The 123,019-nt window shown below is 38.2% G+C and overlaps 3 protein-coding genes across 3 annotated transcripts; 1 reads left to right on the top strand and 2 right to left on the bottom strand.

Annotated features, from left to right (window-relative positions):
• Positions 1-22,177: 22,177 nt before the first annotated feature.
• On the bottom strand, positions 22,178-46,821 carry LOC139712002 (uncharacterized). Its single transcript, XM_071623844.1, has 19 exons — positions 46,806-46,821; positions 46,216-46,351; positions 45,247-45,449; positions 44,503-44,665; positions 43,552-43,790; positions 42,111-42,295; positions 38,039-38,630; positions 36,960-37,150; positions 35,821-35,962; positions 34,732-34,872; positions 31,329-34,343; positions 30,392-30,554; positions 29,535-29,642; positions 26,743-26,942; positions 25,636-25,872; positions 24,504-24,631; positions 23,808-23,952; positions 23,030-23,100; positions 22,178-22,315 (listed from the first exon to the last, which is right to left on the bottom strand). The coding sequence occupies exons 1-19, from the start codon at positions 46,819-46,821 to the stop codon at positions 22,178-22,180; spliced, it is 6,213 nt and encodes a 2,070-aa protein (XP_071479945.1).
• A 7,509-nt stretch (positions 46,822-54,330) lies between these two features.
• LOC139712001 (gamma-glutamyl hydrolase-like) lies at positions 54,331-76,491 on the bottom strand. Its single transcript, XM_071623843.1, has 8 exons — positions 76,182-76,491; positions 73,476-73,638; positions 71,628-71,718; positions 67,524-67,665; positions 62,123-62,235; positions 60,428-60,521; positions 59,047-59,178; positions 54,331-56,242 (listed from the first exon to the last, which is right to left on the bottom strand). The coding sequence occupies exons 1-8, from the start codon at positions 76,306-76,308 to the stop codon at positions 56,112-56,114; spliced, it is 993 nt and encodes a 330-aa protein (XP_071479944.1). The 5' UTR covers positions 76,309-76,491; the 3' UTR covers positions 54,331-56,111.
• Positions 76,492-80,560: 4,069 nt separating this feature from the next.
• LOC139712000 (DNA-directed RNA polymerase III subunit RPC5-like) lies at positions 80,561-105,225 on the top strand. The gene is made up of 18 exons (XM_071623841.1): positions 80,561-80,595; positions 84,362-84,412; positions 87,498-87,575; positions 89,193-89,305; positions 89,937-90,019; positions 93,120-93,227; positions 93,829-93,989; positions 94,959-95,041; positions 95,785-95,921; positions 96,451-96,571; positions 97,608-97,689; positions 98,598-98,657; positions 100,041-100,198; positions 100,664-100,728; positions 101,222-101,730; positions 103,357-103,431; positions 104,135-104,263; positions 104,855-105,225. Exons 3-18 carry the CDS (start codon positions 87,519-87,521, stop codon positions 104,912-104,914), a joined length of 2,001 nt encoding a protein of 666 aa, XP_071479942.1. The 5' UTR covers positions 80,561-80,595; positions 84,362-84,412; positions 87,498-87,518; the 3' UTR covers positions 104,915-105,225.
• The last annotated feature ends 17,794 nt before the right edge of the window (positions 105,226-123,019 follow it).

The following is a 123,019-nucleotide window of genomic DNA, read 5'->3' as shown; positions in this document are numbered from 1 at the left end:
TTGTTTGTTTTTGTGTTTTGTTGAAGACATGAAAATTTTCTTCACAAATGAAAAATAACAAAAAATAACACTGGTATGGATTCATACTTGTGGAAGATCTGCAGACGACCATTAATATATGGTAATTCAATTTGAATGCAACTGAACACAGACATTCTTATCAAATCCCTTTATGCTGTGAGTTAAATTCCACGATTTGAAGTTTGTCCTTAATGTATTACAAACTGTTGCAGATGACACCATAATCATGATGTAAGCTTTGCATATTGATACAGACACAGAACATGTGTAGGTGTTTGTGTGTTTGTAAGTGTGTATGTCATTTGGAACCATAAAACAAAATCTGCACTTTATTGATAATATGCTTTGAATGCAGGTTGTGTATCTGTGCATTAGCAACAGACATACATATCATTTTGCATTCTATGCATTTGGGATTTACCATACTCCTTGAGAGGAAATGGGCATACCATGTAATCATATTATAGGAATTACCGAGGCAATACATGTATATCTTACATGGAATGGATTAAGACACACACATTGCTTTGTCATCTTAAGCAAAAAGAGACCAAACTTGATGTACAAACTGTAGTAGTCACATTCACACACAGGGAAGTGGAACTAATCTCAACTTAACTACCAACTCCACGTCATGCAATCACCTCATTTCTCTGGCCGCTGCCAGCTCCTCAGCGCTTAGGGGTTGAACACCTGGGGGTGGGGCACTGTTAAGGCCCCCCTCTCCACCTCCCTGCCCCCTGTCGTGCAGCCACTCCTCATCAGGACCAAGGGGCGGGGCCGTGGTTACCTCCTCCTCAATGTCTGGTTTCTTGCACAGCAATGAGAAAAAGAGGGCTAGGCCCAGCACCTGTTTCAAAGAAATTTTAGAAAACAGCATCACTCACGCAAATTCTTTCAGAATTTAGCAAAGATCTTTTATTACATACATTTTTACATGCACACAATACAGCTGTATTTCTTATCACATTTTACATTATATACATACACTTTCTGATGGTAAGGGAAAGGTATTTATGGTGAAGTTACACATGACCTGTGTTTCTCTTTTTCCATGACTGTGAGTTACATTGTGAATGATATCAGCAATAATAAAATACTTTCTATTCTATTGCTACTGCAAACATACTACAAAATTTGAAGGAAAGGGACTAAATCAATGTTTCATGTTATTCCTTTTCAATAAAAATTCTGACTAAACATACTAAAATTGATAGGGATGATGATGATGTCATCACCTCAAAATCTTCCATTGAATTGTACAAAATGAATCTTAAGTGTTTTTTGGGTTGTTAATTATACAACTGCAACTAATCAAGGAAAAAAGAGAATATTTTGCCTACAAAGAACTGTCAGAGTTGTGAGGTGATTACTTCATTGTCTCTTCAATTTGCATGTACTGGGTAGAAATGTGAAACTTAACACTCTATTATTTTCATTCTGTGTGACTTCAACAAAACTTTACCCTATATATCATATTCAACTTGGTCATGGCGTAGAACTGAACTTTAACGATGATGTCACCTTGAGAGGCTGGGTGAGGAAGATGTCCTGGATTAGTGAGATGCACATTGATACCAGCCACTCTGTTGCCTTGGTCTTGCCAAACTGGCCAGCCACCTCCACGGTCAACCAAAATGCCACCCCAACGGAGGCCGCCAAGAGGATCCAGCCAAAATAGAGGCATTGCCACGGCAACTCAAACTTCTTCTTCTTTTTCTTCCCCACGGGGCGGGCAGCTGAGGAGGGGATGGTGCGGTAACCTGGATCCGTCGCCAAGTCGGGAATGGGGGATGAGAAGTAGGCGGGGCTGAGCGTAGTGGGACTGGAAGGATTCGTGGTAGGCGAGGAGGACCGTATGATGGTCCTACCCTCCCTTGCGGATATCTGGACCTGGGATGGTGAGCTCACGCGCTGCTCCATGGGCCACCCAACTTGGGCTGAGATGGAGGGGAGGCGGTTATGGGAAGGAGACATGCCCTGCTCCAAGAGGTCAAGTTCATTGCGCAACTCCCTCGAGCCTAGGCTGGAGGTGAGGGAAAGACGCTGGGAGGAGAGATCCGGGGTGGAGATATCATGTCTGCTTGCAGATGTTATCCTGTGTCTCTTCTTGGAGCAGCATCCCTGAATGCAGAATACACAGAAGTCATTGCTAAGGATGCATCCATGTCATATTGATATTCATATTTACAAAATGGTTGTACTTCCATGATTTATTTTGTAATATACTACAGAAAGAGATGCTACATCAGTCAAGTTCCAGCCCTTAAATTTCCTCATGGACCAACTGATTATCTAACATTAATGAAAAATATTAAATGATGAAACAGAGTAAGTTATCAAGCCAGGTATTCACTGGCATATGGTGGTTAGTCTGAAATACAGCTCATCCTGAATGGGTTAACACTATTACACAAAGAAGTTTCTTGCAATATCAACCTCAATTTGCAATTCATATTACACTTTCATACGGATCTTCATACGGACCAATGGCTTGCCTTATTCTGTTTTTGACTTCCTCATTGGTTATGTGATCTTTGTAAGAGATGTCAAGCAGTCTTCTGAAGCATCTCATTTCTGAGGCCTGAATCCTCTTCTCTAATTCTGCTGTAAGAGTCCATGTTTCACAAGCATACAGAAAAACTGAGTGTACAAGGGAACGCAAGAGTCTTATTTTTGAGCTGAGCTTGATTGTCTTGTCCTTCCAAATGATGTTCAATTTAGCAAGTGTTGCAGCTGTCATTGCAATTCTGGCTAATACTTCAGGTTTGGACCCCTCATCTGAAACTATTGCTCCAAGGTATTTGAAGTTCTTCACGGTTTCAAGCTTTTCTCCGTTGGCAGTGATGTCAGTTTGGATTCCATTGATATTATTTGTCATCAGTTTTGCTTTGTTTGCATTGATTTCCATGCCGTAAGCTGTGGAGGATCTGTCTAGTTGCCTGACCAGGTTCTCCAGTTCTTGTTCCGAGCCTGCGAGTCCATCTATATCATCAGCAAAACGCAGGTTTGTGATTGTTCTGCCACCAATGCTGACTGTTCCTTGATGGTCTTCAAGTGCGTCTGCCATGATTCTTTCAAGGAAAACATTGAAGAGTGTCGGCGATAGCAAACATCCTTGTCTCACTCCAACTGTGGTTCGGAACCAGTCTCCAATGTCTCCATTGAGGCAAACTGCACTGCTGGCCTTATCATAGAGGTTCTGTATGACGCGGATGAGGTTTGCGTTGATGTTGTAGTAGTTCATGGTCGCCCAGAGTGCCGCATGCCACACTCTGTCAAATGCTTTCTTGAAGTCTACGAATACGTGGTAGAGTTCCTGTTGGTGTTGCAGGTATCTCTCGCACAGAATCCTGAGGTTAAAGATCTGCTCAGTTGTGCTGCGTCCAGCCCTGAATCCTGCCTGCTCTTCAGCTATGATTGCTTCAGCCTGAGGTCTTAACCTGTTCAATATGATCCTGAGCATCACTTTGCTAGGATGGCATATCAGGCTGATGGTACGGTAGTTGTTGCACTGTTTTAGGTTGCCTTTCTTGGGTAGGGTGATCACTAGAGATTGGGTCCATTGTGTTGGCCACTCTCCTGTCTCCCAGATCTTCTGGCAGATTGCATGTAGTGCAACGATCATGGCCTCACCCCCTGCTTGCACTAGTTCTCCTGGGACGTTGTCAATGCCTGCTGATTTCCCTTTCTTCAGGGACTTCACTGCTTCCTCCACCTCTTCTCTGAGGATGGGGAAGCTGTCTGTGTCTGTTGCCAGAGGGGTGTTGAGCTTCTCTGTGTCTCCTGTTGCGTGGTATGAGTATAGGTCTGCGGCATACTCTGTCCACCTGTTCAAGATGTCTTTGGATTCCGTCAGACATTTCCCGTTTTTGTCAAGAATGGTGTTTGGCCGTCCTTGTTTGCTGCTGGTGAGGTCTTTCATTACTTGGTAGGCCTTCTTGGTGTTGTTTGCTTTGAGGTTCTGTTCAATGTCGTTGCACTGATCAGTAATCCAGTCTTCCTTTGCCTTGAGCATGCTCTTCTTGACCCGCTTGTCTGCTTGCCTGCACTTGTCAGCTCCCTCATCACTAACATACTTGGACTGTTTGAGGTCTCTTCTTTCGTCACACAGCTTGAGTAAGTCTGGTGTGACCCAAGGCTTCTTGGTTGTTCGTTTCTTGCCGAGAACTTCACTGGCCGTTTCAGTCACTGCGGTGTTGAATGTGTCAATGAACGTGTCAGCATCTGTGCCATTTGCGTCAAGTAGCAGGAGTGGGGCGAATTTTCCTCCAATCTTGGCCTCAAAGACCTTTGCCACGTCTGGGTCTTTTAATTTCTCTAGATCAAACTTAATTCTGGTGTGGTCCTGTTTCTTCTTCATATTTTTGAGGTGTAGGCGGAAGGACATCATGACGAGCTCATGGTCGCTGCTGATGTCCGCTCCGGGGAAGCTGCGTGTCCTGGCGATGTTTACTGATGAGTAGAAGCGTCGTTTCACTAGGATGTAGTCTATCTGGTGGTGGGATCCATTTGGGCTGTGCCAGGTCCACCGCCTAGATGCTTTGTGGGGGTGAAATGTGTTGGTCACTTTGAGGTCGTTAAGCGTTGCAAATTCAAGCAGTCTCAAGCCTCTGTCATTGGTCTTTCTCACCACCATCAAGAGACGCAAACTAAAATGGTTCGGCCACGTAACAAGAAGAGATGGGCTTGTCAAGACAGTGCTCCAGGGAACAGTCAGAGGAGGAAGGAAGAGAGGAAGACAGAAAAAGAGATGGGAAGACAACATCACAGAATGGACAGGACTGAAGCTGAGCGAAGCGGTCACTCATGCGAAGGACAGGGAAGGATGGAAAGGACTGGTTGCTAGGTCATCTGTAGCGCCCCAACGGCAACCGCCATGGGGCAGGTGAGGTGAGGTGAGGATTACACTTTACCTGGAGATTGAATTACAGAGCAGGATGATACTGGGACAATATAAACCAGGAAGAGAAACATATTACTCATTTTAACACAATCACTTCCTAAAAATACATCCACACACATACAATATGTACACTCCCACTACAAGGGTCAATGTGTTTCAGGGTCTTTTTCAGGGAAGAGTTGCCACTCGATATGCAGTTGGTGTTTTGATCAGGTGCTAGACTGTAAAGGGATCAGAACAAAATCTAACTAGATATATCGCTACGGCTACTGATATGCCTCCGCCATAATGCATGGTTCTCCTAATAGGTCTATAGTACAATGTCTTGACAATGTGAGATGACAGTTTCACACAATTGGCAAAATATTAAAATGACAGGTTTGACACAAATGTGCTGAATGTTCACTTTCCTAGAACTAGGTTCAATCGGATATCGTGAATGATTAAAATGTCAGAGTGCAGGTATTTGGGGAACTGATGATTTTTACTTGACTTTTGACCCTTTTATCAGTTTATGCATTGAGTAATTTTCAAGGTATTGAGAAAAAGTATAATTTCAGTATCAAATGGGAAAATAGCATTTTATCTAAAAATGGCCTTTGACCTTTGACCTCACAGTTCCAAAGAGAATCACTGTTAGGTTGAACATGCATAAATATGTAAGTTTCATGATGATACCTTGAGTTACTTTCGAGATATGGAGGAAAAAGTGCAATTTAGCACTTTCACTTGACCTTTTACCTTTTGACCTTTGACCTTTCGGCAAGAAACTTCCCCAAAAATATAGACTGGGTAATACATGCCATACATCAAGTTAAAAAAAAAAAAAAACCTTCAGGCATATTGCATTTTAAGGAAAGTAGTGATATTTTGAGGAGTTGACCTTGACCTTTGACCCCCTGACCTTTGACCCATGACCCCCAACTTCCCTAGATAATCACTGCCCATCGGTACAAGCATATATACTAAGTTCCATGAAGATACCTTGAACCATTTGCGAGATATGGAGAAAAACATGAAATTTCAATTTTTTTTCACAAAATAACCTGTGACCTTTGACCTTTGACCCTGTGACCCTAAAATCCACACAAAGTATTATCCCCCAAGGATATACCCTCATACCAAGTTTGATGTAAAACCACCACACGGTTCTTGAGATATCGACAAAAACAAAACGGGACGGACGGACGGACGGACGGACGGACGGACGGATGACCCGAAAACATAATGCCTCCGGCCACTTCGTTGCGGAGGCATAAAAAGTCTTTTGCTTTCATTTCTCTGATATTCAGGCAGATTTTGGAATTTGACAGAGCCTAATTGGCTTGCAATTCTGAACCTTTGCATCTCTGGGTGGAGCCGCTGAGAGCCGGAAGATCTGGACGATGATGATGTTGGCTGGGAAGACCATGAGACTGCTGATGATGCCGATGACGATCTCCCCCATGGAGAAGCTGATGGGACCAATTTTGTATGCCACCTGACTCCCACTTCCAGTGAAATTAATCTGATACAAGAGCATAAAGACATAATAATATATGAAATGGAGACATCTTTGCTGCTTTTTGATGGCTCACATTTGTTTGTTTGATTGTTTGTTATGTCTAGGCAAGTAGATGGAGCGAGAAGCTGATGACCTGTATGCAAATCATTGTCACAAAACTGATACAACCACGAAGCCACAGCTTGTCAACCTATAGGGCTATCTAGAACTAATACTTTTAACATTTTCAGCTTTAGACTCAGGCATAGTCATTGTATATTTCAGAGGATCAAATAAAAGGAGATACAAACTGTAAGGCCATTGTCCATTGCACTCTTTTTGCTACTGATAGTGAAGAAAGAGAGTAAAAACACCAACAACAATTCGTGCAAATCACAATAGACTTGAATGCATTCACACAAAGAATTCATCAGATGAGTGTGAATTTCATGAGTTGTTCGTATGGCAAACCACAAACTTGGATTCATTTAGGGTTAGGGTTAGGGTTAGGGTTAGATTTTTGGTTAGGGTTAGGATTAGGTTCAGGATTGGGATTAGGATTAGGGTTCAAAGGGTCAGGGGAAGGGTCTGGGGTAATTGCCCTACAACCATGTTTACCACATCGTCACTGGGGTGACAAGACCTCGCACCAGAAATTTTGGCGAAAATGACTTTTTTGGATTGATGGTCAGATAATCAGTTAAGTGACGTCCTGTCCAAATCCAAGCTGTCTTATCCCAAAAATAAAGCCACCACGGCATGTCAAAGGAAAGGGAAACACATTTGTAACAGTGCTTTGGCTGCCATGTTTTTTTTGCTCTCCTGAACATTTGACATTTGTAGATACCAGGTCTTGTCACCCCAGCGACGACATACAACTATATTCATTAGTAATTGTATGACAAGCCCCACTGGCTGAACTCACGTTGTAAAAGAAGATGTTGGCCATCATGGCTGAGAAGAGGAGAGAGAGACAGCAGGACACACGCTGGACACGAGTGAAGCGGCTCTTGACCGGCCGGTTGAAGACTGAGAACCAGAGGTGACCATCGCTGAGGTTGCGCCTCGTCTTGGTGGAGAAGAGGTGGCCAAAGCTGGTAAGCTCACTCTGGCCAGCCACTGGGATGACCCGGTCAATCTGTCAAAGAAATGTTTTGTTTTGATATCCACAAAGGATATTTGCTGATGGTGTCTGTTGCTTCTCTAAGATCAAATGACTCTTTTTTTTTTATTGTTGCATTCTACAGTTGACAGGGGCAGATGTGATTGGTTGCCTAGATTTGATGACAAATTCTTAAAAATCTCTTCTCAATTTCTCATATACTGTTTGATTTCACAATTGTGCAACTTTTAATCACATTGTAGGAGGCCAACACACACTACATTATCATGCAAAAGTAGATTGCTTCATGAAACATTTGATGAGAAAACGAAATTGAGATAAATTGGCATGTAATATTCTACATCTACCACACAAGAATTTCATGCATTTCTAGGAAAACAAAACCAGAAACATTACAACACAGTTCTCATTTACCTTTATTAGAATTCTCACACAATTTTTTAATTTCAAAATTAAAGGAAGATATACATGTAGGTGCCTTTAAACAGAGAAGAGCAAGCTGGAGTGATCCTCTACATTGCTAGAAAGATATTGAAGTGGCACAGGCACTGACCAAGCCATCATCTTCTTCCACTGCTAGCCACCTGTTGGCCATGAAGTAAAACATCTTGTTGGTCGCCAAGTCCTTGACCACTAGTCGGGACAGGAACCAGCCGGGGCTCTTGCCGGCGTTGTTGTGCCAGATGCGGATGTGGAGGAGGTCCCCGAATGACCGCGGCGAGGTCAGGAGGAAGGAATCCGTACCGCCGCTCTCGAAGAGGCGCCGCTTCGGGTCGTGCAGCAAGCGCACTCCACTGTCCATGCGGTCTCCAGTGATGATAACAGACACTCTGGCTGTTGTGCCTTTTTACATGAGAAGACATGCCACCATGTTTTGAACGGGGTAATGAACTGGCTTACATATACTGAACACTCTTGCTTGTGAAATGAGAATAAATGCTTCAATGTGAAGTCATCTCAACTGAACAAGAAATAAACATCAGCAGGTATGCTTTATATCACACTTATTATTAAAAATAACAGGTTCGCAATGTCCATGTTTTTCAGTAAGTTGTGTAAATCATAACAATCTCATAAAATAATCAAACACTTCACAAGCTCAGCTCAGTGAAAGAACAGTTATGGTGAAACATATTTCTACATGTGCAAGTAGCAAGATAAGTACAAGTAGTGTGAGCTACAGCTGTAATACAATGTAAGTAATACAGTGAACTCCATTAGACATATTTCTCAAAGCTTTGGGTTCTTTTTTTTTTTCATCCTCAATAAACCCAAGGACATACTTATAGATTTCACATCGGTTTACTTTGACAACTATGAAAGCGGTCTGAGTGCCATCACCTACCATGCGTGGTAATGGCATTCAACTTTATGGATGCATCCTTTTAAAAATCCTGGGTTTTGATCATGATCTGAACCACTATCAGAAATCATCTTTTCCTCTTACCATGATAAATATGAAAATGTCTTCACCATCAGCACGTCACTTGTTTTGAGTGATATTGCTAACAGATCAACACACAAACAAACAAACAATCAAATGCAAGCAAAAACATAACATCCTTGGCAAAGGTCACTCATACAATTTAGGTATTGCTCCATACACTGACCTGCACCACTCTTAGCTCCAGTGAAGACAGTCACCTCATAGTGGAAGCGATCCCCAGGCTTGTTGTCTGCTAGTGGAGTGACTCCAGCCTGCAAAGTATAATATAACTTTTCTTTAACATGATTTCTTACAGCAAAGACACACAACAGCTATGGCACACACACACTGGTATTAGGTAGATTGAATTTTTTTTTCACTATTCTTTATGCAAAAGTATAGGGGCCGCATTTCTGCTGGCAGAGATATCTACATGCCTTTCTACACTCTGTATAAAAGCAGATGTACCCTTTTTTTGGGGGGGGGGGGTGGGTGGAGTGGTGCTCTATGTTCATCAAAGTATGGAGATATGGTCAATGTACATGAAAAATTTTCCTCTGAAAGGAGAAGATATTGATATGATATCACTCTCTATGTCAGTTATACACATAGTATGTACAGTAAGTGTGTATCTGAAATAATCACATTAAAATAAATCATTTGGGGGACGAATTCATATGCAGTTTGTCCTGTAGTTTTACTTAAACTTCTCTTTTTCTGCATTTCAATTTGTTTTTTTCTAAGGCTACATAGAATTTACATACACATACTGTATGTTTGTAAAATATCTATATATCTGAAAGTTGGAAAAGTTAGTAATATTGATGATGACACTCCTATGAGTCATGTGCTACACGTTATTCCAAAGATGTGATGTCACGTTACCTTGGCGACATCCCGCTTGTCGGCCTTCCTGGCCCAGAGTACCACCACCAGGTAGACACAGAGGCAGCAGACCATGAAGGCAAAGACCACTGGGTTCTCGTGCAGCTTGGTGAAGGCCGACTGGGTCAGGTCAATCTTGTTCATGGGGATCTGGAATCCCGCACCAAACATGGTCAGGTGGTCACACAGGCACACCGTGTGGGTGGCATTGCTGGCCGGGCTGACCTGGAAGGGAGGAGGAGGAGGAAGAGAAAGATTTGGTGACTCCATAGGCAGAGAAATACTGAGTGCAAAAGAGACAGAAAGACAGACAGACAGATGACAGAGACACAAAAATACAGAGAGAAAGAAAGAAGCACACACACACACACATATACAAATATAGTATGAGCAGGGAGAGAGAAAAAAAAAACAGAACAAGATATATGTAAAGAGAAAGTGTGAAAGGAAAGAAATACATTGTTGACTGAGATATACTGAGAGAACTGCATCAAAGTTAGCATCCCTTTGCATTTTACAAAATGTTGATATAGATATTCAACAATGTAAACTCTTCTGGAGCATAGAGATTACAATTCACAACGGGAAATTCCTCACTACTGCACTGCAAGTCAAATGAGTCTATAATCATAAAGGCAATTGTAACATAAACTTACACCACAATGAATCACACGTTTGTTAAGTAAACCCTGGAATGCTTGAACTCAAACCCAACCCAAGACTGTACTGAATAGACACCAACATTTCCAGAGTTATACAGGTTTTCAGATATCAGTCAATATTTATTCATCATTGACACAAATAAAAATTTTCACAAGCACTTATCATAACATATTTTCAATGGTTTGAAAAAGTACACCCACAAAAAAATAAAAATATATACACAAACCACAAGCAAACATGATGAATACTTGTCAGTAGAATAAGGACACAGGAGTATGGCAATTTGATTTCGTTGGACTACTGGGTGCTGATGAAGAAGCTTAGCAAGCTTTACTACGAGCCTGGGAACATAAAGGTTTACAAGTTATTGTATTCATGTTTCCATTGCACAGAACAACACCAATTGAATGCTGTTGCCTACAGCTACTAGGTTGTAATCAGTTGTTGGCCCTAGCACAGATTGTTTTGAGGGTTCTGTGACATAATTGATCCTGCGACAATAGCTCCCATGAAATGTCTCCCATGAAATGTCTCCATGCTAAAAGTAAACTAGAAATGTCGCTATGGCGACTGGTATGCCTCCGCCATAATGCATGGTTCTCCTGATAGGTCTACAGTACATGTGGACAATGTGTGATTACATTTTCACAAAATTGGCAAAATATTGAAATGACAAGTTTGTCACAAATGTGTTGAATGTTTACTTTCCTTGACCTAGGTTTAATTGGATGAATAGGAGAGCATGTATTTGGAGATTTAAGAACTTTAACTTGACTTCGATCCATTCATAAGTTTATGCACCGAGTAATTTTCAAGGTATGGAGAAAAAGTGCAATTTCTGTATTGAATAGTAGATTGTTGCCATTTTCATCTGGCCTTTGACCCTTAAATTCATATTAAGATAATCACTGTCAGGCAGAACATGCATAAATATGTAGTAAGTTTCAAGATAACTTGAATCATTTCCTAGATATGGAGGAAACAGTCAGTTCAGCACTTTCACTTGATCTTTGACCTTTTGACCTTTTGACCTTTGAGAAAAAGAAAAGAAAAAAAAAACTAAACAGAGAATCTCTAGTGGGTTATACATGCATACACCAAGTGTAAAAAAAAATAATCCTGCTGGCATTGCATAAATATGAGGGAAATAGTAAAATTTTGAAGTGTTGCCCTTGACCTGTGACCCCTGACCTTTGACCCCATGAACCCTAAATTTCTTTAGATAATCACTGCCAGTCAGTACATGTATACATACTATGTTCCGTGAAGATACCTTGAACAATTTCCAAGGTACAGAGAAAAAAGTGAAATTTTAATATTTTTATTTGACCTTTTGACCTTTGACCTTTGACCTCATGACCCCAAACTTTCACCAGAGAATCTTAATTGGGTAATACATGTATATACTAAGTTTCAAGAAAATATCTTCAGGCAATGCATAGATATGGAGGAAATAGTGAAATTTTATGTATTTGACCTTGACCTTTTGACCTTTGACCTTGATCATGTGCACCCAAAAGTTGATAGGCACAACTTCACCCCCTAATACACATACATGCCAAGTTTCATTAGGATACCTCTAAAGGTTTTTTAGTTACGCTTGCCACAAAATTCATTACGGACGGACGGAAGGACGGACGGACGGACAACCCGAAAACATAATGCCTCCGGCACCACTTCGTGGCGGAGGCATAAAAACAACATATTCAACCCTAAAACATAACTCTAACCCTCACATCAAACTAAACCTAAAACCTTATCACAAACCTAGCCCTAACCCTAAGTCCTTGAAGAAAAAAAGACCGGAGCAATTGTTGCGGGAGCAAATGTCATGTCACCTGTTTAGGGAGGGGTACGGTATGTCTTGTCTCAAAACACTCATTACCTGACATCCATCCTTCTTCCAATGACTCTCCTCATCGGTTTCCTTGATGTACGCACAGCTGTGCAAGGTGGGACTGAAGGAGTAGCGTTTGAAGAGGAAGGTTGCGTTTGGCGTCCTTGAGTAGGTCTTGTTCCACTCATCCAAGTCCACCTGTTCCCTCAGTCCAATTCTCAGAGAGGTGTACATGCCATTCTCCAATAGACTGAGCACGAAAAATCAACGGAGAAGATCCTTGCAACACACTACAAGTACCTTATTCTAACAACATTTTGTCAGCTGAGAACCAGAAGGGCGTTATTGCAATTTTAGGGGTAATGAGTTTCATTATTGTTATTGGTATCATACTGTAGAGCTTAATCTCAAATTGTGAAGTGAATTCTAAATTATTTCCATTTTCAGTAAAATGTTATTAAAAAACTAAAAGGGCACTATTTTACCTGATATAAGTTGTCACAATGCTTAAATCTACCCACTTTTGATTGAGTAAACTTTCTATTTCATAAAAATTGATTGCATTTTTTCATTTATGCTCAAATCTCAGAATGTGATTGCACCCTTCTGGTTCTCAGGTGACATTTTATTGATTAATTTGTTCTTTGTTTTTTTTTTAACAGAAGTGAATTTCCCTTTGGTATGAATATGCAATTATTATTTTCCATAAACATCACGGAAGTTACCACACAAGCACCTTCCTTGCATTACTGTAGGAGTAGTACACAGTCATACAACTTAAAGACTGATTGAGGTAGTTAACCCCTTGGGTGCTTTGAGGGCTAAATGGCTCCTAAAATCCCATAGCATTGTACACACTGTCCAAAGTCCCTGGCACAGAAAGGATCAGGGAGGCTTTTCACCTCATCACTTCTAGGTTGTCAATGAAACACTTGGTGGCGCCCTCCACTTCCACAGAGTCGCTGACGTTCCAGGGGTCAGGCAGTCCCAGGCCACCACTGGTCAGTGGGTAATCTTGGAGAGTGACTGTCTGGATGAGGGTGCAGTTCCATATGTTGTCATCTTTGGCAGAGATGAGACAAGAATGAATGAGTCATGTTTATAACATTCTCAGGATTTCATCTTAATCTAAATGTTCATGTATGATGTAAGTACCTTTCACAAAGCAGACAGAAAAAGAGTAGAGCTTTCGTGACTTAGTTGATAAAACCAGAGCACCGTTTCATGAAAATTGTCAGCCCTGACAAGTAGTCAGTCTCTGACAATTACCATGATAGTGACCACAGCTTCTCATCCAATTAAAACCAAGGATTTTACTGAAATCATCAGAGACTGACAACTTGTCAGGGCTGACAATTTCAATGAAACGGAGAGCCCTGATTCTCACTCAGAAGGTATCTGGTTAGAGTCTCCTGCAGCAATGGTTTACCCCTACTACATACAGCATTTCATCATCATTAAAGGGATTGATGGAGAGACTGTGATTCATCTGTGGCTTCTTGCTTGTAAGCATTCAATGCTTCCTTAGTACAGCCACAAGAAAAAAAAAAATACTCACAAATTTACAAATTCAAAGGAATAAGCAAGTGACAGTGTTTCTATATGATAATTGTATCTTTGAAATTATTATCTGGAAAGATTAGACTTGCATTTTTCAAATAGTACACTGTTTGTCAAAGAAATGAGCACTCTCCCAAGGCATCAAAATACAGTTGTAAAATAGCAGAATGCTGATGTAAATGAAAGGCTTCTGAAATTTTGGGAAAGGTAGAAAGGAGGTTCCATGGAGTGGGTTACTCATGAATGATTTTGTATTTTGATGAGCAACTCTAAAGTCTATGGCATCTAGTACATTCCACAGAAAATCATTGAAACAAAAATCAAAAATTAAACATTCATGTTAATAAATAAATGGAGTGCATACACACCCTATCCTAATATTACATCCACAAGTACACAAACTGTGATATTTTCAAATTCATTTTGTGTTCATGTAAGGGTTGCGTCAACATGTCTTGTGTCGAAATTTCAAAGTCACGCCATACATGAAAATATGCCAACAAGGAAACATACCAATAACATGACATTATATTATCAAAGATACATGTATGACCTTAATTACCAATCTCTGGCAGCCCTGTTGTAGTGATCATAACATGAAGGGTGCAGTTGTACGGTATCCCTGTCAACATCCCTCCAAATCCAAGGCAACGTACTTCAACCTCAAGTCCGTTGCCCTCTGGTATATCTGTTGGCAGAATAAAAGGAAAACACAGATTGATTTATTTCCATCACTCTGTGATCCTTGGTGGCAGATTCTGGTATATTTTTCACATACATGAATCTTAAATTTTTGTGAGTTTTATGAGGCGCCAAGATTTGCAAAATTAAAATGCACGCACAAGTTCTTGTCTATACCACATGCATGGGATGCCAGTGGCACTTCACAAATATTTCATGCAATGAATATTTCTAGCTTTACAGTACCACGTAATGTCTTCTTGATGATTAGCTTCAACCAAGTGGTGATAATAATTCCTATCGACTGAAGAGAGTAAGAAGGTGATGAAAGGAAACCTTTGAGAAACTCTGAAAGTCTTCTGACATTGCACAAGTCATGATCAGTACATCTTTTCAGAACTACTTTCATATCAGTATGTTTCTCTTTCCTCACTGTCTAAAAGAGAAAATTAAAGTAATACCATAGCCTGAAAAGCAACATATTTTGAGATTATGAATTACACTGGCAGTATGTGGTCATAATGCCTGTAGAGTCAATAATAGAAACTAGAAAAGCACTCAGAGAGCATAGACCTTTGCTAAGTCAGCAACTCATTTCCACCCTTGCACGCATGCAATTTCCCAAATGCCTTTCGCTTACATCATTGCACAGTGCCTTGCCCGAGCAGAGCACACACAGCTTGAACCCAAGTTCGTTGACCTTAATATGCCAAAACATGAAAAATCCTTCAAAAATCCATTAAAATTCCCAGATCACTACCAAAATTGAATGAGGTGTTCCTTGTGTTACTACTCATTGACTTTTTATGCAAGTTTCATCTTAATCTGTACACAATTTTTTGAGTTATTTTGCAAACAGACAAACCAACGCTGATGATCACTTAACCTCCTCCTTCCTTGGCGGAGGTAATAATTCTGGATCGGCATTTATGTATACAAATGCTCTGATAAGGGGGCAAGGCTCTCAACAGGCTACCCTGAGTATCAAATGGCAACAACATTGAACCATTCTGGGAATATATAAAGGATCATACCAACAGTATGCAGTGCAATGGGACCACCGGCACTGTAGGTCGTTCCAAAGGACGTTGTCGTCTCATTGTCTAGAGTCGTAGAGGGCGCTACAGATCTCGGGATGGTGATGGTGATTGGGGTGAGAGTGTCCTTCACCTCCAGCACGTGGCCGCTGGATGCCGCCACAAACTCAAAGGACATCGTCTTGCTGTTGATCTCCGCTGCGCCCTGTGAAAAGGGCCTCATGTTTGGCTGGTACATTACTGCCTGTGAATGGTTGAGGATGATATACAAATATCAACTGCTGCAGAGGGAGATGGTAAAACTATTTGCACCGAGGTGATTTCTCAACAGTGCTATGTCCCGAGACGAGGTAGAGGGACATGGCACTGTTGAGAAATCACCGAGGTCAAATAGTTTTACCATGGCCCGACAGAAAGCAGTCGATATTTGTTTTATATCCTTCTCGAGCATTTTACTAGAGTGATGATGGTTCCCTTTTGGAAAAACGTGCAGGTTTCCTGACGTTAAATCTAACTTTAGGCGTAGCAGTGCAGCAGCAGTGCGTGCAGCGCGTAGTGAACGACACCGTTGGTTCCTATACACACGAGCTACACTACAGCGTGCAAAACTCCGAAAGATCGAGGAGGTCCAGGACTACGTTAGAAGTATTTGGTGTAGGTCTAAAGCTGCTTGGTTACCCACATCATCTTCAAAATCGCTTTTAGTTTATTCCTAATTCGTACCTCATCTGATATGGTGTCCTTCTGCTGCAATCATTCCTCCGTTACTTGAAGCGCAGTCACTTTGTCAATAATGAGCTGAACTGCATTGATCACACTACACACACACACGCCATCGCACCAAGCGCTACTAGCGCTAGCTACAAGCCACGCTAGGACTGTCGCTCAAAAGTATCGCTACTACGCGCACTGCGTACATTCTTATAGAGAAATGTCGATATCGATTGCACGATCACGATTGGGTGCAGATCGTGGATTCCCAAAAGTACTATATCCCGCTTGCTAGTAACCAATTGCACTGCATCCAGCTGCTTGTAGCTAGCTAGTAAAACTACACCATGTTCGTGCTCTGTACAATCCTATGGCAAGAAGCTTTACATGAGGGATATAATACTGTTTAACCCACTGCTTAACCGTTGAGGATGAGCTGATTTTGCTACAACACACATTTCCCATAGACACCTGCCCGAGGATACTCGGAACCAGTCTTCAACAGGTTAACCTGTTGAGTTACAACCATAGGCTCAACTTGCCAGAGCATACTCGGGCAAGTGTCTATGGGAAGTGCGTGTTGTAGCAAAACCAGCCCGTCCTCATACGGGTTAACAGTATATAGGATGTACAAATGTACCACGTAACATTCCAGTAAACCGAATGGCAAAATCTGGAAGGGAGGCTTGTGAAACTCTCCTCACTAATGCCCCTTTCATGCTAGTCACTCAGGCTTTAAATCAAGACAGACTGTTAAATGACAATAATCTTCAAGACTGATGTTCAAAGTGAAATTAATCAGTCTACATTATATGGTCAATATAGCTCACCTTGAACTGTACCCCAGCTGCAGCCTGCGAAGTGTCAAACAGATTCTCAGCAGCTGGGAAATCCAGGCTGCAACCTGGCTCCACCTCAAAGTTGCCTAGTTACAAGAAGACAAAAACTTTGGTTGCCATGGTCACCCAACAATTCATAGCCATACCTTACTGGATGCTCAGAAGCAAAGGATTCATGACAGTATACCCACATATATTTGACAACATAACATCCTGCCTTATTTAAAATCGACTTCTCATTACTTTGTCGTTAGTTGTTGTTGTTTTTCTTTCCTTCAAAGTAAGATTATTTGGCTGTCAATACTGAGGTGTATCTTCGAATATCTATGCAAGCCAATCCTTTTCTGATTTCCAAGCATTGCATCATTATTATATGTTTGCAAGTATTTGGTTTTATTTACTAAAAAGTAAATCAATGTCAACAACTGTAAAACATGATACATTTGCGGCATGAAATTTTCGCGAATTGCGACTGGCATTCAATGCATATAGTGTAGACAAGAACTTTCGCGTGCATTTTAATTCCGCGAATCTTGGCGCTCGCAAAAATTCGCGAAATTAAAATGCACGCAAACATTCCTCATTTTACAGTACTTCACCAAAGGCAAAAAACATGTAGTCATAGCCAAAAGAAGTCATATTACATTAACTCAGCACATATATCAAATTGACATGATTCAAAGTTCTCTTTGATGTCAAATACAAGTAATAGAATTTGATATTAACATAGCTCACTGGCTGCTTATGTACACAATAAAGATACTGCATATATACGGCATATATTTAGCGAGTCTAAATTTTCACGTGTCGGGATTTTGCGATGATTTCGCGAGTGGTTAAATTCGTGGAGTATAGTACTGAACAGAGAAAAGTATATGTGCACATCACATTCAAATTGAGATCAGAGTCAATAATAATCATTTTCATCTGCCTTTAAATTCACAAATAGCACCCAACTTGCCAAATTCGTGACAATAAAACCTCGCTAAATATTTGGCGTATACAGTACACAAGAAGAAGTTAAATCCTTAACATGATTCTATGTGTATGTCTATATTTCATAGTGTTATATTCATGAGCGCCAGACAAACTGTACCTTCCACATCCCTGTTCTCTGTCTGCTGAACTTTAACCCTGATGTTGCCAGCCTCTACAGTGACAGCGCCCTCGCCTGTCAGGATGTTATTGCTGATGACCTTGGTGACCTTGTCCACAACTGTGACTGACCGCTGCAGGGTGTTCTCCACTGCAGCATTCTATCATTAAAAAATTGAATCATTTGAGATTCAATACAATTTAATTTAATCTAATCTGGTTTATTTACAGTACTGCCATGCCAACCAAGTGGCTGAATTGCGGAATGACATACAGCTGTGAGTACAATAGAATACAAAATATCACTATTACACTAAAACAATACATAATAATCATATACACTCATACACATATATTCATAGTAATTTAATAAAACTATGAGGTGCATCAAGGTGATTTGACCTGATTTGATTTGACTTTTTATTTTCCCTCATGGCATGATTTTGCAAAGCATTTGGATGACGGATAATCATATGTACACTTTGTATACTACAGATGTTTTACATGATCAATCAAAGCTAAACACATCTAATCAAATCATTTGATAGACTTTTGCCTTCTACTCAGCAAGCAAAACAAGTCTCACAGACCAGAAAACCTCTAAATTTATCAATTTAACAAGTAAATATTAATCATAGACATCTGATTTGACCATCACTTGAACAGCATTTTATTTTGTTTTGTTTCTACACACATTTTCTTCGAGCATGCTCTCATTTAAATTGGTCACACCTCCATAGCATTTTTACAGGGGTTACTGGTTGTTGGCAAAACGGGATTTTGAAAAGTTGTCCGCTATTGCAGTCTGCATATTATGTCATATGCCATACTGAGAAATACTGTTATTATATCCTGTGACCCACAAGCTATAAGAAAACATTATCATGAGTAGAACAAATTATGCACAATTGAAAATTTATGACAATGTTCAAAACGGGGAAATTTGGACAATCTGAATGTAAACAGTATGGAATAGAAGCTGGGAATATTCATTTGCAGCTTAATTTGAAGCTAGCCTCTCTCATCTGTAGGTCGACTACAACATTTTGCTTACACAAGTGCAGTCGAACCCATATTACACACCTGTACTTCTCTGAGAGTCATGGATTCAATGTCAGAAGTTTCCATTTTATCAATGGCAGCATCCACAACATTATCTGCAGGGGGAACAAAAGAATGGTATGAATGGAGGGGACATAATATCATATCATGCTTTTATGACAATATTTTGCACTCTGTATTCAATAAGAAAAAGCATGCCACTCATGCTCAGTAACTGAACAAAACTGCATTGGAGGGGTACGTAAGGTGTCAATCTTTAAAGGCCAAGACTAGTGTGGAATGAATGATGACAAAGAGGTCCTAGAAAGACGTGCCACACATGGTCTTTATAGCTCTGAGAAAAAAAAGAAAAAAAGATGCTCACAGGATTCCTCCTATCACATTTACATCTTTGGAATAAAAATATACATGTATAACAGACAATATACAAATATACCAGGCCTGAGAGGCTCTGGTTGAAACTATGTGCATGAGGTGACTTCAGTAGCACTATTTTCTGAGGGGCGCAGCCCCGAAGAAAATAGTGCTACTGAAGTCACCGAAGGCACATAGTTTCAACCGGTGCCTCGAAAAATTGGCCTGGTATATTTGTTTTATATCCCTCCCAATGAATTTAAGAGTATTCGACTGCTGGTATTCTGTAATTTACCTCTTTTTTAAGGGCATCTTGCTTTACTTTTCAAGAAGATTGACTAGTCATTTACGCTCGGGAAAGCAGCTCAGCAGGAGGGCAGCGCGTACGCGTACTATGAAGAGACAACTGCGCGCTCAGCCGCTGAAATGTACTCGGTGCATTGCTGTACAACGTACTGGTAAACATGCGCAAACTGCAAACTCACTACGTGCTTCATACTATCCGATCTGTCAACAAGTACGTTCGGTTGCCAGTGCGGTGATGTGCGTGCTCGAGCTGATCAACGATGTGACTGTGAGCTGCAGTTGATTGTGTTTTCTGTCCTCTTTCTACCTAGCTGTCTGTACATGAATATGGACTATCACTTCCTGTTAAAATGCAATTGTAAATTTGGGTAGCATTCAGTAACAGCGTATAAGGTTAGATTAGGCACTGGAAAAATTCTAGCGATTAAAGCATCGAGTGCCACTGTAAATTCGTGTGATTCGTACGGTTCGTACGGTAACTAACTCGTTAGACACTCTAAAAAATGATTATTAGGAATGAGATTACGGGAAATAGGGCCTACTGTTAGACAGGTAGAACTAACGTTAGGCTTAACTAGCGCTAACGTTAAAGCAGGCCTACTATATCTACTGCAGTTTCGTTTGTCAACATCTTTTGGGTGGGTCGCTCGAGTTAGTGAACTGCGAGACCAACTTTCAAACGGCGAAGCATGAACTCCCCAAAGGCCTACGGTACGTCGAAGAACCCTAGCTTGCTTATTGTTGTCTAATTATAGATCTACGATATCGCCTACTCTGTTGTAACGTAATACAATTTTTTTCTTTTTAGGTAGAATGAGGGCTTTATAAGAGTCTCTCTGAGTCTCTCTAGTGTAACCCGTGTCGCATTGAGTGTATGCGTGCCTTGTGGTTCTCGAGAAGTGCAGTGATCTAAGGCGCCGCGATACCCATTCATTTGTACATGAAATCTCTCGCGAAGCAAAGGTGCTGCGATACCCATTCATTTACACGTGAAATATTTCGCGTCGCGACGCGAAGCAAAAAAGGCGCGAAAATCACCAGCGTGGTATAGTTTTTACCATTTCCCTAGGGAGTATAGTCATTTGTATGGTAGAATTATGTTTTGTTGTTTACAGTGCTCTCGACCAATCAGAGGACGAGAAGCAATTTGTGAGGGATATAATAGATCATATATCACTTCTATGTCCTTTCATAACACTGTTATCATCCTCCTGATGCATAAAGTTTAAATGACATCGCAAAGATACCACACAGACACAAGACATCATGTGTGAATTCGCATCTCAGTCTTTTCTCTCACCACAGACTTGTAGCAGGAGAGAGGCAGACCACTGCATCTTGTCAGCTGACGGCTGCCCCTCCCCCTGGATAGCCTCCAGTGTACTCGTCAGCCTTTCAGTGGTGCCCAGGGCCCCATCCTGCAAGCAAACATCCATCAAACTCACGAGATATATACTGTACATTATATGGTTATACATTCCAACAAAATCTGTCATTACAGCTGCCATTTCCCCTTGTACTGACCACAACTGCATTTTTTTTTAAAATGGATCAGTGGTTGGTGTAACAGCAAGCAACAATTGTGTTACTGCAAAACTGCTAACTTCTGCAGATTAATAAAACAAAAACAAAAACATACCGATGCACAATAAAATCTACATATTTATGAATATCAAAAGAAAATAAAGCATGTTATCCTTCTAAAAGGCAATTCTTTTTATCGCTGAAGAAGAAAAACCTACTAAATATCATAAAAAGATACCAGATGACATCTCTGCTAAAGGGACATCATTTATTTATATCACATCCTAATGTTCGCAGGGCAGTGATCTTCATTTTCTGAAAAAGTATGTGAATACCATTAAAATCTAACATCTGTAATTTTGTATCAGCTTAAATATATACTTACCCATCTAATATTCATCAATCAGGAGTTCTCCAACAATGTTTACAATTGTGAAAGTGAAAAAGAAATAGATACCAATATGAATGAAATAAGGTCCCCTTGAACCACAGTTTTCTTCTCGCATCTTCATGGTATACTTTGGGAATCTTGTGATCCAAATTCAGCAACTGTACACAAACAATAATGGCTGCCAAGTGGTCATCCCCAAAACATCAACTTGTATGGATTTGTGAGATATTGGATCAAGCACACAGAGCAATGACCACAAAAGAAGTGGCAGCATCATACCTGCGTGGTTGACGAGACCTCCTCGGGAACGGCCGTAGCCAGGTCCAGGACAGTCGAGATCTGATTGACGTCTTCCAGGGTCACTGAGGAGGAGGCTGCGGGTTGGAGGACAGTCACTAGCTGCTCTCTGATCTGGAGACAGAGACAGAGAAAGAGAGATGTATGGAGCAAACATATAAAATATACTACATCATCCTTGATAACACTATAGGCAATTAACATGATATGACAAATATAATAATCATATGCCATATATTTTGTGAGCAATTGAGTGTGCAAACAGGCACAATAGTGGCGGAATGAGAAATTATCAGTATTCCTTTTCAGAAAAATATTAACTAATCTATCTTGCAGACAATGTACAGCCAACTTATATCAAAGAACGCAATATTAACAAAAGTTAGCTGAAAAACTCAATAGTGGCTGTAAATTATAGGTAAAATATCCAGTGTTTCAACCATTGATATACAACAAACGAACTTTTTCCCTATAACATTCTCGTTCTGCATGTTCTCTTGTTCGTTTGTACTGCATGTTCAAAAATATATATTGATACTTTGTTATCTGAAGTGAGATACTTTGTAATGCCACTTCAAAAGATATTTGTACCAATAACAAAAACAAATCTAAACATCATCTACAGATTAGCTTCTCATGGCAACTCAGGCACTTGAATTTAATTTGGCTGATCTAGAAACTGACAAGAATGTAATGTTTGCAAAACAATACTAGCATTAACAGTATGCTTTACAGCTGGTGGACATACTACAAAATACACTTTAAATGAATACATCAACATCGTTCATCTTTTGTGGGTTGATGTTTAGAAAAGGAAAAATGTCTCACCTCTTGCTTCAATGCAGTATCAAGCTTGATGGTTGATGAATTTCCTGATGCTTGACTTGATGACAAGGTTTCTATTTTTTAGATAAGAAACCAGCTATTTCATTCTTCTTGACAACAGTCCAAGGATATACATCTTCCATAAGCTCATGTCTGTCATTATCATCATAGATATCAATTTGCTGTGTTCGAAACCTACACAGATAACATAACACACATGTAAATGGCATTACTTACTTGCTCAAAACAAGTTCTTCCAAATGGCAATAATGCACCTGTGCATAATTCTACACAAGACTGCAAATCAGAGTTAACACATCCCACACAAGTTGGCTTCCACTTGAATCCATCTTTAGAAGATGCATTGAAAGGTGACTAAACGATTACAGAGCAGACAGTCTTAAGCAGCTTTGTGAAGTCTGCAATTTCACACCAAGTGCTAAAATAAAATTGCCTTTTTAATCCACAGCTTTGACGGAAGTGACTGAGAACTACTGATAATTCACAAAAGGGAAACAAGCATATCTTGCCTAATGACTTACAAATCTATAATATTACATCAATCTCATATATATGGATTACCCTGACAAAAGATTAGAAATAAATAAATAAATAAATATAATTATGCTAACTGTATTTCAGTCAACCGACTTGTTCGAAGGTTTACCAGTGTATTCAAAAGAATTTACTGTACATAACACATTACACACAGAAACATCTCCCAATCTCAGTTGCAACAACCAGAAGATGACTGCAATCCCTGGTGCTACAGATTTTATACCTGTATTGATGATATCAGATATGGCTCTCACGTAGTTGGTGGCTGAGTCAACATGGCCAGTTGATGCCTCAGAAACCATTGCGTCAGTCAAGTCCTGAAGTGTGAGAGTCAGGTCGTCTGATGACATCACGTCAAAAGGATACACCTGTCAAGTGTGTATGATTACATAACAAACATTTTGAATTCAATATCCAGTAATCAGCTTCTTCATTGAAGCTAATCATTTTTTAACATGCAAGCCTAGGGCTCTCTGCAGCTTGATATCATAAAATGATTACTGGCGATATTATACATACATGATAATGATTACAGAAGAATAACAAAAGTACACCTAAATCATACAAAAATAAATGCTAAAACTTCTTCAAATTGAAGTAACATCACTTTCAAATAAAGCTAATGTCATCAACGACTGTAAAGGTATTGGTAGATTAAAATCACATAATGGCACTAGACATACACTGATAAGGATTTGATCAGTAAAACATGAAATTGGCCATAGACAACAAATCACCATATTAGATGTTTTACTTTTAAATAGCTAATTACACTGTACATGATGATCACTCATACAAAAGTAGCATGTACTTCACTGAAATGGGCATATGCTCATAAGGTAACAACCACAAAAATATGGTAACATTTGAAAGTCCCATATTTCCACTACAGACTCTTGGCTTAAGATGAGATACATACATTCACCGAAAGATTAGTGACCTCTGCATATGTCCCATATTGGTCTGTCACTAGAATCCTGATGTCAAATGTGTAATTAAACTCCGCAGATCCTGATGGCAGAACAAACTCAGACTTGGAGCTCACACCTGGCATTACACAAGGGAGAGGGAAAAACAAGTGCAATTTAACAAGTCAATGTACAGCAAAAAGACTTGAATGTTTAAAAACAACAAGGTCACATGGCTCAAAGACCAATGCCTTCTGCACTTTCAGCCTTGGAGTAATGAAATATTTGCATACATACAATTATTTATGTCTTTAACTATTCAGTATTCTTTACCCAGGGTAGCACACCCCATCAGTGGTTTATACACTGAAAATGGTACTCTTAGTGCTATATTTACTACAGTGTACTATGTGCAGCACGCTACATCAATTTTTTTCAATAAAAAACTTTGGATAATTGAAACTATCACAATAGCAATGGCATTGGAAGCTGACATAGTTTTATATTCAATACGAAGCTGATTAATTGTACAAGTACTGTGCCACTGAAAAAGAATAGAACATAGAGCATACAGTACATATTACAGTAAATATACTATATACTCAAAACTTATCTATACAAAGTAGCCTATGACTGTTAATTTGAAGTCATTTCTCAGTAGTACTGGCAACTCTGACCTTTTATGTACATTTAAGAAATAATAATTGTAGAGTAATACATTGTGTTCGGTAAATTGTAATTTTTGTTGCTGTATTTTGTATTATGGTATAATTTGTTTGTTTGTTTGTAAACCGCATTGAAATTCTTTTCAAGTCTGAAATGCGCTATATAAGAATTTGTTATCATTATTATTATTATTATTATCAATACATGTACTGTAGATTTATCAACTATACAATACAAAAAATAGGTTTATCAACAATAAAATTTTAATGTTATATACAACTTATTCAATTATTCATTTTCATTTGGAAAAAGAAAAAAAAAATCTTCTTCCGAGCAAATTAAATGCAATAAGGTAATCACAACATATAGCAGTGTGCTGAAGAATTCTTGATTTACTTTGATATGGACAATAAACATTTTTGATCCCCATGATAAAATGTCCAGTCATATTCATGAACCCCTCTAAAAAAAACAGACCAGAGTAATAGATTGGCCAGAAGCTGTCCTGCCTGCCGCTAAGAGAGACCCTTGTAGTGCCAGAGCTTCCCTGGGGCCTGGCCTGGAAGGTGTACTCCAGAGGAAGGCCATCACTGTCTTGCCAGCCATTACACTCAAAGCCAAACAGGGTCTGTGCAGCTGTGCCCTCCTGTGGGAATACCTCGCAGACTCCTCCCTCTGGTACATGGTTGGTGCTGAACTCTATGGCAATCTCAGCTGGACAGAAGACACATGTACACAAGGAAAACATGAATTACAGTATACCAAGTCAGGACCAATTGGTATACAGTATCTGTAGATAGACAGTAGTCGCAAATAAATCTAGATAGGCCTACGATAGAGCTCGTAGCTAACGCAAGCTAGATATATTGTACATCTGAAAAAAAACAAAAAAACAGAAACATTCTAAATGTATATATATATATATTTTTTTTTTTGTTTACATTCAATCATAATCTATAAAGTTCTTTCTCCTATGGAATTAGATAACAGATACAATTTCCACGTCTGTTTGTACCCTGGTTGCAAAATACAATGTATGGATGATAACAATATATACAGATAACCAGTCAAAAAGAAGCGATTAAAAAAAAACATAACAAAGAAAATACATTGTCTTGCCTTACTGTGTACACTGAATACAATTACACTATTATACACTACAATCAACTAATAATCTAAAAACAGATTAAGTAAGTGGAAAAGAGAAAGGGGGAAATGGTTTACTTTAAACAGGAGAATCAAGAGGATGCAGCAAACTGCAAGAGAGAAATACATTACTGTGTAGTTATACATTGTATGTATATTGCTGGATATATTGGTAGATAGATAAATAGATAGATAGATAGATAGATAGATAGATAGATAGATAGATAGATAGATAGATAGATAGATAGATAAATAGATAGATAGATAGATAGATCAACCAATCAATCAATAAAAGGGTAGGTACCTGGTGTAGATAATATATAAACAGACAGATAGTTAGAGAGATAGATATATGAATGAGGTAATAGATGGACAGATTGATAAATTAAGAAGACAGTAGATGAAAGAGGGAGGATTGTACACTTCTATATTTCTTACTCTTGGTCTGAAAGTCAAAGGAGTATGATGCCATTAGGATGACTTCATACTGACTCCCTGCCTCGAAGACACCAGGATTGATATACAGATGAGCACTGGTAGAGTAATTGCTTGTCTGGTTGGCCCATGAGGAATATGGCTGCCATGTGTCGAAGGGCAATATCTGCTTTGTGCCGTTATCACACAGAGCAATATCCCATCTGTAGGAAAAGAGCACTTATTATCTTAATTACTATAGTGTATTTGGTCAGGATATTAAAGTACCTTCACTTTTGAAGTGATGAATGAATACAAACAAACTAGTGATTACTTGTAGATGTTTGCAGCAGAAATCATTAATATCATGCGCTACTATCAATCACTGAGTTCTGACAGTGTCATTTTAGCCTTTCAACGACATCACAGTGTTAAGACCATAGTAAATCCACAAAGAGTCAAAATAAATAAATGAATAAATGCGAGAATTGGAACAATCAAAATAAGACCAATAATGCTCTCAGAGAGTAATTACTGTGATGGTACAGTCCACATGACGGAAATAATCATCTTGAAGTGTTCATAACCTGCAATGTCAAATGATTGTTTAATATATTTCTGAACATTTTGTCTTTGCTTTCAAACATTAGATTGTGTGAATGTGTGTGTGTGTGTGTGTGTGTGTGTGTGTGTTTTCAAAGTTTTATTTTGACATCCCCCCCCCCCAAAAAAAAAAAAAAAATGAAAAAACCAACAAAAAACTAGAAATGTCGCTACGGCGACTGATGCCTCCGCCATAATGCATGATTCTCCTAATAGGCGTATAGTACAATGTCTTCACAATGTGTGATGACAGTTTCACATAACTGGCAAAATATCGAAATAACACGTTTGTCAGAAATATCTTGAATGTTCACTTTCTACGAACTGGGTTTGCTATAATTGTCTATTAAAGAGTGTAGGTACACATATTTGGGGAATTGAAAATTTTTACTTGACTTCTGACCGACCTTATTATAAGTTTATGCATTGAGTATAATTTTCAAGGTATGAAGAAAGAGTGTAATTACAGTACAAAATATATCTTTTTTTCCATTTAAACCTGACCTTTGACCCTTAACCTTTGACCTTTGACCTTCTGGCTGGAAATTTCCAAGAGAATCTCCATTAAGTAATACACGTACATATGTGACCGTGCACCTCAAAACGAACATAAAGTCGCATACACTGATTTTGCGTGAGGACTGAAAATAAGTGAAATGGGTCAACATAGTCGAACTTGACTTTTTCATATTTTCTGAAAGAGCAGGTCTTCTTTTACATTATGCTAAAATTTGGTATCATAAAACGGGCAGGAAAGTGTGTTTTTTTAGCAGTTTATCTCGAACATTTTTGGTAGAATAGTGTGATTATGTGTGTCTTTAGAATCCCTTTTTCATTTCTGAAAAACCTTATCCACACTCTTCACTTTCAACTCTAATAACTTTTGAAAAGATAGTGCTACTGCTTTGAAAGTTGGCATTAATTATGGACAGAATGTGTTAATTAGGCATGCCTAATTTCAGTTTAATCTAATAATCCCTTCATTGTTGTTACTCTGGTGGTTAACTTCCTGTTTTTTGTCCCATTCATCGCACAGCCAACACGGTTTGGTAAAGATTAAGCGCTTGAATAGACACTGTACTTCAGAGCCTCTTTTCTCAGTTCACATCTTTCCTGAGTTTGTGCTTTCTTTCCAATATTTAGATAGTTTAGGAGAGTCCATTTGATTTGAGTTATACATCATTTTAAAGCTTAAAGTCTGCTCTTTCAGAGTATGGTCTTAACTAAAAATTCATGTCTGGCGACTTTTTGTTTGTTTTGAGGTGCAGGGTCACATATATTAAATTTTAAAACAAATAATGCAATCATTGCATATGTAGTATATGAGGGAAATAGTAACATTTTGACGAGTTGACCTTGACCTTTGACCCCTGACTATTGACCCATGACCCCTAAATTCCCTAGATAATCCCTGACAGTCAGTACATGCATATGTACCAAGTTCCATGAAGATACATCGAACCATTTGCGAGAAAAGTGATATTGCAACATTTTCACCTAACCTTTGACCTTTTGACCTTTGACCTTATGACATGAAACTCTCTCTGGAGAATCTTTACGCAGTAGTACATGTCTACACTAAGTTTCAAGAAAATAACTGCGGGCATTGCATAGATATGGGGGAAATAGCAACATTTTTGGCATTTGACCTTGACCTTTTGACCTTTGACCTCTTGTCAATGTCACTAGAATCTACTCATCTAATTGTCTCATCATATATCATCCTTGGACCAAGTTTGGTGAAAGCTGCTTTATCCAGTTTTGAGTTATCACGTAAACAGATAAATTTTAGGATTTGACCTTGATCTTTGACCTTTGACCTCTGTCCGATTTCACTGAAAACCTAATCAAGTAATTGTCCCATCATACATCATCCTCCAACAAAGTTTGGTGAAATTTGCTCCATACAGTCTTGAGTTATCGCGTAAACGGATACAATTTCATGATTTGACCTTGACCTTTGACCTTTGACCTTTAGCCGATTTCACCCAAAATCTAATCAAATCATTGCCCCATCATACTTCATACTTGGACCAAGTTTGGTAAAATTTCAGTAAATATTACTCAAGTTATCGCGTAAACGAAAGCGGACGGACGTACGGACGTACGTACGGACGTACGGACGTACGACGGACGGACACAACCCGAAAACATAATGCCTCCGGTACCACTTCGTGGCGGAGGCATAAAAAAACAAGGTAAACTGTGATTACATGTAGTAGATTGTTGCATTGATGTCAATGTCTATGGAACCTGCATCCACTGCCTCAATCACAAGTCTGGTCTGAGGATCAAGCACCTCCCGACAATTGGACATGCACCTACAAGATGGCAATATAATCATGAAAATTAATACTCCTAGTACATGGTGGAGCATGCTGGGTCTGGAAAAAAAAAGAGTTATATCTAAAGAGGCAAAAAGGAGTTAAGAACATAGTGATGACAACTCTAAAAGATGCCATTTATGAAACAATGTACAGTGTAGATCATTACATGCAAAACATCATTGGAGATTAGTTAGTTCTCAATCTTAAAATGAGATCCAGAGGGGCATGTAGGAGTAGGCCTACCTTGGCTCTGACATCTACATTTCATAAAAGTTCTGAGAGTAACATCATATACACTGTACTGTGATATTGTTTAAAATTTTTCTTCAAATCTATGGTGCGCGATGAAATCCTTCTTATAATGCCTTCACACATTTAATAATGATTATAATGGTCTGACAGAACAATGTCTGGCAAATTTGAATTCTATCAATGAACCCTTGCAATTCATGTAAATAGTTAATCTCAAATACTCTGTCTGAAACACAAACACCTACATAGTATGATAGGTACACACAGTGTAAAGCAGCTGTCACATACTGCAAACTGGTTGTATTACGCTGGGCAGTCCAGATGTAATATGTAGACTGCCAATGACAAAATGTTATGTCAATACATTGATATATCTGCACACATCTGGGATAAAAGTTAACCTCTTTATTGATTTTAGAACTTGAAAATATATGAATGGTCATGCAGGGTGCTGCATCATAAACATACTGCTTTTCCCTGCAGGCACATACCTCAAGTAGACATCAGGAATGAACTCATCTGACACATAGATGGTTTGGTAGTCAATCCCTATTTTGTCTCCCATCATTGTGACAAGCTTGATTTCATATTCCATGAAAGGATACAGGTATGATGTATCAATCTCCACCTGTCCACCACTGCTGCTCAATATCCCTGGTAGGGAACAATAGACATGGAAGCCATACACATATTTTTGTCTGCACAGACCTAATATGGTACATTGTAGGTGAGGGCACATTGCTGTACAGCAGTGCACATCATGTCTGTTGGGGGTCATCACACAAAGATTAAGAAGATCTTTCAAACACCGACAGGTGTATCATTTTCTTGGATTTTGCATATTGTAGATATATGAATGCTCCTGTCCAAAAGCTGTAAGCTTGATATGCCAAGTAAATGTTGCATTATCATTATTGCACATACTGCTGCAGTAAGTTTATAGTATGCACTATTAAAATCATATAAAGGAAAAAAATAATAATAATGACTGTGTACAACTCTTTGTATTCTTTTATGAAAGAAAATCAACAAATGCATTTTTATTTGAATCACTAAATGCAATCTTGCATCGTGGTTCATGATTTTTCTACAATGACAAAAAACATTGCGTGACAAAAAACAAAGTTATCAAATTTGATGATCCCATTCCTGGACCGACCAATGATTGACTGATAAAAGAGAATTGATATTTTAATGCTAAAAAAAGACAAATTAAAGTAAAATACTGACTACCAGAGGTACCTAATATCTTCAATATAAGCTAGCATATACAATATATATATATATATATATATATATATATATATATATATATATATATATATATATCAAACATATGCTTACAATAATAATTCTGAAACATAATTAATGTACACTCATATCAATCTCTCACTGTATCTGCCTTTTATTCTTCAATTTTCCACTTACCACCAGGCTGAGGAGCATCTTGGGGTCCACCCTGTCTGCCAAAGCAACCACCAATGTCATCATACTCTCCTGAAAAGTCAGTATTCAGGATGCTGTCATTCACAAGAAGTGAAAAATCATCATTCCACACCTGGAATGTCTCAATGTCCTCAACGGTCACAATGTCCTGAATGTAGCTTTTTCTGCGACACTGCCAGGTGAAATTCAGAGTTTCTTCCAGCTGGTCTGGATCATAAGACGACGACCCGTCTATGGTGTACCGCAAGGAAGTCACCTCCTGGGTGACGGGATCTCTGTAACCGTGGGAGATGACCCGACGGTTGCCGCCCGTGATGACAGTCACAAGAGGGCTCCCTTTGTAGGTGACATCGATGGAGGAAATAGTCTCAATGCCAGGCTCGTTGTTGGTAGACACATTGACGTAGACGGTGTAGCTCCCACTGCCCAGTATTCCTGCAGGTATCACCAGAGTTGAGACTGTAGAACCCTCCACTGAGACAGATGCTGGCAACGGCACCACCACAGTGCTGCCGTCCTCTTGAACAGAAGTGACCCACCACACGTAGTAGACAGTGTTGGAGGTGGTGCAATTGATATCCACTACTGCCTGAATGCTCAGTCGCTGGGACACCAACAGATGGTGTTCACCGGCATGTCCGAAAGTGATGCGAGGTGGATAGCACCCGGCCTTTCTGATCACTTGGCGGATGTACGTCTCCTGCGAAGAAACAGTATTTTGCACAACTGCTCTCACAATAAATGCTCCTGTCGATCTGAACTTGTTGTACACCTGAAAGGTAGTTGCATTCTGTTCCCACAAGTCTGTCATGTTGAGCATTTTGAAGGGTCTGTACAACAGGGGGTCAAACAACCCTGACTCCATGAAAGGACAGCTTGGATCGCCGTACACAGCCAAGTGAGAGGTGTCCGATGTCTCGTCGCCAAAGTCCATCACGATGCAAGCATCAGTTGGAAAGGTCGTCATGCGTAGTGTGAAGGCAAGTGTTTCGTTCGCCAGCTGCAGTCCTGGTCCTTCGACATGCAGTTCGGTCACTGCAGACTGGACATGGAGAGTGAAAGATTCCTCGATCCATCCCACTGCATTTGAGGTGTTTATGGAGACATGGTACTCTCCCGGTTCCTTGAACTTCCAGAAGTTCCTTGGATTGTCGCCAGCATAAGCAAGTGGCTCCACTCGAAAGATGCTGTCTTCACCCTCTTCTGCAAAAGACCATTCGTACGATACATTGCTTCCTCTGGCCAGCAGAACATGGACAACAGTCATGGCAACAAGGGGAACATAGTTCCTCCCCTCTCCTAGGGCAACCACATCAAGACTTGCATCAGACACATTCCTCTCATTATACATGATGTGCACTGCAGGTGAGGCAATAGGTTCATAAATGTGCACTGGAGTTTCACACCGCTGCAAGAAAAGCGAGGAGTTCACCTGGAAGGTGAACTGATAGGTGCCAGGCTCACTATAGGTCTTCCAGAGTGTCACAAGATGGAAGGCACTAGCCGTATTCAGGGATGGGGAGCCTTCTAGAGCAAAACTGAGCTCTCGTTCACCTACTCCATCATCAAAGTCCACCAGATATGCGCCCTCTAAAGGTGCTGAAAAGTATTTTCCTCCGTAAACATAGAATGGCACCTGTACCCTCACGTCTGGTGGTGACGAGAGAGAAAATATGCAATCACTGAGGACAGAAAACCTTGCTGGGAGGACAGTCAGCGTTAAACTTTCTTTGGCATTTCCAAGTTTGTTTGACACTGTTAGTTTCACTTGAAATGACTCTGTCCTACAAACTTCATACACTTGACTGAACATCATCATTAGATTGTCAGTAAGCCCAGAGTTCACAGGGGAACTCCCATCACCAAAGTTGGCCGAGTATTTCAGGTTTGTACCAGCGAGAAGCTCAATGGTAAAGTTGATCATCACATGTGACCAGACAGTCAGATTCTGCACACTGAAAACTGCACTACGAATGGAAATATCTGCATCGAATTTTCCATTGACTGTCATATTACTGACATTGTTGTACACAGAGCATTCCCAATAGTGTGTTCCCGGTGAAAGGACAAGAAAAGAAAACTCTACTGGATAAGATTGATCATTTGAGATCTGAAACACATGCTCTGTTGAATTTCCAGATATGTCTGTTACTGCCAAACCCACCTTCACATCTAGAGATCTTTTGACTGCTGAACCCTCATATAGTATCTGCAGATTTCCAAACCCTGCACTACTGTCATTCAAGGTCACAAGTTTATCCACTGACACAACCAGAGCATACACCGAAGCCTGAACAATAGTTGAGCTCCAGACTTTGGCATCAGTGACAGCATTCCATGCCATCGCAGTCACGTTATACTGACCGGGTAGCGCAAACTTGTGAAATTCTGTGCTGCAGGAAGGATCAGGTGTGAGGAAGTCCAAAGTTCCGTTCATTGCCATAGTCCCACCTGAAACGCTGAGGGTGTACTTAACATGGCTACCTTGCTCTGCATACAAACAGATCGGAATATCCTGATCGGTCCCTACGGTCTCAGCAACTCCAACTTTGAGGTTCACAATTGCCATCTGCAGTGTGAAGTTATAGTTCAAAGGGTCGGGAGAGGAGAAAGGGTTGCTCACTTCAACCACAAGCTGGTGGTCGGTCACAGGAAGAGTTGACGTAGAAATTGCGCACTGGGCCCTACGGTCTGTCTGCAGCCAGTGAACGCAAGAATCAGAGATGTCTTCGCCGCTGACCATGATTTGGACGGTGATCTCTGTGCCCACTGGTATCTCAACATCAACGAGCATGACATCGCCATGAGTGATGATGTCTGCATCACTGTCAAGAGTGACGTTTGCTGTCGTGATGTTGACCAGCGGTTCCTCAGTAATAGGTTGTATAATGTGCGACGCCATTGAGAGGGTATCATTGCCAAAAGCATTCTGGGAAATGACATGGATCAGCAAGACACATGGTGTAGCAGACACGAGGTGAATACAGGCACCCCACTCTGTCATAAAAGAAGAACAAAGGTGGATAGCTATATGAATGATGACAACAATAAGGTATATTACTTTCAATGCCACCCAATTGATTACTACTACAACCGTATTAGTACAATGTACCACCTTTTTGTAAATCAATCTGTGCACTATTGTGCTGCTTCTGCAATTACTACTTCTTCTTACAAGTCTTCAGCCTGATGAATGTGAGTTGTGTGATCATTCAGCAGATGACCAAGAATGAACAAAATCCAGAAACATTTAATGGCTGAACAGCATTTAAAAAGTCACCCATACATTAAGTGTCTCTATCATTTATAACCACATTAACACACATTCTGGCACAAAACTTCAACCACAACATAAACAAGAAAATATAATTTTAAAAGGGTTTACCTTTGTGCTGGAATTTGATGTTGCTCAACTGACAGCCGTCTACAAATGTTGATGGAAAGGTGATATCTGGTGAACCTTCCCACACCATTACTGTCACGTCAGATGCTTTCCCCAAAGTGATTTCATATGAGACGTTTGGTGCTTAGAAACAAACATAAAGGGGAATATCACTCAGTTAAAAAAAAAAAGAATCATGACAATCACCTAAAAACAGGTCAGTATATCAACATACACTTCAAAGGATAACAGATAATTATGCACTTATAGGGAGGCTGCACTTTATGCTATGTGCAAGAAACATTGTTTTTTTACCCTTTTTTCTTACATTTTCACACTTTAAAATGCAGATTATCACCAAAAAAAAAATCTGTTCAAGTCATCGTCAGCTTGATTGTACTAGAGCTTTGACAAAGTCTGATTCTCCTGACCAAAAAAAAAAAAAATGACAATAATATCCAATTCTATAAATTTACTCTGGGATAGTTATGTGAAGAACAGGTCCAAATTACTGATTGGCATAAACAGACTGTTGTAATGAATTCAACACTGTACCTAAAATTATGAAAAGTCTCCAGTAACATGCAAATTGCATGAAGGCTAATAAACAATGATTGTCGATCACAGAGCTTAACCCATTCACAACGGGAACATGGCGGCCTGTGTATTAAGTTTATGGGGATTTCAGAATTCAGCATGAAACGGGTTAACAGCAATTGCTACATCATTGCCATGCTGTAGTGTTTCAAAAAAGACAGGTGATTTTTCTATTAAATTTGTATGATTATAACACTGCACTAAAAAAATAATAATGAATTCTTTCCAATTCAGTGAAAATACATCAAGCATTAAAGACATATAAATTGAGATGACAATTTTTTGATATCATTGTGCTTAAAAGATGATGTTTTCTCATCTTCAAAAATGTAAATCCATTAAAGAAGATGGTGATTTAAACATTGCTTTTTAAATTCACAGCTATCTTTATCACAGACTTATCAACAGCACACATATACAAACCTGTCAGAATTGACATTTGCTCTGTTGCCAGAGCACCACCTCAGCTTGTAGAGAACAGACAGTATGACTTACCTTCATAATACACAGTCCAATTCACCTCAAACGTCTGTCCAACTGCAACAGGGGCAACATCGTACTCTGGGTAGTCAACTGAACGTGAAGTGTTCAGTGTGATGTTGGGCAGTGGAGGATTATGGGTGACTAAAAATGGAATCTACAGAGATTGCAATAAAGCAAAAAAGCACAACCTTGGCACTGAATGTCATAGAGAGCAAAAGAATGGTTCAGAGATTGCTGAGAGGTTGTGCAATATGTGCGGAATTTTTCATAAACACACTTCAAATTAACTCATATGAGTTACCTGTGTGGAAATTGTATGATCAACATCATTAAAAGAAAAACTTCAAATGGAATAATACCAAATGACTGTAGAAAAAGTTTACTGACTTGCATTTATACGGCATATATCTAGTAAAGGAAATGCATTTCTTGACTGTGGTAAACATGTTGTTATTGATTTTCTACAGGAAATGCAGTTCTATATTTTCATCTCTCCTTCACAATCTAATCTCTTCTCACTCTAATGAAAATGTCCCAGGGCCAAATCATACACCTGCCAAATTACTATAAACTAGCAAGGTACAAGCTACTAGAAACAGAAGAATGAGAGTATGTATATCATTAATCTATTTCTTTATAAATTTCTGCAACGTAAGACAGATGTACAGTATTTGTTGTGTGTGGAATGGTGTAAAAGCAAAATTCTTCACACTAGTAATTTTCACGTTTGGTTGGGCGAGATGAAATTTGCATGCTTTAATTTCTGGGGAATGAATATACAAAATAGTATGACACACAACAAACAAAAAATTGTATGTGTTTTCATTTTTGCACTAATTTCTTGTTGCACAAAATATGCAAAAAATGTCCACTTTTACAGTAGGAAGCTTTAGTTTTTCACAACATGGACATTGAGAGGAAACAAACCTGTTCTACGCAATTTTTGCATCTGCTCAAATTCACACCTCAGAGATGCAATGATCCTATGGGGGCACCATTTTACTTTCTACAGGCTGCATCTGGCCTACCGTAATCTAAAGCTACTTTGCAACACGACGCAGGAAGAGAGGAGAACGGCCAATGCAATCGTCATCTTAAAGTCCGCATCGCAAAATCTAAAGCTCCCTACAAACACTTATCTCCAAACTCACTGTTATGACTGCGGTGCCATATTCATTTCCTGCCTCCACAGACACATCATAGAGACCCGACTCAGTCCAGCTGTATTGAAGCAGATGACACAAATTGACCAGGGCTTGCTTCCCAGGCCCGAGTGACCAGCGGTAGGTGTCAGCTTGGGATTCAAAGATGGCTTCCAGGGAAATCAAATCACCCACAAGACCTGAAATAAAGCAGAAAGGGGGAGAATGATAAATAGTGTGAAGAAATCTGCAGGAATGATGGAGAATATTTCAGTTCAGTTCAATTCAGTTTCATTTATTTTCCAACCAGCATCCGAGAAAGAGTACAACAATATACAAAGCGTGCATGCATTATACCATCACACTGTTTGGTCAGTTTGAAAATGAAAATACATAAAGCAATATGAATTGTAAAGTACACAGTATTGTATATGATAAGTCATCATAAGATATACACTAAAGTATGTACAGCAAAGTAGATATCATTTTAGACTTCAGATAAACACTGCAGAAGCCTTGATGACGTAGAATACATTCAGACATCAAATATTTTAATTAAGCAACATTATAGAATATACAAGTACAATGAATTAGTAATGTCCTTTTCAAATCTATACTTACAAGCGTTGTATCTCTTTATCTTTTCTTCTCTTTGTTCATGTCACTGAAAACATGGAAAAAGTTAATTCTTTTTTGTTCTTCTGATGGCAGTCTTTCAATTGTTTTTTTCTTCCACACACATACAGTGTATTGTACGTGTTTGATATAGCATGCAATATGTTTCTTTGCACGATATTTTGAAAGACAACAAACACCATGTTAAATGGACACATCTCCCACAGTATTTAAATTCTTCTTCTATCATTGCCAACTTTCTATTTTCTATGTTCATTGTTACTGTAACTAGAGATCAGTACCGTAGTCAGTTAATGTACATAATGCAGACTGATGTTTATACGTCAGTGCACATCAGCAAGTGTGTATGACAAATATTGAGTGTGACCTTTTGTCATCATACATCACAAAATTAGAGAGATAGACGCCAAATTTTACCAAACAGTGTACTGGTATACATAGGTCCAACATACCATAAGGTGGTGCCTTGATTTCTACTCCCTGAGGACTCTGATCGCTGGGGGCCAGTGTTGAGACAAGCTTCTGTCCGAGGGAGTTTGTCAAGGTTACATTCACCTTAGAGGTACTCCACACCCCGGCCTGGCGGTTTCGAATCCAAATTCTTGATGGAAGGACCACCACCGCCCTAAACTGGTGCTCCCCTTCAACGACCTCTCCCTCATCACCCTCAAGGACATCCTCCTCCCCTAGTCGACGACCATGGGTTTTAACCTCGACGTTTGATGCGGAAGGAAGTCTGCTTACCACAGCAGTTCCTGGAACCAGCGCCAGAAGATCACCCTTCTGGACAGTCACACTATGGCTGAGGGGGGCAAAATGTCTCCCTACAGAGGGAAGATTTAGGATGAGCCTCGCCACATATCTATAGTTGTTCTCCAGAGTCGGCTCTGTGGTGTCGGGGGTAGGATTGAGACACGCCCGCTTGGCAAAGCTGTACCCGCCTTGTCCCTGGCAGCTGTGGCCTGCGCGGACTGACAGGACTGGCTTTGCTGGTCTGGTGTTGTTCTGACACAGAACACTAACATTGGCAACTGGACGAAGGACCTGTGGCAAATGAAATGATTCATTATTATGTTCCATGAGAATACACACAGCAAATATTCTTGTCATAATTATCACTATAACAGAAGGTATTTCCCTCATCCCTTCACTGATGTAATTTTCGCTCATCTGTTTCAAAGCCAAGATATTATCAACATACTCTGAGGGATGGTTCACTCACACACATGCATACAAAGGCCTACAGTGTCCACACACAAAAAGCATTAGGTTAATATCTCTGTTTGCTACCTGAAGAGAAAAAAATATGTATATACAGTCAACCTCGGATACCTTGAAGTCGTCGGGACTGAAGAAATTGGTTCGAGGTACGCAAATTTCGAGGTACGCGTATGTTGAATTTTCTTCGACTTATCCGATTTTTGTCGATGTTCAACATGGTATCTGTTACAGTGCCTACCGATTGTTTGTATGCTTGTCAATTGGATTTGAATCGACTTTAATATGAATGAATTGAATGAAAATTGATGTTCTTCTTTCATCAGTGTTTTCTGGTGGACAATTAAATGACTTATCACCATAAAAACAAAAAGAAAATACCAGTACGTAATCGAGTGCAAGACAGGGTTGCAGAACATGGGTGCTGAATGTACATTGTCGCGTCGGCGTAGGTACCCCCTCGATCACTACTCGTTTTTCTTCCTTTTCTCTCTCTAAGTCATCATCTCTTACACAATATCCAACACACGAATCACAGTCTTAGCTTTGCAAGCTATTAAAATTTCGCACAACTATGGGTGTACATGTAGCTCACCAAGACTGTTTAGAGCTACAGGGAGTGACGGCAATGTCGCACCGCTACGCACCGGTCTTCCATGTGTCTACCAGCAGTACTCACAGTCAGCAGATGATACCGTTAATCATTTCCAAATGTAAAAGCAACAATCATTTATTTATTTTAGTAGCATACGGAGCAGAATATTACTGTTATTCATTTCTAAATTTCCAAGCAAACATCCGACATTCGTTTTACTATCATACGGAGCCCAATATTACTGCTGTCCACTTCCAAAAGTGAAATGAATTATCTGACAATCATTTTATCATCGGATGGAGCTGAATGTTACTGTTTTTCATTGTTGAACGTCAAGGCAGACATTTATTTTACCATCAAACGCAGCTGAATGTTAGTGTTATTAATTTCGAAATGTATAATAGCAAATATCCGACATTTATTTTAGCATCGTATGGAGCAGAATGTTACTGCTATTCACTTCCAAATGTAAAAGCAATCATGACTGTGATATTCATTTTGGAATCTTCCGGAGCCGAATGTTCTTGCTATTTACTTTCGAAAGTAAAAGCAAACATCCGACATTTATTCAATCATCGTACGGGGTTGAATGTTATTGTTATTCATTTCCGAACGTAAAAGGGATCATTCGACATTCATTTTAGCCTATTCCGGAGCTCAATGTTATCGCTATGTACTTTCGAACGTAAAAGCAAACATCCGGCATTCATATTATCATCGTACGGAGTTGAATATTATTATTTATTTCCGAACGTCAAAGCAAACATTCGAAATTGATTTTAGCATCTTCCGGAGCCGAATGTTATTGCTATTTACTTTCGAATATAAAAGCAAACATCATACGGAGTTGAATACTATTGTTATTCATTTCCGAACGTCTAAGGGATCGTTCGACATTTATTTTTGTATCTTTCTGAGCCGAATGTTATCCTTGTTTATTTCCAAACGCAAAATCAAATATCTGACATTAATTCAAGCACCGTACAGAGCTGAATCTTACCGTTATTCATTTCCAAAAGTATAAGCAAACATCCGACATTTATTTTAGTATCGTATGGAGTCGAATAGTACTGTTATTCATTTCCAAAATCAAAAGCAATCATCTGACATTCATTGTAGCAACTTTCGGGGCCGATTGTTACCGCTGTTCATCTCCAAAAGTAAAGGCAAACATCCGACTTTTTTTGGTGGCCCGACGTGCGTTTTGGTGGCCCCGGGCCACTGTAAGTGTCGAGACCTGAATAAGTGCAGCACAGCACATGAAGGATGGGCTACTTGAGTAGTGAGTAATATTGCAAGATCAGATTCCGGCTACGGCTTATGAGGACAGTGCTATTACTGTAATCATAAACATTTACCGAAGAGGATTGTTCGCATTAAAAAAAAAAGCGAAACAATCGACGATTGTGCTAGAAAAGAAAAAAAAAATACCGAAAACTCAAAAAAGATTCAAGTCAAAACAGGGGTAAAATACATGATGATTTCTTTTTTTTTTGTCTGAAAATCGTAAAGCGTATTATTCCGTTACTTCGAAATTTATCAGAATAAACTGTTGTTAGATCATATCTATACTATTCTTTATTATGCTAGGCCTATACTTCCAGATCATATACCACACATTTTTCATAATCGCATTGCTGGAAAAAAATATTTTGAGCTTGCGCTCTCGGGGGAGAATTAATGAAACAAACTTCGTGAAAGGAAAAAAGGGAACAAAAAACACTAGCGGGAGATTGATGTTTGGACAGTGGACCGTGATTAATGCCAAAGATACAACTGTCGACACCTAAGCAGGTGCGCCACGACGGTTAAGAAATGTACGCGCACGGCATGACTATCACGATCGCAAATCAAAACAAAGTGGTCAAAGAAAGATGATGGGCAGAGCGTAGTGCTATTGTAAGCACTCCCATTTGCACGGCTGCTATATATGCATACCGTGTACGTGTGTAGGTACAGTAGGTGTTGGGGATTTTCCTTGTCAGCTGTGTAGCGGGTATTTCTTTGGGCGCGCGATCGTTCTGGGGCTCAGAATATTTACAATCGAGTGTGAAAAGATTTGTGACATGTCTTCGCTGTCCACGCGCGCTTCATCAGAAATGCTGAGTGATGTTTGCAATTTCAATTCGAGCAACATGCTGGGAAAAACAATAAGTTAATTAAGATCGGGACATGAGATTTCCCTTCGAGGTAACCGAACTTCGAGTTAGTTTTTTCGAGCTACGCGAATTTTAACACACGAAAACTCCATAGGAACAATCGGGACTTTCATTTTGCCTTCGAGGTAAGCGATATTTGGCTTATGCGAGTTCGAGGTATCCGAGGTTGACTGTATATCATTCTGTGTGTACACACAAAAATTGCTATCACAAGCCAAAATACGATGGAAGCATAAGCCAATCTTCATTTTTTTTCTGAAGGCCTCACAACTATCTGCCTTGCGCAGTGTATGTACATGGCGCAAGAAATGCACCATATGGGTGAGGGTAGCCTAATGCTCCAATCACTGTTATGGCTTTCGCAATTCACAGATTTAAAGTGTTACAAGTTTAAAGTTCATGAAAAAACAGCAATAACAAAAAGAGCACTGTCTTGGAGTGATCAAAATGCAAATGAAGGGTGATGCAGTTATGTAAGCCTTTCTGTTGCGTTTTGACCAAATGCTGGGATTGAAAATCATCCCAAATTCCGAGTAATATCTAACTTTATACCTCCATAAAGGCTGTCCCACTGGCATTGACATCCAAGTCAAAACCAACCAGCAACCCATCTTTCAGGATAGGACTCTTTGCCTTGATGTATCTCTGTTCCAGAGGAAGAGGGGCCGACTGCAAGGCGCTCTGATTGGCATCACTAGACTTGATATCTCTGACTCCAATGTAATCCAATTGGGAATCTGCACAAAAGTGTGGACAAGTTTGAATAAAAGTTACTATGCTTCATGTTTGTTGTTGTTGTTGTCACTCAGTTCAGGCTGTAATTGCTATTTGTCAAAAAAAGAGAAAGTAAATGTGTGAACCACAACAATATACACTTAATAGACAATCAATAAACGAATAATGTGAACCTTGAGGAAACACCTGTGGATTCCACCTAAAGAAAAAGAAAAAGAAATAAGACAGAAGTGTTCATATCAAATGACAATTGTAAAAACAAATATCAGCTAATCACACAAAAACATTTATGCACCTCTGGAGACAAAGATAATAGTTTAATAGTTAAATTGTTCTCACAATTTTGCATTTATGTCTCATATTTTGGCAGTGAGTGTGGGTGGGTGTGTACATATGTGTCTGTATGTGTGTATTTATTTATATGTATTTTCAACACAAATGTAATCTCAACTGTGCTTAGAAAAACAGAAATGACAAGAAAAAAATATAGCTGTTGCTAACTAACTAGAAGTTTAACAGACTTTAATACTCAAATAGCTTCACAGAGATGGGCTAGAATTGTAATATAATCAAAAAAAAATCAGCAAAAATAAAGATCTAAAGAATGAACAAATAAGCAATCATACTAGACAAAAAGACCTCATCACGAGATCATTTTTGAAAAGCCCCAACATAAGCTGTGCCTTTCTACAAGACTTGTGATGACCTTGTACGTGTGTATCCACTCACAGCAGAAAGCAGGTTAGGATCAATGAAATTTAATTAGGAATTCCAAATCAATAAATCCATTGTTCTAAAATTGTATCATCAGATCTATATGACATATACATGTCACCTTGAGTACAGGGGCGGCAAGATGGCTAGTTAGGTCTGTGGTGCATCTTCCTTGCAATCTAATGTCTCCAGTTCAAGGAATGTAAACATCTCCCTTTTCTTCTGGCAAAGAGAATGATGTAAGCTCAGTGATCTGGGCCCCATTTCATAAAAGAAGTTAGGATGGCAACACTTGCTTGAATGGCAACTACCAATGGCAACCCAATCAGAAACCTGGCACCTTGTCATCACCATCAATTGCCATTCCAGCAAGAGCTGCTATCACATCAACTTTTTATGAAATGGGGCCCTGGTCTTCCCTACACAAACATACACACAGTCACAAGCACACACACCGACAGAAAAAATGGTCAATGACACCAGTTTTCTCCTAAAAATAAACCATGATATCTTACATATATAAACTATGAACTCATTTTCTTACCAGAGACATTGAAACTGTCCACCACTGCATCCTCCTCAAAGTGTGCCGAGAGCAGCATCCCTGTTCCCATGGCAATGGTGATGTCACAGCTGTAGCTCTGACTACCAGCTGGGGAACGGTGGGGGCAATTTATGGACACACCCTGGATTGGCATCTGGACCAATACAGCATACACTGCTTTAGATCCAGGTCCCAGGGCCTGGGTGAGAGTCAACTGGACAGGGTGCAGCCCAGGTTTGCTAGATGATGTAAACCAAGGAATAAGATTTTATTTGTTGTCATTATTTCTCTTTGTGCAGGTGATGTTTCTTAAAGCAGCAGATCTTTTTGTTTTTTGTTTCAATATGTAAGCATGAAAACATGTGAGAAGATTTCAATGTAAGGATTGAGAATCTTTGTTCTTATGATATTTTTTCTTTTTCTCAGTTTGTTTTTCCTCTCCATATTTCTTGGCCTGCCTGGTAATATTTCAGTTTTGCATTTAAACAGAAAAAGACATTTTTGTCTTGATAAACAGCAGTAATGCTATAGTTAGCACTTTGTGATTTTCATTGATACTTCTACAGAGCACGCTTGAGTGCTCCTAATCTTTAAATCCTTGTTTCTCCCTTCTCCATGAAATTGTTCCTCCCAACTCTTATTTCAATCACTTTTAGAATGGGTTAGGATGGTCCAATTTGAACAAGTTAAATATGATTGTAAAGATTAGAGATCACTCTTTCAAACTCTGTAGAAAGTGACAATCCACGTTGGAATATTGTTGTTTGTTGTTGTTGTTGTTTTGGGGGAGGGTTAATTGAGGCAGGCAGTCACATGTGGATCAATTTATATGACAAGCATTTCATTATTTCATTCCTCAATTGTCAAGATAGTGCTAACTAATTCATCTGGTCAAATTTTGACGACCCACAATTTGTGCGGTCACAAGATCAATCTCATCGGCTAACTGACCTGAAAGTGTGTTGAACAATCATCCCATCTTTCCAAGGACCCTCATAGCGGTAAGGGTAGTCATCTCCAAAGTGGACATCGAGAGTAATCATCTGATTGTCTGGCTGGCCTCTAGTGACAGGATTGGTTAGGGTGAAGTTCACAGGCTCAAAGGCTGGGAAAACTAGACCTGAAATAGTTTCACATTAGATCACACTTCCTGTTTAATCTTTGAATGAGTTACTCCTGCATAGATGACAGTTTTTACAAGCTTTATCATGCAAAGTCATATAAAAGAATATGAACAAATTACATTCTGTAAAGTTTATGATGTTAATCTCAGTATTTTGCTAATAATTTGCACACTTGTTAAATTTTACAGATCATAAAAGAAATTAAAGCAAAATTATACTAGACCTTTTTTACAGCATAACTTGTTCAAGGAATGCATGCATTTCATGATTTCAACTCTTCATTTCATTTAATGACCTCCACTTTCCCAGTTCATCTTCCAGATTTCTGTGATTTTAAAATCAAAGCAGTATTAAAAGTAATTTTCATCTGTTGTACTGCCCAAATTCATTACACAGACAATTCAAATAATTATATTTTGCTCATGAACATAGGAATTGTAAAAGTGTTACGATACAATGCAAGAACACTTTATTTCTTTCTCTTTTTTTTTTCTTCAAAGGTTGAACATTTTGGAACTTGATTCACTTCTTACAGTGCTTCAGAGAATCCTACTTCACGTCAAGGGAGTACCTTCAATACCATGGAGCTCCTTTATCTGCACCTCAGTGAGAGGTAATGGGGCGTCGTACACCGACACCAACCTCTCCCCTCCGCAAGACTCCTCGGGGGATGAGTCACATGGTTGGTCACATGACTCAGCTGTGTGATTGGATCCGAGATTCCTGGTGGTGTCGGCACAGAAGCATGCTTGTCCACTTCTCATCACAGCATAGCTGAGATCATGTTTGGAAACATGTAGCACAGAGATATTCATTTCGATACATTTGTTAAGAAGTATCGTAGTGGACAATAAATCAAATTGCCTTCAAGGACAATAAAATATATGACAATATACTTGTGTATGCACTAGTAGAACTTGAGTGGTAGTAGGGCCTCCAGGGTGAGTGTAGTATGATTTTGTTGTTTATACATGTAGTGGAAGAGACGGAATCTAAGGCACAGCAGCAGTAGTACAAGTAGCTTGTAGTAAAAACAGTAGAAGCATTGGCTGTAGCAGTAGTACAGTTAGTAGTAGTAGTACCAGTAGTAGTAGTAGTAGTAGTAGTAGTAGTAGTAGTAGTAGAAGAAGTAGTAGTAGAAGTAGTAGTAGTAGTAGTAGCAGTAGTAGTGTTAGTAGTAGCAGTAGTAGAAGAAGTAGTAGTATAAGTAGTAGTCGTAGTAGTAGTAGTAGTAGTAGTAGTAGTAGTAGTAGTAGCGGTAGTAGTAGTAGCAGCAGCAGCAGCAGTGGTAGAAGTAGCAGTAGCAGTAGCAGTAGTAGTAAACACAGAAGTATTATTCATATTCTCTGCTCTCATGGTGACAAAATTAAAGTTAAAAGAACAGTCATTTTGAAAAGTTGAAGGAAGACAAGGATGGAAGTTTTGTAACACGAAGACCTACAGTAGCTGGATGAGGAGGAACTAGAAGGTTACAAAGAGAACAAATATGAAGAAAGCTTTCTGCTACAAACTATTGAATATCCCTTTCCAGCCAGTCTACCTGTAGTTCCTCGTGACACATAGTTCCGTGCAGGTTGCTGGGGTCACAGTCCTCCAGCTATAGTGCCCAGGATTGACGTAAGACACAGACGATTTGTTCATCATTGGGATGGGGTCGTCATAGCAACCCCTGAAAGCTGGAGAGGATGAAAGAAAAGGACAGCAACCTGTCAGAAACACAATTATGTGAGATTCTAGCTGACAGCATCACACTGTTTGTTTGTTTGGTTGTTGTTGTTGTTGTTTTTTTTTTTGTTACATCTTGCAGAGTTGGTCAAATCACTGTTGTATCATCAGGGCTGCCAAACTCTGTAATAATATCATACTTACAGTGTATATATCAGTGCACAACAAAATTATATTTCAAAGTAAAATGATATATTATTGCAAACAGTTGGAAAATTGCATACAGTGATCAGGCTTGATGAAATTTCAGAAAAACGTTCTTTTTCATTTTCTGTTTTTAAAAACCATAATATTCTTATTTTCAAGGAAGAAAAAACATAACAACTACTGTAAAAAAACAAAAAATTGTGTGCAAAAAACTTACCTCTGTAGAAACTACAAGAATGTAATGAAAGAATCGCTTACCAGCCTCTTGTTCCATAGTGACAGTGAAACTGAACAAAACCTATCCACAAAGGAAAACCAAACACATACAAATGTTGAGTTACAATGTACATATACATTCATATCTAAATTAGATACAAAGCTTGAATAGACAGCATTGCTTGAGACTTTTGACACTTCTTAAAGGGAAAATAAAATGGGTCTTTACTTTCTGAGACTGCAAAAGTCACATATTATTATGACATGCATCTCTTCAGTATGCATGCATTCACTGAGAATCAAGTGTCTCAAAGTTTAGCAAAACTACCCAGGGCGAGTTCTATACAGTGGCGGATCCTTTAGAGGGGGTGTACCGGCTCGCACCTCTCTTTATGTTGGGTTAAAACAAAAGAAATAAAAAGGAAAAATGGGGGTTGCGCGCGCCCCCCTTTAAGTTTGCAAAATCGCCTTCCCTTTACGGATTTCCTAGATCCGCCCCTGCTATATTCCTAATGTTTTCTCTTCTGATAACAGTGCAGTTCTCTACACCTAATGTTTTCTCTTCTCATAAGTTCATAGGTTATATCTTTGCCAATTTAAGCTGTGTGCCATATTTCTGCTCTGCAAACATGTTTATGACAAAACCCCAAACTTATAGCTGAAATAGAACAGTTAAACATAACAAATACACATCAACAGAGTTAGAAAAAAAAAGACTTCATGCTAAAAAAAAACAAAAAAAAAAACTAATACTCCTGACTGATACATTCATGTATGCCAGCACTACAAACTCCACAATCTATTGTTTTAGTGTCTGTCCTGTTAAAGGTAACATTGAACAGCTGGGCCAAATATTTCCAGGGATCTACCATGCAAAAAAAAAACAAACAAACAAAAAACAAAAAACAACAACAGCTTTATCTCCAGCCTCATAATCAACTGGGAACTACAATGATCCACTTAGCATACAATTTACCAGAGATTCATAATACAAAACTTGCACCAAACTCCACACTTGCAGTACCTATAAATTCACTTGGTCAAAGGAAGTTTCAGCTTAATGGTCTGTGCTCAATATGTCACAAGTCTTCAATACAATATACTTTCTGATGAAAATAAAAAGTTTGATCTTCTAATCTAACATGAATCTACTGAAAAGAAGGAACATTCCAACTCACCATCACTGTTAAAACTTTGATCCAGTTATCATCCATGCTTTTGTGTGTATCCTAACATCTATCAAAATCAACTTTTCCACCCAAAGTGGAACTTAACTGACATTCGTTGAAATTACTGCCATAACACTCAAAAACAGACAAACTGACAGCATTCAACCGCCAATTCCCTCCTGTTCACTATCTATCCAACCTCTCCATTGTAAAACTCCCAAAATATTAGTTGTCCAAACAAGTCGAGGAGAAAATATGCATCACTAATTAATCATTTGACCTCAATCGTCTCCATGGCAACATATTTGGGCATGGCGTATTCAATGATAACAAGGGCAAAGGAATCAATACATATTGATAACGGTCGAGAAATGTAGCAGAAAATCGCATCAAACCACGATGGAGTGCATTGTTGCCAGCTTTTGGCTGCAGTTAATTAAAAGTCAGCCTATTGATGCGTCCGGAAGTTTACGACGATAATTATGAATGCTGGAACCAAACATACCCTAACCAAACATACCCTCACCAAGCCTCATGTGTCAAACAATCAATCTTGGCAGGCAAAGGTTTGTATTAGTATTTGTTGTTTTGCTCCGATACATGTAAGTCATATCATCATGTGTCAGTCTACCTTTTTAGAACCATTGAAAGGTGTAATGGTGTTGATTCAAGTTTATGTTTAACATGACCATTGCAATCAACAAATGACAGAAAAAGCTCATTACTCATTTGATCTTCCACTCTTCACTGAGAACTGATTAAAGATGTGCTATCCTACACTTACACTTCTCCTTATGTGCCAGTTCTATATAATGATACACAATACTAGCCTGGCCTGCATAAATTAACGAGTTCTATCAAAACCTTTTCTCTCATCATGTAACTCGGAGAGTAATACATATGAAATGAAATGCTGGCATCACATACACATCATAATGATACAAACACACTACAAAAATATTGGACAAACTAAAAGGAGATAAAAATACATGTAGCTGCCTATTCTATCATTATACCGTGTAGCCGATTCTCATTCTCACATATTCATCATATAACTTGAAATGAAATGAACTTGAAATGAAATGAAATGTTGGCATCACATACACTTCGTAATAATACAAACACACTGAAATATTGGACAAACTAAAAGGAGGGATGAATAGCTGCCTATTGATTCAATCATTACAGCTAATTCTCACATATTCATCATAAACAACTTCATCAAGAATAACTAGAAATGTCGCTACAGCGACTGGTTATACCCCCGCCAAACAACATTTCATAAGCTTTGGTCAAAACAACATTTCATAAGCTTTGGTCAAAACAACATTTCATAAGCTTTGGTCAAAAAACTGAGGAAGTAGTTAAATCCGCAAGATCTTTCCTTGATCTTCTGCCATTAATATGCCGTTACCATGGCAACGTACTTTCGGGTACTGTCGAAAAATGCGTCTTGCACATCTACAACCAAAGGCACACATCTGTACCAAGTTTCATGGAAATTGGGCAAAAACTGACGAAGTAGTTTGCAACACAAAATTTTCCATCATTTTGGCTCATAATATGTGAGCTGTTATCATGGCAACATACTTTTTGTCACTGTCAAGAAATGTGTCATGCTGACCTATATCCTAAGACAAACATTCAATATGAATTCCATGAGAATTGGAAGAACACTGATGAAGCAGTTTTGCCACGAGGCATTTTGCCCTATATTTTACCAATAACATGCCGTTACCATGGCAACGCACTTTTTGCCACTGCGGAAATATGTGTCTTGCACATTAACATATTCAGATGAACATCTGTACCTAATTTCATAAAAATTGATCAAAAACTGTGGGAGGAGTTCGCGACGCAAGATTTGTACCCATTTTTGCCCATAATATGCCGTTACCATGGCAACGTACTTTTGGGTACTGTCAAAAAATACGTCTTGCACATCTACAACCCAAGGCACACATCTGTGCCAAGTTTTATGGGAATCGGTTGAAAACTGAGGAAGTAGTTCGCGACGCAAGATTTGCAACGGACCGACCGCCCGACCGTCCGCTGATTCCTATATACCCCCTTCAAACTTCGTTTGGCGGGGGTATAAAAAACAAATAAGAAAATATATCAAATGGAAGCACTATAAAATCATATCTATGCATGAAGAATGATAGGAATATAAGGCAGAGAATGACAGAGAAGAAAAATTGTGAATAATAAATGCATAGACAGACAAATTGATAACAGACAGATGCAACATGGACGTATGACATAGAAAATTCATAGACAGCTGACAGGATAGATATGTAGGAAAACTAAATATGGAAAGAGATAAGCATAAAAGTAAGGAGTTATTGGATAAAATGCTGAATACTCCACATTTTTGTTTCTCATTCCATTCATAAACATGGCCACTTCTCAGACAATCCATTTCCTATTATGCTACTCAAGACTAGGTGTATATATTGTATGTGTTTCACAAATCAAACAAGTGGGTACATGCGTGTGTTTGTTAAAATCGTACAAAAGGATTTATTAAACCAATTATCTAAAGTTTTACAATTTTATGGATTAATCATCAAGATCATTGATAACAAAGAAGTCTGATTTACATAATCTAGTCCACTGCTTTCTACTTACATCCTGATTGTCGATAAGTTGGGAGAGAGGGCATATGAAATAAGAAATGCAGCAAACATATACCTGATAAACAGTTTGTACACCATGTAATTGCATTTTGCCTTACCTCAATGTAGAGTATCATGAGTACTGAGTAAAGTTGTGTGAGTATAGAATTGTGTCTGGGTTTTATCTACTGATAGCTTCAAAAGTACACAGTATACTTTTTTTCTTTTTTTTTTTCTTTTTCTTTTTTTTTTTTTGGGGGGGGGGGGGGGAACCATAATACATCAACCCGTACCTATTCCTACATAAATGTATATTTCATGTCTAATCCATATTTAGCATTGTTCAATGGCACACACATTTGAACATGTCAAGGGATATGTTACTTGATAATTGTAGTTGCAAACTTGGATAGCCAAACAGTCCATTTCTTGTCAACAGGCAACTGGGATCTCATTTGGGGGCATTAAAGGTTCTCAGAAAATTGCAGAGATAGAACAGGTTTATCATGAATGAGCAAACAATAAATCTACATAAATTCCAGTGCATTTTTTTATCATTATTACCAGTCCTACGTATTATTATCAATATTATCTCTCTATGGTGAGGATAATGATGATGATTACTATTACTACTATCACAAGTTTCGGTATTATTTTCATCATAATCATCAATATTGTCATAATTATTATAACTAACATCATCATTATCACTGTCATCAAGACAGGGAATGTTTCTATTAGAATCTTTTTGCAACATTTTATCATACAGTAAATTTTGCTCTTTGTTTAGCATAGTTATTATCACTATTATTATGTACTTGTAAATACTATCATTATCATTCCTCTCATTACCATCAATACAATAATCATTGCCATCACCATCATCACCATTGCAAGAATCATGGAGCGGGACTTGGAATGTCTCAATAACAATACATTTTCTTACAACTCCAATAAACCTTGCCTCTGACTTCTGTAATAGTCATAGATTTACTTCAGGGTGCAGGGAAGATTTGAACCAAGAAATATCAAATCAACTTATTTCCACCTAAATGCATTATTGCAGGGCTGAGTGATAAAAGCTGATATTTTACATTAATCTTTATTCAAATGATACATTTCCATAGAAATTGAAATCACCATTACACTGATTCATTAAAAGGTACATGATATATAGCACTATATGAGTATAAAAATATCATAGTCACAAACCCATTCATCGATAACAATTGCATATTCACTAAGCTCCTTGAACTCATTGTAGCAGTGGAGTTATTATAAGACATCATTACTAGAATATGTAGAATATGTCATATTGTGGGTTCTTTTTTAAACGTCCACTTGCGGTATATGATAATCTGATAAATTTCATCATGAAACAAATTACAAACTGAGTTGTATGATTTGCTTTTGGAGGAAATTGCAGATATGACTGGAAATGTCATGTCAACTCACATGCAAACTATTTCACATTGAACATTGCTTTCTACTCACCTGCAGTGTATATCTCAACATAATCATTCATGACTTTGTTTAATAATAAAGTACAGTTTTCATATATTCTCAGTTGCACAATTCCTTTCCTAATAACATCAACTTGTCATTCATTTTCAAAGTTTCACTGACGGAAACTGGCACAAATGTTGACACATGTTCGCCAAAAATATGATACTTGTATTAACCCTTTATGTAAATTCCGACAATGTATATATATGCATTTCCAACATACCCTGTTTCCAACAAGAACAACAACAAATGGAGTGATAAGCATAATTTTGTTCCATGCATAAAGTTTGGACACATGCTATAATCGATTTTGGTTAAAGTACTTTCTAGCTTTTGGAACCTCCTGGTTAGAATCTACACATCAGGTAATCCAATGATCATACTTGGTCACACATTGAATTAAAAAAAAAAATAGTCTGTGGTCTTCATAGCTGCCATATTTTTTATCACTCACTACACAAAAAGTAGGGGCATTCCACGGAAAAAAAAAATATGAGCCTGTTCAATGTACACAATGACTACACAAGTGAATTTCTTTAAATACATACAGTATCCACTATGCATACACACAGAGATACACCCTGTATAAAAATGTAACTTGTCTTAAGCTTGGTGGATTACTTGGACAAAATAATGACTTTTTTCCCAATCCTGTCTTGAAAAAAGAAAAAGAAAAGAGTACTCAAACAAATGTGTGTTTAAAAACAAAAGTGAAACTATTATTCATATTCATGCCATTTCAGTAAATGTGAGACAATTTCAGCAAGTGTTTTTTTTTTCTCAATGTCAATATTCTCTTTAATGTCATAACAAGGCATACGGTGGCAACCAAGTTGCTTAACTCTTTATGTGCCATGGTGGAAACCCCCTGTGTGCCACGTTATTCTGAGACACGAAGATAGTCATGCTTAGAGAAAGAATTATGTTTTTCCAATTTGTATAACTTCTACAAATTTCTGTTAAGCTGGATATAATAGTGAGCAAAGTTAAAGAGGAATGCCAGACTTTGCTTCCATATACAATGTATAACAATTCTATAGTTTCAATTTTTCTTTTGAATTGCCAGTTGCTACATTACTGTAAATAAATGACTTTTGCACATAAAATAGTGACAGAAACTTAAAGTGTACATGCAAAATCTAGTTGGGAACACCGCTTGATAGTCATTCACCACATAGTAATGCAAGCCGTATGTGAGAGGAACAAAAGCGCGAGAAACGCTTTGATTGTACCGCGGGATACGCGATTTATCGATCGGTTTTGGCGGCTTTGTTTGTTGAGCAGAATATGCGAAGTTGGCATGCCGTCGACTGAGTTGGATGTGCGAACGTGGCACATAAAGAGTTAAAGGGATGGTATAGTCTTGGTAGAGATGAAGCTTCAGGTTGTAATCTTTTGCGACATGATTAGAAATCACTTATGAAATATTAAAGAACAAAATTCTACGAAGAATTCAAGTTTACATTATGAAAATTGGTTTTGAAGTGGCTGAGATATCCAAAAAACAGAGGTTCTATTAAACAAAAGTGGGACCCACTTTTTGATAGGACCACTTTGTTTTACTTTATTGGTGAATATCTCAACCATTTTAACACTTTCATCAAGTAAAGTTTGGATTCCTCATAGAGTTATAAGCTCTTCACATTTCAAAAGTGGTTTTTAATAATCTCATAAATAGTTAAAACCCGAGGCCCCATCTCAACCAAAACTATACCATCCCTTTCAGAGAATGGCTCTTTGTGCTGTACTGTCTCTACTTTGAAATCTACTTTAAACATTTGCGATAATTGTTTGTGCTAATGGTAAAATTCCAAAATCAGACACTTTAGAGGTGACTTGGATTTACAGGTTTGCTTCTCTGTTCTGTTCAAATACAAATACTAATCAAAACGTAAACATGGTCACAGTATAGAGCTTGTTTTATACTCCATCCATTCCAGTTCCATCATTCAAATCTCTGGAAGATGAGTTCATTTACAAATACGATGTTCCATTGACATGATTTTTCAGTAACACACATAATATAGGCTTATCATAGAGAGTTTCAAAGCTCATATTGATAATCCAACACCACTACAAATAATCAATAAAATTCCATAATATTCCATTACATATACATAACCTGAAAATGCTTACTAATGGTATTCTTGTTGTAATGCAGCTTTTCTTTCAATCACACACAATTCATAATCATGTCTCAAACGACATAATTATCAGCATCAAGACTGCATACGTACTGTGTACTTCTACAAGTTTGCACTCTGCAGTTATCTTCCAAGCAATGAGATCAAATCCGCAATGCAAAAACCAAATTCCTGTCATCATACAGCTAAATCTTCACAAGCGCTGCAATACAATGTCATGTTATCATATGATATCATATGTTCTATAGTATAAATGCCAACACATACATTCCCCCTTTTGCATGGAACATAAAACAACCAGCATCATCTACATGTATACTATAGAAGAAAAAAAAAACTTCTTCTCTTAAACTAAACCTTTCCAAGAGCAACCTATCCTGCACCAGAAGACAAGATGGTAAGAAAAGACCGAAGGCACATTATTACAGATATGAACCATACACTGTAACTAAGAGAAGATATGCTACTTACAAATTTAAAAACTTAATATTTACAAGTTGCATAGAGATGTAGTCAGTGAGTTAATACTTGAGTATATTTCGCCTTTTCACCTTTAGATAGTACATTGTCACTTCTGAGATTTGCACACCGTGCTACTTTGCAAACTATTATTGCACACAACAGACAAACAATACCCCCTCAACCAGCACTTACCAAAACCAGCAAACCAGAATCTATATATTTCACTGAATATTGTTAATCTATGTAGTGCATTGCATTCTTTTTTACTGGAATATAACTGCCAATGGCCACTCTGCAACAAAGTAATGAAAGCACTACAGAAGGGTCTGACAGCATTAATAAACACACATTTTAGTTATTGATTTACTATGATATCAAGTTTGGAAATAGCCCACTTAGTAGTATGCTCGCACCATAAGAAGCTAAAAACAAATTGATTTTCTTAAACTCTAACAAAACACACACACACACACACACACACACACACACAATAAAATGTTCAAAAACTTTAAGAGTGGTTTGTGACTAAAAAATGAGACTCACTATTTAAACTATTTATTTCTTTTTGTTCACCTTTCATCTGTTAAAATAATGCTGGTAATTGCAAGAAACTATATCCGTGATTTTTTGTTAGCATGATGCCAACTAAAGACAAAATGTCAGAAAGACACGCTCTGATTTGTGAAGTGATCCATGTGAGTAAACAACTACATTGTACACAGAAGGCCTGCGCCATTAATCATTGGTATTCAATCAGTCCCATGCAGTCCAACAGCAGTCACAATGACTCACTTGGACTCATTGGGATTGATTTATGAGCTCTTGTTCTTGTTGACTAACATGATAACAAAATATCAAGTATTTCCCACAAACTGTTGAATTAAAAGTGAAACATACACCATCAAACATAATGTGAGGAGTCTTTAGCAAAACCTGTCAGTAATGTCATTGGAACATGACTATCATGGAAAGATGATTTTAGATGATCAAAAGATACTGTGTTGGATTACCAAACATCCAAATACTTGGACTGCTTTTATAAAAATCAAATGAAATATCACATAAAAATTGCTTTTATCTCATTTGATTTTGTTTAACAACTTTCAATAAAACGAAATCTACAGGAAAGTCCTGTGTTAAAATACTCACATTGCTATTAATAACAGGGGAAAAGAAAAAACCCGACATATACAATGTACATCTTTGCATTATACTAGATCCAGTACAATATTATTTCACTCCAAGTTGAGACTGTGATTGTGACATTGGGGATACATACACCTATTTAATGACTAGCATACCATCAAATCTTTTACTCCCTTGCATGCAATAACAAACAAACAAACACACAAACAAAACAAAACAAATGAAGAGATGTTGGTCTTTTGAGTACTGTCCCGACGCCTTTTACAGTCTCATGCCTTCAGCTTGCCGTATGTCAAGACTGTCCTATGGAGTGAAGAAGTAGGCCTGCTCGAATGGTGTGGAACTGATGCGGTTCAGATTCACTGCCTTGTAGTTATAAATCAGAGCTCCCGTCTCAGCTTTTGCGGAGCTGAACCTGTGGTCACTCTTGCGTGCTACAAGTAAAAAGTTTGAATAAGAAATTAGCACACAATTCATTTCATTTTGTTCTTTTAATTTCTGACAAAAAAGTTATCATAGTAAAACATTTGAATACACATACTGACTTAAAATCAGCATTACCATGTGATCAAGGAAAATACTGTGAACCAAAATACAATACAGATGTAAGTATTGTAACTTTTACAAAACAAATATTGATAAGTGAAACAACAAAACAACAAATTACTCATTTATAGTGATACCAATTAACTGGTCCCATAAGTCATAAAAATACCAGCCCGAGGTTAATGTGGCTGAAAACACTAATTGCTAATGTCAAATCTAAATTTCACCAGTTTGATCATGAGGGAAAATCATTAAAAAAAACAAATGGTGGCGAATGATTTCTGGTAATATCAAAACTACTGGTCATAAAACAAAAAAGAGAGCAAACATTTATTTTATAAATTTTCACCAAAATCTTGTGTAACCTGCAAACAAAAACAGTTGGCCTATGCATGCTACAAAAGATCTATTTATTGAACTAAGATATATGCTACAAATCATATCTGCCTTACTTTCAGAATAGCTGCCACCAAACTCTATCACAAACAGCAGAGTTGCTATTAAGCAGCATAAATATGAGTCATGGTAGTGAGTGCATTCAGGGCCATATAATGCAAGATAAACAAAAGAACAGTCACTGGATATGCTACATAGAGGTCCGCATGACTAAGCATGGCTTAACCAGGTGGCAAGTCAATCACAGAGTGCATTATGTCTATGAATGCTAAGCATAATGTGCCTGGTTTGTGTCAACAGACAAGTCCCCCTCCTGTTGAACTGTCCCTTCATAAACCAAAACAGTCTAACATCACACAGTACAGAGCGGCAGAACAGCTCAGCCCATTCATTACCACTGATGTTACTGACATCATTGTACATTGCAAGTGCAGGTACAGTGCATTTGGTACATTACATTTTCTGCACTCCAATGTAAATGGATGCTATAAAGTGAAATCCACTGAATGTCATGGCTCGATCAGAACCACTCAGGTTACAGAACATTTCTGGGAATTACATAATAGCAGTGATGGAATAAACTGAGATCAATTGGTTGATTCTACTCAATAGCCTGAGTTATGAAATTTCAAACCAATTTCATTTCTTAAGTCTTTATCCAATGGGGAGTTGCAAAAAAAAAATTGAGTTGCAATTGATTGCAAGACTTGTGATTGATTTGGGGGATTTGCAATTGATTGCAACTTTCTTGCAATGCCTCAAAGACAATCATACATGTACATGCACAAGTAATGCCAGCATTGCACTGAATTCCCAAGATTGGGTTTACATAATCAGGTTTGGCAACTATTGCCAGGAGTTTTTTTGTACACATGTATTACGCTCATCCCAAACTTTTCATTTTTTCTGTGATATCAAAAAGATGCAACATACACAATGTACAGTATACATTGTACACCAAACTCATTTTTGTGCTTTAAATCAGAAAAAAATTATAGATGCAATATCCAAGTGTTTAGGGAGAAACAAAGTAAAACTTTTATGATTGTTTCCATGTACATCCTTCCTACAACTTGTACATTCAGTTTGATCTGAAATATGATCTCTAAATTGTATCTACAATGTGCTATCTCAATCATGTGTACAATGCAAAATACTGAACATACTCTGCACAAAAGCAAGACAAGTCTACATCAGCAACCAGTATACTGTATCATGATATCAACAGTCCTGCAATGCACAAATAAAATTGTAAAGGAAAATTTCAGGGAGCTTGCAAGATAAGGAACTCCCTTCAACATTGAAAAAAAATTTCTTTTTCCTTATGCTGACTGGTCATGAGATTTTTCCATGCGTAATATTCTCAATTTTTCAGTAATAACTCATGTTCATGCTTCTCTTGCCCCATCTTCACGATGTGTATCTCATTTCAGGAGATGGCACATAATAATAGAAAAAAAAAAACTTTTAAAAATGCAAATTTGAGTGGATTTTTAGCATGCTTTGTGCAGCAATGCACAAGTTTCAACGTTTGTGATAATGAACTTGATCATTGACCAATGACCAACAAGACTCCCCACCCTAATAGTCCTAGTTTTCTTTGCCTGGTCTAAGTAGTCAAATATTTGCTTCCTATCAAGTGAGATAGAGATATGTATGCCAACAGATATATAGATAACAACATATAAAGCTGAAGAAAATGGAGCTGATCAAGTAAGCAGGTATAGTCTGATATCATCAAATGACTATAGTATACAGGCTAACAGGCATTCGGCAAAACCTGTAAAGCCAGAGTCAATATCTTTTTTTTAATGAAAACAAGAAAGATACTCCAAACCACATGCAAACACACACACACACACACACACACACACACACACACACACACACACACACACACACACTCATATAGCTCTAAAGTGTGGCTACTTGTATGGAAGCTTGTTGGAATTAAGCTGAACATCATCAACAGGATCATTTTGACTCACTTGTAAATATTTTAGGACTGCTAATAGCTACTACAGTCATGAACCTGTGGAATTAAAATCAAACAATGCACCACCAAATGCAAAGTTTATGTATGACATTGAGCTGAGCAGTGCAGTTATCATCAATGTAAAATACCCTCATACACATGCACTACACTACCCCTAATAAATGAACCTGTTGGAGACTAGTCCCGAGTCTACTCAGGCAGGTGTCCATGGGAAATGCATGTTGTAGTAAATCAGCTTGTCCTCAACAGGTTAATGGCAATGCATGATTTGTATAACTTAACAGTATACATTCTACTCACTCTCTTCCACAAAGAAGTTGGCCATATACTGCAGCAGCCTGACGCAGCCAATCGTGTGACAGGCATTGACCTTGAACTCAAAGGAATTCTTCTCGGGGTGCCACTGGGAGCCGTAGAATGGGAAGTTGTAAGCTGATTGGAAGAGAGAATGAACGTACAGGTATAGAAGCTGACACAACCAAGGGCTTTGCGCAACCCTCAATAGTGTTGCTCATGAAATGCAACTATAATGTGAGTTTATCACTTTAAAAATGATATTAGGTTTTTATACATTTTTATACACAAACACCCAGAGCAGTCCAGGTGACTGGGGATCGATACCTCCACCTTCTATTGTTTCAGGTACGTTGTATGATCCTACAGGTAAATCTAATTGAAGTTCACTGATGTTGACCTTTGACCTTTGCATTATCAAGGCTACTAGCAGTCACCGATCAAAATCAGATTCCAGGGAGCAACAAGGAAGATGCATGTGCAATAAATGCATCTCAACGGGTAAAATTACAACTTTCCAAATCATTTCAAAAGCCGTGTTAGAATCACAGAAAATTTGGAACCAGTAATATTTGATATTTTGTAACTGTCAGTAACTTCATTGGAGTCAAAAGGGACCTGAGCTTTTGATCCATGCAGAATCTTTGTCAGATGTCAGCCTGCTGAAGACGAATCCCGAGTGTACTCGGGCAAGTGTCTATGAGAAATGTGTGTTGTAGCAAAATCAGCCCATCCTCAATGGGTTAAATGATAAGTAGGGAAAGCAATCACAGATTACACACAACAAGCATAGTCTGTGGAGGGCTAGGGATCAACAGAACAATGAAAACAAAAGAAGTGGGTTAGAAGTCAAAGGCAAGGAGCCAAACAGGTAAAGGGAGGGGGATTAGTGAAGCAAGGAGGTGAACAGACAAAAGGCTAAGGTGGCCACTGATAATCCAAAGGATTATAAGAAGCAACTTGTGAGGAATTACTTAATTGTTTAGTTGACATGTAGCTTTTGTGAGACAGGAATTCATACGCATAATCGATAACTGTGTTTCAGGAAATCAAGAATAGCCTATAACCCCATACTACAAATATAGCAATGATAACAGCTTTTCCAGTCTACCTTTCCATCTTCCACTGCAGTTGAAGAAATAAAACAGGTGTTCATCTATGATCTGTACAATCCATGTGGTTCTTAGTCAACCTTGTTGTTGTTGTTGTTGTTGCTGTTGTTGTTTGTTGTTTGTTGTTTTTGTTTTTGTTTTTGTTTTTGTTTTAGATTAAATACCTGTCCTGTTTTGTATGCAGCAATGCATCAAAGCTAAGTTGCAGAATTACCACAAACATGGTTCTGTAGTTCTTGTTTTATCAACTTTTCCTCTTTTTTTTTTCTTCTCACCTTCAACCATAGAGATAAACTCTACTCCATTGAGATCCGTGTTGGTTGACAGCACTTGGTAGAAGGATGGAAGGATTGCCGATTTGGTGAAATTCTGCAAATACGTAATGAGAAACGGTAACCCATACTGAAACTGCACATATAGCTGAAACAGACATACATGCCTTGGCCTCTTTTCAGCAGGGATAACATTAAACCTTGAAACCCCCCCCCCCCCACACACACACACACATGCATACACTACTCTACAAAATGTGCCACAGCCCTTACATTGTCTATGAATTTCAAATTTACACCTTATGGCTCATTGAAGGCTTGAAAAACAAACTCTATTATGCTCTTCTTCCATTATCGGTTGTTTTGATTTCCCTTCAAAATAAAGGTTATCAAAATACCATCCAATCTACTTCAAGCTGAACACCTCCTAGAAAAGTATCCCAAAACAACGCACCACAGAGTTTTCAGACCAATCTCAATCCCTCCATGCACTCTTAACAATATCATTAAATAATTCAACAAAATGGGAAGAATACGATTGTAGAAATGGACACATAAATGCCAAGTACTCGTAGTGATGGTATACTCATACATGTATTACAATGCAGAAAACCATTGATTCTTAACTACTGCTGGCTTACATCAAAGTGAATCTGGACGGGTCTTCCAGCAGAACTTTACAAATATTGCAGCTCTATGCACAGTAAGGAAAAAAAAAAACCCACACCCTCTATATACTGGTTTCTCTTTATACATTTTTTTTCTTTGTTTTTCTTTTTTCTTTTTTGTTGCTATCCACCTCCCACCTGCTTACAGTCATGCATGCAACACAGTTTGCAATGAATTTCTGCACTAGTGCCTCTCTACACAAATGCAAAAATGGCTGTTTGCATAAAGCGAATTATTTCAGGTCAGTTTACACTTTCCTCACAGAGACCCACAGTTGATTCAAACCTTGGCATTTCACCTCACTATAAAATGTTTATGCCAACTTCCCTAATCTAATGTTCTGTGCATGAGTGCCTAATTTTAGAATTTCTTCCTCATTCAACATTTGTTTTGATGCCAGTTGAAGTAAGCTGAATACATTTCTGTGCACTGGATAATAGGAATCCATTGTAAACTGCATGCCACTCTTCTTTCTCACTGGACCCCATTAAACTCGACAGGACTTGCTTAGAATGGTGGTGATTTACAGTCATCTTACCACACTCACGACCCACTAATGTTTACCATACATAATGCAGTTACGAAGGGGCACAATGCACCAGAGCAAGACTTTGTGTTGGGTGAAAGATGAGATTTTGATGCTTTGTTGCAACATGGCTTCCATGCTGTACATGTAGACTTGTATGTCTCAACTCTCACACAATACCAAAATCTTGTTTCATTGCACCACAAATGAACATTCACTTTTTGTTTTATACAGTGCACTCCCATTAAAAATGAACACTGTTATACTGAAATTCTTGTTACAACAAAGCAAAAATTCAGGTCCCAAAATTATCATCTACATTGTATACATCTTTATGTATACTGTTCAGTTATAACAAAATTTCAATATGGCATATCATAATTTTTAGGCAATCTTAAATTGAGTTCTACTTCGCGAAACACCCCCGTCTGCATTTCAGTTAATGATAGGCCTATGCAATGGATGATTTTTTCCATTGTAAAGTCACAACAACAGTAACTTACTGTGGTGGTAAGGGCATATTTATGACTGTTGTAAGTTGAGTTCTGTGTCGTCAGCGTGTCTATGATATCAGCTGGTGTGTTTTCTGTGGAAAGGATCCGACTGGTGCCGTAATCTGCAGAATCATTGAAAGAAGGAAATGGGAGAGAACAAAAACAAAATCAGAGTTTTTATTTGATGCATTACATGTTAGTATCACCAAACAGAACTGACACAGAACTTAATCTGCTTGATTAATAGATGAGTCATATAGCTCTACACGTGTCAACACTTCTTACAATGCTAAACCTTTTTTCAGCTCTAACCTGCTTGAAATAGCCTACAAAACTTTTTATTATCACCCCCAAATCACAATACCCAAAAACTTAGAAATGCCATGTTTAACCCCCTTCTACTTTCTGACTTTAAAAGGGGCAAAGGGATTATTTGTCCTCATTTATTTGGTTGCATCACATCTGCATCGTAAACCCCTTCACTGCTTCTGTGATGGAGTTCTGTTGATGTTGTCATAATTTGAAGTTGCTGTTCCACTTTTCATTAGACTCATGGTATATTTGCTGGGGGCAGGGGGGGAGGAATTGGTGTATATGTGTGTATGTAATATGTGAGGTCTGATCACGTCATAAAACACTTTTTCTCTTCTTTTTGTCTGCATTGGCTACATACCGATTGCAAATGCACTAAATAAATAAAATAGGTCAATACACACAATTGTACTGGTTTACAATAATACTTCAAGCACATTTCTGTAGTGGTCACACTGTATTCTATTTCACTTTATATTTATAAACACTTTTTCTGTAGAAGTGGCTTTGACTAGCATGGCCTTTTTCATGGTCAAACCATCATGATTTATAGACAATATTGCAATGTGTACTTCTCCTACAGTTTGTGGTGGTGGGGGGTCGCTGGCTCATGGAAAATTAGACTTGTATTATCCAGAGTTTGAAAAAGGAAATAAAAGCATAGTTTGTTGGTTGTTGTTGTTATTGCTGTTGTTGTTGTTGTTGTTGTTGTGTTTGCTGCTGCTGCTGTTGTTGTTGTTTTGTTTTTTTGTTTAGTATGTTTGTTTCTTTTTAAATGCTGCACTTTATGCTGCACTGGCATCTTGTCACGTTTCACTGTCAGTTGATGTGTAACAGATTGTCTGAAACTAAATTGGACAGGAAATTGTCTTCCATCCATTAACCCTCTCAATGTGCCTAGACCTTTGACATTGCTGTGAGATTGATAGGCTTTAGAAACTATTTGAAGAGTTATCAAGACGAGGGCATTTCAGTAATAATTCCATCAAAAGCAGGAAATTAAAAGGATAGATAACAGTTTCATTGTACTTTCATCACATGACATACAGCAGTAGATATTTCAGACTGACCATTGATAGGGCTGGCGCTATCATACAACCATGAACTATCAATGATAAAGACCAGATGAGCATACATCATACACAGGTCTGTATTATGGAAACACTGTACAATCAGCATGTTTGGAGTATTCTACTTTGTGATGTATTAAAGCACATAGAAATAAAATTACACGTATGATGAGTCTGTCTTAAAACAGAGCACATGTGTGTGTGAGTATGTGTGAGAAAGAGTGTGTACATAGTATGTGTGTTTGTGTCAATGTCCATGCATGTACTGTATGTGCACAATCTCATCAGCACTGTCCAGATATGCTATACATACTGTGCTATACATACTGTAGATCGATGATTGTTCCTTTAGGATGAATGTGTCTACAGTAGATTTCCGGGCGTGGTTTTGGTGTTTGCTTGGGGTGGGGGGAGGGGTTTCTTTATTTTTTTTATTTCTTTCAGGAATTGTTTCTTTTTCTTTTTCTTTGCCTTAACCCTTTAAAATCTGAAGAGTTCTAAAAATGGTCCACTGTATTACTCTTTGCCGAGTTGCTCTTGGCAGAATTCAAGAGAGTCTTATTCTGAACTACCATGAATGACTTGGCATAAATCATCACCTCTGGTTGTTTGCCAATGACAATGTGTGTCCTCCAGATCTCAAGAATGATAATATCAGGGTCTTCTCAAGCTGATTTGTGCACATTGTGCGTGTACAACTAAGTAACAAAGGGATGCTCTGTACTGCCCTTCCTCAAGGAAAGGATTTAGACTCTTTTGAGGGGTGAAAGTGTCTGACAAGCTTTTTCTCATGCCTAAAAAAAAAAAAAACAACAACAACAACAACAGCCCAAAACACATTCAAAGCATGACTTTCCAACCATGAAAAAGAGTCATATTTTGGGACAATCTTTTCTTACTAAAACAACTGGAAGCCAAAACATTACATTCAGTTATGTCCCAGATTGCACAACTTACAGCGTAAAAATGCAAAAGCTCCCTATAGGGCGCGGGGAGGAGAAACACCCCTACCACAAAAACCTCCTCCTGCTGGGACGTTTCATTCCCATAAGTGGTGCTGATGTACAGCAAAATCTCATGCCTTGCAGCTCTCTGAGCTTGGCTTCTCTAGTAAACAGATGTGGGCCAAAAATATTACAGTGTATTTCAGGCCATGTTGCCAGTAACTTGGCTGATATTGTGTCATGCACATAATTCATCAATATCTTATTCATTAGCAAACTTCAAGGGGGTATTCAACCAAATGGGAAAACCCAAATGAAAAAACATACAAGTGTATTTATCAAAAGACAAAAAATGAATACAAAGCTATAAAACAAATCTGCCTTTCAACAACAACAAAGAATAATGCTGTTAAAAGACACATAATCAGCTATAAAAATAATAATACATTCAAAATGAACAAATTAGCCCTAACAAAATACCGGTATACCAAGAAAAGGCTTCATTTTCCAAGTAGATCTAGTAATACAATTATATGATGAAAGCAAAGGCAACAAAATTAGACATCATTTCCATCTGTCACACGAACTAATCAAGTTCAATGAACTATCAAGCTTGAATACAATGTGAAAGTTTTTAACACTACCCTGACTCAAACCACCATAATGTTGTCCTTCAAAAACCCCAGGAAGCTGATACCTAAAATAAATATCCCATCTGGAATACTCTTAATTGATTGCCAACAAAACATCAATAAAACTGCCATAAGGCAGGAAGTCACAAGCAGAAGGCCCTTCAGTACTGACCCTCCCATCTCTTCTTCAATTTTGCAGTTGACCTGACAGACAAAAACACCAAATTCGTAAAGTGTCACATGGGGTTCCGTAATCACACGTGATAATTTCAATCAATAACACACTTCAGAGAGGGCGACTAACAATGGACCATCAGTGAGCTTCTTCTCAAATGGGATTTGAAATACATTGTACAAGGAAATTTTGCATATCTTCTAGGTATCAATCAATGTTTAATCCATTTCTCACAACACCCACTTGAAGTTGTCTTTTGGAGGCAACTCAAAATCATCAGTCCCATGATTGTAGGATACGTGTACCTAACCTACAGTATCTACACCCTTTCAATATGCTACTACTAGAACCCACTTCAATTCTCTTGCAAAAAGAACAGGGTAAAATCCTGGTGAAGTGGTCAAGACACACACACACACACACACACACACACACACACACACACACACACACATACACAAACAAACGAACAAACACAAACAAATACGAACACACAAAAAGACTTGTATCTGCAGACCCTTCAATACTGAAGGAAGCAGATTAATTCTTAAGGAAGAACCATTAAGAAATAGATCAACAAAGTCATAAAACACACAAAATCAAGTTTTCCACTCCAATCTGATGCATGGGTAACCTTTCACACTAAAAAAAGCAAGGTTTAGTCTGTCATGCCAGAGATCACATGTATGAATTGTGTTGTACTCTGTGTGTAGTTTTTAACAACTTCTCTCCCATTCAAACAATCATATGACTGCTTTGCAAGTATTTGGGGCGAAGGGTATTAAAATTCACACTCACACCCTTAAAAAAGCTCACTTACCTGTATTCTCTGAAATGGTTACGATTACAGAGTGACAGAAAGTTTGTGTGACGTGTCCTTGCTACTGTATGAACATGTACAACATGTATGAGCATCAAAATCAGCACATGATTCCATGCATTGATCGGTGCACAGTAAATGAAATCAAAGATTTAAATGGTAATTCAAGTGTGAAAACAAAGAACTGCAAAATCACATGAGCACAGCAGAGAAAATGTGATAAAAATCAAATGACAATATTTTAGGGAAGTTATGAAATTGTGATGTTTTGCAAATTTCTGCCAAACAATTCCCTAACAGTTGATATGAATATGAACATGTGTGAGCTGATGATGTCAAGCGTCACTCCCTCAAAACTTTTTTATAATCATGTACAAAAAACTTCTTGCTATAAAAGTGTACAAAATACTACTGTATATATCTATGTAAGTTTTAAATTATGACCAGTGACATAGGCAAAATTTTCTTATGATCATGTACAAAAAACTTCCAATTATTTTGCTATAAAAGTGTAAAAAATACTACTGTATATATCTACGTAAGTTTGAAATTATGATCAGTCACATTGGACTATATTAGGATTTAAGACTTGCCAGAGCATAATTATATTTGAATCCCCCCCAAAAAAAAAAAAAAAAAATGGAAATTTCCAGATTTTATGAACAATTAACTACGTACATATATGTGTGTGGCAAGTTGTAAGGTGATGACATCATCAACTCACTCATTTGCATATTCATAGTTACTGAAAGTTTAAGAATTGTTTTTCTGAAAATTAGTGACTGCATCTTTTCATAACTTCCTTAAATTTTGTGATTTCTACAAATTTCAATCTCTCTTTAATCAGACTAAATTGCCTGGAATTATCCTTTTAAAGGCGTGACGTCAAAAGATACAGCTGTATTAACTGATGAAGATTATGGCACATGTTTGCATACACCCAATACATAAATGAAAGACAAATAATTGCACATTTTACATACAGTACATCATCACATTCCAAACTAAGAGAATCATTACATTTAACAATATTGTAAAAAAAATCATGTTTTTCTGTACAGAACGTAGACGTACAGCAAGTGACCATTATGCATCTATACTAGTGCACAGATTGAGATTTTTTTTTCTCTCTTCTTTCTTCCGCCCTCATGTCTCACTGTATGCTTCATATTCCCTACTCTCCATCAGTACTGTTTGCAACCGTCAGTGTTAATTGTCCATTTCACTCCATCTTTGATGCACTCTTTTGTTAGTTTTGCTTTCAAATGTGTTGCTTAGTCTTCATTTCAGACTTCCATATCCTGAATCGTGCTCAGTTGGGTGGTCGAGAATTTGATAAATATTTGATTCATTCAAATGCTTGTTCGTCTCTATCAGTGGCGCCACCACAAGGAAAATAACAAAGTAGATTAGGTAATAACAATCTACTCAGATGAAGAGAGATAAAGAAAGTGTACCTGGACTGAGTTTGACTGGGAAGCTGATGTTGTGAGCAGCGATGTTGTACATCAGGATGTCCTCTTGGGCAGTGAGGATCATCAGGGCCTCGAAGCCAAGACAGGTGCCCCACAGTGGGAAGAAGTCCCCATTCTTGTTGGCCTAAGGGATAACCATGAGCCAAATGGTAGAGAGATCAGACAATACTCTTGTTTGTCCAACTTACAAATCAACCTGACAACAAGCAACAAGCAGCAGCAACAACAACAAGAATGCTTGTCCAGCTTAGGTCAAAGAGACCATTCAAATTGGTTCAGCAATGTATTCAAATTGGTTCAGCAATGTACGCAAATCACACCCTAAGAATTGAGTGCATGTCTGCATCCTAGTAAAATGTAGCTGCAATTTAATCTCTGACCCTTAAACATCTATATGACACTAAATAAAGTTCTCACCCATGGCTTATGCTGAAGAATCATATTGTGTTATGGTGTCCTTTTTTTTCTCTGTATCTCAAGTTCCAGCTTCCTTCCTTGCTTTCTTTGTTTCTTTCTGTTGACTTTTAGATGAATAGTTTGTCACTAAGGGATGAAAGTGGCTGATTTTATCAGCAAAACATCATCCAAACAGTCTAACATATAAATGTACCGCCCTGGTCCAAAGTAAGGGCTGGTGAAATTTAACAAATTCATATCCAGTTGCGGTCGAATTGAAAACATGTGGTGACGTCAAATACTACGAATTATTATCAGGGACTGTCTGATAATTGAATTCTCTATTTTTATATCTTTTTCCTTATCATAATGACTGTCCTATATGTAGCATTTTCTGACAAACACACACTCAAGACAAGAATTTCAAGAAACAGACGAAAATAAAGACAAAGAAACACTGATTGGAATGGCATTTGCAAATAAGCTAAAAAGTATACTTTCAAACATGATTCTACCCTGCAATTTTTATTCTAATCTTGTGGTGATGTGTTGACAAAAGCAGTCATCTTTCTCTGCTTCCATGGGTTGTTGTTTCTTTGAGACCTGAAGCTAGAAACCAAGTAATCTTTGTCAAGAAAGACAAGAGCTAACTCCTGTACCAAATACTTCATTTCATTCAGCAAACACACCCACAGGATTCACTGGCCTCAATTTGCACATTTAGTTTAGGGCTACCTGATGAAAGACAGAATCTAAAAAGAAAATGAAGTACTCATTTTTATCACTGACTTTTAATAGCCAAATTTTGCTAGTTTGTTGACCTAGGATTTTATGTACCCAGGTATCAGCGCCAAAAAAGTGCAGTGTGTTGTTCTGTTTTGTTTTTGTTTCTTTTTTTTTTCTAGAACACGTCAAATAACACATGGTGACTCCTTCCTGTCAGTTAACAATTAAAATCACATTTTCATCCGTTTTGCTTTCTATTTGCTCTGTTCTTCATTGTGAACTAGTACTGTAAATTTGTACACAAGAATCCCACTAAAACTAAACACATAACACCTACCACACAGCTGAACTACCGTACAGTTGTAAAACCAGAAATTTTCATGAAATCAGTACAAATTTTCCAGAGAGCCAAGATATATGCAAAAGTAAAATGGATACGAAAGTTTTGTCTACACAACGCATTGAATGCCAACCACCATTTCACGACAGTTTCATGCCACGAAAAGTGGTTGTGGTCAATTCACAAAACTTTCAGGCCACGAATGTTTCCGCTGATTTTACAAAAAGCATCAATAATGACTACGCCAGACCCCACACTTTCCTATCTTTTTTTTTTCCACTTAGAGGACAAGGGCCCTGTTTAATGAAGAGTTAAAATTGATTATATAGTTGATATCAAATGTAAGTCTATGGCAGCCTGTGTGATAAGAAAAAAAAAAAGAAGTTGCACCGATATGCTACTGCAGTAATTCAATTCTAAAATTTATCCTGGACACAATTCTCTTTAATGATTCATAGGGGCCATTTAACGGTTGGTATAATACAGCATACTGCACCCTTTGGGCACTTTACAAGAGCTGTTGCTGTCATGTGACTAACTCTTGTATAGTCCTGTGGTATGTACACAGGATGACAGAAAAAGTTGTTTTCATTCCATGTAATTTTTTTTTTTATGTATTCATGGTCCATTGTGTACTGTCTAATATTCAGCCCTGGGCTGCAATGGATAATGCTCAATAAAATACATTTTCAATTCAATTCAGTTCCATTCAATTTAACATACACAAGATTGAACCCTACCCTCGGCCCAATAACTTCCCTAATCACATTCTAACTAATGTTCATGCTTGTCTCTATTTACCCACCAAAACACTAGTCCCCAGCATACTTTGGCAGATGTCTATAGATATATAGGAAAAGTGTGTTATAGCAAAATCAGCTCATCTTCAAGAGGTTAAGGTCAGTGTATGGAACATTTTAAATGTCCTTTCACAGCCATTTGTTACACACTTAATATTCCTCTGTCTTTACAACCAGCAGATGACTAGTTTTATTTAACCCGTTCTGTATGGGAACCATTCTGCATATCAAGTCTATGGGCACTTTAGAATTCAGTATGGAATATGTCACCAGGGGGGTGTTTCATAAAGCTATTCGTAAAGTTACGAACAGCTTCATGAAACACCCCCCAGATCATCATGAGGCAGCCATCCTGCATAATACTTCAGCAAACTGTACATGTAGTTCCTGCCTCCAAGTAGGCCTAATGCTCACATGAGGTGATCAGCTCTCTGATGCCCTACCCTTCCTCTCCCCCCCCCCCCCCCATTTCTCTTCAATCCAACAAGCGACAGTAGTTACGTGAAAGGGTGGTGTGATCAGTGGGAACAAGGGGTCAGAAAATAGCTCCTCTCTATAGGCTTCCTTTGATAGAGACTTGGGAAAGAAGCATGATAATGCAATAAAAGTGTGAACACAATAAAACTTTAAAGGCATAGGGCCTGATTTACCATTTGCAGATGAAACAAAAACCCAGCATTATTGCTTTAAAATAGTTATAAAATGTGAGTTAGGGATAGAAATAACCACTGTAAAAAATTGAATCCACATAATCGATGTTCAGTATTGTTAAATACACAAAATGTGAGCAATAGTTATTTAAGAATGCTTCCACTGCAGACTAAACCGTCTACAGTTATGGTTTATTGAGAAAAATGTTGATATTTTGTATCTCCTTATCAGGCTTTATTGTGAAAATTTTAAATGGTACCCGGTAGGATGTTTTGTGATAAAACAGACCTACACATATGCATCAAATGTGATATCCTGAACATTTTTGAAATCACTGCTCCCAAAGGTAAACTGGACCTTTAACCATCCTTCTGATCTTAGGCTGGGAGACCCCACCCATTCTGTTGACACTAATGCTTATCTTGAAGGATGCAATTCTTTGTCAGTCCCTGCCTCTACCTGCCTTTAGCTAGTCTTGGCTCCAGGGCTAGACTGGCCTCCTCTACATCCTACAAAGAGGCTATGTTGTAGTTTCCAGGTTCTGCTGGCTATAAAAGTGGTACACATACTCCCTCAAAGAGCAATGCACACATCCTACATTCACACTTCTGTGATTTGCATGTATTGAGAACTACTTGGTCATGAAATCAGATAAATCTTTGCCATGAGATTTTGAGCTCACCTGCTTGGGTTGTGTAAATTTCCCATGCAAATCTGATTTTCATCTTCACCCTTGACCCATTAGTATGTTCCCAGTCAGTTAACTGATTGCCCTGCGACAGTAATTTCATGGTCTAGTGTACCACATTTTTCAAAAGCCTGGAAAGTTGTTTGTGTTATTTTGTTTAATATTTTAAAACTGCATTCATCAATTGTACAGATACAAATCTGGACATACAGACGATTGGAAAATCTGACAACTTCATCAATCAATGCTCAATATGGGTAGGAAAAAAAAAATGTGTAAACAAATGACTTGCAAAAAGCCACACATAATCCAATAACTGCTGCAAGCTAGTGTATTCTGGGGTATTCAGAGCTGGGGACAAGGTTTTTAACAGTAAATTATGTATCATACCGGTATACTGGTATTTAAAAGCACTTACTGATGACAGGTAAAGGGCTTTACAGAGCTAAACGTTAAAGAAACCCTCTCCACCATAAAGAACCTACCGCCACTGCCAAGTGATAGAGAAGTGATGCAGCCTTGGCGTAGTCAGACGCCAGACCTTGTATGGTTGCGCTTCCTCCTGGAAACAAAATGCTGGGGGAAAAAAAAAAGATGAGCAGGTTCTTCAGATAGTACATATCTTAAGGAAATCTTGAAACAACAACGAAATTAACGATCAAAGCATGTGCATTATCTTTTTTTTTTTGGGGGGGGGGGTGAGATCTCCAAATAGTAAAGCAAGATTTCAGATTAAAACTTGTGAAATTTTGCATAACTGAATATATTACACAATGTAGAGCAGGGGCAGATCCAGGAATTCCGTAAAGGGGCGGCACCTTTACAAAATCAAAGGGGGGGGGGGGGAGGCACACACACCATATTTTTTTTTTCCATTTCTTTTGTTTTAACAAATACAAAGAGGAAACGCCCACCCGGTGCACCCCCCTCTGGATCCACCACTGATGTAGAGATTTAAAAAAAAACACACAAATCAATACAGTGCATCACCATACTACACATACATCTACTATATATGCAAAGATATGTGTACCTCAAGAATACTAGTAATTTTAGTTCAAAACAAATTGTTGCAACATACATTGTAACTGAGAAAACTTTCAAGTCACACCATTTCATTCATCCTCCTTTTACTAAGTTCATATTTGTACACTCAAAAGTAACTTTTGAGGGTACAAATATGACATCATCCTTTGTCTTATTCTAAGGGGAGAACTTCTTGTAATTTTAATGTTGCTATCTTATAAGCAACCACGCATAAAAACTGAAATAGCAGCCTCTTTGTACAGCCTCTAAATTTCCATTAAAGTCTGAATTATGATGGCCATATATCTTCTTCTCTTCCCCTTCCTCCACATCCTCCTAAGGTCCTTCTTCATCATGAAAATATCAGTCACATTACAACTGGTGAATTCCTCTGCTAATAATTTCAAGTTATCTGAAGTAAACAAAAAGAGTGCCGGTACACATCATCAGTTTCCTAGACTGCATGCAACAGTAAATCATTTTATGGGATTATTCAATTGATTTTACTCGTAGCAAAAGTGAACAAGGATCTGTTTTACATCCAAGGGTTGTGACTCTTCCCCACTTTAACTTTTTCTACAGAGCAATTCTGATCTAGAAGGGATGGTATGATGAAATAAGACGTTGGCCCAGCCGGTGTCCCATGGGGGGCTTGAATCCTTCCCCTCTCCCATACTATCAAAGTGGGAAAGCTATTGCTTAAAGGAAACCAAACCCCAAAGAGAAATGTGGGATGAGTGAAAGCAGCACCATGAGTAGAACACATCAGTGAAAGTTTGAGGAAAATCGGGCAATCGATGAACAAGTTATGAATTTTTACAGTTTTGGTGTTGAAACAGCTAGATGAGGAGACTACTTGAGTTTATGACATCATGTGTGGACAGCAATTATAAAGAAAACCTAAAGAAAATTCAACGTACTTTCACTTTTCTAGTGCAATGAAAGAGCATTTGAATAACTGCTTTCAGAAAGCAGGGGGAATAATTACTACCCTTAACATATATTATGTCAGTATCAAGCTGATGGAATGTGTATTTTTCATGAAAAATTATTTTTAGTGGAATTCTCTTTATTCTCTTAATATTGTTGTCCACACATGATGTCATGAACTCTAGTACTCTCCTTATCCAATGGTTACAATCACCAAAACTTTAAAAATTAGTAATTTTTACCAATTTTCTGATTTTCCAATTTTGCTTTCAGTGTTGCTTTCACTCAATCCACATTGCTCTTTGGGTTTTGGTTTCCTTTACGCCAGATCAACACCCCATATGATGCCACTGTTTTGGGGATTACAACACACTCACCCATTGACAGATTTGAATATCTGAACGTAGTATTCTTCTGGCTGCCTTACAAGGATTGGAACTACTCTCCCACCAGCAGACTCGATGTACTTGACATATGAGGCTGAGAGGTAGGTGGGGCCGAACAGCGCCAGGACAGGCGTTGATTCTTGTGTCAGGATTCCTGCATAGTTATTCACAAATTGGTGATGTTAAATCTTATAAATATCATATATCTCATGTATATCATATCATACTGAATGGGACGAGAAACTCAATCATGCATCATGAACGCATCCACTTCCTACACACTGTTATCTATTTCTGAGCAATTTCTTACTTATCATGAACCATTGAAACAAAATCAACAACATAGTGAGTTTGGCAAGGGCTGCCTTCAGTCCTAATATCTTCCTAATTAAATATCTTAATAGCGGTAAACCTTGCAGCCATTTTAACAAGATCTCTCATACCAGACAAATATCTGAAATCATACTGGTATCTCACAGGCACGCGCTTGATGATGAATCAAATTGCTATGAAAAGAGTCGTGACAACTGCTAGATGAGGGTGTAGACAATAAATACCATGATATTCTGATGATCATCTTAGTCTGTAGACTTCATGAGGTAATGCCGTAAAATATAAAATATGGCCACATAAAGTGCACATTGAAAGTACTGCCGTTTATATTCTGCTGGAGACTTGCATATTTTCATCCTAATTACATGTATGGGACTTTTCAAAATCTGTCATTAATCAACTATCAACATTGCACATTGGAATCTACAATGTCATAAGACTTTGTAGTTTTTAAAAATAACTTTTGGAAACAGATGAATCTAGGTATTAATTTGAGTGACATAATTTATGAGAAAATATAAATACTGGAGTGCTAATTTACACTGTTACCACAGATAAATATTTTATATTTTGTGGTTTCAAATTCAGAATTTCTTTGTTGCTGTTATTGTTGTCACAAAATTTCCAGTCTAATGTCTGCGGAGATGCAGAGTAAGAAAATATTCCATTCATCATCGTACAACATTATGAAAAGGACTCTCAAAACCAAATATAATGCCTGAAAGAGGAGAGCTGCATAACTTCAAATTTCTTTAGTCAAGTTGATATGAATTTGTCTACCGATTGTAGAATTCCAATCCTTGCCCATTCTTTTCAGTTGCTCTAAATCATTTGGTGCGCAAGCACAAATTCAAATGTTTAGAAATCACGGAGAAGACAAATCTAGATTGTGCTCTGAATGAAAAGGCTCTGTCTTCAAAGTTGGGGAAACATAAACTACAATTATATTTTTGTTGCTGTATTCACCTGTATTCATCTGTCTTGTTGGGCTGTTGTTGTTGTTGTTGTTATTATTATTATTATTATTATTGGTAGTGGTGGTGGTCGTGGTGGTAATTGTATTGTTGATGTTGTTGTTGTTGTTGTTTATTTAAGAGGCATGTCATTCATATTTGAATTGTGTGCTTTGCACCCCTGGAAAAGAGGGTAAGTCTTGTTTCCAATGCCCTCCCACTCCACTTTCACTCAGTTAACTTCCACCCGGCTGTATATTTCATGTCAAACTTGAATGCCTTTTACTGTACGAGCTGAAATTTTCGCGTACAGATGTTTTCGCGAATTGCTACTTGGAGGACATTTTCACGTGTTGTTAATTTCGCGGTTGCAAGGGTCTAACTAAACTTAGTTATTCATGCGTTGTTATTTTCGCGTGTTGCTATTTTCGCGATTCAATGGCGATTCGCGGAATTCGCGAAAATAAAACCACCGCGAAAATTTCAGCTCGTACAGTATTTTGACTTAAGCTACCGGTAACTGCAGCAGTAGGTCCTACTGACTGCTGTAGCACCGTTTTTAGGAAAGGAAAACTAATCTACAGAGTATGTAAATCTGTCGCACTTCTTTAACAGGAATGCACCAACATCTGACTTGAAATTGTGGATTATTGTGAGTCAAATGTGAGGTTGCTTCCAATGATGACTCCGGTACTGGAGTAACATAATTCTACTATTAGTACTACTTTCAGACAGTGAGATACTACAGTCCAAATATTTAGGCCCAACAGTTAGTACTGCTCAGGGGCGGATCCAGGAATTCCGTAAAGAGGGGGCGTGTTTACAAAATTAAAGGGGGGCGCACGCACCCCTCCCCCCATTTTTTTTCTTTTTATTTCTTTTGTTTCAACAAAAAATAAAGGGGGGCGTACGCCGGTTGCGGTCCTCCCTGGATCCACCCCTGCTGCTGGCACTATTACTAGTACTACTGTAAGGGAACATAACGTGTAAACGGTTGTAACAGATACGCCGAGAGAGGGCGGAAAGAACAACGAAAGATGGCGACTGTCAACGGAGGACTTACGTTGACGTTTCAGTACCGAAGACCGAATTAAAAGTGTTCGAAAGGCAATTCCCTGTCTGGTTCTAGTGTCATTCCCTGTTGTGCAAAGTTGTCCCCTTTCACTACCCAAGCACTAGGTATTGTAAGGTTCTTCTTCGTGAAATCAGTGGAAATGAAAATCTTTCCAAATAATGATCTTTCCAAAGTGATGACTATGTGGTCAATGCAGCAATGGTGGTACGGTACTGTATGATTCATGACAGAAGAATGGACATCTAAATATTTTTTGTTGAGGCCCTATACTGCTACGAACATGCAGGTAAAACAGTCGCCAACCTCTCAAAAAAAAATTAAATGATATGAACCTACCAATGATGGGGTTTTCGGTCACAGGTTGAGCCTCAGTGTTGTACCGAGCTTTGTCGCTCATAACCATCGGACAGATAAGCAACTGGATTACCAGCACGGCGAACGGAAGGCTGATGTCCGCTGTCATTGTTTTCTAAATGGAAGTTGGTCTTCCTAAAGATCAAGAAGAGAAAACAGCGAATGATCTTTCCGTTGACTAAAACTCCGCCGTGGATGTTGCCAAAACTTATCGGCGCCGAATCAAAATAATGGCAATGCACGGCGTGAAACGATAAAGAAGACACCCGAGACGGGGATCTCCCTTCCAGAGGACCAGGCGGTCGATACAGGCGGTGTGTATGTTCAATAAGATTTCTCGCTGTGATGTGTGAACTGATGAGCTGCGTATCGCGATTGGCACCGACCGCGGCAGACGATGATGATTTCAATTTGTGACTAGACCTTATATAATTATCAGCTGCCGGTTGATTGGCATACACCAAGTGGGCCGTGAGTGCAGCCCGTGAGAGTTCAGCAACCAACAACAAGAAAGACCAATATGATATTTCCCGAATTTGATAACGTTCGGTATTTATACCTAGTGGTGGACTAGCCCCGGAGACCCGCCGCTCTACGTTGTACGTTGGGGCTGCTGGTCGCAGTTAATGGTGGACATACCTACATGTGACTCCTTTGCGCTATCGATCGCAGCCGCCTGGCTATATGCTATAGCGCTAGTGCATGCACAGCGAAGAGCTCTACTAGTTATCTGGCGCCCGCGAGCGCAGGCGTGCGTGCACACAGTCGAGTCCTCCCCGGCCCTGGATGGGGAATGCCTACAGGATGAGCTTTCTTGTTTGTTTACATTTTAGGTGTGCGTGTGATGACCTCCCTGGCTTGAGCTGGTTTAGGGTAGACTCTCCTCCTCACCCTATCCCATGGTCATCTGAACCGCATTCTCGTTCCCGATTTTTCGGGAAAGGGTCAAAATACCTTGGCTTTTAAGAATCTGGAACAAGCATATTTTTTTTATACAATAATTGACCGCCTGAATGGGGGAGAGGGGTTTTGTTGATGGATGGATGGGAAATGTGGGGGGGGGGGGGGGGGGGGGGGGGTATGGAGAAGTTGGTCTCAGACGAAGTCGAGGGCGGTGGAAATAAGCCCCCTCCCCATCGCCGCCTATGTACATTCCAAATCATTGAAGAATGGTAGTCATATCAAAGAGATGGTATAGTTTTGGTTGAGATTCAGATTTTACCTTCCAGATAATATTATTACAAACCATTTATGAATTAAAGATCATTCTAAGAGGAATAGCAAGCTTATTAGGGTTGATGATAATCGGTTTTGAAATGGCTGAGGTAGGGCTTATCCAAAAACAATTAAAAAGTACAACAAAGTGGTCTTAATAAAAGGTGGGTCACACCTTTTATGAATTTCTCATCCCAACCCAAACTTATGCCATGCCTTGAAAGTAGTCATATCGATGTAACAATGGTAAAGATGCATCGAAATGTGTGCTTCAGGAGAGATTCTCAAAATATGAGATCCCAATTGTTTCTGTTTCCATTATTTAGTGTCAGGCTTGAAAGCTTTTTAAATGTTTTAATACAACTGTGATTTTTTATATCTTTTTGACAGAGAAGAATAATGTTTTACTGAAAGTCATACTGCCCATGGTTCAGCCCTTCACAGGCTCGTCAAAACTTTCTCCGATTCGATAAAACACTCAACTGTGGCGCTGAAAACCTCATACATAATGATTCACCACTGTCAACGGTTTTTTTTTCTCTCTCTCTCTCTGTTAATTTTTACTCCTTGTAATGATATGTTTGGTTATCGGCCCTTCATTCATTCATTCGTTTATTTCTGATTCTATCTCCATTTTTTCTCATCTGCCAGAATTTTTTAGTGTTAAGCAAACTCTTCTGATCTTAGTTTAGTTTGATTGCCATATATCATCTTCCTATGATTCTTGTCATTGAAATATGACGTTTTGTATTCTATGTATTTGATATATTTTTAACAATATTTCATTGATATAAACCCAGTGTTTTGTGTAATAATGATATATTTCTGATGAATGTAGTATTGACTGTTGTTTTGTAATATTATATACTGGAGTAGTGTAAATTGTAGTTTTATTGTTTTGAATATATGTGATAATACAAATGATGATTTGAATATTGTTGCAGGGAATAAGAGGAGATTTTATGGGGTTCCGTTACACCTCCCCCCCCCCCCTGGTTTGGCAGCAGCAGCAAAAGAAAAGAAATGAAAAGAAAAAATGAGTTGCGGAAACCCCCCTCCGTTAGTCAGCAGCAAATAGAAAATAAAATAAATAAAAAGAAGAATGAATTATTATTTGTAAAGCGGGCGATTGTTTATTGTTGGCACCAGAAAATTGGGCTGAAGCCTTTTTTGTTTTGTTTTGTTTTGTTTTTGCTTGTCAGGCGATGAAACCCGGAAGTGTCATAAGAAAGGACAAAAGACAAAATTTCACAGGTTAGCCTTGATTGTTTGTTTGTTTATTTGTCAGCTGATTAAAGTGGCTTAAGTATTTTTTCGCCCTTAATGTGTGGAATAACGGAACTAAACAACAACAACAACAAAACAAATCTTGAACTAAATAAAGGGTTCACTTTTCTAATTTGAGAAGCAAAGAAAAAAAATTAATCAATTAATTGATTAACAGAAAATAATGGTCGGGGAAGCAAATGTCATTACACAGCGGAGTATAGTGTCGCGGAAATTGGAACCAAAGTATTTCCGGGGACGACGGGAAAGGCACCTCCGATCTAATCGGTCCCAAACTGACAGGAGCAGGCAGTGGCGTATCTAGGGAAAACGGCGCCCGGGGCAAGCGCGAAAATTGCGTCCCTAATTTCTGAAAAAGACTAGCGTTCAACCCCAACCCGGTCCCGGTAGGGACTTTAACCCGTTCCATACGGGAACCTGGCGGCCTGTGTATTAAGTCTATGGGGATTTCAGAATTCAGTACGGAACGGGTTAAGTAAAGTCCACATGATATGCTTTTCAAGCCCTTAAAAGGGGTCTTTTGAAAGTGATTTAAATGTAATGAATTTTGATAAATTTTGGCGAGCGAGCGCAGCGAGCGAGCCGAAAATTTTTGTATTTCAGCTGACAAAACATCTAATTCTTGTCATTTTTTGCTTATCAAATCTTACAATTCTAATCAAGATAGTGACGGCCTTATAGATAACGATTTATCTATACCAAGAGACTGAGTACTTTAAAAAATATTCTAACGTTTTGTTTTTATCTCCTTTTTGTTTTGATAAATTTTAGCGAGACGAGCGAGCGCAGCGAGCGAGCCGAAAATTTTTGTATTTCAGCTTACAAAACATGGAACTCTTGTCATTTTTTGCTTATCAAATCTTACAATTCTAATCAAGATATAGTGACGGCCTTATAGATAACGATTTTTACCAACAAACTGAGGACTTGAAGAAATACTCTAAATTAGTACGAGTGAGTGAGCCGAAATGTGTATATTTCCACGTCATCATTACGTTTTGTTCTTATCTTGTTTGATTTTTTTTTGGCGCCCCCCCCCCCCGTATTTTTGAAACCGTTGGCGCCTCCTTTTGATCCAATTGGCGATCGCTTCAGAACGAAAGAAATTGCAGCCGCTGCCCCGTGAAACATTTTGCCTCCTAAACATAAAATGACATGTGTGAACACAATAGACATTGTCATTTTGTCCGCGCCATCATCACATTTTGTTCTCACCTTCTTCTTCTATATAAAATTTAGAGAGCGAGCGCAGCGAGCGAGCCGAAAATTGTTGTATTTCAGCTTACATAACATGGAATTCTTGTGTGAACACAATAAACATTGTCATTTTGTCCGAGTCATCATTATGTTTTGTTTTTATCTTTTTTTGATTTGGTTTTCTGCCCCCCCCCCCCCCCACACCATTCTTCCTCCCCCCCCCCCTTCCGGTGAGTTGTTTCTTCTTCTTCTTCTTCTACTACTTCTTCTTTTTTCTTTTTCTTTTTTCCTTTTTTCTTCCTTTTTTCTTTTTTCTTTCTTCTTCTTTTTTTTTGCGCCCCCAAGGAGTGGCGCCCGGGGCACGTGCCCCCCTTGCCCCCCCCCCCCCCCCCCTAGATACGCCACTGGGAGTAGGCCCTCTGAAAAAGTTTCTGGGGGAAATGCCTTTAAAATCAGTGATAATAGTCCACGCGTGTATTTGTATTCACATAAATAGATGATCAATAAAGTGCCTCGAAAACTTGAGCTATGGACATTGCATTCCTATTTCATCATTCTTGGAGCAGGCTGGAGGAGAAATCTTATCGCCATCGGGTTTCACGACAGCTCCGTTGGCGCCCTCTTCGGTTTTATGATGCTAATTGTACTACAGAACACGATGGCAGGCGCTGCGGAGGCAGACGCCGTGGTCGAGGAAGTATGTATTTTCTTCAATTTCAGAGAATATTGGGTGATTGCGGTTGTGGTATTCAAAATAACTGTTCACTTCGAAGCATATTAAGCATTTCATGCATTTTTATTTTCCAATTCACAATGAAATATAGCTGTCGAAAGATGTGTTCTGCGTGAAACAGGATGTGTTCTATCCAACCAACTTCAATTTGAATTGGTGGGACTGTATAATTGCCATGGCGTGCAGTCGATCGGGATGTGCTACACTAAACCTACTCTTTTTTTTCGTTACCGGTAACTCTTTATGTGCCATGGTGGAAACCCCCTGTGTGCCACGTTATTCTGAGACACGAAGATAGCCATGCTTAGAGAAAGAATTCTGTTTTTCCAATCTGTATAACTTCTACAAATTTCTGTCAAGAAGCTGGACATAATAGTTATTAATAGTGAGCAAAGTAAAAGAGGAGAGGAATGCCAAATTTTGCTTCCATATACAATGTATAACAATTCTATTTTCAATTTTTCTTTTGAATTACCAGTTGCTACATTACTGTAAAGGAATGACTTTTGCACAGAAAATAGTGACAGAAACTTAAAGTGTACATGCAAAATCTAGTTGGGAATACCGCTTGATAGTCGTTCACCACATTCACTGTAGAATTTACAAGCCGTACGTGAGGGGAACAAAAGCGCGAGATACGCTTTGATTGTTCCGCGGGAATAGCGATTTATCGATTGGTTTTGGCGGCTTTGTTTGTTGAGCAGAATATGCGAAGTTGGCACGCCGTCGACTGAGTCGGACGTGCAAACGTGGCACATAAAGAGTTAACTTGCTTGATGGTGGACAGATCACCTCCCATTGAGTTGTACTCCCTCTCTAGATGTGACTGTGTATAGACTATGGATTATATCATTATGAAACTGATCAAAACTGGTTTGTTCCTGAAATGGCAGTCTTGATGTCATTGAGTAACTGCGTCAGTAAGCGGCTGTGCAGCCGTTTGCGGCAGGTACAACATCCACGGTAATATACCGCTAAACACAGCATTGCACTGTTACATCAGTTCGGGAAACCCACTCACAAGGGGGGCCCCTCCTTATAAGTAACCCGTCCCCCTTATAAGTAACCCCGTCCCCCTTATAAGTAACCCCCGGGGCACCCCTTGTAAGGAGTCTCCACGCTTTTTTGCAATGCAACGCGAAAATGAAAGGACTGCGGCAATTCGCTTGATTATGTCCATAAAGCTTCACAAGTTTCCTAGTTACTCACGAAATTTGAGCAAAATCGGTTTGAGGCATCATATCTAAAATCATGGATTTAAATGCGATGTCAAACGACCCATGCGAATGCTGTAATGCGAGCGATTACTGGCGCGAGTGTCGCCAGGCGCGGCGGCGCGGCAATGCTTGAGTGCAGACGTGGCGACTAACCAGTCGCCACGTCTGCACTCAAGCATTGCCGCGCCGCCGCGCCTGGCGACACTCGCGCCAGTAATCGCTCGCATTACAGCATTCGCTTGGGTCGTTTGACATCGCATTTAAATCCATGATTTTAGATATGATGCCTCAAACCGATTTTGCTCAAATTTCGTGAGTAACTAGGAAACTTGTGAAGCTTTATGGACATAATCAAGCGAATTGCCGCAGTCCTTTCATTTTCGCGTTGCATTGCAAAAAAGCGTGGAGACTCCTTATAAGGGGTGCCCCGGGGGTTACTTATAAGGGGGACGGGGTTACTTATAAGGGGGACGGGTTACTTATAAGGAGGGACCCCCCTTGTGAGTGGGTTTCCCGAACTGACATGCACACTACACATATACTAACACACTAGCAATCAACAGAAACCAACTGATAAAATGGGCACGATCTCTGACGAAAGTGAAATTTTCTCACCTAAATGACAACATACCGCATCCAAAATAAAATTTTCGGTACTTCTTAACATAGCAATTAAGAAATAATGGTCCAAGAAACTTGATTTTTTGTCGTTTTCCCGATGCTCATGGATTTTGAAAACATATCCTCACATACTAGGCCTATATAGGGCAGGCGAAGGACACCAGTAAACTCTCGGTCAGCTACCGCCACCGGTATATATTCGGTCACTTATCACTTGTCACCAGCCAGTAAGTTCAACTGTCACAACAGCAACACACGCAAATCACATCGAAAAAGTGCTAAAATCAAGAAAGATGCTGTTCTCTTGCTGGATTTTTTGCTTCTCGCAAGCTTGGAGTGTGATGGTATCAAATCACATCGAAAAAGTGCTAAAATCAAGAAAGATGCTGTTGCTGTATTTTTTGCTTCTCGCAAGCTTGGAGTGTGATGGTATCCTCAAAAAAATGCAAAAGAAAAACAAAATTTCCGTATGTGCCGATACTCTTTGACTTAATATACAAGTGTTGAATGCAAGTGCTGATTCCCCAGTATTCGGTCACCAACGGGCACCGCAATGTCGCCGATGCAATTTTGCGCCAACAAGGTAGCGTGCGGCGCATTTTTCAGCTGCCTCAAACACGCTTTGACTTTGAATGCGCATATCGCGTCACCGCATACTGGTCGCGGTGACCGTATTCTGGGGAATTTTCAAGGTGATATATTTTTGGATTTCGTGAAATTCTGTGTGATGTTTAACAAACTGAAAATTGAGATTAAAGAAATTTGATATATTTCACATACATTGCTGTAGATATGATGCATGTAGGCCTATGTATTATTTTATTTTGAAAAATATTGCAAAAAAGCAAAAGTGACCGAATACTGGGGGTGTTACCCTACTGAAAAAAAAATTTTCGGCCGGCGGCCTCCAAAAATTCTGCAAATCCGAAGTTATCACAAGCCAGCAAATTCTGCTGTCACAACACATGCATATCATTATCGTTTCACATACTGGCACACTCGTTCACCACCAGAAAGTGCCTGAGTCGACTCTATCTCAATAAAAATCTCAAATTTTGCCGTCAAAAAAGCAGAATCGCCGCACCTTTTCCAAAGCGTGTTTGAATAAGGTCCCATGTAAAGAATCGGAGTTGCTGAAAAAGCACTAAAAATTGAAAAAATTACTCCTCAAAAACAAAATAAATGTACAGCCTAATAGGGACTGAATGCAAGTGCAGAGTCCCCAAAATTTGGATACGAATGGGCGCCACAACGTCCCTGATGCAACCTTGCGCCAACAAAGTACATGTATAGCACGCACTCATTTTTCAGCGGCCTTGTATGCGTATTGACAATTGCGTGCATGTCCGAATTTTGGAGAGGCTGTCCGAATTTTTGGGAATTAACATGGTGATAATATTTGGGGATTCTGTGAAATTTTGTGATGTATTCAACAAAATCACTCTTGGGAAAAAGTAGGTTGATGTATTATACATACATTATTATAGATATGATTTTGTAGAGTATTATTTGTGTTGAACAAATATTGCAAAAAAGCTTAAGTGTCCGAAAATTGGGGGTTTTACTCTGGTTTAAATTATGTCATGTATGACATAGATTCTAGTCATCATTTGGTCATTAGGGTGCTTTCGATTTGCAACAAGGACACTTGAGATGACGCTTGGGCTGGACGTTCTCCTCTTCTCTGAGTTAAAGCTTATATATGACTAATACCATCTTTTGAATAGAAGCCCTGCAGTTGACCTCATATTAATTTTTTGTTTGAATAGTTTAATTGCAAGTATGTAGCTAGAGTGGGGATATATGTATACAGTGTGGCAATTATCAAACCAGTGAATGCAGTAACTGTTATTTTTTTTCTTTTTTACTTTGTTTGTTTGTTTGTTTTGCAGGTTGATGTGTATCTTTCCAAGGAGTTAGCTGACAATCTGTATGTCTTTCAGGTAAGTTGTGTGCCTATACAGTGGCCTCCCGCTGTAATAAAGTCCTCGGGACAGGTAGTTTTTATGCCTCCGCCATGAAGCGGTGCCGGAGGCATTATGTTTTCGGGTTGTCCGTCCATCCGTCCGTAATGAATTTTGTGGACAGCGTAACTTAAAAACCTTTTGAGGTATCCTGATGAAACTTGGCATGTATGTGTATTAGGGGGTGAAGTTGTGCCTAGTAACTTTTGGGTGCACATGCTCAAGGTCAAAGGTCAATGTCAAATATGTAAAATTTCACTATTTCCACCATATCTATGCAATGCCTGAAGATATTTTCTTGAAACTTAGTGTATACATGTATTACCCAATTTAGATTCTCTGGTGAAAGTTTGGGGTCATGAGGTCAAAGGTCAAAAGGTCAAGTAAAAATATTAAAACTTCACTTTTTTCTCCGTACCTTGGAAATTGTTCAAGGTATCTTCATAGAACATAGCCTCATATACATGTACTGACTGGCAGTGATTATCTAGAGAATTTAGGGTTTATGGGGTCAAAGGTCAAAGGCAACACTTCAAAATTTTACTATTTCCCTCATATTTATGCAATGCCAGCAGGATTATTATTTTTTTTTACACTTGGTGTATGCATGTATAACCTAATAGAGATTCTATGGAAAGTTCTTTTTTTTTTTCTTTTTTTTTTGCCACAAAGGTCAAAAGGTCATAGATCAAGTGAAAGTGCTGAACTAGCTTTTTCCTCCATATCTTTGAAGTGGTTCAAGTTATCTTTAAACTTACTACATATTTATGCATGTTCTGCCTGACAGTGATTATTGTATGAATCTTAGGATCAAAGGCCAGATGAAAATGGTAGCAATTTACTATTCAATACAGAAATTGCACTTTTTCTCCCTACCTTGAAAATTACTTAATGCATAAACTTATGAATGGGTCAAAGTCAAGTTAAAGTCTTTAAATCCACAATACATGCTCTCCTATTCATCCAATTAAACCTAGGTCAAGGAAGGTGAACATTCAACACATTTGTGACAAACTTGGCATTTTGATATTTTGCCAATTTTGTAAAAATGTAATCACACATTGTCCACATGTACTATGGACCTATTAGGAGAATCATGCATTATGGCGGAGGCATACCAGTCGCCATAGTGACGTTTCTAGTCTTTCATTACATCAAAATTTTGTTATAACTGAAAAAATTAACAATAAAAATACATAGGATAATATTGCAGCCTGAATTTTTTACTTTGTTGTAACCGGAATTTCGTTATAACTGTGTTCGTTATAACGGGAGTGCACTGTACTCTCTTCTAGGACCACTTGTTCACAGTAATTTAACTTTTTATGCCTCCGCCATGAAGTGGTGCCGGAGGCATTATGTTTTCGGGTTGTCCGTCCGTTCGTATGTCCGTCCGTCCGTCCACATTCGTTTACGCGATAACTTTAGTAATATTGACTGGAATTTTACCAAACTTGGTCCAAGTATAAAATGAGGCAATTACTTGATTAGATTTTGGGTGAAATCGGCTAAAGACCAAAGGTCAAAGGTCAAGGTCAAATCATGAAATTGTATCTGTTTACGCGATAACTCAAGACTGGATCAAGCAAATTTCACCAAACTTTGTCCAAGGATGATGTATGGTGGGACAATTGCTTGATTAATTTTTGAGGTAATTTTGATTAATTTTTTGAGGTCAAAGGTCAAAGATCAAGGTCAAATCCTAACATTTATCTGTTTACGTGATAACTCAAAACTGGATGAAGCAGCTTTCACCAAACTTGGTCCAAGGATGATGTATGATAGGGCAATTAGTTGAGTAGATTTAGTGACATTGGCAAGAGGTCAAAGGTCAGAAGGTCAAGGTCAAATGCTAAAAATGTTGCTATTTCCCCCATATCCATGCAATGCCCGAAGGTATTTTCTTGAAACTTAGTGTAGACATGTACTACTGCATACAGATTCTCCAGAGAGAGTTTCATGTTGGAAGGTCAAAGGTCAAAAGGTCAAAGATCAGGTGAAAATGTTACAATTTCACTTTTCTCACAAATGGTTCATGTATCTTCATGGAACTTGGTACATCTGCATGTACTGACTGGCAGGGATTATCTAGGGAATTTAGGGGTCATGGGTCAATAGTCAGTGGTCAAAGGTCAAGGTCAACTCGTCAAAATTGTACTATTTCCCTCATATACTAGTATATATGCAATGCTTGCATTATTATTTTAAAAACTTAATATACATGTATTACCTAATGGAGATTCTCTTGGAAATTTCCTGCCAGAAGGTCAAGGGTTAAGGGTCAAGGCCTGGTTTAAATTTTGGTTTACACTCTTTTCAAGATATTCAAGATATTTCTTATGAACCTGTCATTTTGATTTTGCCAGTTATGTTAAAACGTTCTGTCATCACACATTGTGAAGACATTGTACTATACATCTATTGGGAGAATCATGCATTATGGCGGAGGCATCAGTCGCCATAGCGACATTTCTAGTTTAGTTTTGTGCTGCTTGAATGATGAGGCAAAGACACATGGACAGGAGTCTACAATTAATGGTTGTATTGGTATGCAGTCAGGGCTCCACAGTAACTTTTATTTTTGGTGGCCCAAACGCAAACATCGGACCTCTTTTGGTGGCCTGATCAGGCTACCAAATGCTTCATTTCTGAAATTTTGGTGGCCCGATGTGCGTTTTGGTGGCCCCGGGCCACCGGGCCACCATTAGTGTGGAGCCCTGGCAGTTTTATCATTGACCAAGTACAGGAGTGCATTATAAAGCATCAGAAACATCATTATGCAGAACATAGAAAGAAAACCAAAGATCTTTTTATTGTCTGTCACAAATCCATTCATTTATCAAATATCAAAACTAGTCTAATGGTGTCTATATAGAAGGGTTAAACTGAGTACTGGTAATATGTTTGAGATAAAACCTTTAAATGATCGAGAATGAAGACTTTAGGTGTATTTTCAGTTTTGCTTTGTTCATTTAATTAGATAAACCCACAATATAACCAATGAATTGCTGAAGCCCAGTTATACTGCATAGTATGTGGTGAATATTTGCTCTTATTTGTGCAGTACCCTGTCCGGCCTAGCCATATGCCCTATGATGACTTTGAGTATACATCAGTTCGCATCAAGCCCAAACAGAAGAAGGTTAGTACATAAATATTGTTGTAATTGCTTGACAGCTCTCAATTGCTCTACTTTTACTCTTTTTTTTCTTTTTTACTGACTTATTACATTTGTGATATATTTTCTCCATCTTTATCAGTGGCTTAATAATCATTCAATCACATTGTCTTTTGGACATGGAAGAAAGACTCAGTGCTAAGGTACAGCTTTAGAAAGCAGTGTACAAAGTTAAACTCTATAAGACAGATTTTCTGCTTTCATTAGAGAATCAGTCACTTTCTTACAGCTGATATGACATGTAGGGTTCAGATGATAGTGCTAGCATGCAAGCACAGACATAAACTAATGGGGCTGTTTAAACCATGCGTACAGAGTTTGACATTTACTCTCAATGTATTGATCATGTTAACATTTTTGGTGTGTTGACAACAGTGATTGCACAATGTCCTTGCCACTTGGGTCAGTGAAGGGTACAGTGTACTTGATCATCAAGGATGACATTTTCTTGATGCACTGGTAATGATAGGAATCCATACATCCGAATGATGAACTTCCATGCCTTGTCACTTTTCATAGTCTGTGCCCACTTTCTAGGAATTTATGGTCTGTGGTCTTTGACTCTGGAAAGGTTTGGATTGCATACAACAGAGTGGATGTAATTATGCTGAACTATTCTGACCACCACAGCAGTCAGACTAAAGAACAACATGACTGACTGGATCCATGAGCGCAAACAACTGCAGAAGGCACAAACCAGTTTCTGATTGACCTCACTTGGCGACAGTTTCATTACCTCTGTTTTGTGGCCTCATTAAAAGCTGTGAGGTTATTAATGCTGAGCTTTCTCTTATAATAGAGTATACTAACATTTTTGATTGTTAGAGTATTAAGTTGTCAGAACTTCTTGAAGGTCGAACAAAAATGTGCAACTGGATTTATTATTGCTCATTTCTCATCTCATCTCGGCACATTCCTTCCACGTAGTGTATTGCTCATATTCTTGGTTTTTTTCTGTTGCAGTGGAGGTAAATTTTGAGCTCTTATAGGCTTCACATGTGTGACATTGCAGTGGAGGTAAATTTTGAGTTCTTATAGGCTTCACATGTGTGACAGACCTGTATCCTTTTGTAGGTTTCTTAATCCCAGATTGAATTCATTGTTGAAGATGTGACTGTAGGTCCTTTTGCTGAGAGAATTGGATATTGGATGATTGTCGTGTACCCTAAATACATCTTGGAGACAGATACTGTATAAGCTGTTAGTTTTGCGTACAGATATTTTCGCGAATTAGAAAGTGACAGACATTTGAATTGACACCAACGCTATCTTGCATGTATTGTTACTGTAGTGTATGGCGACATTTTCGCGTGTTAAATTTGCAATCCAACTTTGATTCGTGAAATTTGCGATAATTAAACCCTCGCAAAAATAACCCCTTATACAGTAGTCCAGCTGCCAAGTATCTTCTCGTAGTGGCGCTCCTACAGTAGTGAGATTCGACTGTCGCAAATGACCTTATATGGACCCTTACAAGAGATAAGAGCTCTTTCTTGTTACATTAATCTCTGGTGTCAGAGCAACCTCTTGCATACCCTGATATACCAACTGCTGTCTCACACTGCACTTTACCATTCACAGGTTGAGGTGGAGTTAGCCGTAGACACCAAATCCACTCACTATGCTAAAGGAAAGGGAGAACAGATCGCCCTGAACGTTGATGGTCACAGCACAGAAAACCGGACATTTATGAGGTGAAGATATGAATTTGTTATCCTAAACAAGAAGTTTAACTCAAAAAAGAAAAAAACAATTTTATTGCTTTTAATTGACAATTTGCCCTTCATCGACATAAATGATCTCCCACCCAAGTATGTATGCCCAAGACTTTTATCATGGCTTTTACTCTAAAACACTAAGCTCTTGGTGTTCATTTATGTTGATGAAGGGCAATATGTCAATCAATTCCGGTTCAAACAACCTAATGCAGGAATCCTTTATTTGAAAAGAAACACTTTTTCTTCCTCTGACAACATATGTAGAGCAGCCTTGAAAAAGAAATGTTTGATAAGGTTAATGATATTTGCTAACATATATGTATTGTGTGAAAAAATGTTGAATTTGTGTTTCATTTTATTTTTGGTTTAAACTTCTTAACCCGTTGAGGACGAGTCCTGAGTATACTCGGGCAGGGGTCTATGGGAAATGCGTGTTGTAGCAAAATCAGCCCGTCCTCAACGGGTTAATAATACACAGTACTTGACAGTCAATTCAAGCATGGAGGGAAGTGTGATTGATAATGTGATCATGGCTTAGTCAAGAAGCCTAATGGAAAATGGTTTGGAATGTGTAAATTTTTGCTTGCCTGGCATTCACATCTTGCAGTGATGTCATGGATCGTCAGATGCTGTCTTCAATGACTACCGTGGAATCCATGGCTCAGTATGCAGTGGGCATCTTAAAAGGAGGTGAGCTAAGAAGCAGATTGAAGCTTCCACATTTTTTACCCACTTGCAGAATTGTCCTACCATGTCACTAATGTCTGCTGTGCATTTCTTGTCCAGATCCTTTCCTTTTTGAGTTTCCTGACATAAGAGAAGCGGCCATTGCCGGAAGAATGGTCCATGTTGCTTACATCACAGAATAGCAGCAAACTTTACCCTGCCATTATGCATCCCAAGAAAAGGTTTGCTGCATATGTATAACCATTTTAGTTGTCCCATAAACTTTCCCTTATCAAATGCGTGCAATAATAGATGACGTTCTGGTCTTTGGCATAGACGAAGAAATTCATTTAACCCGTTCCATACGGGAACCTGGTTTACCAGGTTCCCATGGGAGCAACTGATATACGGGAACCTGGTTTAGGGCAAGTCCAAGATAAGGTCCCCTCAGAAGGCAAAATTTCATCTTTGCTCAATATTGACATGTTTGGTATCATTTTGAAGCTTATGAGTTGAAGTTTTGATTTCCATGGAGGAAAAAATGATATTATGTAAATTTATGCAAATTTCAAGGGCTTCATTTGCATAAATGTGAAACACAGCGTTACGTATGGGACATTTATAAAAATTCATATTAATTCAAAGGAAAGCAAATGATATTTGATTAATATGTGGACATAAGAAGTTCATCACATAGTTTAACTTGGTATGAAAATTTAGGGATTATGCAAATGATTATGCAAATTAGCTCGTGTCCTATCACGAGATGTCCCATACGTAACAAAATGAGGTCATTTTTTAAGGTTTTTTCTGAAATTGCTAAGGTTATTTTAATGCCCTTTTGGAAAGTTCTAATTTATTGTTTAGAGAAATTAAATACCAGAGAAAAAAGAAAAAAAAGTAAAAGAAACATTTTTTATTAGGCATTGAAATAATATTACGTATGGGACAAATGTGTTACATATGGGACATTCTCATACATATTGCATGTGAATGCATAGCTGGGAAGGTCTCTCAGTACACAAATGGTCAATCATCCTGAAGAAAGCATCCCAACATTGCAGCTACTTTTTGAGTTATAGACACTTGAAACAATACATGAACTTGACTGAACAATTTTCAGAAAGGGGGAGGGGAAAATGGCAAAATACACAATGAAAAATCAGCATATAAGGGATGGTATAGTTTTTTGTAGAAATGAGGATTCAGTTTTCAACATTTAATGAGATGATTGGAAACCAATTATATGAATTACTTAAGAGCATACAATCTTAAGACTAGAGGAATTCAAAGTTTATGTGATGGAGTTCCAATTTGAAATGGTTGTGATATATATATATATAAAAATAAAGTAAAATGATTTTTTATTTATTGCAAGTGATACACAAATTGTCCTTATTCAGTTTTCAATAGTAGCCACGACAAAATTCATGGGTATACATACTGAGGTGTGACTCGAATCAATGACCTGACTGCTAGACAGACATCACATATCTACTCGATCACTGGGGTTCCACGCAGCAGGTATTGCTTATTTATTAAACTTGATATTTCTTGTGTCAAGTTGTTTTTTATTGAAACTGAATGGCAAACTGCCCTTCATCAATGGAAGTAAACACTTAACTATTCAATTTTTCAGTAGTAACTATCCTGATGAAAATAGGGCATACAGTACATACTAAGGTTGGTCATAAAAAATATAGAATATGATTAAATGTGATTATGATGGTAAATATCTGGGGAATATTGTTTCCTTGTCAATCTAGATCAGTATTTGAGTAATTTCAACTGATTCCACCTCAATAATTATGCAAAAATTTGTTTATGGGTATTTTGCAAAATTATTTTGCAAAATACCCATAAACATGGTTCTCCACACACTAAACGAATGGGGAACAAAGGGCATGCATACCCAAGTTGGTCATAAATATATAAAAATATGATTGAATATGATTATGATGGTGAATGTTTGGGGAATATTGTTTCCTTGACAATCTGGATCAGTATTTGAGTAGTTTCAACTGATTTTACTTCAATAATTATGCAAAATACCCATAAACATGGTTCTTTACACACTAAATGAATGGGGGACAAACTGTCCCATACGTAACTGTCCCATACGTAACGCGTCATGTCTGTCTTTAATTAGAACCTGTAATTAGAGCTTTTTGCCTAATTACATGAAACTTACCTGTGATAATCTTGAGTGTTGTGACTTTCATCACAGTGAGTTACAAGTTGTAGAATGATATACTTTTAGAGAGTTTTGAGGTTGAAAAAAATGTTCAAAAAAACAAAATTTTTCTGGTCCCATACGTAACGGCACATATTTTCTCTTCTAGAATATAATTGTCAAGGTCATTTTTCTCAATTTTTTACATGATTATACTTCTCCTAGATATCAATCACCATGATGAAGTTCAATATGATCAAAGGCCATTAACACTATTTTTCAGGTCATAAAAGTCTCTGAATGTCCCATACGTAACGTGCGCGTTATCTTGGACTTGCCCTTTACCAGGTTCCCAAAATGAAGACAAGGGTGCCTGCTTCAGTGGCCTAAATTCATGTTTCTTTGTGTTAAAATGCTCAGAAAAGTGGGTTTGATAAAAAGATCAGAGTTTATTCTATCAGGATTTGTTCTCCTGCTGTTTTAAAAAAGGGGGGTTTTATAGTATTATGTACCTTTTCCTGATTTAGTTTTTTGCTTGTTTTGCTGTAAACTCGTACGAACATGTACATAATGATCAAGGCTGAGATCAGTTAGAAATGCGGGTTCGCTGACCCCAGTTACCTCATTCAGGTATCTGGTTTTGTGTAGAACAAAAGATTCTGAGAGCTCATCAGCGCACGCTCTATTCATACCTCCCACCCGATCGATATTTCCATTGTTCATGGGTACATGTAGTTGACCGTAGAAAGGGGGACACAATGAACCGCTTGACTGCCTTCACACATCTGGATTACCAACCTGTGTGCCTCTCTGTCGACTGGCGAAAAGAATCTCGTTTGGGGGCATTAAAGGCACTCAGAGAATTGCGGAAGGAACGGGTTAAGCAGACCTGAACAACTTTGAGAATAGATGTAAATAAGCAAATTGCATTTACCATGTGTTTTACTTCAGGAGAACTACACCTCACTCCACTCCACAGTATCATCCAGTTGAGACCAAGTTTTGGTTACCTTGATAAGGCTGACAGTAGAGGAAAGCAGGACAAGATGGAAGTTGATGGTACGTTTTGCTTTGAAAATGATGATGATCATCATCACCAACATCATCACTGTTGTTCTATTAACCTGTTAAGGACGAGTCCCGAGTATACTCGGGCAAGCGTCCATGGGAAATGGGCATTGCAGCAAAATCCAAACAGTCCTCAACGGGTTAATAAATCAATTAAATTGTTCTCGCTACTATTTCTTCTGCTTTTGTATACTCATACTTAATACTTTTATTACCATCACCGTCATCACCACCAGGTCAGTACAGTAGTAGATTTAATAGTATTGTCATTCTTTGATGCAGTATCACATCTACTCGTAAAAACAAGAACTTGCTATGCACCAGAACTGCTTTTCTGAGTATATCTTAGATCACTGTCATCCATAGTAAGATTCCTGTCATATAACATTCTTTTCTAATAGTTCTTCTTTGTTACACAGTCATGTATTTAAGTATGGTTAGATCATTGCTGTACACCAAGTATGCAAGCATGTTTGTATTTTACAAATATGTCAATTCAAGAGTCTTCAGATGATGAAATTCAGAGAAAATGTGTCACGATTTAAATTCTAGATTAATGTCCCAACTCTTTTGTTTTCTTCTCACAACCCAGGGACTGACTCCCAGGACGAGGAGGATGCCAAGCCGGTCACAGTCAAAATGGTCCGACCCGAGACGGACCAGGCTCGGGCCAGACGCCTGGCATCGTATGAGTACCATGAGCAGAAGATGGCAGAGGAGCAGTGGATTCATGTCCACCACAGACCTATTGATGTGAGTTGACAGTCGACTCTTAGGGCTGTTATTGATCATGGATTTTTACATGACAGAGACTAGTTTTCCTTATCGACTTGAGCCATTCTCTATTGGAACACAACATATGTTACAAGTGAAAGGCTAAATGAGTTTAATATAGTATTCAACACATCCACCAGATGCATTGTCGCCTGCATGAATACAGTACTGACCCTCTCCTTGATAAATTATCAAGTTCACTGTGATGATATTACTTTATACTTACGTGCACATGTGTCCAGTTGATGTTATTAGTCTAACATAAGTATGAATGTTCATGGAATCAAACTAGCATTGATGCATGAAGAGCTATTTTGGAAATAATTGAACACTTTAACATCTTGGTTCCAGACCTGGAACAAATCATATGTTAGAACTCAATCCTCAGTGATTAAATAGTAGTTCATGGACTAAGATGGCATATATTTATAACATTATTCCCCTTTCTTCAAAACTGAAAGAGCAGGCATTGATTTGAACCTTGTTTTTTCAATTTCTTTCACCTTCCTGAATTTTAATCATGAGAGTATATCCAGATGACACATGAACTTTATATGTTTCGTATATTCGTGTCATTTATTCAGTTTCTTTCATTGTTATGTTATTTATACATTCAATGGTTCATTAATTTTGTCTTTTGCATACTTTCTGCAAAAAGTGACAATTTTCTCATGAATTTTGTTGGGTTTTTTGCACTCAGTCAAGTAAAATGAATTTTTTTGTGTTTTAATTCGGCAGAATCAAAATATATTAGTACTCCATACAACATGCAAACAATTTTCTACCATTATTTTTGGCTGGTTTCATGTCGTGCCAAATTTCTACACCACGAAAATTAGAGTACTAAATTATCAATCTGTCTTGGCTACTCTTTTACCCATTCATTCATCTACCTATCTTTGTACTCACCTGCTGTATCTATTTGTCTGTCTGTCTGTCTGTCTACAGGATGTTCTCAGTGAGAGAGAAAGAGAGCAGCTGTACTGCCAGTCTGTTGATAATGAAATCAACCAACTAGTTCTACCTCCAAAGTGAGTGTAGGAGATAATGTAGAAAAATCCCACAGCGTCTCATTTGTAAGCTTGGCATAAATAATTATGTTGTTCCAGAAGAGTGACAGTGAAATGCTCAAGATATGTGCTTATTGTGTGGTTTTATATCATTGATATATTATTTCTGAATCAAATGTGGTAACAAAACTATCCCATTGTTTGTTTAAATGTCATAACTCATTAAATTCCTTATTCTGAGGGTGTCAATAAGAGAGAAGAAAACTATTCAAAATACAAACACATGTACATTTATCACATTTTATAGATCCATTGTTTTCTGGCCAAAGACAGAATCAGGAGAATCTACACTGGATTGTGAACTTTGGTGACCCAGTCTGTACAACCTTAAGAATTGGTGACCACAACATAAGGCTTTTTTTTTTTCAAGATTTTTATTGCAAGATTCACTTGTTTCAGGAACCACTTATTTCTACAGATGTTCATAATGTATCATGTTCTCAATATGCGATAGTGAATCTTTTCATATCTAAAAAGATATTAAGAATATGTAGACGATTTGTTTGCAAAGAGTGGGTTGACTTGTCAGGCCTTGGTTGCCAACCAGATTCTGATGCCATCAATATCTTTTACCCCCTCCCCTCCCAGCCAAGTTATATAAAAAGTGTTGCAGCAGACAAAAGACTAGAAAAAATATCAGGCATGAATCTCATTGCATGAAGTTAACATTGTTGCTACATTAACATCCTTTTTTTTCTTGCCAGAGAATATCTGTCATCGCTTATTCCCGAACCTGAAGAGGACAAGCTGGCGAAGCCCAAGATGCCTGTCAACATTCTCTCCATGTCACAACTCAAGACCATGACGCTGCCAGACCAAGTCAGAGCGCTGCTCATCAATGGTGAGTCTTCTTCTGCCACCGTCTTTCATCCCAGTCTTCATCTTCTGTGTGTGTCATGGCAACCATTCCCATTATTATTTCTTTATAGTCTTACAACATCACCTTTCTCCTCCTTCTCATCCTCTTCTTTCTCCTCTTTTGGCTCCCTACTCTACCCTTCCCTTCTCCATGTTTCCCTTACTGTCTCTATCCCTCCTCCTCTCATTTTGTCATTATTTCCTTCTCTCTCTTTCTCTTCCTCCTCTTCCACCTCCTCTTCCTTTATTCTACTCTCCCCTCCTCCTCCTCTCCTCCATATTCTCTACCTCTTCCTCATCCTCTTTTCTCCATCCCTCCTCCTCCTCTTCTCTCTCTCATTCTTCCCTCCTCCTTTCCTCTCTTGTGACCATTGCTTATCATTATCTCCACTTCGTTACAATACCATCTTCCTCCATTACCTGAGCATCAGTGTTCCAATTTAATATGATCATCAATATCAGATTTCTCCCTTTAAATGATTGTCCCGTGTGTTTTCCCCGACCACACACAGCCAAAGTGATCCGTTTCTCCCAGCTGATGACCATCTTACCAGGGAGCTATGACCAGAGCTCCGTCCTCAAGGCTCTCCAGACTGTAGCCCTCCTGGTACAGGGCACCTGGGTGGTAAAGAGGTGAGGAACTTAATCCCAGGGATGTGAGAGTTCAGAGTTTAATCTGAGTTTAGATTTTTTGTTTTTTTCACTCTATCCAAATCCCACTTTTTAGACATTTTTGTTTGCAGTTTGTATGCATTGAAATGTTTACAGTTTAATGGCATTTCAGACAGTTATTTCATAACTTTCAAATTTGTTTAGATTTCATCTACAATTATTCTCACACACCCATGTAGTCCTTACTATAGTGGCAATGTGTCTACTTACCCACCCATGTAATCCTTACTATAGTGGCAATGTGTCTACTTACCCACCCATGTAATCCTCGCTATAGTGGCAGTGTGTCTGCTGGTCATGATCCCTGGAATGATTCTTAGAACAGAGATGAATGAGACTCCTTCAATCTGCGTATCGCTTGATATGCTGATGCACTGCATGCATATTTGTGGATCAGTTGAAGGTTCCTTCACGTGTTGATGTTTGTTATTTAAGAACCAATATTATGGCTAGAATGATATTATACTGCAAGTAATGGAAACATAGTTTGTGATTGACATATCTCTCAGAAGTGAGGATCAGTACAATTTCAATCATTTGTGCCTTCCACGAAAGAAAAATTAATATTTTGGCTGGTAACATGTGAAGAGTGATTGCAGAAAGGAATAAGATCATCATATAGAGTAAAATGAAACAGTGATGCCTCACCTGAAATATAAAAGGGAATATTCTTGATGTTGTGATTGATTATTGTGTATGATTGTCCTCATATTTTATTAGCTTTAATTGCAGAGGTCTCAAATGAGGAAGAATAGAGTTACATCGTTTTGCCATTGAACTGTTCATGTTCACTGTTCACTTTTTTTATGAATTTGAATAAAATGTTCATGTGTTTTGACTCTTTATGTAGACCTGCATCATGTGATGCATGACTACAATAAACTTGCATACAGAAAAGAAAATGATAATAATGAAGAGAAATCGACTAAGTCATGAAAAACAGACTCACACTAGTGGTGATATTAACACTGCAAAATGTGTTCTTAATTTGCTGCAGTGAAGTGCTGTATCCTAAGGATACCTCCAGCCCCATCAGTGGAGTGTCTTCAGAAATTCTCTGCCGTGGACGGGACTATGTTGTAAGTCCCCTGTTCTTCTTCATCACGTAGAGCTCTAAGTAGTGTACAGAAAGAAGGGAAATTACTTGTGAATTCAGCTGTATAGTACTAGAGCAATGATATTAGAGAAGTAAAGAAGTGAGCATGACGTTAACATCCATGATGACAGAATAGAAAAAAAAGTCTTGTTTTTAACAAAGTTACATCAGTGTAATTGCAGTATCTGCAGTATGTTTCGCTGTGTTTTCATTTTCATTAATTTCATGCGTTGACTGATATTTTCCAAAATGAAAAACTCTCAAAACAATGGCTCCCACAACACAAATGCACTGTTTATTGTCTCCCAAGGTGATATCTCACTAAATTTTCTCTTGAATAGGTTGTAATACCTATTTCTCATTCATCACTATGGTTCTCAATCGCAAATTCAACCACTTGCGAAATTGTCCTACAAGTCCGATAACACTCTTTTGGTGTTATGTGTGATAAGTATCAAGCTCCATTTCACTTGGGGGTATCTTTCAAAGATATGAACACAGAACAGAAAATACAGAAGTGACACTAATTACAGAATGGTATGAGGAAGGGTTTCTTTTTGTGGGGGGGGGGGAGGGGGGCTTCAGAAGAATTTAGAGCACTGCACATAAAAGGAGTGTATTTGAAAATAGATTATAGAATTTGATCACAACAATGCAGAAAACACTGAACTCATTGTGTTAAAAGATTTTTTTTTCAGTCTTCTAAAGTGCTTATTTTTTTAGCCCCCTTTGAGGGTTTATGCCAGTGCATTTCTTTACACCCGTAGAGATAGACTGTGCTTGCTTTTCATACATTTTACCACAGTACAAATAAAAAATCATTTAATTTAGCTGATTGTGCATGAAAGAAGCACATACGTGAATACAGCTGACATTGTTTGTCCCTTTCAGATGTGGAGGTTCACCCAAAGTCGGTGTGTGGTGAGAAAAGAAGTCGCTTCCGTCACAAAGGTAAGGGAATGATGTGTGGAAGACTGCTTTTCTGATTTGTTTGCCATAACTGTGTTAACTATCATTAGCCACGTACAGAGAATTACATTTTGTGTATTGTTTGTGTGATGAGGTGAAGCTCATTCCAGCCAAGGTGGTCGGTGGAGACATTTCTAGACCTGTGGTGTATCAAAGAGTTTAAATGACATGGATGTGTCAGTGTGGCACATTCATTACCACTAAGTGTTTCTATTCAAAGTTTCCATCACATGTGTGTCCTAAGCTTTTCTCAACCTGTGATCCTTCAAACACTCCGACTCCAATAGTAGGGCAGATATGTACCAAAAAATGGTCGAGATGCTCACATCCGGCGGAAAACGTGAAATTTTGCGAATAGGGGTATTTTGGGGCGCTGATTTCAAAAATTGCTGGATCCAAGAGATCTGACCACGGGGTCAGCCGCCATTTTGAATTTCAATATGGCTGCCATCACAAAACATATTTATAGATCCTTATCTTCAGTTCTAAATGACCTGTGGCACCAAAATTTATGACATGCTGAATTTGATGACAGATTAATTTGAAGTGCCTGACGAACATAGAATGGCCGCCATTTTAAATTCCAAGATGGCCGCCTCGACGAAAAGGTCAAAATCCCTTTCTCAAGTTCTACGTGATGAGTGACGCGGAAATTAGCTGCAAACAGGTATTTTTACATGCTGAGTAAAAAAATGGAATAATGTGATGTGTCTGACAAACGCAATGCCCGCTATTTTGAATTCCAATATAGCTGCCAAGACAAAAATCATGATTAAAATTCATGGGCATGTCAAAAAGTGCAGCAAAAATAAATCATAATGCACCTTTCACTGACGTCACAATGTAAATACAATAGCGCGCACTCAGTCAGTTACAAATGCGTGCTCAATCAGGTAGCCTAATTTGCAAACCCGAGATAGAAATTTTCCACACTCCAACATGGCAACTATGTAGGAAAATTCAAATTGGCTGCCGTGCAGCTAATCAGACATATCAAATAAGTCTGTTATTGAAGTGGTCACATCACTATGCTTTTATGTATCAAATTTTAATGGCCTATGTTATTCAGAACTGAAGATAGGGATCTTTGACAGCGGCCATATTGGAATTCAAAATGGCGGCCGACCCCGTGGTCAGACCTCTTGGATCCGGCAATTTTTGAAATCACTGTGTGCAAAATTTCATATTTTCCGCCGGATGTGAGCATCTTTTTCACATATCTGCCCCACTACAATGCATACACCTGAATGTGTGAAGAATGATGTTTGCATGTAATAGATAAGACAATTCTAATGTCTGTGATTAGACGTAACTCTTTGCTAGTCCAGTGAATTGACATTTGTGAGGAATTTATGATGCTCACAGCTGCAAGCAGAGGACACCAAAGAGATTCTTGAGCAGATGGCAAGGCCAAGGGTCAACCAGGGGTGGGAGTTCCTCCTAGAGCCGGACAAGGACTTCGTTGACCGCCACGCAGATGTTGCCCAGAGGCAGCACATGATCTGGCAAGCCAAGCTGCAGCAGTGAGTCCAAACAGTGATTCACTTTGATATTTTTATCAGTCAAACTGTCTTAGTGGCCACCTGTCTTTAGCAGCCACCTGCCGCATACAGCCACTATGTATATTAAACTGAAGTTCCGCTGAGGGAAAAGCCATATTAAATACTGTTACTGTATGCAGCAGCCATCTGTCTATAACAGCCACTTTTTTGTCCCCCTTGGTGACCACTACAGACAGGTTTGAGTTAATGCTGTGTCAGTTTACTATCATTCGCATCTTTTTTCTGCTTCCATTTTTTTTCCTTCTGCTTAGAAAAATCTGTCTTTGGTGTCAGTGTCTTGTACTTAAGAACGCAGTTTTGAGCTCCTGGACTTAAAAAATAGACTTGTGAAGTTCTTCTTCGATCTGTGTTACAAAGATAATTTTATAATAATATGATGAGTTGATCCAAGTAAAAAGAGAGTGTGTGTTATGTTCTGTTCCCCAGATTTTCCAAGGTTCTGAAGATCCCCAAACATGAGACGGAAAAGAAGGGCAAAGGAAAAGATCCAGGTAGATATGACATGTTTTATATATTACCAATCACATGAAACAGGGTATCATTTATATCTTTTCAAACCGAAAGATGTTCCTCTTGTAACAGTTTGCATTGTCACAATTAGAAAACTCAAATAGAAGATATTAGCATGAGAGAGAGAGAAATGACAGAGATAGAAAGACATACATTGTATAAGATAGCTGGGTGGAGAGATAGACAGATAGACTGGTAGATAAGGGAAGGCAGGCTAATGTTTGAAAAAAAAAAGGAGAGGCAGAAGAAATTTGTCGAGTCTCAAGTGATAGATGAAGGGGCATTGTATGAATTAAGAGATGCTACTTGTAATAATCTCCAAATTTGGAGACGTCTTGGCATAATTATGTAAATTCATACATATGTATGTAATTGTATCTACAATAACATATCTGCATGCCTTGCTCATATGACAGCATAAGAAGTATAGAATATTTTGAAGTATAATGACCTTGCATGGATCCTATCTTGCAGTTGAAATGAGCACTGGACCTGAGCGAGTGAAGGGGTCAAGAAGTCGAACGAGAAGCAAGTCCTCCTCAATGTCCGACTCGAGTCCCACCAAGGCAACATCGATTTCGAATACTGACCACTCCAATCATGTCATCGATGTTGACAACTTCCGGCCATCGGAGCCCTCGCGCATCCCGACCATGTCCTCCCTGGATGCAGGGAACCATGCACTTACAAACTCTGTGGGCGAGGCGGGGCATGCGACTGGTAGGCGCCGATCCAGCTCTGCCAGTTATCCCAAGCTGGGCAGCCCCGCCCCTCAGGGCCAGGGCGACCTCAGGACCGAACTCATGTCATTTCTCAATGAGATCTTCAAGGAGCACGCCATCCTGAGCATCTCACAGATGAGGAAGCTTTTGATGGGGCGGCTAACGGAGAGTCCTCCGGGTCATGTGCTGGGGTCAGGGGTCACAGACAAACTGCTGGAAGAGAGTGCAGTGGATATAGGATGCACTCTCCTCCAAGTACCGGTGAGCCGTCAGTGTAGAGTTTGTTCATAGACTGTGTTTCTTTTTTTTCACCTCTGCCAAGGGAAGAGGCTATATTTTCTTCAGTGTTTCTTTGTTGGTTGGTTAGTTTGTCTGTGTGCAAAATAACTCCAACAGTTGTAAACAGATTTGAATGAAACTTACAGGAAAGGTTGAAAATGACACAAGGTACAGATGATTAAATTTTGGTAGTGATCCGGGAATTTTTATGGATTTTATGAAGGATTTTCGATATTTTGGCAGGTAGGGTGAATGAACTTGGGAGTTCAAGGTGCACGTATTTTAGGTTTTCATGTGCGCTTTAAAGTGTGTGCTCTAGTTTCTGCTCAGGCGAGGTGCAGCTGGAAGTTGATGAAGTTACAAAAGGCTTCTTTGGGAAACCAAGCGACTTTCAGCACGCGTACATATGGGTGGAGATCACTGATCTCTATGGAAGAACAAGATCAGTGGTGGATATGAGCTGCTTGGCAGAGGTCTGTGCTTTCTTTTTCCTAGTAGGCATAGGTGATTTGAAAATCCATTGTCAGTGAGGAGAGATCACCTAATCCTTGGGTCCATCAGTGTCACCAAGGCTTTCATAATTGACTGTTAAATCATACCATAGTGGGTTGTCCAACAAAGATAAATATCTAGCAATATGAATGGTTGAGCTTCAGATTAAAGTCTGTCCAGATGTCCAATGATGTACAGCAGCTGCGTAAACAGTAGAGAGAGCTATACTGTAAAAGTGGATATTTTCGCGCGACTAATTTTTCGCGTTTGGCCTGATGAGAAGAGTTTCGCATGTTTTTAATTCCGCGGAATCAAGACAGTAAGTACAAGAACATATATGGCAAGCAAAAATATTCGTGTGCTTTTATTTTCGCGCTAGTTTCGGGTTGCGCGAAATGCGCGAAAATTTCCACTTTTACTGTACACTTTCTGGTCTCGGACCTAAAATCACATGCAAAAAAGCCTAACAGACCAGAGAAGGGAGACTAGTATTGTAAACTCTACATTTTGTAGCCCTGTGTGCTAACTCTTCCTCTGCATGTAGATTGTGTAATTTGGGAGTTCCAATAGTATTGTATGAGACATTTCCTATGTATACAACAACAAGGTTCATTTTCTGTTGGATGCACTTTTTATATAAATGAGATGACAGATGTGGGCTTATCGACAAATTTTGCACGAATCAATTCTCTTTTAATTCTGATTGATAATCTTTCATGGGTAGAGTCAAATTCTTGTAAGCATGTATGTTTTGTGTCCTGTTATTCTCATTCATTTGGATGTGTATATAGTGTATAACTTGTACTCGAAAAATGTCGCAAAATGCCAAAGTTTCTCATCAGTGTTTCTTAGCCTTGTGCATTTACATGAAACAGTGTTCTGAGCTTTGTTATCTGTATGTACAGTATGTGCATGCATACACATAATATATGCATGTTAACCTGGTTATCATGACAAAGGTCTCTATTCTTATTTTTCAATATTCTTTGATGGTGAAGACCTTTGGTGGCTTGTAGCTCTTTTGTGTGGTTCAAATGATCAGGGATAATTGTTCAAATAAGTAAACTGTTCTGTGTATAGCTCTTGTCACTCATCCTCTTCTATTCCATGCATTAGTGGCCAGCCCAGTATAAAGAGGTGGCAGACAAGAGACTATTTTGCCGAACAGCCTTGGGTGACGCCCACGACAAAGTAAGTGGATACAGGGGCGTCTAAGTCATACTGTTATGCATTTTTAATCATTAGAATATTAAAAAAAAAAAGAGGACATGAAAAGACCTTCGACTTAAGCGATCATTTGACATATGCGAGGTCGACTTAAGCAAGGTTGACTGTATATTGAACTGAATAACTGAATAGAGTTTAAATTGAATAGTGATATATCTGTGATATTTGGAGGCAAAATACCATAAATACTTAAACTTTGGTTTCGATTAAATCCTGCTTTTCAGATGTTGTACTTACCAAGAGGATCATTCAGGTTAGAATGATATACATGTACCATTGGATGTGAAGATGGGCAAGACATTATTCATTACACAAGCATGACTGGAAGAGTTACTCACTAAATTTATGAATATCTCATTTAGAACTTTCAGTAAATCCCAATTGGTTGTGTGGGATACGTGTGTTAGTGTGGTGGTGTATTGTGATAGTACTTCTGTCTTGTCAATATTCTCTCTGTGGGCCAGTGTCTGTATGGCACACATGGCTTTCCATACTCTCAAAGGCACATGTTAAACATCTCAAACATGTGTCGCTGTATATACTTGAGCGCTTTGCTACACAGCTCTGTGCATAATGAATGTGTGCCCTGTTTGTGCATTTAGCATTTTCTTATCGTGATTTGATATTGTAGTTTTCAGTGTTTCCTCTGTTGTCTTCCCCCTTGTAGTTCCGAGGAGTCATACTTGATCTGTTCAGAGAGAACTTCAAGCTGAAGAAGACCCTCATTTTAGAACAATGCAAAGAACTTCTAGGAGTGGACCTATCCAGCAAGGCGGAGTTTGATAGGATACTCAAGGTGAGAGAAAATAAAGGCATATTTTGCAAAATATAAAATGTTGCACAGTATAGGCACTTCCATGAAGTCACATTATTATTGAAATCTATTTTTAAAAAAAAGTGTGTGATTATGGGGCTGGTTAAAAGAATCCAGAAAGTCAAGGATAATCATTGATTTGGTATTATACAATAAATAGATGTGGGTATCAAACAAATTGTCATTAAAATGATTTTTTATTATGCTGTTATACCATTACTGACTGACCCATTGGGAATGCATGATCAGGAGCAATGCACAACTCAACTGTTGTTTAAGGTACATAATTGAGTTTTATCTCAAATTTATGAAATTTGTTCCACATCTTGTGTTTTTTTTTTTTTCAAACAAGTAAAGAAGAGTTAAACTGCATGTCCATATGCCCTTCAACCAATTACACTGACTATCCAGTTTTGGTCCGTCAGTGTCGTAAATATTTCATAAATATGTGTAATTACACATTTCTATCTAATACACACAAAAAATGTTAGACCATACTGTACTCAAGAATAGGAGGAAGTGAAACATATCATGTAACACTTTTTGTTTTGCTGTTTTCTCTCTCTCCAACAGAGTGTGTGTGTCTTCAAGTCACCATACTGGTATTTAAAAGGGACCATCCCTACAACGTGACCCAGGCCATCTTCTAGGAGCTCCTGTTTTTATTGCAATCTACCAAGAAAATTTTAGTCCTTATTCTTGTTTTTGCTGGTATGTTTTGTACTGCAGCTTTTCAGTTCCATGTTCCTAATTCTCAGAAGTCATTTTGTGCAGTGGACCATCAGTAATTCTGTCTGAAATCTCATATTAGGAAAGCAATGTGGCATTATGTTTTTAGGTTGATTTTTGTCTACAAGACTAATCTTTTTAGTCGCTGTTCTGTGGGTTTATGATTGCCATCGTCAGCCTCATGGTCACTGTCATGACATTCTCGTACCAAGGAATTTGATACCAACCTACATTTCTGCATGTGAATGTAATTTCATTTATATCATACTAAGACTGCCCTGCGAGAAAACTGATAGGATGATCAGTTAAGTGCGCGGCATGATGATAAAAAGTATGTACAGATAATGTGCTGTCATTCTTGCATGCAGTTTTATGGCTGGATAATGCTGCAGATTTCCAATACACGTGTAATACGGTTCAGTGCAGATGTTAGCCTTGTTAAACAACTGTGCTTATTGCCAGTGTAAGACCTTGTCCAGAAATCGTATACCAGAATGACTGAATAAGAATAAAACATTCTTTAAATTCCAAATTGATTCATGTCGGATATACAGGTAGATTTGAGAAAGCTTCCACCGTGAAGCATAAAACTGGTCTTGCATTTAATAGTGAGGAGGTAGCAGGGCTGTAGGAAAGAGATGTTGTAAAACATTGCATGAGAGCTGGGAGTAGGTTTATATTGCAGGAATCATAGATAAATGCAACATATTTTATGTTCTCAGGGAGGGCACTATTCTGCAGTGCCCTCCCAGAAAACACAAATGCTGTCAAGTATCATGATTATTACTCACATTGTACTGAGCTGCGAAAGATAAGGAGAGCCATTTTAAAGTGATATTGTGGCCCAGTTGAATGAACATTACAGCAGAATGACAGAGGCACATAATGAATTGTATTTGATGTATTCATCACTGTCATTCCTTCCTAGTAACATTAATTTGTAATGAGAATTGCTCATGCCAAGTTGAGTATGCAGTCTTAGCTGAGCAGAGTCAGTTGTACATCCAGTGTTGCTCATTGATAAAAGTTCATGTACATGCAGTTAGACTATGATATATCTGAAATCAACTTGCAGATGGCATAATAGACTACCATCCATGAGAAAGCCACGCATGAAATAAACCACTCCTGTGCCCCATTTCATAAAAGATGTTAGGATGACAACTCTTGCTGGAATGATAACTTCCCACAGCAAACAGCCAATCAGGAAGCCGTATTCTTGTCGTTACCATGACAATTGTCATTCCAGCAAAGAGTTGTCGTCAAATCAACTCTTTATGAAATGGGGCCCTGGTTCATAAAAACAACTCACAGATGACCACACGGACTGAAGTGTTGAAACATCTTGATAAGAGAAGAGAGTGTCCCGTATTTGGTATATTTTATATAATTATGTTCATGTTCAAGGGCATTTATACAAAATTGATGTGTTTTTTTATAGCTTTTTCATTGTTTTGTCTCCCCCCCCCCCCCCACCACAATCAATGCAAATTGAAATGCTTAAACATTACTACATGGAATCATCACAAAGTAAACATACAAATACAGTTATTGTAATGCTTTTCGACACAGTAGGCAATCATGTAGTGTGACATTTCTAACACACATCCATTCAGGAGCTTGTTTCTTTCAATGAAATAACCATTCCCCTGTTAGCTTGCCTGAAATCATCTAAATCCCATAGGAAGGGCAGCATTTGGTAGAAGGAAAATACATAAAGCTCAAATATCCAGTGAGGTGCATGTGTAGACTGCATTGCCGGTATTCCCTTTTGTTTTTGCCTTGTGGCTAATGTCTTCCACTTGCCTGTAAATTAAAGTCATATACGCGCCAAGTGAATGTGGGGCAGGGAATGACATTGGAATTCTTCACGAGTCTCATTTTACCTCAAAAGGGGTGCAGTTCTGATTAAAAGGTAGACCCTCAGACAAACAAACAAACACACACACACACACACACACACACACACACATATGATAGCATAAAGAGCATCAGATGCCATGCTATGTCAGTGACTATGTTCTTTGAGTGGGACTTCTTTATTGCCCTAAATTAGGTCTAACTCAAGGCCTGAAATTCTTCTTTTTTTTTTTCTTCTTTTTTTTGTTCAGTATCTGAAGATGAAGAAAAATTATTGACGAATTCAAACCAATTTAGCAATGGTTCCTGTGTTATATACATATGTATCTCCAGTGTGCAGTATTTGTATACTGACGTGTGTCAGCCTTTTCATGCATACATGTATGAATTTTCCCTTGTTAAACCGTGTGAAAATTCTTATTCATTCCTTCTGTTAAATTTCCATGTTGTTGGTGGTTTCTTTTTTTTTTCAGTGTAGATCCACAAGTGTTGTTTAAATTATTCCATGACCCAGACTTAGTCATGAGCTCTGGGGTCCGTTTCATGAAAGTCTTAGGAGAGACTTTCTCTCTCCTAAGTCATACTTAGGAGAGACTTTGCTAAAAACCGTTTCATGAAAAAGCTATCGCATAAAGCTATCACATAAACTCAGACTTAGGAGAGACTTTTTCTAGAAACCATTTCATGAACAAAGCTAGCACATAAAGTCTCTCCTAACTTGGCAAAGCTATCACATAAATCTAGGAGTGGTCAGGAGCACTCCTAAGTTTATGTTATAGCTTTTTGAGAGAGTCATTGTATCACACTTTTTTCTCATTTTGGAGTAATTGACCCTAAATTTGGCATGTGTGACCACTGTCAAAGGTAGATATGCAAGATATCTTTTTCGTTGATATCGCATAATACGTTGTCATGAATGGCAATGGCAAATTTTCACAAAAACATACAAATTGTTATGGATTGAACTACTGCCCTCAGTTTTAAAGCAATGCAGTTGAAATTCTGCATAGAATCAGATAAATGTAATATGTAGTTGTGTAAAACACTTTTTTCATGTGTGGTGTGAAAAAATCTGTTGCCATGGCAACAAGTTTTTCTATACCAATCACACAAAGAAATATGTGAATTGACCTAACTTCCTTAAAATTCTTTTAACATTTGACCAAAAATTTGGCACATGACCATTACAGTATGTAGATGTGCAAAACTAATCTTTGGATGATGTTGAACAATCTGTTGCCATGGTAATAACAACATTTTTTCACTTAAAAGCATACAAAAATTGTGAATTAGCTAAATTTGTCAATCTTTGTGCATACGACATGAAATTTGGCACACATGTGACCAGCATAGTGCGTAGATGTGCAAACTTCATCTTTCGCCATTGTTGAACAATGCGTTGCCATGGTAACAGCAGACTTTGAATGAAAATCATACAAAAATATTGTGGATTCTGCTATCTCTCAGCTTTTGAGCATTTTGCTTGAAATTTGGTTCATGTGACCACCATGATATGTATAGTTGTGCAAACTTCATCTTTCGCAGATATAGAACATTGTGTTGCTATGGTAACAGCATTTTCAATGAATGTAATAAAAAAGGTGTAGATTCAGTTTACTCCTTCAATATTTGAGCATTTTACTTGAAATCTGGCACATGAGACTGCTAAAGTACATAGACTTATGTGCAAATTTCTTCTTTGTTCTTTTTCACACAATGTGTTGCCATGGTAACAGATTATTTTGAATGAAAATCATTCAAAAATACTGTGGATTCAGCTAACTTCCTAAGCTTTTGAGCATTTGACTTGAAATTTGAAACATGTGAAAGTTATACTATGTACTTGTGTATATTCATCTTTCGTTAATACTGAACAGTGTGTTGCCATGGTAACATCATTTGTGAAAATCATAGGACTTTCCAGTTTATTCATTTAATTTACTCAGTTTTTGAGCACTTGACTTGCAATACATATATGACACATGTGACAAACAGATTTTTTGAATTAACAAAACACTTTATTCAATGTTGAACAATGCATTGCCATGGTACAGCTTTTTTCTTTTTTTAATAAAACCATATAAAGTTAGCGCTGGTTGAACGAACTCCCTCAGTTGGAGGTGGGAGTAAAAATCACAATGATACTTCTAATTTCAGCAGGTATTCTTTGTTTCGTACTTGGATTTGATTTCACTCATCAATTGCCACAATGGGAAAACATTTCATTGAAAGAGGCAGTGTAGGCCGACAATGATTCAATTACACTGTATTCAATTCATTCACTGCTATCAATTTCATACTCATTAATATCAATTCCTCACAATTTAACTACATGTCATGTGACAGATTATGTAACTGTACAAACTATTTCATATATTTCATTCTAGCTGCCTGATTCATTAGAAAATCTGATCTTGAAAACATTATTTCATTATTCAATGTCATCATAATCACAGCACAATTATCACAACCACATTGGTGATACATGTACTGGTAAGAGTCCTTGTGAAATTATTATCACTCACAGTATTTTCTGGTATTACATTCTACTTGATTTCTACATTATAAGCTATGCTTGATTTTATCTTTCCAATCAAATAATAATTGCCCGCATAGACATAATTTCTAACTGGGTTACATAAATATTGCCTTCACATGCCTGGAAATAATAACAACTAGAAATGTCGCTATGGCGACTGGTATGCCTCCGCCATGATGCATGATTCTCCTAATAGGTCTAGATAGTGCATGTGGACAATGTGTGATTACATTTTCACAAAAATGGCTAAATATTAAAATGACAAGTTTGTCACAAATGTGTTGAATGTTCACCTTCCTTGACCTACGTTTAATTGGATGAATAGGAGAGCATGTATTTGGGATTTAAGGACTTTAACTTGACTTTGACCAATTCATACGTTTATGCATTGAGTAATTTCCAAGGTATGGAGAAAAAGTTCAATTTCTGTATTGAATAGTAAATTGTTACCATTTTCATCTGGCCTTTGACCCTAAAATTCATAAGATAGATAATCCCTGTCAGGCAGAACATGCATAAATATGTAGAAAGTTTAAAAATAACTTGAGCCACTTCCGAGACATGGAGGAAAAACTAAGTTCAGCACTTTCACTTGATCTTTGACCGTTTGACCTTTGAGGCAAAAAAAAAAAAAGAAAAAAGATCTTTCCAGAGAAGCTCTATTAGGTTATACATGCATACACCAAGTGTAAAAAAATAATCCTGCTGGCATTGCATAAACACGAGGGAAATAGTAAAATTTTGAAGTGTTGCCCTTGACCTTTTGACTCCTGACCTTTGACCCCATGAACCCAAAATTGTCTAGATAATCACTGCCAGTCAGTACATGTATGTTCCATGAAGATACCTCGAACAATTTCCAAGGTACGGAGAAAAAAGTGAAGTTTTAATATTTTTAATTGACCTTTTGACCTTTGACCTTTGACCTCATGACCATAGACTTTCACCAGAGAATCTTAATTGGGTAATACATGAATACACTAAGTTTCCAGAAAATATCTTCAGGCATTGCAGAGATATGGTGGAAATAGTTAAATTTTATGTATTTGACCTTGATCTTTTGACCTTTGACCTTGAGCATGTGCACCCAAAAGTTGATAGGCACAACTTCACCCCATAATACACATACATGCCAAGTTTCATTAGGATACCTCAAAATGTTTTTTAGTTACGCTTGCCACAAAATTAATTACTGACAGACAGAAGGACGGACGGACGGACGGAAGAACGGACGGACGGACAGAAGGACAGACGGACGGACAACCCGAAAACATAATGCCTGCGGCACCACTTCGTGGCGGAGGCATAAAAACAATGCACTGCAATGTTCACTGATGTATTTATGTTTGGATCACTTATACATCGACAGATCTTTCATAATCATTTGTATTATTTTCATGGTTTATTAATCAAATTATGAAAGCAGCTGAACTTCACACAATGCTATCATTGCAAATATTTTGTAAGCATAAAATAATATGTGTTGCAATCCACCTTCTTTGCACTCTAAGGTTCCCTATATCAGAATATCAATTATGATATTAATACTAATAATAATGACCTTGTCTACTGCACAATAGCTCTTAATCATCAAAGATCAGAAATCAGACTCTTATGTGCTGACTGATACAGAATTTGCATTTATCCATTTTAAAATGCTTTCTTACACTTTACAAGGCCTATAAATCTTTGTTTTTTTTTTCAGAGTGCTTCAATTCACCCATTTGCTTTTCACTGAATCGTTTGCACGCTTAATTGTTCTGTTCTGTTTTGTATTGTAATGTTTTTGCTTTTTCTTTTGAAGGGGGATTTTTCTCATTTCTGGTTTGGTTAATACATGTACCTGGCAAAGCACTTATGCCATCACCTGTGGACTCGTCTATGACAAAACTCAGTGAAGTTCAGCAGTCAGACTGCAATAGTCTGATTGCAGCTTCATATCTAACACTGCAATTGTGACTCTGTATCACAATATCAACAGAAAGTCACCAAACATGGATTTCTGGTTAAAGGGCTGGTAAAGTTTTGGTTGAGACCAGGTTTCAGATTGATAACATTTCTTCTCTTTTTTTTTTTTGGGGGGGGGGGGGGAGGAGGAGGGGTGATATAATAAGAAACCTCTTATGAAATATGAAAGACCATTAATTCAAAGAAGAATTCAATGTTTATTTGATGAAAATTGGTTTTGAAATGTTTGAGATATCCAAAATAAAGGAATCCTAATAAAAGGTGGAACCAACCTTTTACTAGAATCGCTTTGTTTTACTCTGCTTTTGGATATCTCAACCATTTCAAAACTAATTTTCGTCAAATAAACATTGAATTCTTCTTTGAATTAATGTCTGTAGCACTTCAATAGTGGTTTCTTAGTATCTTGCAAAAAAAAAAGGCCAATCCTGTTTCTGAAAGAGCACACTCTCAGTTTTAAAATGATGTACAACTGAATTCAGATGGACTCTCCTATGTATTTGAATATTAGAAAGAAAGCACACACTCTGCAAAAGCATAGCTAGCAAATAGGTTCTGAAGTATGCGGTCTATCTTACCTAGCTATGTTCTGTGCAATAAATGGGACAAAAACCAGGATATAAAACTCTAGAGCAACAATAATGAAGGGATTATCAGATAAAGTTGAAATTGAACATGCCAATTATGTGAACACAAAATAGAAAAGCAGACAGAAAACAATCAAGATGTTGTTAGGTTCTGTAACATTACTCATGTCATTTGCAGCAAGTGCATACAATTTGAAAATCTATCATGTGTGTAGGTCTAGCGACAATAGACCTATTCTTATTTTCCAAATGATGTCCTGAAAGACATAATATTCGCACTCCATTTTAGGAATTTTTTTGTGCAAGAAGCTTTTGTCATAAGGATCTATTACAAAATCACCATGACATTTGCATTCATGACTTTCATTACAGTGCTGCAGGTACATGTCAGATCCTCACATCTAATGCAGCCACCCCCCCCCCCCCCAAAAAAAAATGTATACATTGTATACCATTAATTTTTGAAGGATTGAATCCACAGCGGTCAAAACCAACATATGTTATATTCAACCTGTCTGCATCACCTTTGGCAAGCTCTATGCCTTGAGAATCTATATGAAAGAAAAAAGAAAGAAAGGACAAAAGAAATAGAATATGGAAAAATAAACAATTCTGGTTACATACTGAAATTTTGTGACATGCAAATCACATCCCCTCTCCCTGACATTATACAGAGTGGTAACATGTGGGTGTACAGTTGAATGAATACACACACGACTACCACACATATCATTACACAGAGCTGCTTGTCAGCAATTTCATATACAGTATATTAGCAACAGTTTAACAGCATCAAGGAAAAAAAAAAACAAAGAAAATCGTCTGGGTTGTCATACACAAGAATTAGTGTATCGGATTCTTCCTGATGAACAAAAAAGGTGTGACACAGACTCAAAATGAAAATGTGATTGTGACTTAAAACACTCATCTGACATAATGTCATTCATTCATGTCAGTAGAGACTTATTTGACTTTTTTTTAGAAAGGATTGTAACTTATGTCAGGCAAGCTGGGAGTTCCAAAATAAACAGAAAGATGATTCAATGGGTTATGCAACAAGTCAGCTGCATTGCTATGTCAGTGAATTAATCAACTCTTGTGAGCCGTACTGAATTCCCAATCGTGGCTGATATAGACATAAACATTAAATCAACTCCCAACTGGGGTGTATGAATGCACTAATTTCTTCATTTCTTGTGTGGAACAGTTCACATATAGAGGTGACATTGTTTGTCCACCAAGTCTACAATAATTCCTAAAATAAGAAAGACCGAATTACCTGTAACTGATATGTCATCAACAGAGGTTGCCTTTTTTCAACTGTTATTCAAGTTGTTTGTTTTGTAAAATCTTTATACTTTCAAGTTTAATTTGAGAAATGCATACCTGTGTTCTGTCGTAGATAAGATGCTGTTATACAGTTCGTAGTCCAATTGTAGTCTGACTCTGACCTGGGTGAAGTTCAGCTGCAGCTGTCAGTCCCAAGGGCTTGGTGAGGTTCAGTTCTCTTCAGGCCTTTGGGCGTGCAAATATAAGAACAGTTAAATACCATACAAACAGAAACATCGGATGCACACATGGGATAGTTAGAAAATATTTGAGATGAGTGTACATCTTTATTAAAACAAGCAATAACAACAAAATGTTCATTAATGAATATCAATTTTGTAAGATATATTATGTGAACAACAAGTTGTAATTGCCAGTTTTCAAAGTTTGAATCACTATGTAATGAGCCCCTGTTAGCAAATTGTAAGAGTATGAAGTAATTTTAGTAATGAATGAGAGGGGAAATTAATAACAAGCATTCACTTTATTCAGTTGGCAGCAGAATTATTAAACCCCCTTGCATTATGGACACTATGGCAAAATAAATAACATTACAATTACTAAATCATATACAAAATGGTGAACAGATAGTTTATGACAAATGCCTACCTGATCAATAATCTTTGATTTGCATATAGTTAGAAACTTTGATTATTCATGCATGAAGAGATAAGGTCAAATGAGTACGTTATGGTTATTTCAGACCTTTCTGTGATCACTGAAGCATGACGTGTTATGGTCTGATGATAACGATTAATTTCTTTTGTTGTTATGGAATTTTAAATAGTATCTTGCCATTCTATACATAACTCTTAGCATTTCATTGGGTTATATTCATTTTGACATGACTTAAACTTTGAATTATTAATACAGGGGAAACTCGGTATAACGAACACTGCTATAACGAGATATCGGTTATAACGAGGAAATTTTCTCGGTCCCAAATTTCCTTCCACACAAGTCTATGTAAAATGCTACTCTTATAGCGAGATCGGCTATAACGAAATAACTGCTATAACGAGATAAATTTTGTGACTTCCAAACAAAGAAAAACATAGTAAATCAAACCTGCTATAGCGAGGTAAAGCAAAATGCCTTCGGTAAAGCTTTACTTCGCCTGTGCTATCATCTTCCGAGATTGTAAAGCTTGATGCGCCAAAAACTGTCTTGTACACACATAATCATTTTCTTCAGTGCACTCCAGCTAGCACTGCATGCATGTTGTACACGTACGTGTGAAGTGTGTGTGTGCACGCACACTGATACATGCAGAAAATGTGGTGGGACGGCCATATGTATACATGACATCATCATGACGTTTAGCAGGTGTGAGGCAATCTGATGCTGTGATTGGCCTTCTACTTAGGGAATTCCCCGTCTTCACACACACACAGTCATAATGTACATACAGAATGTGTCACATACACACAGCATTGTGCAGACCATATTCAAGCTTTCCACACAACACACACCCATACGATAACCACATACCAATCCACAGACGATCTTGATACAATCGCAAGCTATATAAATTTACAAATTCAAACATCTACAATTAATAAGAAACACATTCTTGATATTGGATTTCCTTGGCGAAAAACATCTTCTTACCCATAAAGGTGAGTAATTCCCTCACACACAATATCAAGTTATCAGTATTGATTGAAATATGATGGGTAGTCCCACATGTGCAAATTAATGTCTTTATTTTATGCCTTCTTTTATGCCTACTGATATAACGAGATATCGGCTATAACGAGGAAAATGACTCGGTCCCGACCATCTCGTTATATCGAGTTTCCACTGTATCATGGCTAAACCTCTGTACAAACTCTATGGTGGCAACTTTCACTAGAAATTAGTTCATTTAAATATTTTTGTACAATGAAAAATGCCAATTCAAATATTAAGAATCCTACATCAAATTCCATCATATTGTGTCACCTATCAAAACATTGAGTGAAACCATATTCAACGAAGCATTTCAGTGATCACTGAAAGGACTGAAAATGACCATAAATGTGCCCACTGGACCATATCTCTTTATACATGAATGATCAAAGTTTGTAACTATATGCAAATCAAAGGCTACTGATCTGTTTTTTACTTGTAGCAAACTATCTGATCACCACTTGTATGATTTAGAAATAATCTCAGTTATAATGTAATTCATTATGCCAGAGTGTCCAACATGCAAGAGAGGGGTTGACTAATTTTGCTGCCAACTGTAGATGATCAAGATAACATGATTTTTCAACTTGCTTCAATAGCTAAAAATAATCATTTAACACACCAAATGAAGATGGTGGAATATCCATGACACTGTCACTTGACTTTTCCATTTGCATCTTGCCCCCAGTCCTTAACTCTGAAGTGGATGAAGTTCACATGTTGTCTGGTCCTTGGCTGTTTGGAGTTTATTCAATATACAAGAACAGTTAACATCTTACAAACAAAACAATAGTGCAGGACATGGGACATTAGAAAGTATGTTAGAGATGGGTGCTTTGCCTTTGCTATAACAAGCTATAGCAATCAAATTGAAAAGCCCTACCATTGATTTTGAAAGACTGAATTCACTAGTATCTACTGATCCATAAGTTGTAAATAGGACTTTTCACAGTTTAAAATGATTAGCTATGTCGAATATTCTTGTTTCAAACATTGTAAGAGCATGAGGTTGTTTTGATACTAGAAAAGGGAGAGGGTAAATAAACAATCATAGTAGGGTCTACAATATTAAGATAACGTGACTGCTAAAGTTTGTTTCAGGAGCTTGATACATGTAGACATGCAGGTACCCCCCCCCCCCCCTTCCATGAATTATCTCTTTTCAATTGGATCAGTATGTAATATTCTACAGATAGTGAAATAAAAAAAAAATGCAAAAAACAGTTGTTTCTAGAAGGGTCACTATTCACCGGATAAGAATGTTTGTTTTCAATTACCAAGATGGACATTACAGCAAACATTGTTTTCAATATTTCCTGTCTAACACTATTCAACTAAAAATCCAGAGACAATTTGATGTCCAAATGTAAATAATGTTGCAATTGTAGTATTTGAAAATACACAGATATGTTGTCTGCTAAAATAGTAGTATAAGCTAAAATACTTGCATTCTGTTGAAGGTGACCATGCTGGTAGATAAGTCTCGACGAAGTTCAGTAGTAGTCTAGCTGTGGAGAAGATGGAAGTTCAGCAGTTTGGTTCTGTGTTCAGTGAAGTTCAGCAACTGACTCTGGGCTTTATGAGATGCAGAAGTCTGATTGTAGCAGTCTGACTGATGTTCCATATCTAACATTATAATTAAAAATGTGAATACAAAATAGAAAGTGTATTTTCAAACTGTTGTTTGATTATACAAGATTTTACACACAATATCTAGAATCTGCATGAAATTTGAAATCAGTTCACATGTTTTTGCAGTTTAGATATATAAAGGACCTTATATTATTATTTTTTGGGGGGATGATTAAAAGACATACTACTAGTATTTGAGTTGTCTCAATTCAACATGTGTAAGCCTATAGTTTGGGGTATTATGACTTCTTGAGGTTCTAGATCTTGTCGATAGGCATCCACGTTGCAAGGTCTACATCTACCTAAGATCTGGTAGGACCAGCTGTACTGTGGATTCACATTCGGGTTGATCACAGTTACAGCCTGAGATGCAGCCACAGTCTGACTCTGATCATCAACTGTTGTCATGTCATCATCATCAATTAAATTGCTAAAAGAAGTTGTGTAAGCGGTACTAGCATCGGAGTATGGACCTATAGAATCTACTAACTGCCTAGATAGATAGCACTATTTAGAAGACCTATTAACTTCCTTACTGATGAGTGATAGGCCTACTTATGTTAATGATAATATGTTTAAGAATACCAAGGCTAAGGGTCTAGTCTGGTTATACTTTTGGTATACACTGGTTAAGTAGTATCTAAAAATCTAGGTCAGTAGGTGCTACTCAGGATCACTATACCACTGGATTCTAGATCTATATACACCTGGTAGTATAGCAGTAGAATTCTAGAGATTCCATGCCAATGAATTTAGGTAAACATCATTCTCTATCTTATTGTGACACATGCATTGCGATTACAGTGCTGTATGCACTTAGAATTGTGGAAGATAGCTTTCAAGTCTGAACCAAGATCTGAACCATGGTTTCCAATTCATATTCTGTGTAGACCTGGATCTACGTACTACTACTAGGCCCTACTACTACTACTAGATCTAGTTAGTCTAACCACTGTCGGACTCTCCAGATAGTACTACCTGCCCTAACCCCAGGGCACTCCCTGTTAGGTGTACAAAGTGCTTCGCGTTCGGGCTGGTCGCTGTTATTATAACCCCTAACCCCTAGTATTTTACAAGTTTTTGTTGTAGACCTATAGTAACGTTAGACAGTAACATTAGGACTTGTAAACGTAACAATGACACAGGTAACTTACAGCTGGTTCTCTGTAGTGTAAATGCTAACGCTATAAGTTCACGTTAGGGCCTAAAAAACATTAGGCTTAGGCTAGGCCCATAATTCTGTTGGACAAAATAACCTAGATTTTCTAGACTGACAAAAAAACAACAACAGATTTTTCCTGTCGCTTTGACACAAAACGGAAAATTTGTATCACTTCTGAATACTATCCACACAGCTAGTGACAGTGTAATTGTTCAATGTTAGACACGTCTTCAAAAATATAGGCCTAATTATGTTAATAATATTAATAATAAAATGCAGACCAATTCTTATGAAATTTCCGGTTTCTTCTTCGATCCCTTCAGCCGCTTCACTATTCTGAATTCAGGCCTTAAGTTACCTGCAATTCACCCATACATGAACAAATCGGGCAATTTCTGTCATGAAATATCTGCTCGCTAAATATATCATAAAAATCAACCCACAAACATTTCACTATTACTTGCAGAAGTTGTAGTAGACCCTACCATTGACCATGCTAAGTCAAACTACCTAACTCAGCTGGCTATTTGGTCATTCAAACAAACGGCGATGTGCCTACGTGGGGCTATTGTGATAACGCTACTACCGGTAAGATTAGATCTACATCTAGCTAGCCCTTTGGAGAATTGTAGAAGATTCGAACAAAAATATATCCAAATAATATCACATTATGAATCCACATGCATTACTTTTCAATTGTAGACAGCTTTAAATATACTCACTAATAGAAATATGTACTGGTAGCGGTGTAGAATGCAACTTAGCCTCTAGGATCCTGCCTCCGTCGTAGATCTGTTGACTCTGCGCTGTATACACTGTGTGTATACGTGCTATGTCTACGTACGTAGCGAGTGCTCAACGCATGTAACACAATAGAGAGAAAAAGTTAATGATATGCTAATGATATGTTAATTATATTACCCTCGAACATGACGATTGAAAAAATTAAAGTCTCTCATAGCTTAGGAGAGACTTCGTGAAATGGTTTTTACTTCTCTGTGAAAGTCTCTCCTAGCTTAGGAGCAGCTTGGCCATTTTAAGATTTATGTGATAGCTTTTATGTGATAGCTTCATGAAACGGACCCCTGGTGTTGATAATTAGTGTGCAGTTTCTTAAACCAAGTTTATTTTTATCACATATCAAAAGAGCCACTCATAATTTTCTATATTTATTTTTATTTCATTTTTTTGTTGAAGCTCAACTTCTAAAGTGGAGTGGCCTATTTGAAATGAAGATACAGATGCATGAATTAGTAGGGAAAGGGTGCATATTACAATCTCTCAAATTGGCACCATCCGCTGCAGTAATTACAAGTACTGGTGTACACAATGGATTTTAGATGATGATATTCTATGAAGAATACAAACATACATGCATATGGGTGTGAAAAAGCTATGAAACCATCTTGTCACATTTCCATGTCTACATGTATTAAAATATGATTGCTCCAGCAAAATGAAGATGTGTGTTTGCTTGAATTGAGGTCAGCAATTCACAACCCAACACTTCTTTAATCCAGTATCATATTCTGTCTTGCTTCTTTTACATCATTCTGTAAGTGAAATTGTATACTTTTGAAATTCTGAAAATGAAACTAAAGACATCTCCAAGGGTGTGTGTGTGTCTGTGTGTGCACTTACCCATGGTGGACAATGAGGACATACACACAAACTTTACATTTAAACCGAGGACACCCAGGGAACCGAGGATATCCTCAGTTCGCAGACCATTCCAGATGGTCTGCTTTTGCATTTAAGGAAATGTTTGTAGGTCCTTGATTAACATAAAAGGTAAATGTAATAAGTCCTCGGTTGTATGGTAATACATGTACACCAAATGAGTCCTTGGTTGACCAGATTCCTACTTACACACAGGTCCTCGGTTATGTGGTAAAATTCTTGTGGGTAAAACGTTCTCAATTTCCACCATAGACGCATATGTGTGTGTGTGTGTGTGTGTGTGTGTCAGCACACCTTGTATGTTGAAAAAAAAAATATAAAGTGACTTAATGCAGAGACTCCAACTCTCACGCTTTCGACGGGAGATCTCCCGCCGAAAGCCCATTTTTGCAAAATCTTCCGTTCTCCCGCTTGAGATTTAATTTCTCCCGCCCTGGCTCTGTGTCTCTTGCTTGAAATGATTTCTTACTTTGTGTCATCGAATGTTGAAAAATAGGCCTAACCCATCCAGTAATACTTCACTTTTCATGTATTTTTCCCAAACAATTCAAAATCCCTACTTATCACTACAAAAAAAGTGCATGACTATACCCTCACTACCACGACCACATTCACGCATCAAAATCAGTATCAAAATCATAGATTTTTCTCCAACTCAATAATAAAAAAAACCCCAACAACTCACTGTAGCTCCAACTTATCACTACCACGACCTCGACTCATCAACAGTCATACATTTTGCTGTTAATGAAACATAATCAACATCAGCATGAATTTCAGCAGAACAGCATGTGGACCCTACTTCGTTTTCACCTATTCACATAAGTGCTGAATCCGAATCTGGATGATGCATCTCTTGCATCCTTTGAGGGTTATGAGAATATTCAAGATGGCCGCCAAAATGGTCGCCCAAAACTGAAATTCGCATTTATTCCTTAATTTCCGGAATACTTTTGTTTAAAAAACATTGGAAAAAAAGACTGCTTTTTTTCCTGTCTCGAGGACGCTGCATCAAAGCCTTGATGATTCAACTTTTGCATTGTTGAGGAATTCTATTTTGAGATATTTAAAATGGCTGCTAAAAACTGAAATTCTCATGTTTTGTACGTCGTGAAAATTTTGCTTTTGTGTGATTCAAGAAGTCGAACGGTTGGCTGCTAAAAAACTGAAGTCTTTATGTTTCCTTGTACGTCGTGAAAATATGCTTTATGAGTGATTCACGAAGATGAACCTACGGGGAAAACGAATAATTCATATCTTACATTGTCATTGTCTTTGTGTTCGTATAAGTGTCATCTTGATATAATAGGAGATTTCCATGGCATCGATGTACCTGCGATTTTATGCTGTTTAATATCTAGGACTTCCTCATAATCATGTGGCTTCATCGAGTTACTAGCAAAGTGTTGAGACATTTCATGATTATGTACTGTGTCGTGTGTGTCTCTCTCTTCAAGCATAAGACTGCCAACGGTTACATATTACAAAACGGCCAAATAAACACATTCTTCCAGTTGTACGTTGTGATGATTACTGATGTAAAGGTTTGTCGAAACATATACTTACGATTGCGAACTCGCTTCATCTTTTCGAAATCAGGCAGTTTGAGGTTTCGATTCTTGAAAAACTTGGCCTCCATGCGCTGGTACATGATCGTCCATTTGTCGGCGTCGTAGTCGGCGGCCTTCCTGCGAAATTTCTCCGCGTCGAGCCAGAACTGCACCAGATTGTTGCCCGCCGTCTTGGCGATGAAACAGCGGAATCTGCGCATGCCCGACATCCGTCTCAGCCAGCGAGTCATCAAACAGTGGTCCATCATTTTGTCCCTGGCGCCTGAACAATGATGACATGATGCAGTACACTGATACAGGATCGAATTCAGAGACTTGATACAACTTTCCGGTTTTTGGCCGGAGATCTCCCACTTTGAAGCCATCTTTTCAAAATTTCTCTCATGAGTTTGATTTTCTCACGCTTTCTAATAGTTGTGAGTCTCCACCTTAAGATGTATTTCCTTCCTCAAAATTCAGCTTTCTCCCTCCCAACTCTAGATTTGTTATGTTTGCTGAAAATAAGGCCAAGATAGCACCAGACACAGTTTATAATCCTACAGCTTGCGACCCCGGACACTTTGGATGTAGAGTTTCGCGCTCCCGATTATTATGGGCTACTAATATTGTGTGCATGTTTGCGCGATTAGAGTCTCCAGTTTGTTAAAGAGGGTCCTGGGGGCATTTCCTTATGTCAGATATTTCTTCTGACGAACTATTGGCTACTGAAATCCTTGCATCCAATTGGCTGAGAGCATTGTCCGACAAATTATGCTTCATGAAATGCCCCCCCCCCCCCCCCAACAGGTATTTTCCCTCCGGGGTGGGTAAGTCCATGTGAAAATAGTTATGATTATTTCGTTAAAGTTTCATTGTTATCACAATTACCATCATTATTTTGTTTCAAGTTCAGAAAGTAATTTCATAAAAATGTCATCCTAAAATACCCCAAGCACTTGTTAATACCACACAAAAAACCCTAAGAACAAAACACGATTACCCTCGGAAATACCACAGCGTCATCTTACACTACTTGTCTCTTTGTGTCATGGGGATTATCTTGTCATTTGGTCACATCAAATGTGGACTAGTTGCTGCGGTGCAGGAATGGACAGGATAGGAATAGGACACGCGAACCCAGGCTAACATGGCAGTGCAGTTAAAAACCCTCACCTAACAATTCCGGTGTTTATGTATTCTTTTGAACTTCTTGTACATTCAACTTTCATCTCTTTGAAGCACAACCGGACCCTGGCAAAGGTAAGCACCATAATTATGAAACCTTTATAAATGATTGTGATCATCATCATCATCACCATCATCATCGTCGTCATCATCATCATTATCATCATCATCATCATCATCATCATCATCATCTACAGTGCGACAACTTACCAATGCTATCGGCACCGTAGTTGATGACCAGGTGCAGCTGTGTTTTCTGCAGCTGTTTGCAGAACAGGTACTCGAGATAGAGGTCGCTCTTGAAGAAGAACGGGGCTCGCTTGGTACGCACCCATCTCATCAACTTGACTCTATCCAACCTCTGGTCAGTTTGCCGGGAGAGAAAGACAAGCACAGAATGTAGTGGTATTACACGCTTATTCCACGTGATTATATATTAAAGTCACATCGAACAACCATCTTCGCAGGACTCAAGAAATATGAACACGCAGATAGTGAGATCATGAATCTGTGCATGTAAGAACAAGGTTGAATTATTACGTCTTTAAAGGGACATTCCAGACGATTTTCATAATTTCACATCATGTAGTACATAAATCGACAACTATATGTATAGGTTTGTGGAATTTATTGTGGTTCTTGAGCAGAGAAACAATACTTTGAAAAATCTTATACAAATTACACTGAACAAGGATGACGACATAGGAGGTTCACATATTTCAGAAAAGTAGCAGTGTAATTTCATTACAATACTGCTTGCTTGCGAGTTCACCTGTGTATAATCTATGCATGCCTTCTTCTTTTGTTCTGCTTCCTTGAGCCCCAACTCATGCATTCTTATGGTGA

Source organism: Diadema antillarum, unplaced genomic scaffold (genome assembly GCF_040938485.1).
Source record: "Diadema antillarum isolate AM-2024a unplaced genomic scaffold, OU_Dant_1.0 seq00001749_RagTag, whole genome shotgun sequence".
Classification (NCBI taxonomy): Eukaryota; Metazoa; Echinodermata; class Echinoidea; order Diadematoida; family Diadematidae; genus Diadema; species Diadema antillarum.
Note: the sequence above shows the minus strand (reverse complement) of the source record. Positions and strands in the feature narration are given on the sequence as shown.

Excerpts from the sequence above, each read along its gene's own strand:
- LOC139712002 (XM_071623844.1), bottom strand. Across the intron at positions 38,631-42,110 it reads GTGGGACAGCCTTTATGGAG|GTCCTTCGTCCAGTTGCCAA; the intron begins GTATAAAGTTAG and ends CATTTGCCACAG. Across the intron at positions 35,963-36,959 it reads ATGGCACCGCAGTCATAACA|ATTCCATTTTTAGTCACCCA; the intron begins GTGAGTTTGGAG and ends CAATCTCTGTAG.
- LOC139712001 (XM_071623843.1), bottom strand. The coding sequence starts at position 76,308 with ATGACAGCGGACATCAGCCTTCCGTTCGCCGTGCTGGTAATCCAGTTG. Across the intron at positions 67,666-71,627 it reads TCTATCACTTGGCAGTGGCG|GCCAACAAGAATGGGGACTT; the intron begins GTAGGTTCTTTA and ends GTTATCCCTTAG. Across the intron at positions 56,243-59,046 it reads CAACTTCTTTGTGGAAGAGA|CACGCAAGAGTGACCACAGG; the intron begins GTGAGTAGAATG and ends TTTTACTTGTAG.
- LOC139712000 (XM_071623841.1), top strand. The coding sequence starts at position 87,519 with ATGCCCTATGATGACTTTGAGTATACATCAGTTCGCATCAAGCCCAAA. Across the intron at positions 93,228-93,828 it reads GGACAAGATGGAAGTTGATG|GGACTGACTCCCAGGACGAG; the intron begins GTACGTTTTGCT and ends CTCACAACCCAG. Across the intron at positions 95,042-95,784 it reads CAACTAGTTCTACCTCCAAA|AGAATATCTGTCATCGCTTA; the intron begins GTGAGTGTAGGA and ends TTTTCTTGCCAG.